Source organism: Chiloscyllium punctatum, chromosome 3 (assembly GCF_047496795.1).
Source record: "Chiloscyllium punctatum isolate Juve2018m chromosome 3, sChiPun1.3, whole genome shotgun sequence".
Lineage (NCBI taxonomy): Eukaryota > Metazoa > Chordata > Chondrichthyes > Orectolobiformes > Hemiscylliidae > Chiloscyllium > Chiloscyllium punctatum.
Genome location: NC_092741.1, coordinates 25,201,664 through 25,321,481, shown reverse-complemented (window position 1 = coordinate 25,321,481; position 119,818 = coordinate 25,201,664). Strand labels below are relative to the sequence as shown.

At 44.9% G+C, this 119,818-nt stretch overlaps 1 protein-coding gene and 1 long non-coding RNA gene across 2 annotated transcripts; both read left to right on the top strand.

Annotated features, from left to right (window-relative positions):
* Window positions 1-41,811: 41,811 nt before the first annotated feature.
* LOC140454011 (EH domain-containing protein 3-like) lies at window positions 41,812-61,402 on the top strand. Its single transcript, XM_072548940.1, has 2 exons — window positions 41,812-42,239; window positions 61,346-61,402. Exons 1-2 carry the CDS (start codon window positions 41,812-41,814, stop codon window positions 61,371-61,373), a joined length of 456 nt encoding a protein of 151 aa, XP_072405041.1. The 3' UTR covers window positions 61,374-61,402.
* A 481-nt stretch (window positions 61,403-61,883) lies between these two features.
* On the top strand, window positions 61,884-115,814 carry LOC140456998 (uncharacterized). Its single transcript, XR_011953303.1, has 3 exons — window positions 61,884-61,980; window positions 95,209-95,319; window positions 105,744-115,814. It is a non-coding gene; the product is annotated as an uncharacterized lncRNA (long non-coding RNA).
* Window positions 115,815-119,818: the final 4,004 nt, after the last annotated feature.

Sequence of the window (119,818 nt, the reverse complement as noted above, 5' to 3'; positions counted from 1 at the left end):
AGAACGCCTCATCCTCCACCTCGGAACATTTCAACCCCAGGGCATCAATGTGGACTTCACCAGTTTCCTCATTTCCCCTTCCCCCACCTCACCCCAGTTCCAAACTTCCAGTTCAGCACTGTCCCCATGACTTGTCCTACCTGCCTATCTTCTTTTCCACCTATCCACTCCACCCTCCTCTCTGACCTATCACCGCCATCCCCACCCCCATTCACCTATTGTACTTTATGCTACTTTTTCCCCACCCCCACCCTCCTCTCACTTATCTCTCCACCCTGCAGGCACTCTATTCCTGATGAAGGGCTTTTGCCTGAAACATCGATTTTCCTGCTCCTCGGATGCTGCCTGAACTGTTGTGCTTTTCCAGCACCACTCTAATCTAGAAGAATCTGGTTTCCAGCACCTGCAGTCTTTGTTTTCACCAATGATATACCCAGGAAGAGGGATGATGATCTAAAAAGTGACTTGAGGGAGTTAGGTTGGAAGCGAAAAAGCAGGACGAGCAAAGTAGTAATCTCAGGATTACTTCTGGTGCCACATGCTAGCAAGGCAAGGAACAGAGAGCGAGTGCAGCACAGGGCTGGGGAAGGAGGGAGGGCTTCAGATGCATAGATCATTGGGGTATTTTCTGGAGAAGGTGGAAACTGTACATGAAGGATGGGCTGCACTTAAACTGGAGGGACATCAATTTCATGGTGGGGGGGTAGGAAGAGGAGATTTACTAGCACTCTTAAGGAGGTTTAAATTAGTTTGGCAGAGAGATAGGAATCAGAGCTATAAATCAGAGAAGAGGGTAGCTGTTTAAAGGGCAAAAATAGGATGCAGAGTCTGTCAGCAAGGATACACAGTTGATAAGTCAAAGGGATGCATTAAGTTGTGTTTGTTTCAATGCAAGGAGGTCAGGAATAGGAGTGATGAACTTAGAGCATACATCAGTACTTGAAACTACAATGGTGTGGCCATAACGGAGACATGGATTTCACAGGAGCAGGAATGGTTGCTGGACGTTCCAAGGTTTAGATCTTTTTAAAAGAGCAGGGAGTAAAAGAGGAGGGGGAGTAGCATTATTAATTAGAGGGTACTAGGCAATAAGCCAGGCCTAGTGTCAGATCTCTCTGTGGGAGAGTATTTTAGTAACTGCCTCACCTTTACATAACCACGGAGAGGGATAGTAACAGACCAGATGGGAAGGTATATAATTGGGGGAGGGGAAATTATACCACTATTAGACAGGAACTGTGGAGTAGAAATTGGGAACAATCATTTCCTGTAGAAACAACAACAGAAGTTTGGAAGCTGTTTAAGGAGCACTTGTTGCGAGTGTTGGATAACTTTATCCCCATGAGACAGGGAAGGAAGGGAAGGTGAAGGAGCCTTGGTTGACAAGAGCAGAGGAGCTTCTCATCAAAAGGAAGGAAGCTTACTTACGACTGAGGAAGCATGGATCTGGTACAGCTTTAGAAGAATTAGGGTAGCTAGGGAAAAACAAACACAAATGGACTGAGGAGAGTTAGGAGGGGGCACAAGAAAGCCCCGTACTTGGCAGCACGGTGGCCGAGTGGTTAGCACTGCTGCCTGAGAGCACCATGGACCCGGGTTCAATTCCCACATCAGGCAACTGTCTGTGTGGAGTTTGCACATTCTCAGTGTTTGTGCGAGTTTCCTCCGGGTGCTCCGGTTTCCTCCCACAGTCCAAAGATGTGCAGGTCAAGTGAATTGGCTATGCTAAATTGCCTGTAGTGTTAGGTGGGTCGCACTTCAGTGGGTCGGTGTGGACTTGTTGGGCCGAAGGGCCTGTTTCCACACTAAGTATTCTAATATATAGGGGAAAGGGTCTGGGTGGGTGACTGTTTGGACAGTCGTCTGGACTTGTTGGGCCACTTGTAGGGAATCTAATCTAAAAAGCCTTGGTGGGAAGGATTAGTGAAAACCCAAAAAGGTATTCTACATGTATGTGAGGAATAAGAGAATGATCAGAGAGAAGTAGAGCCGATCGGGGGTAGTGGAGGGAACTTGTGCCTCGAGTCTGAGGAAGTAGGGGAGGCCCTAAATGAGCTTTCTGCTTCCTTATTCACTAGAGGAATCTTGTTGATAATGAGAACACGGTGGACAACTTGATATTAAGGAAGTGCCTATCTGGAAATTCTGGGAAGTGTTGAGATAGATACCTGCCCAGAGATGGACCAGATATATCCAAGGTTACTACAGGAAGTGAGGATTGAGATGGCTGTGCTTCTGGCAATGAACTTTGCATCCTCACTCTCCACAGGATTAGTACTGGCTGACTGGAGGGACGAGAATGTTGTTTCTCTGTTTAAAGGAAGGGAACGGAAATTCCTGGGAATTACAAATTACTCAGATTTATGTCTGCAAGGTACTGGAAAAGATTTAGAAAAACAGTTCACTTAGAGCTAGTCCAGATGGCTTTGAAAGGGGCAGGTCATGTTTCAAAAGCCTGGAGTTCTTGGAGGATGTGACGAGACAAGTTTGAAGGTCGAGCGATGGTTGTGGATTTCAGTAAGACATTTGATAAGGTTCCCCACATTAGGCTCATTCAGAAAGTTAGGAGCTATGGGATACAGGGATATTTGGCTGTCTGGATACAGACCTTGCTGGCCGAAAGACGACAGAATGGTAGTGGATGGGAAGTATTTCACCTGGAGGTCAGTGACCAGTGGTATCCTCCAAGGATTTGTTCTTGGGTCTCTGCTTTTTGCAGTTTTTATAAACGACTTGGATAAAGAGGTGGAAGGGTGGGTTAGTAAGTCTGCCAAAGGTTGGTGGTGTTGTAGATATTGAGGGCTATTACAGGCAACAAGACAATGGCAGGATGCAGAGCTGGGCTGAGAACTTGCAGATGGAGTTCAACCTGGATAAATGCAAAGTGATTCACTTTGGAAGGGTCAAATTTGAATGCTGAACACAGGGTTAAGAGAGGATTCTTGACCGTGTGGAGCAACAGCAGGATCTTGGGGTCCACATACGTAGATCCCTCAAGGTTGCCACCCCAATTGACAGGGTTGAGAAGGTGGTGTAGGATGTTTTGGCTTTCATTAACAGGGGAATTGAGTTTAAGAGCTGCAAGGTTTTGCTGCAACTCTATAAAACATTGGTTAGACTACACTTGAATATTTTGTTCAGTTCTAGTCACTTAATGATAGGAAGGATGTGCAGTAGATGCTTTAGAGAGGATGCAGAGGAGGATGCTGCCTGGATTGTAGGGCTTGTCTTATAAAGAGAGGTTGACTAAGCTAGGGCTTTTCACACTGGATAGAAGGAAGTGGGGTGACTTGATAGAGGTGTACAAGGTAATAAGAGGCATAGATAGATTAGATAGCCAGAGACTCTTCCCCAAGGCAGAAATGGCTGTCATGAGGGGGTCATAATTTTAAAGTGATTGGAGGAAGGTATAGAGAGACGTCAGAGGTAGATTCTTTACACAGAGTGGTGGGCGCATGGAATGCACTGCCAGTGGTGTGTAGTAGAGTCAGAGACATCAGGGACATTTAACCAACTGCTGGACAAACACATGGATGACAGTAAATTGAGGGGTGTGTAGGTTAGGTTGATCTTAGATTAAGATAAATGCTTGGCTATTCAGTCATGGCTGATATGTATTTCGATCTCTTCCTTCTGCGCTTTCCCTACAGCCTTTGATCCTTTTAAATAGTTAGAAACATATGAATTAAGACAATATTTACACCTATACCAGAAACAGTAAACAGTGGAGAGTAAATGTCAGGGCAACAGTGACCAGTAATAACCATTACAAAAACAGCCTCCCCCGGGTGTTGAGTTCCGAGGAGCCAGCACACAGTGTTAAATGATTCCTGAATCCATTGCAAAGTCAGAACAAAACAAAATTTGCATATCTGCTAGAATGGTTCTCCAAGACACTGATCCTACCTGAAGCTAAACTGTATTCAGAATAATCAAACAGTATATAAAGATTGTAGCTCTGTGCTTAAACTGTAGATCCACCGGATGTTGAGTAAGTGTATTTACCAGTGATCTGAGAGAACACCAAGATACTGAGAATCATTCTAATTGTCTGTCCTCTTTGGACATCAAATTGCTGCACAGGATATAGGGAATGAGGCGAATGACTTCTGGGATGGTGTTGACTGTCTCATGTGGGTTCGAGTCATTCAGAAGCAGGTCAGCAAAGCCGAGAGTTTCCTCTGTTCTGTTGTGTTTGTTTCCATGTTGTTTTTAGTCCATAACCTGCAGTGCATTGACAGTGCACATTCCAACCCTGAACCATGAGACTGGACTGAAATTACTCCTTGGGCCTCATTAACACTTTCTACATGAGCTGCTATCACCTGCCTGGCTCCCACTGCCAGCTTGTGCAGTAAGAATATCAGGGCTTCCACCTCCAGCAGCAGGTGGAGGGAGGTGTCAGTCTGCTCACAGCGAGGGGTCAACATAAGGACTGTAGAGTCAGGGAGCTCTCCTGTTCCTCCCGTCTTCACTCAATCTAACCCTGTTTCTGAAAGGCAGCTGATCACAGGCTAAAGGTCTCTGTTTTAGATGGAAGAGGGCAAGTTTCAGTGAAACCGCCCCATTCCCCCACCCCTTATCCTGTTCAGCTGCAAAGTCCAATCAATACAACAGACTGCATACAGAAGGTACAAGCAGCTGTGAGATACTGCTCTCTGGCCATCTTGGGGTCACCGTGGATTAGTTAGTGTATAGGAAAAGGTGTAGACATTGCCAAAAACTTGAAGGATTTTGTATTATTTCCTCATGTGGACATAGTACATCGAGAAACAAATTCCACATGAAAACTGATCGATCCGTGTCTTATCAAATTAATTACGAGATTAAAAAGGGATTTTTCTGACAATTCCAGTAACTGGAATTGGAGGAGTATTTGGAGGAGATATAGACTACAGTAATTGATGACAAAGTATTGAAAAGAAAGAGGAATAATAGTCTACAAGAGCATACCAGACAAGAATTTACCCATTATAAAGCTTCCAAAATCAGAAAGGAGAGGGGCAAATATAAAACTGTTAGCTTCTCAGAGTTTAAGACAGGAAAGTGACAGGGAGGAGGGAAGTGACAGATATGAAACACTATCTTTGAATCTGTCTTCACACAGATGTATTTTCTTTAAAACGAACAGTAGGAACTCAAAAGGTCTGAAGCAACAGTGGAACTAAATTAAATCGGTACAAAAAGGGAGTAAATATTAGAACATCTTTAGGATTAAACATTGAATTTCCCAGTACTTGGTGACCTGCATCCGAGAATTCGGAAAAGAGTTCACTGTAGGATTACTGGAAAAAATTGAGTGTCATATATTTAAGTTTGTTGATAACATGAAGCCAAGTGGAGATTTAAGCTGTGAAGAGGACTGTGTGTCTGCCATGAAATCTACATCAGTTAAGCAAATGGATTATAATGTGGGAAATGCAAAGTTATTCACTTTTCACGAAAGATTGAAATTAGAACTGTTTTAACAACGAAAAGAATTTAACGTTGGTGTTCAAGAATATTTGGATGCCCCAGGACATGAAATTCAGCAAGTTGGCATACAAAGGTACAAAAAAAAGATCAAGACAGGGAAATAGTGGCATAGTGACCAATAATCCAGAGGGATAATCTCATGCTTTGGAGAAATAAATACAAACTGATGGAGAAACACACTAGGTCTGACAGCATTTGTGGAGAGAGAAACAGAACGGAAGTTTAAAGTCTGATACATTATTTTAATCAGACTGGAAACATCAACTTTTTCAACAAAAATTGTCAGACCTGCTGAAATTGTCTGGCATTTTTGCTTTTATTTCAGATTTATATCATCTGCAATATTTCTCTTTGCCAGAACTGCTTTAGGGACATGGGTTCAAACGGCTGCTAGAACTGGATTTGAAAATCTAGTCTGTCATGGTGACCATGGGAATTAATCCATTCTTGTAAACCACATCTGGTTTACGCATACCCTGTAGAACAGGAGATCTGCTATCTTTACCTAGGTTAGTCTACATGTGACTTAACGCAGTGGTGATGTGCACCACTCTTAAATGCTCTCCAAAATAGCCTAGCAAGTCACTTCGATCAAAAGAACTAGAAATGGATAGGCAATAACTGAAGGGCTGGCCGCTGTTACCCACATTCTCTGGAAATTAAATAATTTTAAAACATGGAATATTGAATAAAGGCCTTTATTGAAAGAGAGTTGAAGAGCAAGAATGAGGAGGTCTCATTGCCCTTGTACAAGGGGCTTTGGTGAGACTGCGTCCACAGTGCTGTATGCAGCTATGCTCTCTTTTTCTAATGAAGCATGTACTTGGAGGTATTGCACTGAACATTCATTGCAATACATCCTATTGCCATGATGCATCGATAGAGAATAGAGAGTGAATGTTGGTAATGGTGAACAGGCACAAGAATCAAACAGGTTGCGTTTTCCCAAGATGGTGTCAAGCTACTGAAAGCTGTTGGAGCAGGCAAGTTAAAGTCTTCACTCACATTCCTGCACTGTGGCTTGCAGATGGGTAGACAAGTATGGGGAAGAAAGGAGGCCAGTTATTCACTGCAGAATTCAGAGTCTCTGAATTCACTTGGAACCAGGCCATTGATTTGGCTCAGCCAGATCAAACAGGAAAACCTAGAATATTGGCAGATTCGGCAATGACAATGCAAATGTTTAGGTTTTATTTTAGTTTTTATTCTTCTCAAAGGCTGCTTGTCATTCTGCTGACCATATCACATCACATTTACCTGTTTTCATAATAAATCTGTTCAAGTAACAGCTACGTGCTGAAGTTCAATGCAAATTTCAGATAAAATCAATACATGACTAAACAGCTTAGGGTTTCCCATTTCGGTTAAGGAACAGGGAACGCAATCATAGCACTCAGTATTACTGTTCTTGGCAATACTAGTCCTTGTCGTTATTTTGTCTGACTGGGACATTTTCAAATCCAAAAAGGCATGATTCAACATTGACATAACCCATTTGGATTGACAAAGGTACACATCACAGTAGCCTTTGGTGTTAATGGCTATAACCACCTGCTCAGGAACCATTCAAGTGTTTGTTACTATGCTGATCCCTCCGCCCATGATAACTGATGCGGATTAAAAAGCCTTTCAAAAGATTGCTTCTCCAGGGCAATTTTGCCCAGTAACAGTCAGTCAATGCTGATTTTTTTTTTTGGAATTCACGCTCACTGCTCAAATAAAACAACTACTCCAAATCAAACTTACAACACATTCCAGTAACTGGTTTCTAAAACTGCAACTGTCTTCTGGCATAGCTTCCTTGGTCTCAAGCAGTTCCTCTTCTCATTTTAGTTCACAGTCCTAAATTAGCTCTTATACTTTAGGATAGTTCTCTAAACTGATGTTTTTGGTGTTGGTTGTTTTCTCACATGATAACACAATTGCTCTGGTCTGAGAATTAAGAGATGCAATGCCCAGTTATCCAATGGATTGCAAAAGGTTAATGGAATGTTTCATACAGAGAAGATTAATTGAGAAGCATTTTCAAGCCATTCAGCTTTTAACAATGCTGACGGTCCATTATGTATTCCTTTTAATTACAACAGAATTGAAAACAATCCTTTAGTCTCTAACTAGTCTTGTCTGACATCTTCCACACAAACTGACATTTCCCAATGAATTTGCCAATATGAATCCTGGAGGGTTGATCAATCACATTGTCAATTTGGAAACTGTTTTAAATAGATGCAGGCTTTATAGTCCAACAATCTAAGTGGGAGGTGCATTTCAAATTCAGAAGAATCTTCAAGAGGCCTGCCTGACATGACCTATCAGGTGAGAAATGCCATGTAGCCAAGTACCTTTGCAAAGTTGTTAGACAGCAGCAAGTTGCCAATTAAGCAGGATTATACCTTCTTAATTTCACTGCAACTCACCTCAAACATAAAAAGGTTCTTCCTTTGCTAAATAAACTAGATACTAAAAATTCTCAACATGAAAGCCAGAGTGAATTCCTGGTGACTACAGTCTCCGTGATGCTCAGAACCAAACAGCAAGACTCATAGGAACCAGGCACCCTGTATCCCTAAACATTGGCATTTGATATTTGCCAATCTCTCCTGACCGTCATGATATCTCTCCAATTTACAGGATGCTCAAAAGCACAGAACTGCACCATAGAATGTCTCAGCAAATAGTATTGAGAGGATACTTTGACTGCATGGATGGACACCCACCTCACAGATTGGACCAGGCTGTCTCAGTTAGCATCTACCTGCATGCTTGTGCTTTTCCTGGCTGTGCCAGGTTGCGCAGTCACACAAACAGGCAGTTTGCCTTGCTACTTAGCAGCTCGCTTTGCTACTTAGCTACAGTCCAGACAGTGAGTCAGTCTTGTGGATCTATTAGTCAGTACAGAGTGGTGGGTGGGTGGGTGGGTTGGCTGGCAGGGGTCTTTCTAATCTGTGGCAGTCCAAATGCATAGGTTTCCAACATGAAGGGAGCCAATCAGGCACTGAACAACTCATTCACACAAGCATAGGAGAGGGGGAAAAAAAAACACGAATTGAAGGGATTTAAAAGGTGTGGGAAAGTGTTCTCTGAAACCATCGTCTGACAAATGCCTTCTTCATCCTGATTCCACATGCCGCAACAGTTCTCAACAGACATCAATCTATGGTACATCCTGTAAAGACATGCAGTCAGGCCTCATGTCAGCATAATTTCATTCAGGGCTACACAGTGGCTCAAACAAACACGTAGTACCAAACAATCAACTTTTGCAAACCTGATAACACAGCTCATCTTCTGCACACTCAAAACGTTTAACACTTTTTGAACTTTCTCCAGTTCAGAGGCAAGGTTATTGACCTGAAACATTGGGTGGGATTTTCCCCTCCCCAGAAGTGGGAAATAATTAGGAAATATCTATCCCTGTTAGTAAGGCATCAAGGGTTACAGGGACAAGACAGGAAAATACGTTTGAGGTACATTTCATAGAGTCATACAGCATGGAAGCAGACCCTTTGGTCCAACCCGTCCATGCCAACCAGGTTTCCCACATCTAAAAGTACACACTTCCCCAAATTTGGCCCATATCCTTCTAAACCTTTCCTAATCACGAACAGATCCAAATATCTCTTGAAGTGCTGTAATTATACCTACATCTACCAGTTCATTCCTTATAGGAACTATCTTGCGTGTAAAATACTTGCCAGTCAGGTCCCTTTTAAATCTTTCTCCTCTAACCTTAAAATTATGTCCCCTGGTTTTGAAAACACCTACCCAAAGGAAAAAACAACTTTTGCTATTCACCTTATCCATCCCCCTCAGAAATTTATAAACTTCTAAGGTCACCCCTCAATCTCCTATCTTCCAGTGAAACAAAGTCCCAGCTTATCCTTATAACTCAAACCCAACAGTATCAGCAACATCCTGTTAAATATTTTCTGAACACTCTCCAATTTAATAATATCCTTCTTACAGCAGGGCAATCAAAACTGGACATAGTTCTGCAAAAGTGGCCTCACCAATACTCTATACAACCTCAACATGACATCCCAACTCTCATACTTAAATGGTATGTGCAATGATGACAAGCATGCTAAATGCTGCCTTCACCACCCTGTTTTTCTGCAATGCTATTTTCAAAGAACTACGTACCTGAACCCCTAGATCGGTTTACCACCACCACCCAGTGTCTTACCATTAACTGTACAAGTCCTGCACTCATTTATTTTACCAAAATACAATATCTCCCACTTATCCAAATTAAACTCCATCAGCCACTACTCAGCCAGCCATGACTGAATGGTGGGGCAGATTTGATTGACCAAATGGCCTAATTTCTATGGTCTTATGGTTCCAGCCATTTCAATTACAATCTTCATGGGAAGGTCAATGTTTAACCTTCCTGAACCAATGACCAATTAAAAAAAAGTCTTTCAGGGGTCAATTTATGGCCATTTCAGAGCCTTAAGCTGCCACTTGCCTGATTTGAGAGAAATGTTGTAGCCTCCCGGATAGTTATTAACGGGACATCTGCTGGTCAGGTTGGGCCTTGATTTGCCACATTCTGTTTTCACCTACTTGATTTGCCACGATCTGGAGGCAACAACGGGCACAGATAGTGTTCAGGGATGCTGCTGAAAACCACCACCAGGCCCTAACCCCATCACGTTGCCGCAAGTCCCTATCCCCGTGACTCTCTCTTCCCCTCCAGAAATATCACTTCTTCCTGATCCATGCCAGCAGACTGGGCCTTCAACAGGTCGATCCCCCTTACTGACTGGCCAATTCAAACAGGGTGGGACATCACTGTGCCAATATCTGATTGGCAGAGGGGCTGTTGGATATTTGATTCAGGAGTTGACTCAATTGGCTTTCCCATTTTTGTGGCTGGGGGAGGGGTGACTCTGTCTCTCCCACCTCAGCAGTGAGACAAAGAAATAGAAATTCCAATCATTAACTCCATTTCTCTTCTCCCCTCACCCCAATGAAACCAGACCTACAGATAACTTCTAGTATTTGTTTTTTTTATTCAAAAATAGGCAGGACAAAGTCAGAAGGTAGTCAAAAATGTATAGAATTCTTGGTTTTATAATGAGAATGGATTGCATCAGTAAGGAAATGATGTTAAACCCTCTTAAAACACTGGATAGGCTTTTTCAAGAGAGTGTGAAGTTTAATACTACTCTCTGCATTTTGGGAAGTAGGCCAAGGCCCAGGAGAGTGTGCTGGAGAGATTTACTGCAATGATACCAGATTTACTGCAATGATAGTCTGCTGGGCTACTGCATGGAGAGAATGCAGACATTGGGGTTACTTATGTTAGAATAGAAAGGTTAATGGGTGATTTGAGAGAAGTTTTCAAAACCATGAAGGTTAAAAGGAGAAATCCAGTGGCAGCAGTATTAATAATCAGAGGATGTGAACTGAAGCAATTGACTAAAGAACCAGAGGGAATATTATTTAAACAAGGTGTTGTCAAAGGGGCTGGTTAGCTGAATCAGTTGTACAGCTGGCTTGAGGTGCAGACTAAAACCAACAGTATGGGTTAAGTCCTGCATAGGCAGAGGTTACCATAAGGCAAAACCTTCTCAAACTCCCCCTTTACATGAAGGGTGGTAACCCTCGGGTAAAACCACCACCAGCTTTCTCTCGGGTGAGAGTTGGCCGATGGTCTGGTCAGACTACGATAACCTTTCCTGTAGCATTGTGATCTGGAAAGCACTGCCTGAAACAGTGATAGAAGTAAATTTAGTCACAGCATTCAAAAGATAAGTGTTTCCACAATGAGGGAAAAATTTGCACATAGGTATGACAAGGGCTGGTCAGCGTAATGAACTATTTTAAAAGAGAGACCAAAATAGCCTGCACAGGAGCAGCACATGGACTACAGCAATTCAAGAAGGCAGCTGACCATCATCTGCTCAAGAGCGACTAAGGATAGGCAATAAATGATGGCTAGTGAATGACTCCCATGTCCCTCCGACTGTACTGTGTCACTCAGAGACTATTATTCAATCTACCACATCAGTGTCTTCCCCACTTCAGCAAAGTCACCCTGCCCCCCTCACCTGTAACCGCTAACTCACTGTGATCATTTGAGGCATCACTTACAGGATAAAATGTTTTTATTTACAGAAACAAATTGCTCCGGTCACTGCACCTTGGGGAGTGGAACGTGGTGTACGTGCTCGCAACTCGAAGTCAAGACTCTACCTGCACCTACAGATCCAATGGTTACATTTGGAAACCTTCCTGATGGTGGGTACTTGGTCAGGTGAGTTTAGTTGATTTCTACAGTAGATCAGCAAAGAGCTCTTCTGGAGCAGGGGTGTCCCACCAGCCCCATTTGGAACACCACCTGGAGGCAGGTTGATGAGGGAAGAAACAGAGAAACTCAGCAGCTCTGCCAGCATCTGTGGAGAGAGAGAACACTCATACCAAGTCTGGTATGGCTCTTCAGTTAACAGGTGAAGTCAGAATAGGGGAAGAAAGGAAGGAAGTCCAAACAGAGTTAGCATGTGCACATAATAACTAAGGTAGAGGAGTTACAGATGCAGATTACACATGTTGAATTACAATGTGGAGATCTGGCTCAAGGCAGGGACAGACTGGGTGTTAAATAAGCTACTCAGGAAAGGAAGGTAGGGAGACGAGGCAGCAGCATTGTGGCTGTACTGGAACAGCTTGGTTAGGGAAGCAGCACATTCATGAGCACAAGTTTTTGGTACTACGGCTAGAATGTTGTCAGAGCCCCACAGTTGTTGCAGTATTCAGTACGTCTGACCATTTAGTAACATCACGTGGAGTGAATCAAATTAGCTTAAGACTGGTATCTTGTTACTGGGAAGCTCTGGAGAAGGCGGAGATGGATCATCCATTTGGCACTTTGAGCTGAAGATTAGAATCAGGTTCACTGTCATGTGTCCTCAAGTACAGGAGTACAGTGAAAATGTCACCATCTTTAGGTACAAATCTCAACTACCAAGATAGAGAAATAGAGAAAAGCCAAGGTTCTACATGACACAGTTCTTCATAATATAAATTAGGAAGATAAAAGTTAAAAGGTAAGTGTTACAGTCCTTTTATAGCCTGCAGTCCCTTCATACTTTGGGCTTTCCGAATGTGATCTCGCTCTCTCCGCACTGCTGGGTTCAAGATTTGAGACAGGCTGACTGCACCGGGTCCCAGTCGGCCACCCAACCCCTCCAGATGCCCAGCCTGCAGACCACCGTTCAGGCACTGTGCCCGCTGGTTGCACTGCCTGGCTCAGGCCCATCAACTGCTGACTGTCCTGCTCCACACCAGCCTGCTAAGGGTAGGCTGTCCCACTCTGCACCAGCCTACTGACCGTCCTGTTCCGAACTGGCCTGCCAACCCCTGGTTGTCCTTGTTCAGCCCCAACTCACCAACTGCTAGTTGTCCAACTTCACCGCCACTCTCCACAAGCCAAGGTAGGTTTAAAATAACAACCATAATTTTTGTTTAAAAATACAAAAGAGTAGTGGACAGAAAGGACGAGCCCCTTGCTGAGCCCAGACACTGTCTATTGCGCGGACGCCATCTTGGAAAACTGCAAGATTGTTGCACTGATCTGCCGGTCTCCCATCACAGGATGCGATATTTGTGGAACCTCCTCCTTCATAGAGTTTTGCAGGGCTGCAAAGCTTACATCTGATCTATTGGTCGTGGGATCCCTGGGCTTTATCACTTGCTGCTTATGCTATTTGGCATACAAATAGTCGGGATTTCTAGCTTCAGCAGGGTTCATTTGCCTAGTGCTGCTCCTAGCATGCACAGTCCAACTGAACCAGGGTGAACCCTGGCTTGATAGTATTGGTTGAACAGGGGATATGCTGGGACAGGAGTTTGCAGATTGTATTGGAGTACTAGTCTGCTGCTCTTGACCCTCAGTGTTCTTGGACTGCCAGTCACGCATTGCTAAATTTGTTTGAAGTCTGTCCCATTTAACATTATGATCGTGCCACAAAGCACAGTGGAGGGTTTTCTGAAATGTAAAAAGGTGGGTCTTCGTCTTCACAAGGACAGTGCAGTGATCACTCTTACCAATATAGTCATGGAGGCCTAAAGCATCAAATCTGCCCAAGTCACCTAGTTTCCACAACTGGATTAGACCCATTTGGTCCATACCCCTGAATACCTATCCCATCCAAGTACCCAACTAAGTGGTGTCTTAAAATAGCACTTGTACACACTTCTGGCAATCAATTCCACACAGATCACCCAGTGTGTAAAACGTTGCACCTTTGGACCCTTTTGTATCACTCCCCTCCCATAAACCTATACCCTCTAGGTTTAGACTCCACTACTATGAGGAAAAGCTGTTTGCTATCTACCTTATGATTTTATAAGGTCACCTCTGTCTCGTATGCTCTAGGGGAAAAAAAAAGGGTGCAGCCTATCCAACCTCGCCTTATACCTCAAACCTTCCAGTCCAGGTAGCATCACAGTCAACCCTTTCTGCACTCTTCCCAGTTTAATAAAATCCCTTCTATAGTCAGGCAACCAGAGCTGCATGTAGTACTTCAAACGTGGCCTCAAAAGGTCTTGTACAACCGCAACAAATCCCAACTCTCAAACTCAATGCTCTGACTGATTAAAACAAACATGCTAAAAGCCTTCTTCACAACTGTCTACCTGTGACTCCACTTTCCAGGAGCTACGAACCTGCAGTCAGAGATCTTGTTCCAAAATACTCCCCAGGCCCTACCACTGACTGCGAAAATCCTGCCTCATTTGACCCATCAAAACACAACACTTTGCATTTACCCAAAATAAACTCCATTAGCCATTCCTCGGCCAACTGATCATGATCTCACTGCACTCCCAGATAAACTTTCTTCACTGTCCACTAGACCAATCATGATGTCATGCGCAAACTTACTAACCATACTTTAAATTCTCATCCAAATCATTTATGCAAAATGACAAAAAGCAGTGGACCCAACACAGATCCTAGAGGCATCCTGCTGCTCACAGGCCTCCAGTCTGAAAATATCCCTTTACCACCACTCTCGCTGTCTTCTACCATCAAGCCAATTTTGTATCTAATTGGTAGCTTTCCCTGGATCCCATGAGACTTAACCTTCCTCAACCATGAAGTACTTTTCAAAAGCTTTGCTAAAATCCAGGTAAACAGCATCTACTGCACCGCCGTCATCACCTTCCGTGGTCACCTCTTTAAAACCTTCAATCAAATTTGAGATACGCAATTTCCCCACACATAAAGCCTTATTAACTATCCCAAGAGTCCTTGCCTCTCCAAATGTCTGTAGATCCTACAACTTACCCACCAAAGACTGATTCACCAAATCTCTAGGTCCCAGGCATTTCCCCTGCAGCCTCTCAAATAAAAGCACAACTTTAGCCACCCTCCCACCATTGGGTACTTCACCTGTAGATGATTCAAATCTCTCTGCTAGGGGACCCACATTTCCAAGGAAGAAAGAAAAGGAAACAAAGATGTAAATAAAATGTCTTGAAGAACATCCACATTACAGAAGCACTTCCTACTTAAATCAGGGATTTAAATGCATTAAGACTTCCAGTACCTGCTCTTCTATAACGTGGACATTCTTCAAGAAACACTTATTTCCCAAGTTACTCAGCAGCCATGCCTTGCTTGATAGTAAATACTGTCAAGAAATATTAAATTTTAGGATCTTACCCAAGTCTTGTGGCTCCACTCAGATGATCATATTGATCTTTAAGAGAACCCGATTCTCCTCTTCGTCTTCTCACCTTCACAGATTTATAGAATTTCTTCGGATTCTCCTTCACCTCATCTGCCAAAGCCAACTTTTAGCCTTCCTGATTTCTCTCAAAATCATACTCAGACACCCTCAAAGATTCACTTCACCCCAGCTGTCTATACATGTGGTATGCCTCCTTTTGCTTGCCTAGATTTATTGAGGCCCTGGTCATCCACAGTTTCCTATTCCTGCCAGCCTTATCCTTTATGCTAATAGGAACATGCTGGCCTTGAAACTTCATTTTACTTTTGAAAACCTTCCATTTACTCGACCCCATTTGCCAGCAAACAGCCTCTCCTAACTAACGTTTGAATGTTCATGTTGAAGACCATCAAAATTGGCCTTGTCCCAATTAAAAATTAACTCATGCGCCAGGCCTATTCTTTTCTATAGCTATTTTAAAACTAATGGAATGATCATCACTGGTCTCAAAATGTTGTCCCACTAATACTTTAGTCACTTGCCCTGCCTTATCTCAAGAGGAGGTCAAGTCTTGCAGCATGTAGGTGGCCTGACTAGAGAAGGGACATGAGAATTTCTTCCTGAACACACAAGTCTCCCTCCTTCCAAGCACTTAATGCTATGGAAGGCCCAGTCGACATTAGGCAAGTTAAAATCCCCTATTATTACAACCTTATTATTTGTGCAGCTTTCTGCTATCTCCCTTACATATTTGTTCACTAATTTGCCAACGGCTACTGGGGAGGAAGCTATCATACAATGTCATTTCCTGTGGTGGTGAAGTCACTTCGTGTTCCTTTTCTCAGGGGGTGGTAGATGGGGTCTAACTCAATGTGTTTGTTGATAGAGTTCTGGTTGGAATGCCAAGCTTCTAGGAATTCTCCTGCATATCTTTGTTTTGCTTGTCCTAGGTTGGATGTCTTGTCCCAGTTGAAGTGCTGTCCTTCCTTATCTATATATAAAGGATACTAGTGAGAGAGGGTCATGTAGTTTGTGGTTAGTTGGTGTTCATGTATCCTGGTGGCTAGTTTTCTGCCTGTTTGTGCAATGTAGTGTTTGTTACAGCCCTTGCACGATACTTTGTAAATGACATTAGCTTTGCTTGCTGTCTGTATGGGGTCTTTCAAGTTCATTAGCTGCTGTTTTAGTGTGTTGGTGGGCTACCATAATGCCAAGGGGTCTGAGTAGTCTGGCAGTCATTTCTGATAGGTCTTTGATGTAGGGGAGAGTGGCTAGGGTTTCTGGATGTGTTTTGTCTGCTTGTTTGGGTTTGTTGCTGCGACCCTAGCCACTTTCCCCTACATCAAAGACATGTCGGAAATGACCGCGAGACTACTCCGACCCCTTGGCATCATGGTAGCCTACAAACCCACCGACACTAAAACAGCAGCTAATGAACTTGAAAGACCCTATACAGGCAACGAGCAAAGCTAATGTCATTTACAAAATGCCGTGCAAGGGTTGCATTGGACAAACAGGCAGAAAACTAGCCACCAGGATACATGAACACCAACTAGCCACAAAAAGACATGACGACCTCACTAGTATCCTAACATACAGATAAGGACGGACACCACTTTGACTGGGACAACACATCCATCCTAAGACAAGCCAAACAAAGACACACACGAGAATTCCGAGAAGGATGGCATTCCAACCAGAACTCTATCAACAAACACATCGAGTTAGACCCCATCTACCACCCCCTGAGGAAAGGAAAAAGGGAGTGACTTCACCATAGGAAATAACATCAACCCAAAGAAACCCAAACATACAGAAAGAGAAAGCAGGAATTTTCAGCAGTGCTGCGCCTGAGGCCCACTGAAGATGTCACCTAGTAGGGTAATGAAACATCTGGTATGGAGCCTGCCAGCTCAGCGAGCAAACCTACATCAAAAACCTCAGCCTGACCTACAAATCTTCTCAAAAATCAGGTTGTTTGTTTGCTCGCTGAGCTGGTAGATTTATTCTGACGTTTCATCACAGTGCTAGTTAACATCAGTGAGCCTCCAGTGAGGTGGTGTTCTGTCCCATTTGCTAATGGTGTGTGTTGGTCTGTCATCGTGGGTGGTATCACTGCTGGTTCTTTTTCTGAGAGACTGGTAAATGGGGGCAAGTCGATAGATTAGTTAAGAGTGTTCTGGTTTGAATGCCAGGCCTCTAGGATTTCCCATGCGTGTCGTTGCTTAGTCTGCCCCAGGATGGATATATTGTCCCAGGCGAACTGGCATCCCTCTTAGTCTGTGAATATGGATACAAGTGATAATTGGTCATGCCTTTTGGTGGCTAGTTGCGCTCATGCATCCTGCTGGCACGTCTCCTGCCTTTCTGAGAAATGTAATGTTTGTTGCAGTCATTGCTGGTTCTTGATCAAGAGCAGTTTCAGTGTGTGTGGGCAATCATAATGCCTTGGGGCTGGAGTAGTCTGGTCATCTCCTAGATGTCTCAGGGTGGCTAGTCTCCAGGCAGGTTGCGTCTCCTGGTTTAGGTCAATAGCATAGGAATCTGCAGACTGCACCTATCGGGTACCTGTTGTTCCTCAATAATATACAGTGACCTATAGAACATAGAAGAATACAGCGCAGAACAGGCCCTTTGGCCCTCAATGTTGCGCCGATCCAAGCCCACCTCACCTACACTCGCCCACTATCCTCCATATGCCTATCCAATGCCCATTTAAATGCCCAGAAAGAGGGAGAGTCCACCACTGCTACTGGCAGGGCATTCCAGGAACTCACGACTCGCTGAGTAAAGAATCTTCCCCTAACATCTGTCCTATACCTACCACCCCTTAATTTAAAGCTATGCCCCCTCGTAATAGCTGACTCCATACGTGGATAAAGGTTCTCATGGTCAACCCTATCTAAACCCCTAATCATCTTGTATACCTCTATCAAGTCATCCCTAAACCTTCTTTTCTTCAATGAAAACAGCCCCAAGTGCCTCAGCCTTTCCTCATACGATCTTCCTACCATACCAGGCAACATCCTGGTAAACCTCCTCTGCACCAGTTCCAGTGCCTCCACATCCTTCCTATAGTATGGCGACCAAAACGGCACACAATACTCCAGATGCGGCTGCACCAGAGTCTTATACAACTGTAACATGACCTCAGGACTCCGGAACTCAATTCCTCTACCAATAAAAGCCAGTACGCCATATGCCTTCTTCACAGTACTATTTACCTGGGTGGCAACTTTCAGAGATCTGTGTACATGGACACCAAGATCCCTCTGCTCATCCACACGACCAAGTATCCAACCATTAGCCTAGTAGCCCATCTTCTTGTTACTCATACCAAAAAGTGAATCACCTCACACCTACCCACATTGAACTCCATTTGCCACATTTCTGCCCAGCTCTGCTGATCTAGATCCCGCTGTAACCTGACACATCCTTCCTCACTGTCAACAACTCCACCGACTTTCGTATCATCCACAAACTTGCTCACCCAACCTTCTAGCCCCTCCTCCAGGCCATTTATAAAAGTGACAAACAGCAATGGTCCCAAAACAGATCCTTGCGGAACACCGCTAGTAACTGCGCTCCAAGATGAACCTTTACCATCAACTACTACCCTCTGTCTTCTTCCAGCCAGCCAATTCCTAATCCAAACCTCCAACTCACCCTCAATGCCATACCTTCGTATTTTTTGCAGTAGCCTACCATGGGGAACCTTGTCAAACGCCTTACTAAAATTCAAAGACACCACATCTACCGCTTTACCCTCGTCCACCTCCTTAGTCACCTTCTCAAAGAATTCAATAAGGTTTGTGAGGCATGACCTGCCCTTCACAAAACCATGCTGACTATCCATGATCACATTATTCTGATCCAGATGTTCAGAAATCCTATCCCTTACAATTCTAAGACTTTGCCCAAAACAGAAGTGAGGCTCACCGGCCTATAGTTACTAGGGTTATCCCTACTCCCCTTCTTGAACAAGGGAACCACATTTGCTATCCTCCAGTCTTCTGGTACTATTCCTGTAGACAACGAGGACATAAAAATCAAGGGTAATGACTCTGCAATCTCCTCCCTTGCTTCCCAGAGAATCCTAGGATAAATGCCATCAGGCCCAGGGGACTTATCTATTTTCACCCTTTCCAGAATTTCCAACACCCCTACATACCTCAAAGCCGTCCATTCTAATTAATTGTGACTCAGTATTCACATCAGCAACAATGTCCTGTTCCTGAGTGAATACTGACGAAAAGTATTCATTCAGTGTCTCCCCAATCTCTTCAGCCTCCACACGCAACTTCCCACTACTATCCTTGACAGGACCTATTCCTACCCTAGCCATTCTTTTATTCCTGACATACCTATCGAAAGCCTTTGGGTTTTCCCTAATCCTACCAACTAAGGACTTTTCATGTCCCCTCTTTGCTGCTCTTAGTTCTCTCTTCAGATCCTTCCTGGCTACCTTATAACTCTCAATCACCTCAATTGAACCTTCACGCCTCATCTTTACGTAGGCTGCCCTCTTCCCTTTAACAAGGGATTCCAATTCCTTATTAAACCACGGCTCCCTCACACTACCCTTTCCTCCCTGCCTGACAGGTACATCCTTATCAAGGACACTCAATAGTTGCTCCTTGAACAATCTCCACATATCAATTGCGCCCTTGCCTTGAAGCCTATTTTTCTAAGCCACACATCCGAAGTTGTGCCTCACCGCATCATAATTTCCCTGCCCCCAGCTATAACTCTTGCCCTGCAGTGTACACTTATCCCTCTCCATCACTAGAGTAAAAGTCACCGAATTGTGGTCACTGTCCCCAAAGTGCTCACCTTCCTCCAATGCTAACACGCGGCCTGGTTCGTTACCCAGAACCAAATCCAGTATGGCCTGACCTCTTGTCGGCCTGTCTACATATTGTGTCAGGAAACCCTCCTGCACGCACTGGACAAACACCGACCCATCTAACGGACTAGAGCTATAGATTTCCCAGTCAATATCAGGAAAGTTAAAGTCCCCCATAACAACCACCCTATTACTTTCACTCTTCTCCTGAATCATCCTCGCAATCCTTTCTTCTACATCTCTCGGACTATTAGGAGGCCTGTAGAAAACTCCTAACAGGGCGACCTCACCTTTCCTATTCCTAACCTCAGCCGGCGAGTCTTCATCCATCATCCTTTCCACCGCTGTAATACTATCTTTGACAAGCAATGCCATACCTCCCCCTCTTTTACCCCCACCTCTGGCCCTACTAAAACATTTAAACCCTGGAACCTGCAACAGCCAATCCTGTCCCTGTTCTACCCATATCTCCTGTGCGCTTTTACAGGGAAAAAAAAAATCTACCCAGGTAAGCTTGCGCTACACCAGCTTCCGGGTCCCGGCTGCCCCTCTGCTCATCATCACTTCCCCCTGCTGCTCCCGCTCTTTCTGTGAAGAGAAAAAAAAACACCACTGCCCGCTACCGGTAAGTAATTTTAAAATAAACTGTCTTACCTTAGCTGTAGCCTTCCAGGTTTGTTTATACTCAGCTGCTGCTCGCACTCAAAATCAATGTGGATAACACGTACAGGGAGATGTTCACACTGCAGGCTCATATTCCGCTAGCAGAAAGGGAATAGGTGACCACCAAAAGCAGAATAAGGGGATTCGTGCAGGGACCCCTTATGACTACTTCCTGCAAAAGAGATACTTCAGATCCCACAGTTCACAGTGGAGCACAAGATAGGAGAGAGCTTGCAGATGCAATAGCTATCAGGGATTCATTTGTAAAGGAAGAGAGAGATGTTTCTCTGGCAAGAAATGAGATGCCATGATTCTACGTCACTTCCCTGCTGTTTGGGTCAAGGATGTCAGAGTGACAATAAGACATCCTGGAGGAGGAGGGTGAACAGCCAATCATGGTACACATTGGTCCCTTATGACAAGAGGATAAAATATGGGATGAGGTCCTAAAAGTAGAATATGGGGAGTTAGAAAGTAAGTTGAAACATATGACCTTAAAAAGGTAGTGATGTTGAGATCATCATCATTACCACATTCTCGTCAGAGTACAGTATATTTTAATTGAAGACATGCTAGAAAGATGATGCAAGGTGAGGGTTGTGAACTCCTGCGACATTAAGACTGTTTCTGGGTAAATGACACCAGTACAAACTGGACAGGTTACACCTCGTCTGTTATCTCAGCTCTATGACACCTTGCAGGACTTCCTCAGGGTAGTAACCTAGGCCCAAACATATTTCATGGGTTCATCAAAACCCTCTCTCCATTATAAAAGTCAAAAGCGGGGATATTCACTGATAATTCCATGAAGTCCAGCGCCATTTGCGACTCCTCAGATACTGAAACAGCCCATGGCCAACACAGCAAGACCTGGGCAGTATCCAGGCTTGGACCGACAAGTAATATTCAATACAAATGATAGGCAACAGAGAGAATACAAACACTGTCCCTTCACATTCAATAGTATACCATCTCAGAATCCCCCATTATCTACATCCTGGGGGTTACCATTGACAAGAAACTCAACTGGACTAGTGAAAAGACTACTGTGTGAAAGCAAGGACTGCAGATGCTGGGGATTAGACGCGAGTCCGGTGCTGGAAAAGCACAGCAGGTCAGGTAGCATCCAAGGAGGAGGAGAATCGATGTTTCAGGCAAAGGTTCTTCATCAGCATGATTACAGTGCTAGAAGAACAGGTCAGATGCTAGGTATCCTGCAACAAATAACTCACCTCTTGACTCCTCAAAGCCTGTCCACCATCCACAAAGGCACAAGTCAGTAGTGTGATGGAATATTTCCCATTTGCCTGGCAAGGGCAGCTCCAACAAGTTTGCCACCATCCAAGACAACGCAGTTTAGTTCAGTGGCACCACATCCACAAGCATCCAACTCCACCACCACTGACACTTAGTTGCAACAGTGCGTACTATCCACAAGATGCACTGCAGGGAATCACCAAGAATCCTGAGATAGCAAAATAAAATAAAAAAGAACTGCGATGCTGGAAATAGAAACAGAAATGGAAAGTTCTGGAGAAACTCAGCAGGTCAGACAGTATCTGTGGAGAGTAAAACCAGAGTTAACATTTCAAGTCCAGTAACCCTTTATCACATTACTTTTCCACAGATGTTTTCAAATCTCTTTCAAAGATTGAGGGCATCTGGGTCTCTCTATCAATTCCTGAACACCTAACATTCTTTGAACTGGATCTGTTGACTCAAAGTATTTTGATGTTTCAGCTTAAGTCAGTTTAACTTGTATACACACCGTCTTGCAGCTTGAACGCTTCAACTTTAATTTCTGTCTACTTCAACTCCTGTCACTAAATCTTACTGATTGCCTCTCTCGCTTTCTCCTCTTCCTCTCTCTATAGGAGATGCTATTCTAAGAACTTCCTGAAAGATTATTTTATATCATTTTCTCTACAGGCAGCTAATATTAGCCTGAACATAGGATTTTAATACTGATCGAAGACACACAACCTGGATTTCTTATGGAAAATCCTCATCCATCTCCATTACTTCATCTATGACAATGGATCATCAACTGATAATGCTACTGCCAGAGTGCTATGATTAACTTCAACCTTTCTCTCTCAGCAAGAGTTCCTTTTCGTAAGAGTGCTCTTGACAAGACCCCTGGCACACTCACCCTTTTATATCCCCTTCTCTGTCCTGCCTGAAAACTGTGTCCAGGGACGTTGAGCTGCCATCCTTGCCTCTCTTTTAGCCAAATTCCCACGATAGCAATTATAAATAAAGTAAGGGGTACAATTCTGAAGGAAGGGAAGCAGCTTGGGGACCTAGGTCTTTGTAGTTTGTTGTCTGCCTCATGAACAGTCATTGCATTCCCCTTCAGGGTAAGTACGTCCTTCCTTAAGTAAAGGGACCAAAAGACTATGATCCCACATATATCACTAAAATGAGAGATTCGGACTCTTCGCTCCCATTGTAGTGAAGATCAGCATGCTCTTGGTTTTCCTCAGTTTGCTGAATGTATACATGAACTTCCTGCAGTTCATGTAGGACGACATCCAGGCCACTCAAATTTTCCAGTTACTCAACAATACAAATTATTCCACTCGTTATATTTTTTTCCATATTTGGCTCAGTTCACATTTCACCAAATTCTATTCCATCTGCTGCATGCCTGTTTACTCCCTCAATCTAATATGGAGGAACCATGTGGTCATCCAGCCACACATTAACCAGACATTAGGTTCTAACTCTGGTCACTGACTACCCCTGAGAGCAGACCTGGATGCTCTTGCTCCTTTAAATACAAAAAAATTGCTCAGTGTTTCTGATTCATTCCTGACCAACCACCTCTGTGAGGCATTGGTGGTATCAGTTTAAAAACCTCACACAACAGGTACACAGGATTAAATTCAATCATACATGGGGTGCTGGGTTCTTCATTGGGAACTTAAAAAAGGTGCTGCTGGAAAAGCGCAGGTCAGGCAGCAAAAGGAACAGGAGAAAAATCGACATTTCGGACATAAGCCCTTCTTCAGGAATGACCGAAACGTCGATTCTCCTGTTCCTTTGACGCTGCCTGACCTGCTGTGCTTTTCCAGCAACACATTTTTAAGCTCTGATCTCCGGCTTCTGCAGTCCTCACTTTCTTCATTGGGAAGCAGGGATTAAATGTTCTTCTCTAATCTTATTTAAAATGAATCAATTGCATACAAGCTGAGACAGGGATGGTGCGGATGATGGATTAGACTTCTGTTCAACCTCAGTCATGTTGGGTCAGAATGTTTCACGATGTGGTAAGAGCTCATTGACAGTGGGAGGTATTACAGAACTTAGTTGTTTGAGGTTGGTCAGTGTTGAAACTGCCCTGTGGAGTATTCCTGCATAGAATGGATTTGTATCCCATCAATACGCATTGTTGTGATCCTTTTGTAATGATGTCCCACCTTTATCTGAAAGTCAGTGACACACGAGAATCACAAAAGGCACTTTAAATAAACATCAGATGACGTACAACAGTCAGCTTTGAGCTGTAGTGCCTGAGGTCAGGAGGTTTCATTTGTGGAACTCTGCAGCACAAGGGGGCAGGAGAGTGGGAGCTTGCATTGAGGCTCAGAACCAGGAGGGGTCAGTGAGGAGGAAGAGGAGGGATGGGGAGTTGAGCCTGGAGGGATGAGAGAGCCTTGCAAATAAAAAACAGCCAGACAAGGCCAAATCAAAAGAAAGCAGAAAGAACATGTACCCATGCTCATCATTGGGGGTACTTTAAATTTGAACTGAACGACCTCGAAACTAGGAAGGAAGAAAGTGGGTGGAAGTGGGGTCACTGCCACCAGGAACAATAGGTCAGGGTGAAAATTCCACCCCTTCTGGGGAGTAGAATATTCCTTTTCCTGCCATTCCTAACAAGCAGGCTTTGGAAATGGTGGTAGGGATGAGGAGAAAGGCTGTTTCTCAATCCAATTCAGCTTTACTCAGGTCAGTGCAGATTCAGAAAACAGCTGGATCCAGATGAGGAAGGTCAAGTGGAAGGTTTTGGGAATCAGGAGTGAAGGAGCTTCAAACTGGTCCTTAAAACAGAGAAAGAATCCCAACATGAAATTAGAATCCAATGACAATAAAATTCAGCTTCAGATCTCTCCCACCAGAGCTCAAAACACACAATATAGACTGACTGAATGGGTTTGAAGAAATGATCTATTCCAATATGATTCCTGTTAACAGGCGGTTAACATGTGGAGGGAAGAAGCCATTGTCTTTAAGCCAGTGTTTATTTGTGTTTTTGTAACTGCTCTTATTGGTCTCACTGTCAAATATTATATATAAGAGGGTGATGCATCACAACACTTGGTCTCCTGATCAATTCTTACTGAAGGAAATCCAAGTCATTGATCCAATGTTTATTATTAGATACAAAAACTTCCACATTTCAGTGAAATAATTGCGTTGAAATATTTCAGAGTAAAATAGCTACTGAGCTCAAAAGAGAGTGCAAAATAGAGTCAGAGTCATACAGCATGGAAACAGACCCTTCGGTCCAACCTGTCCATGCCGACCAGATATCCCAACCCAATCTAGTCCCACCTGCCAGCATCCGGCCCATATCCCTCTAAACCCTTCCTATTCATATACCCATCCAAATGTCTCTTAAATGTTGCAATTCTACCAGCCTCCACCACTTCCTCTGGCGGCTCATTCCATACACGTACCACCCTCTGTGTGGTAAAGTTGCCCGTAGGTTTCTTTTATATCTTTCCCATCTCACCCTAAACCTATGCCCTCTAGTTCTGGACTCCCCGACCCCAGGGAAAAGACTTTGCCTATTTACCCTATCGATGCTCCTCAGAGGTTTACAAAATTATGGTCATCCCTCAGCCAACATTCCAGGGAAAACAGCCCTAGTGGTTTCAGGTTAAACATGGGCAAGGAAGCCGCCTGCTGATTACACATGCTGTCCTCCCTCAGCTAATGAATCAGCATTCCTCAATATTGAACAACACTTGGAGGAAGCACTGAGGATGGCAAGTACACAAAATATACTGAGTGGGGCATTTGGAAGTCCACCACCAACAGTGGCTCAGCAGCAGCACTATTGATTGAGATGATCAGGTGCTAGAGGACAGAGCTGCTAGACTGGCTCTGCGGCAGGTGGGGAGGAAACCAACAAGGAAAAACATACTTCACCTCATCCTTACCAATCTGCCAGGTGCAAATGCATTTTCCATGACAGGATCGGTAAGAGCGACTACTACACAGCCCTTGTGCAGAAGAAGTCTCACCTTCACATTGAGAATAACCTCCATCTTATTGTGTGGCACTATCACCATGCTAGACGCTGTGGGCCATCTTATAAGGATGCCTCTCAACTGCCTACACTTCAGCCTTTATTTAAAACCCAGACCTTCTATACCCATCAGCATCCTGGTTAATCTCTTCTGAGCCCTCTCCAGCTTAATAATATCCTTCCCACAACTGGGTGACCAGAACTGGACACTGTATTCCACAAGTGGCTAGATCTGGACAATATCCAGGCTTGAACTGACAAGTGACATTTGCGCCACACAAATGCTAGGCTACGACCATCATCGATAAGAGACAATCTAATCACTACCCCTTGACATTCAATAGTGTTACCATAATTTAATCCCCGACTATCAACCTTCTGGGTGCGATCATTGACCAGAAACTCAGTTGTACTCACCAGAAAAACACAATGGCTACAAAAGCAGGTCAGGCCTCCAGTCCAAAAAACAAACCTCTACCACCACCATCTGTCTCCTACCCTCAAATCAATTTTATATCCAACGGGCTAGCTCCACCTGGATTCCATGTGGTGTAATCTTGCTAACCAGTCTACCATACAGAACCTCGTTGAATACGCTGAAGTCCAGAGACAACATTTACCTCACTGCCTTCATTATTCTTTGTCACCTCTTCAAAGTACTCAATCAGGTTTCTTAATACATGAGATAGCTTTATAGGCAAGTCTCAATCTCTGCAGAATCTTATTTAACTTCACTTAATATAGGTATTGGGGAACAAAGACATCTCAACAACCAGTCTCTCAATAAAGAAGATATGGGTTTGAATTAGCATTCAAAAAAAAACAGCTTCAGTGTGACTGAGCTGATCCAAGTTACACAGAAATCCATGCAGAATGTCACAGAATTGTATTTTGAATACAATTCCAAATATAAAATATTCAGATGCTTTTAAATAGGCACACATCCTGTCAATATTCTACATCCCTCTTCCAGTCCTAAAGGTAGATGACCTGAAAGCAGTACTGTAACATCATTGGGCGAGTGGGTTTAGTGTCCCAGAACCCGGTCGACAAATTAAGTTCTGAACTACTAAGCCTCATGTTCAACTCCTCCCTGCCCCCAAAGAAGCCCTTAAAATGGTCAACTGAGGAACAACAAGGGCTGTAGTTATTTCACGTGGATCAAGTTCGTTCAGTCCACCAATTGATAAACCAGTGGACCCTGCCCTTGCAATATTATTACATCGCAGGCAGTTCAGTGAAGGCTCCTTTCGGATGATGGAGGAATTGTCACATGAGCAAAGCGTAAACAGGTTGGGATTCTACTTACTGGAGTTTAGAACATGAGATAGCGAAACATATCAGATCCTGAAGGGGCTCGACAGGGCAATTGCTGAGAGGATGTGACCCTCCTGGGAGAGTCGAGGACCAAAAGGGCATAATTTCAGCAAAAAACAAAAAGGATGCCAATATAAGACACAGAAGGAATTTCTTTTCTTAGCAGGTTGGAATCTTTCAAACTCTTAACCATTCTGCTGTGGGGACACAGTCCTTGTGTAATAGTTAAGGCTGAGATGGATAGATACTTGATCAGTAGGGGAATCAAGGGGATAGGGAGAACAGGCAGGGAAGTGGGCCTGAGGCATGTTGGATCAGTCATGATCTTACTGAATGGTGCAGCAGGATTGACAGGCCAAATGGTCTACTCCTGTTCCCTATGTCTGTGGACATGCTTGAGATGTGGGGCCCTGCTCAGACATCCATTGGTTCTGATTCATATCCCAATGCAGATGCCTTTTCAAAAGTTGTAATTCTGCAAGCCTCCACCACTTCCTCCAGTAACTCATTCCACACACTGGGTGAAAATGTTGCCCCTTAGGCTTCTTTTAAATCTTACCTCTCTCACCTTAAACCTATGACCTCTAGTTCTGGGCTCCCCCACCCTGGGGAAAAGATCTTGTCTATTTATGCAATCCACGTCCACAATGATTTTATAAACTTCTATAAAAAGGACACTCAGCATCTGCCGTACCAGGGAAAATAGCCCTTGCCTACACAGCCTCTCCCTACAGCTCAAGCTCTCCAATCTTGGCAACGTCCTTCCAAATCTTTTCTGAACCCTTTCAAGTTTCACAACATCCTTCCTAGAGCGGAGACCAGTATATTACTCAGTATTCCAAAAGTGGCCTCAAAATGGCCTCCCAACTCAGATGCTCAATGCACTGACCAATAAAGGCAAGTATACCAAACACCATTTTCACTATCCTATCTACCTGCAATCCCACGTTCAAGGAACCATGAACTTGCACTCCAAGGTCTCGTTCAGTAACGCTCCTAAGACCTTATTATTTAGTTCTATTCTTGGCTGTGTACCATCAGCAACCTTGGATGCACTACGCTTGGTTCAACTATCCATGTGTGTTGTAAACAGCCAAGCTCAGTCCTGATCCTTGTGACACTAACAACCTGATTTGTAAAAATCCTGCTTTCCATTCCCATTTTTCTGTGTGTTTGAAACCTAACACTCAAACTTCCACATTCTCAGATACACCCATGTCATTTTCCTACAAGAGAGTTTATTTTCCCACATCAACTCCTTTCCCAGTCACAATGAGACATATTCAACTCAGACAACATAACACTTAGTTATGACTGCAGAGAACAGTATCTATTCCTACACTATTTGCTAGAATCATACAGTAGAGGTCATTCAGTCCATCAAACCTGTAATGCCAAAGTTACACTTCAAATGTTATGATATGCCAATTGCTCATCCAAGCATTTGGTTTTTAAAAAGGTTGCGAGGTTATTCACCTCAACTACCCCTCCAGCCTCATTCCTGAAGGGCTTACACCCAAAACGTCAATTTTCCTGCTCCTCGGATGCTGCCTGACCAGCTGTGCTTTTCCAGTACCACACCTCCTCTTGGCAGTTGACAAAGCTTCCTCGAATCACCTCCCCTCAACTTAGATGGCTTACTCTACCTCAGTACCATGGTCGGTTTCCATCCTCCCTTTTGTCTTATTTATCACAGTACGCTAAACTGCCAGAGCTCCCTTTTCTCCTTCTCTCTCCTTTCTTTTTGTTAAAGCTGCAAGCTTCCAGGCTTGTGGCACCAATGAAGACACTAAGATATTCTGGAAGATGACAACTCAACACACAAACACACATATGAATTAGGAGCAAAAATATGCCACGCAGCCCTTCTAAACTGCTCTGCAATTCATTAAGATCTGATCACTCCACATTCATGCCTAACTCCAATTATATTTCTTCTTCTTCTTGCTTTTCAGAAATGTATCCATTTCTGCCTGAAAGAACAGAGACTTTGCTTCAATTGCCTTTAGAAGAAAAAGATTCCTAAGATTTGTAACAGTTCATCCTTTTTGCTGTCTGAAATGGGCAATGTCTTATTTTCAAAGGCTGACACTAATTCTAGAATCACCCACAAGAAGAAACATTCTTTCCACAACATAACTGTTAAGGTCACCCAAGTTCTTGTCTGTTTCATTCAAGGTCACCTCTCCTAAACAGATATAACAACGTTAACCTGTCTAACATTTTTCTCAAAAGACATGCCACTCATACCAGGTCATGGACTAGTCAATCTTCACAGAACTGCATCCAATGCACTGGCATATTTCTTCAAATAAAGAGACCAAAGCTATACACAGTACAGTACTCCAAATGCAAACCACAGGACCATAAGTTATTGAAGCAGTAGTACACCATTTAATCCATCCAGTCTGTTCTGCTATTCAATGAAATCTTGGCTGCTTCGATTACCCTTAGCTCCCTTTTACTACCTTTTCCACACAACCCTCAATTCCCTTGAAAAATCTGTTTTTCCCAGACTTGGGAAACACTGAACAGTTTTCTTTTGCAGTAAAGAACTCACAAGATTCACTGCACTTCGAGATAAAGAAACACCTCATCCCAGTCTTCAACACAATCTCAGAATATGGGGTTATCCCACACAAGGAAATAACCTCTCAACCTCTACTCTGTCAATTCCCCTTAGAATTGAATGTTTCAAGGGAGGTCACCTCTCATCCTTCTAAATTCCAATTGGTTTAAACCCAACTATCTCAATCTCTTCTTACAAGACAATGTGTCCATACCTGGTAGCAATCTAGTCAACCTTCACTGCACTGCCTCTAATACAAACTAAATCTTTCCTTTGCTAAAGGTATTCCAACTGTGGTCTGACTCACGTCTTAAAAGGAAGGCTGTTTTGTAAAAACTGTTCACGCTCTACTCCCTTTGAAAGAAAGGCCAACATTCTATTTGTCTCCTCTATGGGGGCGGCTCAGTGGTTACCACTGCTGCCTCACAGCACCAGGGACCCGGGTTCAATTCCCGCCTCGGGCAACCGTGTGTGGAATTTGCACATTCTCCCAGTGTCTGCATGGGTTTCTTCCAGGTGCTCCAGTTTCCTCCCACAGTCCAAAGATGTGCAGGTTAGGTGAATTGACCATGCTAAATTGCCCATAGTGTTAGGTGCAGGGGTAAATGTAGGGGAATGGGTCTGGGTGGTTTGCTCTTTGGAGGGTCGGTCTGGACCGAGTGGGCTGAAGGGCTTGTTTCCACACTGTAGGGAGTTTAATCTAATTACCTGCTGAATTTAAATATTAGCATTTTGTGATTTGAATTGGAGGTGGCACAGGACAGGGTGACAGTAGGCACACAGATACACAATATGGCCACTGAACCATAAGTTGGCCACTTCATACACAAGGTGGCTGTCAGACCACAATATGGAGAGAGACAGCAGAGCAAACAGATACTGGCTGGGGGCACCAAGAAGCCAGCAAAATGCATTCAGCCTTGTTGATTAGTTTAAATCAGGTGGGGGAAAGAGAATATGAATAACAGGTACTGCCCACCGAGATGTCTGGGTCCAGCAAACACCTTTGATAGAAATGCTAACCATTTGATATGGAGTCAATACAAAGTGCTAATAACCAGGGCTGCAGGAATCGTCTTTCTCAGCAAAGGGCGATTAACACTCATTACTACAGTAATGGACTTCCACGCAGACATTGAAATTGACAATGACCACACCGAAACTATTAATTATTCTACAATATTTACAATAAACAAACTATGTTACAAAGACAATAACATCACTGATGCTACAAAAATGTATAAGAATATCTTGACATGCGCTCCAGGTGAGAGGACTTGCGGCTGGCCACTGTGCTGTTGGTGTCTCTCTTTCTGTTCCCCACCCCCCTGTTTTTCCTTGTACAATAAAGTCGGTTGTTGAACACCAACACTGACTCAGGCTGGTGATTTTCCCCACAACAGACTCATGGATGATGATTTCTAAATCCCTCTATTTTGTACATTTCTGTAGTCTTTCTCCATTTAAAATAATATTCAGCTCCTATACTCTTTCTACCAAAGTGTACAATTTCACATGTCCTTATTTTATATCATATCTGCCAGGTTTTGCCCGTTTGTTTAACCTGTCTATATCCCTTTGCAGACCACGTGTCATCTCACCACACACTTCCCATGTGTTTGTGATCCATAAACTTGGCTACAGTATTATATTTAATTCTCCACATCCGAGTCATTGATGTACTGTTTATTCTAAGTATTTGTGACTGCAACACTGGTTCCCTTCATAGCACTCAATTAGTTCCAGGGTTGCTATCCTCTGTCTTCTGAGCAAGACAAACTCTATCCATACACGTATACTACCTCCAATACCATGGACTCTTACCCTATTAAGGAGCCTAATAGATGTTAACTTAAACATTTTCAGAAACAAAACAAATACGTTGTCTTCACACTGTATCCTTTTTATTCGAACTCCTTATCTTCTCAAAAGAATTCTCGTTATTTTTTTCAGGACAATTTCCCCTTCAGAAATTGCTGACTGTTTAATTTTATTATGATTTGCTAAATGCTTTGCTATTCCATCCTAATAGACTATTTTCTCAATAACAAATTGTAAGTGACCTGGTCTAAAGTAACCTGTTTTACGTCTCCTTCCTTTTTTAAATACGTTTTCTAACCAAGTGGGACTTTTCCAGAATCTAAGGATTCTTGGAAAATTACTACTAGTGCATGATTATTTCTGTAGGTACTTCCTTTAATGTCCTAGGATATATCCCATCTGGTCCAGGCAACTCAATCTTTTGCACCATTCGTTTCCCTTGCACTTTTTCTTCAGGTTATTGTTATTTACATACTTACTGTCTTTTTTTCCCCTTGGAGGTAATTTTGAAATGCTCTTAAATGTGTTGTACTATGAAGACTGAAGCAAAGTATTTATTCAACTCTTCTCTAAAAAGGTGCCTGTGTTGACTTTGGCACCTCCCTTTCTTAAGTACTTGCTGTCTGTCTTGATATTACTTGAGATTTATGCTCAAATGTTTATGTTCTCATCCTTTATTACTACTGAGTTCTATTTTAAAGCTGTCTCAACTTTCTGGCTTAACAGTTACCTTTCACAATTTTGTTTCTCCTTTTCAATCTGTTACTGTACTAAGACTTCCCTGGTTAACCAATGTTGCCTTATCCCATTCCTCAAATTCTTCTTCCTTACACAATGTCCACTTTAATAGAAGATTAACCTGCATACTTTTGTTTGTAATTCTCTCCATGGTGACATTATTTTTTATAATTTACTTGCTGCATCTGCATGCTAAATCTTTGTGATCCATGCACTGGGACACCTCAATCCCTTTGCATCTCTCACCATTTAGATAATGTTTTTATTTATTCTTCCTGCCAAAATGAGAAATGTCACATTTTCCCAAATTGCACACCATTTGCCATATCTTTGTCCACTCAAAATCTACATTTATCCTTCGGTCCTCTTCACAACTTACTTTTCTACTTGCCTTTGTGTCATCAGCAAATTTAGCAACCATACTTTTGATACTTCATTTATCATTTGTATAAGTTGTAAAACATTGAGGGCCCAGCATTGATGCCTTCATACTATACCTCAAGAGTTAAAATTGAGCAGAACTACCTGACAACACCAAGTGTTCTGAACAAGATCAATGTAATATGTGGTCCAGTAGCTAAGGTAGCTGGTTGAATGAGGCCAGTTTAAATTAGACCCCCCCCCACACAAAAACAAAAGACTGCAATCAAGTTTGAATTTAGTATATTGACAATATTAAAAGCCAATGACACAATCCGATGCTTTGGGGGTATAAGACCAGGAAAAATTTGAACAGTTAGAGAATTGCCAAAAGACCAAACAGATATAGGCTGCTAGTCAGAACTCTCAGGAGGTACCGGTCTAGAAGTGGAGTTTGCACACTGACCTGTAGGGCAAATCTACCAAGGAAGATAAAGAGAAGATTTGACTGCTGACTGGTTTTGAAATGTGAATTTTTCAGTAAATCTGTCGGTGGTTTTAGCAGATTAGTATTATAGAACGAAGAGTAAGAGACAGGTTAGAGGAAGGAGTTATAAAATAGTTGTTAGTTAGTTATTCTCTGTTATACTTGAATAAAAGTTGTTAATTTGTACATTAAATAGTTCATGGCCTCTCGAATTTTAACTACACACTGTAGATTACTACACAGGATAAATCTTTTCTGTGTTGCTGGTTAAAATTAACCATGAGCATAACATTCAGCACATGAATTTATACTTTTCACCAATCTGAAAAGGTCCATTTACGTCTACTGTTTCCTGTCATTTAGTCAATCTTTGAATCCTGCTAGTATGTATCATGCAGGAATATGGATCCACTATCCCTGCAGCCACATCTGTTAGAACCTTTGAATAAAGCTGAGCAGGTCCTAGAAAGTTACTGGCTTTTATTTATTAAAATTCTCTCTGAATAATGAATATTGGTAACAATTATTCCAAGTTCTGCACTCTTGGCCATCCAAACCAACAATTTTTCTCAACTAAGCAGTCTTGCAACATTGTAAAAACAATGACTGCAGATGCAGGAAATCAGATTCTAGATTAGAGTGGCGCTGGAAAAGCACAGCAGTTCAGGCAGCATCCAAGGAGCAGGAAAATCAACATTTCAGACAAAAGCCCTTCATCAGGAATAGGGGCAGAGTGCCTGCAGGGTGGAGGGATAAATGAGAGGAGGGTGGGGAGAAAGTAGCAAAAAGTACACTGGGTGAATTGGAGTGGGGATGGAGGTGATAGGTCAGAGAGGAGTGTGGAGTGGATAGGTGGAAAGGAAGATAGGCAGGTAGGACAAGTCATGGGGACAGTGCTGAGTTACACCGGGCGAGTGTCCCCACCCTCCTCCCTGACCTATCACCTCCAACCCCACCCCCGTTCACCTATTATACTCTATGCGACTTTCTCTCCACCCTCCTCTCATTTATCTCTCCGCCCTGCAGGCACTCTGCCTCTTTTCCTGATGAAGGGCTTTTGTCCGAAACATCAAACTTTCCTGCCCGAACTGCTGCGCTTTTCCAGCACCACTCTAATCTAGAGTCTTGCAACATCCCAAGTCTCCACATTCTCTATGCCTTCTAATTATGTTGGCAAAAGGAATGAGGGCACGTGGTTCCCCAATATTTTTGATCTGCTTTTTGTGCCTTTACTGTGAGGTCTCTAACTTTTTCCAATTATAATAATTCTCCTATAATCACTAAAGGACCAGCAGGTATCTTTTGATGTTAAATAACAGGATATCAGTAGGTCATTAATTTCTGACTACTTTGCCTGAAGACACACCCAAGTCACCACTTTGCCTCTCTTCTTAGTATGATTTAGTCAGAGTCATACAGCACAGAATTAGACCCTTCGATTCAATGAATCCATGCTGACCATAATCCCAAATTAAACTAGTCCCACCTGCTGGTTCTTGGTCCGTAACCTTCCAAACATTTCTTATTCATGTACTTATCTAAATGCCTTTTAAACATTGTAACTGGGAGTTCATTCCATACAAACCACAAAAGCATGGTCTTTAAAAAAAGACATGAGTGACAATCCCCTCTCACCTTAAATATGCCCCCAGCCTTGAAATGTCCCACCCTAGAGAAAAGACACCTACCATTGACCTGATCTATACCCCTCATGATTTTATAAACCTCAAATAGGTCACCTCTCAACCTCCTACACTCGTGTAAATAATCCCAGCTTGTCTAGCCTTGCTCGACAACTCAAATTCTCCTTTCCCAGCAACATCCTGGTAAACCTCTTCTCAGCCCTGTCCAGCTTAATAATACGCTTCCTATAACAAGGAGAGCAGACTGAACACAGTACTCCAAAACAGGCCTCAATGTCCTGTACAAATTCAACATAACATCCCAACTCAAACTCAAAGGCCTGAGCAATGAACGCAATACTTCAATGCTCCTGTCAAGTTCTCTTACAATAAAGACTAACATTGTAATAGCCTTCCAAATAAATTAAAAATGAAGAATTGATAGGATTTGCATGGCAGTGGCTGGGATACCATTAATTGCTCCATATAAAGATCGATTGTGCTGAACATGGGACTCAAGGCACCTCTTTAAAATCCCACTCCAACACTTTCTTAGTGAAATCAAGTACAAACTAATCATTTAGGTCTGTCATTTTGTATTCACCATTACAAATTCACTTGACTGACTAATAGATCCATGTTCATTTCAGCCAAATACTTCCTCCTTATGAACCTATACAAGCATTTAAGAGAATTTTTAATGTTTTTTTTAAGTTTCAATTCATATTCTATATTCCCTTTCCTTATCAATTTACTGATCCTCTTCTGCTGTTTTCTGGGAACATCCAAGCATATAATTACTGCGATTTCAGGCAACCTTCCAGGCTTTTACAAATCTTATTTACTCTGAACATCCTTTGCCAGTCACAGTTGTGCTTTTTTCAGTTTTGCAACTTGAAGCAACATATAGTCACTATAAATTATAGAAACATAGAAAATAGAACATATAACAGCTACAAATATTGAAACAGAAACAGGAGACAAACATTTGGCCTTTCCACAATAAGTAATCTAATCTAAAAAAAGCCTACTTCACCATTCAACATAATCATAGTTGGTCATCTAAGTTAGAACCCTGTTCCCACTTTCTCCCTGAGCCCTTCGATCCTTCACGTCCAAAGAAACATATCTAAATCTTGTTTAAAGATTTCGTACTTTGGTTTCAACTGTTTTTTGAAACAGATTTCAAAAGGCCCACCACTCTCTAGGTAAAGAAATTTCTCATCTCATTCCTACATGACCTACCCTGTGTAACCTTTGCTTCTGAACTCTCTGGTCATAGCATCATAGAGATATGTAGCATGGAAACAGACCCTTCAGTCCAACTCATCCATGCCTACAAGATATCCTAGGTAAACCTAGCGCTATTTGCCAGCATTTGGCTTGTATTCCTCTCAACCCTCCCCATTCACATATCCATCCAGCTGCCTTTTAAACACTAATTGTACCAGCACTTCCTCTGGCAGCTCGTTCCATTCGTGCACCACTCTGCGAGAAAAAGCTGCCCCTTAGGTCCCTTCTAAATCTTTCCCCTCACCTAAAATTCATGCCCTCTAGTTTTGGACATCCCCACCACAGGGATAAGATTGTCACTATTTACCCTATCCATGCCCCTCATGATTTTATAAACCTCTATAAAAAAAGGTCACCACTCAGCCTCCGACACGGAAGGAAAATAGCCCAAGCCTATTCAGCCTCTCCCTAAACCCTCCAAACCTGGCAACATCCTTGTAATCTTTTCTAAACCCTTTCAAGTTTGGCAACATCCTTCCTAAAGCAGGCAGACCAGAATTGCACACAATATTCCAACAGTGGCCTAACCAATGTTCTACACAGCTACAACATGACATCCCAACTCCTATACTCAATGCACTGAACAATAAAGGCATAGTTCGCACTTGTAATATCAGGTGGTCTGTCATGTTGAATGAGTCATTGAAGAACATAAGAACTAGAAGCAGGACTGACTAGACTGTCCAGCCCTTCAAGCCTACTCTGCCATTAAATGCAATCATAGCTAATCTTTTCATGGACTCAGCTCCCACCGTATCCCTTCATTCATTTATTTTTTCAAAAAAGTATCTGCCTTAGCTTTAAAAAGTGTTTACTAAGGTAGCATCAACTACTTCCCTGGGCAAGTAATTCCATCGATTAACAACCCTCTGAGTTACAAAGTTCCTTCTCAATTCAATCCTAAATCTGCTCCCTGTAACCATGAAGCTATGCTCTCTTCTAACTTCACCTGCTAGTAGAAACATCCCATCTACTATTTTAAATTGATTCCCTTCATAATTGTGTTTCTATAAGATCCCGTCCTCATTCTTCTGAATTCCAATGAATATAACCCCATTCTACTCAGTCTCTCCTCATATGCCAACCCTCTCAACTTCAAGTTGACCAAATGAACCTACTCTACACCCCTCCAGTGCCAATATATCCTTTCTCAAGTAAGGAGACCAAAACGCCTTGTACAGCTATAAAATTACCTTTCTGCTTTTAGCAATGCCCTTTTGCAATGAAGGGCAAAATTCCATTTGCCTTAATTACTTGTTGGACATGCAGACCAACCTTCTGTGATTCATATTATTGATGTGCTCAGCAGTTACAATAGCTTCTCCAATCTAATATTCAAAATTAGCCTTTGCATTTAGTTGGTAGAGCAGTCTCAGGGAGTAAGTGAAAGATCTTTTTCCCTACTAGGGCTGTCAGCACAACAGAAACATCCTTTTCATCTGAAGAACCCCAGTGACAGAATCAAGATCAGAATCAAACATGCTATTCACAGTTTAGATGAGAGTTGTGACTTGCAGATTGTTGTAAGGTCTCTGTAGAAAATGGCTATCCTTAGCCAGTTTGAATGCAGTTCAAAACCCAGGAGAAAAAGTGAGGACTGCAGATGCTGGAGTTCAGAGTTCAGCATGTAGTGCTGGAAAAGCACAACAGGTCAAGCAGCATCCGAGGAGCAGGAGAATCAATGTTTCGGGAGCATAAGCCCTTCAGCAGACTGATGATACAGTAGGCAGCATGTTAGTCTCAATCTGAAGGTCCAGAGTTTAAAACCCAACATGGCTGCTATCACAGACTGTGAAATCATGCTTTTATATTAAGTATTAGATTAGCATAAATCTAACCTTTGTCATTTCGCAAGATAACTCCAAGTCTCAGCTCCTGAATTGAATGGTTACTATTTTCCATGTTCAGTAAAATAAGAAATACCTTCAAGGAAGCCACTGTCAATGAGTTTCTGTTTCCAGTTAGCAGTAGAATATTGGGACATGCATTTAAAACTGAAATGTGAAGGAATCACTTATCTAAATATAATGAATGTCTGGAATTCTTGACTATAGGAAACTATGGGGGCTAGATCATTGAATGTATTTAAACAGCAAGGAGTCAAGTACTCTGAGCTGACACAAAGCAGGAGTTAAGTTCTTGGACAGCTCAGCCATGAAGCTATTGAAATGCAGGGCAGGCTAGACTCAAATGGCTACTCTTACAGTTCTTATATTTTAATGTATATTTGTAGAAGTGCTTATTGAATTTATAACATTTGATCTTTCTTAAGTACAGTCTGGTTTCATCAACTGGCTAATGGTAGCTGAATCACAAGAGAAGTCAGAAGACATTTTGGAAGGTTTTAAAAAAAAGACAGTCCATTTTAAAAAAGCAATTAGAGTTTGTTACAAAATCAACATTATTGTACATATGTGACAACTATATATAAAACACACTGTAGAAACTCACCTTGGTTCCTTTGACAGTACCATATATACCAAGTGTGTCATTTCTACTACCAAAGGAGAAGAGCAGGAGGCTGGAAGAATACAGCAAGCCACGCAGCATCAGAAAGTCAAGCAATCAGCATTTCAGGTATAATCCTTTTTCAGGGCTAGGCTTGAAGGAGAGGGGCAGTAGATACATGAGAATACCAGACTCATGATTATCTGGTTCAGAAGCTTAACTTTGTTAGTTGATTCAGTTGAGTCGATTGATTACTTAGGTCAGTTGAGTGGATTAAGCTTTTTTAACTAACTCAGTTGAAAAGGTTAAAGTGATTGAACACTTCATTAACCCAACTGTGTCAGCTGGACTAGTTTGTTAACCTAGTTGAGAGTTAATAATGTCATTTAACTGGGTTCAGCTGTTTGAATTGAGCTAACTCAGTTTGTTAATGGAGTTCAGCTATTTAGATATTGTAATTAAATGAACTCAGGTTGGAAAACTCACGTAAGTTGGTTAATTTACTTATAGAGATATACAGAACAAAAACAGACCTCTCAGTCTAACTCATTAATACCGACCAGATAGTCAAAATTAATCTAGTCCCATTTGCCAGCACTTGGCCTACATCCCTCTATGCCCACCTGGATACCTTTTAAAATGTTGCAATTGTGCCAGCCTCCAGCAGTTCATTCCACACTCAAACCATCCTCTGTCTGAAAACGTTGTGCCTTAGATCCCTTTTACATCTTTCCCCTCTCACCCTAAATGCAGGCCCTCTAGTTTCAGACTCTTCCACTCCAGGGGGAAAAAAATCTTTGTCGATTCACCCTATCCATACCCCTCGTGATTTTAAAAATCTCTATAAGGTCACCCCTCAGCCTCTGACACGCCAGGGAAAATGGCTCCAGCCTATTTAGCCTCTCCCTGTTGCTCAAATCCTCCAATCCTGGCAACATCCTTGTAAATCTTTTCTGAACACTTTCAAATTTCTCACTATTCTAAAAGTAGCCTAATCAATGTCCTAAACAACTACAACATGACCCCCCCAATCCCTATACTCCATCCTCTGACCAATACAGGAAAGCATGCTAAACTCCTCCTTCACCATCCTATCTTTCAAGAAACTATGAACCTGCACTCCAAGATCTCTTTGTTCAGCAACACTCCCCAGGACCCTACCATTAAGTGTATAAGTCCTGCATTTGCCTTTCTGAAGGGGAGCACCTCCGACTAATCTCGCTGAATGAGTTAACTCAGCAGTTTCCTCGTGAAACTAGGTTAAAAAATCACACAGCACCAGGTTATAGTCCAACAGGTTTAATTGGAAACACCAGCTTTTGGAGCACTGCTCCTTCGTCAGGTGGTTGTGGAGTGTAAGATTATAAAACAGAATTTATAGCAAAAGTTTACAGTATGATGTAACTGAAATTATACATTGAAAAAGACCTGGATTGTTTGTTGAGTTTCTCATCTATTAGAATGACCATGTTGGTCTCAGTTCTTTCATATGTGAATCACAAAACTTTTTTTTAAAAGTTACATTCTCAAGTGAATTTTAACAATTAGTGTCTGCCTACCCAGATAATGTATTGAAGGTGTGAGCTCCCCTGTGTGATACTGTCTGTTTCACAATGTTTAGACTGATTCTTATCTAAAAAAATGAATTTATAAAAACTTACATGGATTCATGCAGTTTTTGAGCAAAGTAAAATGTAACTCTGCAAGGACAAATTCACTCCACAAACTTTCATGTGTATATCTGTGAAGAGCAGGTGCATGTGAGTGAGTATAAATGGGTACAAGTCTGCGAGAGCGTGTATGTATGAGTGTGTGGTGTATAGTGCAATGGGGTCACCTGTAGTGTGATATGAACCCAAGCCAGCCCCAGTGGTACCAAACTTGGCTATCAGCCTCTGCTCAGCCACTTTTCATTGCTGTCTGTCCCGAAGTCTGCATTGGAGGATGGCCACCCGGAAGTGGATCTCGACTACAGGGAGATGCTGAAAAGGCTGTTTTCGCTGGAGCGTCAGAGGCTGAGGGGTGAACTTATAGAGGTTTACAAAATTATGAGGGGCATGGATAGAATAAATAGACAAAGTCTTTTCCCTGGCGTCAGGGATTCCAGAACTAGAGGGCATAGGTTTAGGGTGAGAGGGAAAAGATATAAAAGAGAGCTAAGGGGCAACTTTTTCACACAGAGGGTGGTACGTGTATGAAATGAGCTGCTAGAGGAAGTGGTGGAGGCTGGTACAATTGCAACATTTACGAGGCATTTGGATGGGTATATGAATAGGAAGGGTTTGGAGGGATATGGTCCGGGTGCTGGCAGTGGAACTAGATTGGGTTGGGATATCTGGTTGACATGAACAGGTTGACCGAAGGATCTGTTTTCATGCTGTACATCTCTATGACTCTAAGCCTGAGGTCAAATGTCCTGGACCGCTGAAGTGTTCTCTGACTGGGTGGGAACACTCCTGTCTGTTGATTGTTCTGCGGTTTCTATTCATTCATTGCCACAGCCTGTCAGTCTCACCAATGTACCATGCCTCTCGGCATCCTTGCCTGCAGTGTATGAGATAGACAATGTTGACTGAGTCACATGAGTACCTGCCACATACATGATGGGAGGCATCACCATGCGTAAAATCACCACTACTCGTTACACCAGCATCTCCAAATCGTGGAAACCAACATGGTCATTCAAACAGATGAGAGACTTAAACAATCCAGGTCTTTTTCAATATATAATTTCAGTTACATCACCCTGTAAACCCTTGCTATAAATTCTGAGTCTTACCATCTTATGCTCCACAACCACCTGATGAAGGAACAGTGCTCTGAAAGCTGGTGCTTCCAATTAAACCTGTTGGACTATAACCTGGTGTTGTGCGATTTTTTACTTTGGACACCTCAGTCCAACACCAGCACCTCCAAATCATGGTGAAACTAGTTAGTTAATTGGGTTAATGAGCTAAGTCAGTCAGTTAACTTGAAGTTCGTTAATTAAATTTAGTCAAGTGAGCTAACATAGTTGCCTAATTAGATGAAGCTGGTTAGTTGATTTAGTCAAGTAAGCTCGGTGAAACTGGCTAGTTCAGTGAGATAAGACGGAGATGGCGAAGTTCTTGACTGTCAACGGTGACAGGAAGAATGGGGTCGAGAAACTTATCAGCCACGCCTGAATAGCGGAGCAGACTGGATGGGCTGAACGGCCTAATTCCCGCTTCCCCCGACCCGCGCGTGCAGGATGAAGCCGTTGGTTGACGTCACTGGAAGAGGACGGCGCGCGGGGGCGGGAGCTGTCTCGAGCTGCGGCTCCTTAAAGCGGAGCGGCTTCGGGGGAGACTTTCAGGAGGAGGGACGGGCTTCGGGCTTTAAGGAGGTTATTGTTGTCGCTGTAAACTGCTGCTTTAGTCTGGGTTTACATTTTCCCAGGTTATCCGGCAGCATGTTCAGCTGGCTGGGGGCGCATGACCGCGGCAAGAAGGATCCCGAGGTATTTCAGACGGTGACGGACGGCCTGAAGAAGCTCTACAAAAGCAAGCTGCTTCCCCTGGAGGAACATTACCGCTTCCACGAGTTCCACTCGCCCGCCCTGGACAATGCGGATTTCGACAACAAGCCCATGCTGCTGCTGGTCGGTCAGTACTCCACCGGCAAGACCACCTTCATCAGGTGAGCACACACCAGCCGGACCCTCACTCACTGTCACCCCCCTGGGTGAGAGGGAGAGGGTATTGCACAGGGGAATCAGGCTGCACTGACCCTCACTCACTGTCACCCCCCTGGGCGAGAGGGAGAGGGTATTGCACAGGGAAATCAGGCTGCACTGACCCTCACTCACTGTACCCCCCCCCCCCCCCTCCTGCTGCTATGAGTGAAATCTGTCCCCAGGATGGGAATGTTGCTGTTTGGAGAAACCAGATTCCCCCCTGTGTTCATCTTGCCCAGGGTAGAGGTCTCACTGAAGAGAGAAATGGCTTTTTGCATCTGACCTTTTATCTGTATTTAATATACACAGGGAATAGAATCAGACAGCAAGAACGCAGGCATTTTGGTCAAACTCCTCTGACCAGGCATCCCAATCTGATCCCATTTGGCCCATATCCCTCTTGAGTCCTTCCTATTTGTGTTACAGCTTGGCTTTATTTAGTTCTGGATTAATGGTGCTGGAAGAGCACATCAGTTCAGGCAGCATCCAAGAAGCTTCGAAATCGACATTTTGGGCAAAAGCCCTTCATCAGAAATAAAGGCAGTGAGCCTGAAGCGTGGAGAGAGAAGCTAGAAGAGGGTGGGGGTGGGGAGAAAGTAGCATAGAGTACAATGGGTGAGTTGGGGAGGGGATGAGGGTGATCGGTCTGGGAGGAGAGGCTGGAGTGGATAGGTGGAAAAGGAGATAGGCAGGTAGGACAAGTCATGGGGACAGTGCAGAGCTGGAAGTTTAGAACTAGGGTGAGGTGGGGGAAGGGGAAATGAGGAAGCTGTTGAAGTCCACATTGATGCCCTGGGGTTGAAGTGTTCTGAGGAGGAAGATGAGGTGTTCTTCCTCCAGGCGTCTGGTGAGGGAGCGGCGGTGAAGGAGTCCCAGGACCTCCGTGTCCTTGGCAGAGTGGGAGTTGAAATATTGGGCCACGGGGTGGTGTGGTTGATTGGTGCAGGTGTCCCAGAGATGTTCCCTAAAGTGCTCTGCTAGGAGGCGCCCAGTCTCCCCAATGTAGAGGAGACTGCATCGGGAGCAACGGATACACTGAACCGAGGTTCTGCTCAAGAAAAAGGAGGCATATGTCAGACATAGCCAGTTGGAGTCAAGTGAATCCTGAGAGAGGTAGAAGAGCAGTGAGAATATCTTCAAGAGGGAAATCAGAAAGAACATGAGGTAGCTTTGAATAGTTATGGAGAATCTGAAGAGGCTGAGTACACGAAAGGCAGAAGAGAAACTAGGGGGAAGAATTGCTCTCACTGAAGAGCAATGTGACTCCTGTCTGGAACCACACAAGATGGGTGAGATACTAAATGAATATCTCGCACCCTCTCCACGGTAAATAATGACATGGACGCTGTGGTACTTGTAGGAAACGAAGTAGTGATTGTATTGAAAAGTCTTCATCCAAGAGAAGAGAAGAGGAGATGCTGGAAGTCTATCAAGGTAGATAAATTGCCAGTATTTCCCAAGCATTGTAGCAAGCCAGGTATGATTACTTGGCCCCTTTTTTTTATTTTCTTAGATATTTGTCATTGACAGCCACGTGAACTAATGGAAGACTGAAGGTTGGCTAATGTGCTATTGCTTAAGGCTATAAGCAAAGCCTGGCAACTATAGACTGGTGAGCCTGACCAGTGGTCAGCGCTATTCTCTCTGGTTACTGTTTTGTCCTGAATATTTGTAGAGTACCTTTGGATTTCCCTTAACCCTATTTGCCAAAGGTATTTCATGTCTCATTTTTTTTTGCCTTCCTGATTTCCCTGTTCAGTGTAACAGGCAATAGAAATATACTTTTCTAGGGATTCACTTTAACCTGACTATCTATACCTTGACATATGCTTCCTTTTTGTCCAAATTCTTTCTCGGTCATCCAGCATTCCTTCCACCTACCAGCCTTGCCCTTCACCCTAACAAGAACATAGTGTCTCTGGATGTTATTTTGCTTTTGAAGGCTTCCCATTTTCCAGATGTCTCCTCACCTGTAAACGTCAGCCCCAATCATCTTTTGAAAGATCTCTCCCCATACTGTCAAAATTGGCCTTCCTCCAATTTAGTACTTCAGCTTTTAGATCGGTCTATCCTTATCATTATTTCAAAACTCACAGAATTATGGTCACTAGTCCCATAATGTTCCCCCAACTACAGCTGTTACTCACCCTGCCTTATTTCCCAAGAGTAGGTCAAGTTGTACACCTTTTTCTCTAGAGGTGCACATATAAACATTCAAATTTTCTTGTGCACTAAACAAATTCTGCACCCCCCCAACCCCCAGCCCTCGTCCCAGTTGATGTTTGTTTTTTCCCCTACCATAAGTACCCTATTATTCTTACAGATAGCAGAGGTCTCCTTACAAGTTTGTTTCTCAATTTCCCTCTGAGTATTGTATTATAGACCTGCCCACCCCCCCCCCCCCCCACATAAGGAATCACTATGATTGAAGAAATGATCTATCCTAGTATGGATTCCTGTTAACAGGCAGTTTGTTCACAGGCTTCTTGCATGGAGTGAAGAAGCCACTACTTTAGAGACCGTGTGTGCTTGTGTTTTTCTAACTATTGGGTAAGTATTCTCAGGATGATACATTGCAACACTGTCTCCTGTTCAATTCCTACGCAGGAGAGAAATCACTGGTATCATGACTTTCATGAAAAATAAAATTTCCATAGTTCAGTTAAATGAATGTGGTGAAGTATTGAAGATTTTAAGAGGAATAATTCCACTAATTCAGAGAAGGAGTCTGCATTAAATGGAGAGCACTTGGCCTATTGTATGCCTGAAATACACAGTCAAACAGACATTGGAGATGAAGTCAAATAGTTAGTGTGTGGGGAATGGCTTTCAGTCCAGCAATATTCTGGGTGCAGTCACACTAACATCTTGTGCAGTTCCAGAACCTCCTCCCAGATTTGAACCAGCATTTTGTTTGGAATAAATATATTAAAAATGCCATTTGCTGTACCCATTTTGTTTCCTGCATCAAAGCACAGTTTCACATTTCCTTGACTCTTAAACTCTCTTGGGATCTTTATTTTGAATTTGGGGTGGATGTGAAGGGATAGGAGAACTTGCGCTGGTTTAGGCTGCCATAAACTGGTTTCCCTGTTGCTGTTCTCTACAGTAATTTTTAAAATTCAGATGGTGAGTCCCACTGTCTTGTCAACAAATGACTGGGACAGACCAGCCAAAGAGGAATTCAACAAAAGCTGTAACGCAATGAACCCACTGTTGTTGTGCTCATCCTCTTGCAGCCTGACAATGGAACCTGACCAAGTTTACTGACAAACTGGTGTTTAATTGATTATGACTAAACTAAAACAAACATATTAATCAGTGTATTCAGTCTGCAATATTACATTGACTACAAATGACTAGAGCAATGTAATACATTTAGTCACCATGGGATTGACTCCGCTCATTCGCCAAGATACGTTGTTGGACTTGGCCCTTGGAAATGAGTTGGGCCAATTTGGATGAAGTGGTAATAGGAGACAGGAGACCATGATCATTGGAGCTGGTGCTACAAGATGGTGTTGGAGAATGACATGCAGCAATTCAGGGTGAGAAAAACATTTGACAAGAAAGCTGGTCAGATTGACTGGAACAAAGAGGATGGCAGGAAAACCAGGAACTGAAATGGGCTACCTTCCAAAAAGAGATGGTTGAGGTCCAGTTAAAGTATGTTCCCTCCAAACAGGAGAAGGTAGGACAAAAATCGAGTCCCTCAATCAGAAAGGAGGTAGAAAGCAACATTGGCAAGAAAAGTGCTTCTAAATAAGGTGTATGGCAGAAAATACAGTTAAGAAGCTGTTGGCATATTAAAGGTTCAGAGGTGAGGCAAAAAAAAAGCACATTATGACAAAAACCAGCAGCTAACAAAGAGGAATCCCACTCTTCAATAGAGAGATAAGAGATCAAGGAAGAATAGAACCGATTAGAGACCAGAGAGAGGATTTACAAGGAGGGAGGTGGTATGGCAAAGTTGTGAAATGAACACTTTGCATCTATCTTTAATAGAAGAGAAGGATGTTGCCCAGGCCATGGTGACCGAGGAGGGAACATGGTCACAAGAGGGTTCAAATAGGGACAGGGGATACAAGCTGTCGTTAATATCTGGTCCTTTTGATTTGAATTAGTTTTTCTGTGAAGCGGTACAAACACCAGAGAATGCCACTGTACTGGAAAGACTAGGAAAGTAGATTAAACCATTGGGAGGTGCTGCCATATAGAGAATGATGCACCCACCAACAGATTCTGGGGCAACTTCCGTGCAGTTAAGTCTATTGAATGGACTCTCGGCTCCAATGATGCTGAGTGTGCTGCATCGCACAGGGCGTACAAGAGAGATCAATGTTACCTGTAGTCCTCCGTCTAAATATCTTGTTCTGAGCCTTGCTGTGATATGCCTGTAGTGCTCATAAACAAAGCTCTTCACTGTACTTTGTACACATGCCAATAAATCAATTACCTGGATCCAGCAGGTTTCTGAACCTCACTAATCTGAGTGACACTGAACTGGATTGAGAAACAACCTTTCTCCTCATCCCCTCTACTATGTCCAGTGTCTGATTATCAGGAAAAGGGAATATTCTATTGCCCATGTAGAGAGTGGAGTTTTCATCCTGACCTGTTGTTCCTTACAACAGTAACCAGTGTTCACCGCTTCTACTCTCTTCCCTCTTTCTGGTTCCTGGTGCCTGGGCCACTCCAATTCAAATTTGAGGTGTCTATAGTGTGACTGGGAATTCATGACGAATTCTAAATGCATGAGGAATGTGTCTGGCACTTTCTGGTTCTACTTATAAGATCCTTCCCCCTCCAGACTCCACTCCACACCCATCTCCACCCCTCTCACCTACCCCTCCTGTTCCTGAGCCTCCATGCAAGCTCCCACTTTCCTGCCCCCTTTCATTGTGCTGCAGAGTTCAACAAGTGCAACCTCTGACCTCCGACACAAGAGCACAAAGGTGACTGTTGTATGTCACTTTTAAATAAACATCAGGTGCCTCGTGATTCTCGTGTGTAACTACCTTTCAGATGAAGGTGGGACATCATTACAAAAGGGGCTCACTATAATGAGTAATGATGGGATACAAATCCGTTTCCTGCTCACAAGAATTCATCTTGGAATGGAGAATTTTTAGTACCTATCTCATTACGTTAGCCTGTGGCCATGTTTCCCACTCCTTCAGAGCTCATGAAATTTCCTTGAGTGTGCCTGTGATCAGGTTCACTCAGTAAATGTCTTGTTCTTCCTGCAGCTCCCAGTGTGTTTTTGAATGTTAACTCCATTATAGAGTTGAAATGATAAATCCATTATAGAGAACCGGCGACAAAACAAATAACCTTCAGGAGTTCTTCCAGATGCTGTGATGAAAGACTCAACTTTTACAAATGGTGAACACAGTCTGTTTAAACACTTTCCAGTAATTTAATAATTCAGTGTGGAACTCGCTCAGAATGAGTGTGTTAGAGAATGATTTGAAATCTGACCACTGCATGATTTCACATGTAACAACTTCAGTACTTTGTGGTCTGTAACATATCCTAATTACACTGAACTCATTTACAGAGTGGTCATTCTGGAATTATATCTGGCACCAGATCCTCCTTAATCCCCATGTGGGAATAAATCATTTTTAACAATTACAACAGAGAAATTTTGCTGTCGTGATTAATCTTTGTTTCCCAATGAAAGACATGGCACCCATGGACAATTGGCTTTCACCCCTGTAAGTACTGTTTGAAGACTTTAAGCTCATGTCACAAATGTCCAGAAATTGGTCAGAAATGAATCTGAAACTATCCAATAATTAGAACTGCTCTGTCAGGGACCGATCAACCAGAGCTGGAACCAAATTCTAGTTATTGTGTGGCTGGAAAACCACATAGTTCTTCCATATTGGGTTGAGGGAGTGGAGAGGAACATGGCAGATGGAACAGGATTTTGGGAAATGTGATGGGAGCAAAATATGGACCAAATAAACAAGTGGAATGTTTTGAATTGGTGAGTGACTGGAAAATGTTGGTGTTCAGAATGGCGTGAATGTCCTTTTTTGTGAACCGTAGAAAGTTAATGGACAGGTTCAGCAAGCTATTAGAGAAACAAATTATATTGTATCCTTTTGTTACGACGAGAGTGGAGAGTAAAGAAAGTTTGCATCAATTGTAGCGGGGATAGGCTCCAGGGGAGTGGGGGGTGGTATATTGTCAGGTAAGTGAGAAAAAGCTTGGCCTCCATCAGGGGGCCAGTTTGTAGTTGGGGAAATGTTGGTTCAGCTGGGACAAATTTGGAGGGGAGTGGGGCTGATGGATCTGGTGGGGTTGAGAGGAAGGTGGTGATGTGTTGAAGAGGCAGTGTCAGGTTCAGAGGTTCAAGGAATGGGGTGCGGTGCTCCCAGGTCTGGAAGGAGAAGTCTGTTCTACCTGGGTCACTTTGGGTGGGGTTTCACATTATTGAGGTGGGGGGGGGTGGAGCTGTGTATTGTGTGGTGAAGGAGAAATGCAGGTGGTTGTCAATTCTAATCCTGTTGGCAGGATTAGGGGGTGTCTGTTCAGGGGCAGCTTTTGGTTGTAATGGAGTTGGGTCGAAATAAGGTTTAAAGCCTAGGCAAAAGGAGGGGTTGTTCTTTTGCTGGTGATGGATTGGCGGGAAGTGTCAGTTCCAATGGGACTGTGGTAGTGAAGGGGAGTAGTGGGTCGGTAATGAGGTATTGGCAGACTCCTGGGATTGGTGGGGAGTTGAAGGTATTTTGGGTCCAGCTGGGTCAGTTTGTCCAGTCTGCCTAGGTCATGTCGGGGATGTTATCGGGGTCAAGGGGAACAGCGGAAGTTGTTAGTGACAATGACTGGTTCACAAATGGTGTTTTGAGGCCAACTTTGATGTTACTGAGGCCGAATAATTTTGAATGAAGAGTAAATGCTGTATTCTTGGTTAGGGATATAATGACTGACTGTCAGTAGATGGCAGTATTTATAAACAAGATTGAAAATGTGTTGCTAGAAAAGCGCAGCAGGTCAGGCAGCATCCAAGGAGCAGGAGAATCGATGTTTCGGGCATTAGCCCTTCTTCAGGAATGAGGAAAGTGTGTCCAGCAAGCTAAGATAAAAGGTAGGGAGGAGGGACTTGGGGGAGGGGTGTTGGAAATGTGATAGGTGGAAGGAGGTTAAGGTGAGGGTGATAGGCCGGAGTGGGGGTGGAGGCAGAGAGGTTAGGAAGGTGGTGCTGAGTTCGAGGGTTGGGACTGAGACAAGGTGGGGGGAGGGGAAATGAGGAAACTGGAGAAATCTGACTTTATCCCTTATGGTTGGAGGGTTCCTAGGCGGAAGATGAGGCGCTCTTCCTCTAGCCGTTGTGTTGCGATGGCCTGGCGATGTGGGAGTGGGAGTGGGAGTGGGAGTGGGAGTGGGAGTGGGAGTGGGAGTGGGAGTGGGAGTGGGAGTGGGAGTGGGAGTGGGAGTGGGAGTGGGAGTGGGAGTGGGAGTGGGAGTGGGAGGTCCGACTGTCCCAGAGGTGTTCTCTGAAACGTTCCGCAAGTAGGCGGCCTGTCTCCCCAATATAGAGGAGGCCACATCGGGTGCAGTAAATGATGTGTGTGGAGGTTCAGGTGAATTTGTGGCGGATATGGAAGGATCCCTTGGGGCCTTGGAGAAAAGTAACGGGGGAGGTATGGGCGCAAGTTTTGCATTTCTTGCGGTTGCAGGGGAAGGTGCTGGGAGTGGATGTTGGGTTGGTGGGGGGTGTGGACCTGACGAGGGAGTCAGGGAGGGAGTGGCCTTTTCGTAACACTGATAGGGGAGGGGAGGGTCTGTTTAGAGATGGCGGAAAGGATGGAGGATGATACGATGTATATGAAGGTAGGTGAGGACCAGTGGGGTTCTGGCCTGGTGGCGATCGGAGGGGCGGTGCTTAAGGGCGGAGGAGCGGGAAGTGGGGGAGATGCGGTGGAGAGCATCGTCGATCATGTCTGGGGGGGAAATTGCGGTCTTCGAAGAAGGAGGCCATCTGGGTTGTATGGAATTGGAACTGGTTCTCCTGGGAGCAGATGCGGCGGAGACGAAGGAATTGGGAACATGGGATGACATTTGTACAGGAGGCAGGGTGGGAGGAGGTGTAGTCTAGGTATCTGTGGGAGTCGGTCGGTTTATAGTAAATGTCTGTGTTGATTCGGTCACCCGAGATAGAAATGGAGAGGTCGAGGAAGGGGAGGGAGGAGTCTGAGACAGTCCCGGTAAATTTGAGGTCAGGGTGTAAGGTGTTGGTAAAGTGGATGAACTGTTCAACCTCATGGGAGCACGAGGCAGCGCCGATACAGTCATCGATGTAGCGGAGGAAAAGGTGGGGGGTGGTGCCAGTGTAGCTGCGGAAGATGGACTGTTCCACATATCCTACGAAGAGGCAGGCATAGCTGGGGCCCATGTGGGTGCCCATGGCTACTCCTTTGGTTTGGAGGAAGTGGGATGATTGGAAAGAGAAGTTGTTCAGGGTGAGGACCAGTTCAGTCAGTTGAAGGAGGGTGTCAGTGGAAGGGTACTGGTTGGTACGGCGGGAAAGGAAGAAGTGGAGGGCTTTGAGCCCTTCGTGATGGGGGATGGAAGTGTACAGGGACTGGATGTCCATGGTGAATATAAGGCGTTGGGGACCGGGGAAGCAAAAATCGTGGAGGGTCTGGGTGGCGTCCTGAATGTAGGTGGGTAGTTCTTGGACTAAGGGGGACAGGACCGAGTCGAGGTATGCAAAGATGAGTTCAGTGGGGCAGGAGCAGGCTGAGACAATCGCCACCAGGACAGAACCCCACTGGTCCTCCAACTACCACCCCACCAACCTCCATATACATCGTATCATCTGTAGTCATTTCTGCCACCTCCACACGGACCCCACCGCCAGGGATATATTTCCCTCCTCTCCCCTATCAGTGTTCCATAAAGACTACTCACTCCGTGACTCCCTCGTCAGGTCCACACCCCCCATCAACCCAATCTCCACTCCTGGCACCTTCCCCTGCAACCGCAAGAAATGCAAAACTTGTACCCACACCTCCCCCCTTACTTCCCTCCAAGGCCCCAAGGGATCCTTCCATATCTGCCACAAATTCACCTGAACCTCCACACACATCATTTACTGCATCCGCTGCACCCGATGTGGCCTCCTCTATATTGGGGAGACAGGCTGCCTACTTGCGGAACATTTCAGAGAACACTTCTGGGACACCCGGACCAACCAACCCAACCACCCCGTGGCTCAACACTTCAACTTCCCCTCCCACTCCAACAAGGACATGCAGGTCCTTGGACTCCTCCATCGCCAGACCATAGCAACACAACGGTTGGAGGAAGCACACCTCATCTTCTGCCTAGGAACCCTCCAACCACAAGAGATGAACTCAGATTTCTCCAGTTTCCTCATTTCCCCTCTTTCTCCTTTCTTCCCCGCCCCCCCCCCCCGCGACCTTGTCTTAGTCCCAACCCTCAAACTCAGTACCACCTTCCTAACCTGCAATCTTTTCTTCCTGACCTCTCCGTCCCCACACCCACTCCGACCTATCACCCTCACCTTAACCTCCTTCCAACTATCACATTTCCAACGCCCCTCCCCAAAGCCCCCCCTCCTACCTTTTATCTTAGCCTGCTGGACACACTTTCCTCATTCCTGGAGAAGGGCTCATGCCCGAAACGTCAATTCTCCTGCTCCTTGGATGCTGCCTGACCTGCTGCGCTTTTCCAGCAACACGTTTTCAGCTCTGATCTCCAGCATCTGCTGTCCTCACTTTCTCCTTTTTATAAACAGGATCCCAGGATTCTGAGATGGGCCATTGGAGGAATTGGTCAAATTCCCAATATGGGCACATGTATATAATCTGTCTAACGAACAGTTATTGTATTCACGAGTCGGCAGGTATAATGGTATACCTTTCTCTAGGTAAGGAGACCAGAATTATACAATGTGCAGTTTGGGCAAGACAGAACAATTTCAGAATTAAGCACCTCTCACTGTTCAATATGTACAAAAAGGCTTTCAGAAAAATTTCATTCCAATTCCTGTGTAAAACATGTTTGAATTAATCCACCTTTTTATTTTTTTTGATGAAAGAGATTTTTCAAGATTTCTGACGTCTTGTTCAAACTCCTTCAGGAAATCAAATGCTAGTTCTTCATATTCTTTCCATTCAAATTAACTGAGAAGTCCTGCAATGGAATTAAGAATATAGACATTTAATTCTCATTTCTTGTGATAAAACCTGTCTGGATCTGAGTAGATTAACAGGGCAATAAGAACATTAATCAGTCTTCCAGCCTTTTGAGAACCCTCCATCATGCAGTTCAATTGTGATTACAGAAACAAAATCAATAGGTGATCAGAATGGACAGAACTGTGGCTGATAAGGGGATGCATTTTTGTGAGGTGTTGCAATAAATGGATTGACATTTCAGAAAATTGAACAAGGAAATTTTGGGTGTGCCAATATTTGTAGGAAGCATTACTTGAGATAGTAACTAGCAAAGCAAATGGAATGTTGAGTTTATACTGAGAGGATGGATTACAGAATGAGGGATGTTTTGCTGAACCACAGTGGAAGTCTGGAATTGCCCCAACTTGAGCATTGATTGGCATTTCAGGAAATATGTGAGGTTGCAAAGAGGTTTTATGAAAATGGTTTCACAAAGGAGGACTAAGCAACTGATCAGAAACAAGGAAATGGAATGTGAATGAAATCTGTTTTTAAAAAAAAACATGGACTACAAAAACTCATGTGCTTTACTCTGCCATTCAATGAGGTCATGGCTGATCAAATAATAAGACCATAAGACATTGGAGCACAAATTAGACGATTCAGCCATCAAGTCTGCTTCACCATTCAATCATGGTTGACCAGTTTCTCAACCCCATTCTCCTGCTTTCTCCTGGTAATCCTTGATACTCAAGAACTTAATAAGACCATAAGACATAATGCTCAATTCCACTTTTCTGTCTTTTTCCCCATAAGCCTAAATTCTGTTGCTGTTTAAAAATCTGTCTATCATAGACGTGAATGAACTTCATGACCCAGCCTCTGCAGTCATTCTTTCCCTCTGAGAGAAATAGTTCTTGCTCCTCTCCCGGTTAAAATATAACCGCTAACTAACTGCTTGTTGACCCCGAGAGCAATGACCCATCATGGGCTTTCCACTGGAAATAATTTTCATTTGTGCACATTTACTCCCGTTGTAATGAAGGAGCACTCTCTACCAAGTTTCCGACTGGAAAAGATGCACAAGAGATCAGGTAAGGTTAGCAGTTTTCTTTCTTGACTACATTCGTGAACCAATAGGTTTGTTTTCTGACAATCGGCAATGATATCATCATTGTGATGATTAGACTCCAGATACTTATTGAACTCATTCCACCATTTCCTGTGGCAGGTTTGGAATCCGGATCCCCAGAATGTTAACTGGTGTTTTTTTTTGGGGGGGGCGGGTTAATAGTCCAGCAATCATTTGGCTCAGTCATTGCCTCTGCATGTCAGATAGTTTGTTCTTACATCGCTTCCAAAATGGTGACCAGCTTCTGGATCAATTCTGTCAGAGCCTGGTTTGAAGGTAAATTGAATTCTTTTCTGTTTTGTTTGGGTTTTCTTACATTGGGAGCTCAGAATCTGGATCTTCTGGTCCACAGCTACAAGATCTGTACAGTTAACAATGGACATCCCCGAATTAAACGCAGCTGCAATGCTGTTCTCAAACTGTTAGGATCTGACTGTAGCTAAGGGTAGTGGCCACACATTGAACTGAATTCATTCAGCTAATTGACCTATCTAGGCTGTCCCTGGTGAGAGATGAACATCACTGAAGGCAGACAAATGCCAGAAATGTTTCAGACTACAGGTATTAATCAAGAAACTCTGTGAATGTTCTGGGGACCTGGGTTCAAACCCTGCCAAGGCAGATGGTAGAATTTGAATTCCGTCTATTTTTGTGGAGTTAGGAATGTACTGATGACTGTGAAACCATTGTCAACTTGTCAAAAAAACCCATCTGGTTCATTAATGTCAGTCAGAGAAGACAATCACCCGTCCTCACCTCACGTGACTCTCAACCCACAGCAATGTCGTTGACTTGTGCTGCTATCTGAATTGGCCAATCAAGCCATTCAGTTGGATCAATTGCTACAAACTCTGAAGGAAACGTAACTGGACTGACATCCTGGCATCAACCTAGGCATCTGAAACGACTGGCAGAAACTGGCCTGCTGACTCTGCAAAGTCTTCCTCGCTAACATCTCGGGGTGAGGGCCCAAATTGGGAGCTGTCTCACAGACTAGTCAAGCAAAAGCCTAACATGGTCATTGTCACTGAATCATACCTCACAGACAATGTACTAGACACCACCATCATGATCCCTAGATATGTCCTGTCACAGACCCCGCAGAGGGGCTTGCCCTGGAAGTCTGAAAGATGGACTTTGGACCCAATGAAGTCTCATGACTTCAGGTTAAACATGGGCAAAGAAACCTCTTGCTAATTATCATGTGCTGTCTTCTCTCTGCTAATGAATCGATAGTTCTCCACGTTGAACAATTCTTGGAGGAAGCAGTTAGAATTACAAAGGCACAATCTTACTCTGGGTTGGAAATTTCAGTGTCCATCCAAGAGTGGCTCAGCAGCAGCACTACTGTTTGTGCTGGTCAGATCCTGAAGGTTGGGTCTACAGCAGATGGTGAGGGAACCAACAAGAGCAAGAAACAGACCTCATTCTGATCAATCTGCCAGACACATCTCACCATGGCAATTGGCAAGAGTGACCACTGCACAGCCCTTGTGGAGACAAAATCCCACCTTCACATTGAGAATAGCTTCTATAGAGCTGTGTGGCACTTAACACAATGCTAAATGGCAAATCCACCAACTCCAGACTCTGCATCCATGAGGTGCTGTGTGCCATCAGCAGCAGAATTGTACTCCCGGCACAATTTGCGATCTCATCGCCCAGTATATTCCCCACTCAACCATTACCGTCAAGCCAGGAGATCAATCTTGGTTGAACCTGAGCTATAGATCAGGTGATGGAATAGGTAGTGAACAGGCAGATACGGCATGGGGAAAGTCTGAGAGGAGAGCTTGGCACTTGATCGGGCAAAGCCCTCTAATAGACAATAGATGCAGGAGTAGGCCATTCTGCCCTTCGAGCCTGCACCGCCACTCAACATGATCATGGCTGATCATTCCTAATCAGTATCCTGTTCCAGCCTTATCTACATACCCCTTGACTCCACTATCTTTAAGAGCTCTATCCAATTCTTTCTTAAAAGAATCCAGAGACTGGGCCTCCACTGCCCTCTGGGGCAGAGCATTCCACACAGCCACCACTCTCTGGGTGAAGTAGTTTCTCCTCATCTCTGTCCTAAATGGTCTACCCCGTATTTTTAAGTTGTGTCCTCTGGTTCGGCACTCCCCCATCAACGGAAATATGTTCCCTCCTGCCAGAGTGTCCAGTCCTTTCATAAGCCTATACGTTTCAATCAGATCCCCTCTCAGTCTTCTAAACTCAAGGGTATACAAGCCCAGTCGCTTCAGTCTTTCCGTGTAAGGCAATCCTGCCATTCCAGGAATTGACCTCGTCAACCTACGCTGCACTCCCTCAATAGCCAGAATGTCTCTCCTCAAATTTGGAGACCAGAACTGTACACAGTACTCCAGGTGTGGTCTCACCAGGGCCCTGTACAGCTGCAGAAGCACCTCTTTGCTTCTATACTCAATCCCTCTTGTTATGAAGGCCAGCATGCTATTTGCCTTCTTCACGACCTGCTGTACCTGCATGCTTGCCTTCATTGACTGGTGGACAAGAACACCCAGATCTCTCTGAACAGCCCCTTTACCTAATTTGATACCATTGAGGTAGTAATCTGCCTTCCTGTTCTTGCCACCAAAGTGGATAACCAGACATTTATCCACATTAAACTGCATCTGCCCACTCACCTAACTTGTCCAGGTCACCCTGTAATCCCCTAACATCCTCATCACATTTCACCCTACCACCTAGCTTTGTGTCATCAGCAAATTTGCTAATGTTATTGCTGATACCATCTTCTATATCATTTACATATATTGTAAAAAGCTGCGGTCCCAGCACGGATCCCTGCTATTATGTTGTGGCTATTATGGAGACTTGGATATCAAAGGGGCAGGAATGGTTGTTAGATATTCCAGGGTTTAGATAATTTCAAAAGGAATGAGGGTGAGATAAGAGGTGGAGGAGTGGCTTGGCTAATCAGCAATAGTATCACGGTTGCAGAAAGGGAGATCATCTAGGAGGGTTTGTCTATAAAGTCAGTGTGGGTGGAAGTCCGAAACAAGATTGGAGCAGCCACTTTATTTGGCAGCTTTCTACAGGACCCCCCCAATATCAACAGAGATATGGAAGAGCAGATGGGAGGCAGATTTTGGAAATGTGCAGAACTAACATGGGTGACTTAACTTCCCAATATTGATTGGAACCTGCTTAGTTCAAATAGTTTGGATGGAGCAGTTTTTGTCAGGTGTCCAGGAAGGGTTCCTGATGTAATAGGCCGACTAGAGGGGAGGCCATATTGGATTTGGTGCTTGGCAATGAACCATGCCAGGTGTCGGCTCTCTCTGTGGGAAAACCCCTCTATGACCTTTACTATACTCATGGAGAGGGTTAGGAGCAGACCGTGTGGGGAAAATATTTAATTGAGGGAAGGGGTAATTTACAATGCTATTAGTCAGGAACTGGGGTGCCTAAATTGGGAACAGATGTTCTCCGGGAAATGCGCAACAGAAATGTGGAGGTTGTTTAGGAAGCAACTGCTGATCGTGCTGGACAGGTTTATCTCACTGAGGTGAGGAAAAGATGGGAGGTTGAAAGAACCTTGGGTGACAAGGAATGTAGGGCATCTATTCAAGAGGAAGAAGGATGCTTACTTAAGATTGAGGAGGCAAGGATCATTCAGGACTTGAGGTTTACAAGGGAATGAGGAAGGAACTGAAGAATGGACTTGGGAGAGCTAGAAGGGGGCATGATAAAGCTTTAGTGAGTAGGATTAAGGGAAGCCCTAAGGTGTTCTATGCTTGTATAAGGAACAAGAGGATGGCCAGAGTGAGGTTAGGACTGATCAGGGATAGTGGAGGGAACTTGTGCATGGAGTTGGAGGAGGTAAGGGACGTTCTTACTGAATACTTTGCTTCAGTATTCACTGCTGAAAGGGACCTTGACATTTGAGGACAGCGTGAAACAGACTGATCTGCTGGAACAAGTTGATGTTAAGAAAGAGGATGTGTTGAAAATCTTGAAGAACATAAGGGTGGTTTGTACCCTGGGCCAGACAGGATATACCATAGATTACTACAGGAATCGAGGGAATAGTTTGCTGCACCATTGGCGATGATCTTTGCATCCTCACTGTCTACTGGAGTAGTACCAGACGATTGGAGGGTCAATAATGTACTTCCCTTGTTCAACAAAAGGAATTAGGACAATCCTGGAAATTACAGACCAGTCAGTGATGGGCAAAGTTTTTTGAGAGGGTTCTGAGACACAGGATTTATGATAACCTCTAATCAAACTATGGTTTTCCAAGTAATCAGCATGGCTTTGTGAGGGGCAGATTATGTCTGACAAACCTTATTGAATTCTTTTGAAGATGTGACAAAACGTATTGATGAAGGTAGAGCAGTGGATGTGGTGTACGTGGATTTTAGCAAGGTGTTTGATAAGGTTCCCCATGGTAGGCTCATTCAGAAAGTAAGGAGGGATGGTATACAAGGAAAGTTGTCTGTCTGGTTACAGAATTAACTGGCCCATAGACAGCAAGTGGTAGTAGGTGGAAGGTATTCAGCCTAGAGCTTTGTGACTAGTGGTGTTTCACAAGGATTGGTTCTGGGACCTCTCTCTTTGTGATTTTTATAAATGAGCTGGATGAGTAAGTTGAAGGGTGGATTAGTAAGTTTGCAATGACATGAAGGTTGGTGGAGTTGTGGATAGTGTGGTGGGCTGTTGTAGGTTGCAATGAGATATTGACAGAATGCAGAACTGGGCTGATAAATGGCAGGTAGAGTTCAACTTAGAAAAATGTAAAGTCATTCACTTTGGAAGGTCGAATTTGAATGCAAAATGCATGGTTAATGGCAGGATTCTTGGCAGTGTGGAGGAATAGAGGTATTTTGGGATCCATATCCATAGTTCCCACCAAGGTTGATTGGGTTGTTAAGAATGCAGATGGTGTGTTGGCTTTCATTCGCATGGGGATTGAGTTTAAGAATCGTGAAGTTATGCTGCACCTCTATAGAATCCTGGTTAGACTACACTTGGAGTATTGTGTTCAGTTCTGGTTGCTTCATTACAGGAAAGATGTGAAAGCTTTAGAGAGGATGTAGAGAAGATTTACCAGGGTGGGCAGACGCAGGTTTTGCACTTCCTGCGGTGGCAGGGGAGGGTGGCTTGTTAGGACCTGACCAGGTAGTCTTTGGATTAGTGGTGCTGGAAGAGCATAGCAGTTCAGGCAGCATTCGAGGAGCAGGAACAGTCTTTGCGGAAAGTGGATAGGGATGGGGAGGGACATATATTCCTGGTGGTGGTGTCCATTTGTAGGTGTGGAAATGTCGGCGGAGGTTGGTGTGGTGGAAGGTGAGGACCGGGGGGTTCTGTCCTTGTTGCGGTTGGAGGGTGAGGTTCGAGGGCCGAGATGTGGGATGTGGATGAGCTGGTTGAAGATGCCTTCCAATACAAGTGGGAGTGGAAATTTGGTGTTTAAAGGAGGAGGCCATCTGGTGCTCTGTGGTGGAACTGGTCCTCCTGGGAACAGATACGGAGGAGGAGGAATTGGGAATACTGGATAGCATTTTTGCAGGAGGTAGGGTGGGAGGAGGTGTATTCCAGGTAGCTGTGGGAGTTGGTGGGTTTGTAGAAAATGTCCGTGTTGAGTTGGTCACCGTTGATGGAGAGGTCCACGAAGGGGAGAGTAGTGTCAGAGATGGGCCAGGTGAATTTAAGTCTAGATTGGAGTGGTGCTGGAAAAGCACACCAGGTCAGGTAGTATCCGAGGAGCAGGAAAATCCCTTCATGAATTTTGTAATGGAGGTGGAGGTCCAGTGGTAGTTTGGCGCAGTGGACAAAGGAGGTACAGTGGGAGTTTGGTGGCTGCCTCAACCTGTCCAACCACTTCACCAATGCGCAGCCCTCCACGTCCTTTGCTCCATCCCCAACCTCCCTATCAAACCAGTGGACAAAGGGAGTACAGTGGTAGTTTGGTACACTGACCTCTACACCGCTGAAGCCAGGTGCCAACTCGAAGGCACCACCTCCTACCACCCCCTCGACCATGATCTTAAAACCCGCCCCCCCCCCCCCCCCCCCCCAATCACCAAACCATCATCTCCCAGACCACATGCGACCACATGCAACCTCATCATCTCAGGGGATCTCTCACCCACAGCTTCCAACCTCCTAGTTCAGGAACCATGCACTGCCTGATTTTGTATTTTCTTTTTAACCTCCTACCCAAGATCCACAAGCCTGCCCGCCCCGGCCGACCCATTGTCTCAGCCTGCTCCTGCCCCATCGAATTCATCTCCACCTACCTCCGATATTGTCCTATTTCCACCCACGCCCTCCACCACCTCCAACTTCCAAGACTTCCATTTCCCTGGCCTCCAACACCTCACCTTCACCACGGACATCTAGTCCCTCGACACCACCTCCATCCGCCATGACCAGGGCTTCCAAGCCCTCAGTTTCTTCCTCTCCTGAAGTCCCCACCAGTACCCTTCCACTGACATTCTTATTTATTTGGCTTAACTGGTTCCCCCCCCCCCCCCCCCCAACAATTTCTCCTTCCAATCCTCCCACTTTCTCCAGACGAAAAGGGTAGCTTTGGGCACCTGCATGGGCCCCAGCTATGCTTGTCTCTTTGTTGGCTATGATGGACAGTCCATCTTCTGGAGTTGCACCGGCACCACTTTTTCTTCTGCTACATTGACTGCATCAACACCACCTTGCGCTCCCACGAGGTGGTCAAGCAGATCATCAACTTCACCAACACATTCCACCCGACCTTAAATTCACCTGGACCATCTCTGATACCTTCCTCCCCTTCCGAGACCCCTCCATCTCCATTCACGAGGACCGACTCAACACTGACATTTTTCACAAACCCACCGACTCCCACAGGTCCTCCTCTCATTCTACATCCTGCAAAAATGCTATCCTGTATTCCCAATTCTTCCGCCTCCGCCGCATCTGCTCCCAGGAGGACCAGTTCCTCCACAGAACACACCAGATGGCTTCCTTCTTGAAAGACCGAAATTTCCCCTTCACCACATCTCATCCACGTTCTGCATCTCTGTCCTCGAACCCCACCCCTCCAACCTCAAAACGACAGAACCAACCTTCCACCCCACCAACCTCCACATAAATCGCACCATCCACCGACATTTCTGCCACCGACCAATGGACACCACCACCAGGGATATAGTTCCCTCCCCATCCCTATCTGCTTTCCACAAAGACCGTTCCCTCCATGACTACTTGGTCAGGTACATGCCCCCTCCCCTCCTGGCACCTTCCCCTGCCACCGCAGGAATTGCAAAACCTGCGCCCGCATCTCTCTCTTCACTCCAACCTCCATCCGAGGCCCCAAAGGAGCCTTCCACATCCATCAAAGTTTCACCTGCCCTTCCTCACATGTCATTTATTGTATCCGTTGCACCTGATGCGGTCTCCACTACGTTGCGAGAAGGTGTCCAGTCTCCCCAGAGCGCTTCAGAGAACATCTCTGGGACACCCGCACCAATCAACCCCACCACCCTGTGGTCAATCATTTCAACACCCCCTCCCATTCTACCGAGGACATGCAGATCCTGGGCCTCCATCACCACTCGCTCACCACCCTATGCCTGGAGGAAGAACGCCTTATCTTCTACCTCGGGGCCCTTCAACCCCAGGGCATCAATGTGGACTTCAGTTTCCTTATTTCCCTCCTTTTTTTTTCATTTGCAGTGATTCACAGATTCCCTTTACTTAAAGATATTCCACAGAGAAACTGTGTGTCAGTACCTCATTTTTCAAAATACGTTTCTTTGCTCTTCAGGTCAAAAGATCAAAAGTTGAAGGGATGAGGCATATATATCCTCCCACATGGTCCCGATTCTTCGGGTAATGGCCAAAGCTTGCAATCCAGCTCTCTTAAAACCTCTTGAGCTAGGGACAGACATCACCAAGAGAAAGTTCTCAGTTAATCTATTTCATTGGCACTTTTTCTTTTTTCTTGAAATATCTCATTTACCTATACTTATGGTGGTTATTCATATTCCATGTTGTGTCATTTTCCAACTACCAGTGATGGAAAATATTCTCATAATATTCCTGTTTTATCCGAGACTTTAAACCAGGAATATGCAAGAACCTGTTACAGTTGGGAATCTCAGGATTCTAAAGGTCGGTTGATAAATTTCTTCTAACATTTCTCATAGATTAGATCACTGAACTGTTTAAACTTCTTGTAATTTCCCCACTGAGTGCTCGCCAAGCACAATTTATCACTTTATTTATCAATCCAAATTTCAGAAACAATTCCCAGGCTTGATGGTTTCAAATGTTTTTTGTTAGATCAGTGTCCCGAGTGATCGGAGTCCGTTTTAGGTTCTCCCCTTCGTGAACGCTTTGTCTCAGAAGATAACACATGTCTTGGCTTGTCAAGGACAAGTCTCTCAAAGGCAAATCCAGGTAGGATGTCTGTAAATTTCTATTAATACACATCTAGCAATATGAAAGGCGTTTGGGGAAATTGAAAGGAAGCTGCCAGCAGAAAGAGTTGAACTCCTTGCAGGACTTAAAGGGGGTGGGGCCCAAGTCACTCTGTGATGTAATTTAATTTTGTTCAGGAAAGCTGTTAAAATCTGCTGTTCATTTCAAACTGACCTTGTGAATTTGATAGTTATTTCTTTGGATTTTACGATTTGTTTTCAATTGTCTCCAATTGTTTTAGTATTTTTAAGATCACCTTCACAGCAGAAGCATTTATCTCTCTCCTTGATGTTTTGTATGTTTGTCTTAAACATTTTTGAAAAGCTGAGTTCATTTTGATATTTGCAGATTGATTGATTGTTCTCAAAATACAGATAAACTATCTGGGGTTGTAAAGCACAAAAACTTGTTTGCAAAATCGAATCAAAAAACAGTTCACGCCATTTCAGAAGATTTGAATTTCACCATTAAATCAGTTTTGAATCTCTCATGTAGTATGAACATGAAGGGTCCTTGGCTGAAACGTCGATTCTCCTGCTCCTCGGATGCTGTATTCCTTTAGTGCTTTTCCAGCACCACTCTAATCTTGACTCAAACCTCCAGCATCTGCAGTCCTCACTTTCACAGTATATGAACAACACTCCAATTTTCAGTGAGTCCTCTCTAACTATCAGGTGAGTTCCTACCTTTTGTGCAGTGTAATGAGGTATACAGCTGATTCATTATACGGGGTGTTCTGTCTATTGCCCATTTCTCTTTTCAGCTATTTTATACCTTTTATCCTCATCGACACCTGCTGCAGCCACTGACTCGCAGTTTCTTCTTATATTAGCATTAACTCATCTACACAACTGTAAATATCAAGTGGTGGTGATCACTTCCCATTTCTGATCTTTTTTCCTTCTTTGGAACCATCCAGATACATTTTCCTCCAGTGGTGTGGTGCCCTGTGGATTGAACCCACCTCTCAACACTGCCTTTGTCAATTTTGTCTGTTGTTCTGCTGTAAACCTGGTGATGGAGCCCTCTGATATTCAATCAAATTGTCCTCATTCACTCCCAGATTGCCTTTTTTTTTTAAAAAGCCCCCTGAGAATATTGTTCCCCACTAAAGATGTGATTTTAACCACTGACTGAGGCATTGCGACAATGACTCCTCTTTTGAGATCTGTTAGCATAGGTGTGGTATGATGTAGGAAGGAGATGTCCAGTTAAATGTTAGGCTTTAATGTTTTGAAATTATTTTCCTCTGTGAAAATGGCAGAAAAGAGTATTCAACTCCTTGAAACTGTCCCTCAATTCCTTCTGGACTGTCCAAGTGTCACTCTTGCTCTCCCTCCTATCTCTTCACCATTTCCTGCTTCAGGCTTCTCTTCCCCTTCCCCAGTTGTAATCTCTCCCAGACCTTTCCCGAGACAACTTTCCCGATGCCTCATCCCCTTCAGAATCTGGTAGCATCCTTTGTCGTACCTACTACAGTGTGTTTAAATTCTTGCATTCAGCAAAACAACTATAAGTTGCTGCTTATGGACAGTAATACTTAATTATTAACATAATTAACATTAGAACAATAAAGTATCCTGTAAACTAACTGAAAAAACCCCAAATTATATTCTGCTTTTAACTTTGTATGATCATATACCACCACACAAGAACATGGCCAGGCTCATGGTGATGTTGTTGTTTCTTCAGATGGTCTTAGTGGTGTTTTCTCTTTTCGGTGGTTAATCTCGAGTTAACGCCCTGAAGAGGGTTTGTGGTGATTCTTATCCTTCCAAGTCTTTGTGCCGTTTTGGGAGGGTCTTGAGGATCTGTCAATGGATTGATCAGGTTCAATTGAACCTGATCAATCAGACCCAACCAGGTGCTGGCACATTGGATGTCCATTTATGGTAGGTGCTGGGTGCATGTAACCTTCTCCAATAAGGGTGCTAGGTGCCTCTGTGTCTAGCAAATGATTTGTTGGTACAGATGGTCCCAAGGGCAACACTCCATTGTCCCAACCAAATTCAACTTCAGGTGTGTATTGCAGTGTCTGCAGCTGTCAAGCTTGTTTGCAAACCATCTGTAGGCAACTGCAGCCTGTCTGGATTCTGCAGTATGTGGATTAGCATAATTACTTTAGTCATGACTGGGTTCTATTTCCCAGCATGCTTTAATCATTGTCCATCTTTTGAAACTCCATGGTAAGTTTCTTATTGTCCAAGAAGACAATGCAGTCGGTGAGATAACTGAAATGCAGACTACTAGACCTAGATGGGATTGAGGTGCATAAGGAAGAAGCGTTAGCAATTCTGGAAAGTGTAAAAAAAAGGTAAGTCCCCTGGGCCGAATGGGTTTATCCAAGGATTTTCTGGGAAGCCAGGGAGGAGATTGCTGAGCCTTTGGCTTTGATCTTTACATTGTCATTGTCTACAGGAATAGCGCCAGAAGACTGGAGGAGAACAAATGTTCCCTTGTTCAAGGAGGGGAGTAGAGACGACCCTGGAAATTATAGACCTGTGAGCCTTACTTCAGTTGTGGGTAAAGTGTTGGAAAAGGTTATAAGCGATAGGATTTAGAATCATCTAGAAAAGGAAGAATTGATTAGGGATAGTCAAGGCAATTTTGTGAAGGGTGGGTCATGCCTCACAAACCTTTGATTCTTTTGAGAAGGTGACCAAACACTGGGATGAGGATAAAGCAGTTGATGTTTATATGGATTTCAGTAAAGCATTTGATCAGGTTCCCCACAGTAGGATATTGCACAAAAAGGTGGGGCATGGGATTGAGGTTGATTTAGCAGTTTGGATCAGAAATTGGTTCGCTGAAAGAAGACAGAGGGTGGTGGTTGATGGAAACTTTGCATCCTAGAATTCAGTTTCTAGTGGGGTACTGCAAGGAGCTGTTTTGGGTCCACTGTTTGTCATTTATATAAATGACCTGGATGAGAGCATAAAAGGATGAGATAGTAAATTTGCAGTTGACACTCAGGTTGGTGGCGTTGTGGATCGTGACGAAGGTTGTTGTAGGTTACAGAGAGACATAGATAAGCTGCAAAGCTGGGCTGAGAGGTGGCAAATGGTGTGCGGTTATTCACTTTGGAAGGAGGAACAAGAATGCAGAGCGCTGGGCTAATGGTAAGATTCTTGGTAATGTATGTGATCACAGATCTCTGTCAAGGTGCATCAGTCCTTGAAAGTTGCCTCCCAGGTTGAGAGGATTGTTAAGAAGGCAATATGGTGTGTTAGCTTTTCTTGGTAGAGGGATTGAATTTCGGAAACATAAGATCATGCTGAGCTGTACAAAACTCTGGTGCAGCCACATTTGGAGTATTGCGCACAGTTCTGGTCACCGCATTATAGGAAGGATGTGGAAGCTTTGGAAAGGGTTCAGAGGGTACTTAGGAAAATGTTGCCTGGTATGGAAGGAAGGCCTTACGAGGAAATGCTGAGGGACTTGGCTGTTTTTGTTAGGGAGAAGAAAGTTGAGAGGTGACTTAATAGAGACATGTAAAATAATCAGTGGGTCAGATAGCCTTTTCCCTCAGATGGTGGTGGCTAGCTTTAAATTAAGTTGTGATAGACATAGGACAGATCTCAGAGGTAGTTTCTTTACTGAGAGTAGTAGGGGCGTGCATAAGATTGCCTGCAACAGAAGTAGACTCGCCAACTTTAAGGGCATTTAAATGGTCATTGGATAGGCATGTGGACAAGAATGGAATAGTGTAGGTTAGATGGGCGTCAGATTGGTTCCACATGTTGGCGCAACATCAAGGGCCGAAGGGCCTCCACTGTGCTGTAACGTTCTATGTTCAACATAAATTCATTATTTCAGGTGGCTCATCAGGCCACAGATCCTGAATGTGAAATGTGATGAATCACATAATAAAAGTTAAAAATCACACAACACCAGGTTATAGTCCAGCAGGGCTTTTTCTGAAAGCACTAGCTTTCGGAGTGCTGCTCCTTCATCGGATAGCTGTGGAGCAGGATCATTAGACACCGAGCTTATAGCAAAAGCTTAGTGTCCTGCAACTGAAATGATATATTGAACAAACCTTGGTTGTTATCAAGTCTTTCATCTTTTAGAATGGGTTGCAGGTTTTGGTTCATTATGATATAAATCCCAGAACTTCTTAAGTCGCCTTCTCTGGAGCGTCGGAGGCTGAGGGGTGACCGTATAGAGGTTTATAAAATCATTAGGGGCAAGGATAGGATAAATAGACAAAGTCTTCCCCCTGGGGTGGGGAGTCCAGAACTCTAGGGCATAGTTTTAGGGTGAGAGGGGAAAGAGACCCAAGGGTGGTACGTGTATGGAACGAGCTGCCAGAGGAAGTGGTGGAGGCTCGTACAATTGCAACATTTAAAAGGCATCTGGATGGGTATATGAATCAGGAAGGGTTTGGAGAGATATTGGCTTGGTGCTGGCAGGTGGGACTAGATTGGGTTGGGATATCTGGTCGGCATGGATGAGTTGGACTGTTCTGTACATCTTGACAACTCTGTGAACGCCACCATGACAGATGATAAAGTTTGAATTTGATGAAACAAGTATGTGAAATTAAGGGTCTATCCAGAGTTGGGGCTGAGGGGATTCCATTGAGCTGAGTTACACAGTGGTTAGTACAGCTGCCTTACATCACCAGGGACCCGTGTTCAATTCCATCCTCAGGCGAGTGTCTGTGTGGAGTTTGCTTGGTCTTCCTGTGCCTGTATGGGTTCACACCAAGTGCTCAGGTTTCCTCCCACTGTCCAAAGATGTGCAGGTTAGGGGGATTGGTCATGGTCAATGCAGGGATAGGGTAGGTGACTGGGTTTGGGTGAGGTGTTCTTCTTAGCTAGTTGGGCTGAATGGCCTGTTTTCACAATGTGAGGATTCAATGATTTCATGACCTATTCTGCTGTTTGATCATGGACAGACCATCATTTACTCACTGAGTAGTAGATTAGGTCAGTGTGGGTGCTGACTGCCCAGTGACTGGAATATCTCTCAAAGATCTTGTTTGTGTCCTCCTTTCCTCTCCTGGGATTACAGGGCTGAGTGACCCTCCCCTTCAAAACTACTCCCACTGACATCCTGCTCCTGACACAGCTTTTCACTGGTGTGCTGCCTATCACTGTAGCACAGACTCTCACTGGGTCAGCATTGCCCTGTCACAAACTCTCTCCATTAGTTATTGTTTGTGGCCAACAGTATAGCTACAATCTTAATTCTACTTGTACCTGTTTACAGGGATTAGGGGCTAAGGAGAGAAAGCAGGAGAATTCGGGTTGAGAAACTATCAGCCATGACAGAATGGCAGAGTAGGTTCAGTGGGCAGAATGGTTGAATTGTGCTGCTGTGTCTATCGTGTCCCAATGTACATTATATACTTGGAATGAGAATGTGTTGTAATGATATTAAGAAAGTCAGGAAAGCAAATTGGGGAAGTTTTATGGCCACGTGCATGCAACTGTCAGAACAAAAGATGGAGGAAGAGAATTTATTCACTTTCTTTTGACATTGAAGAAAAGTGGAAAGGAAAAGGTAGGGATCTACGGAGGGGTGGGCCTGATATCAGTGGTGGGCAGAATCTTGGAGGGGATTCTGAGGGACAGGATTTAAACCTGTTTGGAAAAGTAAGGACTGATTTAAGGAGAGTTTGTGCGCGTGGCACATTGTGTCTCACTAACATGATTGAGTGATGAGGATTGATAAAGGCAGAGTCATGGATGTGGCCTTTCTGGACTTCAGTGAGGCATTTGACAACAGTTCCCCATCATAGACTGGTTAGCAAGATAAGATCGCATAGAATACAGGGAGAACGAGCAATTTGGACACTTGACTGACTCGAAGGTTGGAGACAGAAGGTGATAGTAGAGGGTTGCTTTGCAGAAGGAAGCCTGGGACCACCTGTGTGCCGCAGGGATCGGTGCTTTGTCCACTGCCTTTTATAAACGATTTGGATGTGAATATAGGAGGTATGTTTAGTAGGTTTGCAAATGACACCAAAATTGGTGGTGTAGTGGACAGCAAAGGTTACTTCAAGGTAAAATGGAACCTTCAATTGATGGGCTGAGAAGTGGCAGATAGAGTTTAATTTAGAGAACATTGAGGTGTTGCATTTTGTTAGTACAAATCAAGGCAGAACTCATACCTTAATGGTAAGGTTTTTGGGTAACTTGCCAAACAAAGAGGCGTTGGAGTGCAGGTTCATTTTTCCTTGTAAGTGGAGTTGCAAGTAGACAGGGTAGTCAACAAGGTATTTGGTACGCTTGCGTTTATTGTTCAGTGCATTGAGCATTTGGAGTTGGGAAATCCTGTTGCAGTTGTACAGGACATTTATTCGGCCACTTTTGGAATATTACCTTAAAATCTGGTCTCCCTGCTATAGGAATGATGTTGTGAAACTTGAAATGGTTCAGCTAGATTTACAAGGCTGTTGCCAGGGTTGGAGGCTTGAGTGATGGGGAGAGGCTGACCATGCTGCGGCTATTTTCCCGGGAGCATCGGAGGCTGGGTCGACCGGTGAGGGAACCTTATTGACGTTTATAAAATCATGAAGCACATGGATAGGCTGAATAGTTAGCGGAATGGAGTCCAAAAGTAGAGTGCATAGGTTTAAGGTGAGAGGGAAAATGTTTAAAAGGGCCCAAGAAGCAACTTTTCCATGCCCAGCATGGTGTGTGTATGGAATGAAGAGGAGGCTGTTACAGTTGCAACATTCAAAAGGCATCTGGATGGGTATATGAATAGGAAGGGTTTCGAGGGATATGGGCCAAATGCTGGCAAATGGGACTAGATTAATTTCAGATATGAAGTCAACACGGATGAGTTGGACTGAAGGGTCTGTTTCTGAATTGTACATCTTGATGACTGCCTCTATTTCATTTCTCAAAGTATTCCAAAATCAAACAAAAACATTCATCTTGGAATTTGTTGCTTCCCTGGAATTACATCTGTGATAAATCTTGCTCTGATCTGAATATTTATCACTTCATGAATTTTTCACGGTACAACTCCACCTCGCCTTCCCTTATCAGTTCCTGTTGGATACAACAATTTCCTCACGACCTTCACAAAGGCTCCGAAGAAAACTAAAAGTTCCCTTGGCCTGTCTTGCACATCTACAGGCGTTGACAGTCTATTGTGTCCTTTGAACTGTGAGGAAGCTCCCATTTTTATTTGCAATATCTTTAAAACCAGCTGCTTCCAGCAACTTAATCAGCACATTGGTTGGGCAAATCAAATTAGCCACAATGCCATAGAGGAGAAATTCCTGGCATGTATATGGGATGGTTTTCTTGACCAATATGTGGAGGAATCAACTAGAGAGCAGGCCATCTTAGACTGGTTACTGTGTAATGAGACCGGAATCATTGCGTCAATACTTTGGTTCTGCCTTCACAAAAGGGCACACCAGTCAGATACCAGAAATGTCAGAGAATGCAAGATTTAGTGAGAGGGAAGAACTGAGGGAGACCAATATTAGTAGAGAAATGATGCTGGGAAAATTGAGGGAATTGAAGGTGGATAAATAACCAGGGCCTGATCATCTACATCCCAGAAAAGTGGCTCTAGAAATAGTGGATGCATTGGTGGTCATCTTCCAGGATTCCAGAGACTCTGGCACAGTCCATGTCGATTGGTGGTTAGGTAATGTCACTCCAATATTCAAAAGGGGAGATAGAGGAAAGCCATGGAATTATACACCAATAAGCTTGACATCGGTGGTGGGGAAAATTCTCGAATCCATGATTAAGGGCTTTGTAGAGTAGCATTTAGAAAGCAGTGGCAGGATCAGACAAAGTCTTCATGGATTTATGAAGGAGAAATCATGCTTGAGATATCAGTTGGAGTTCTGTGATGTAACTAGTAGAGTTGACAAGGGGGATCCAGACAATGTGGCATATTTGGACTTTCTGAAAGTGACACCGTCCTGCATAAGAGATTATTATGCAAGATTAAAGTGCATAGATTGCGGGAAGTGTATTGAGATGGATAGAAAACTGGTTGGCAGAGAGGAAACAGTAGGAATTAATGGGTCCTTTTCAAATTGGCAGACACCAACTAATGGAGTGCCAGAGGGATCAGTGCTAAGACCCCAACTCTTCACCATATATATTACTGATTTGGATGAGGGAACAAAATATAACATCTCAAAGTTTGCAGATGATAGCAAGTTGGGTGGGAGAATGAGCTGTGATGAAGATGCAGAGATCTGGACAGGTTGGGTGAGTGGACAAATCAATTTGCAGACGCAGTATAATTTGGATAAATGTGAGGTAATTCCCTTTGGAAGCAAAAACAAGCAGGTAGTTTACAACCGGAATGGCTGTAAATTGAGAGGGGAGTGTGCAGTGGGACCTGGGTGTCCTTGTTCACCAGTTAGTCATACAGCATGGAAACAAACCCTATCGGTCCAACCCATCCATGCTGACCAGATATCCCAACCCAAACTACTCCCACCTGCCAGCACCTGGACCATGTCCCTCCAAACCCTTCCTATTCATATACCCATCCAAATGTCTCTTAAATGTTGCAATTGTACCAACCTCCACCACATCCTCCAGCAACTCATTCCATACATGTACCACCCTATGCGTGAAAAAGTTGCCCCTTAGGTCTCTTTTATATCTTTCCCCTCTCACCCTAAACTTATGCCCTCTAGTTCTGGACTCCCCAACCCCAGGGAAAAGACTGTCTATTTACCCTATCCACGCCCTTCAATTTTGTAAACCGCTATCGGGTCAGCCTCCGACGTTCCAGGGAAAACAGCCCCAGCCTGTTCAGCCTCTCCCTGTAGCTCAGATCCTCCAACCCTGGCAACATCCTTGTAAATCTTTTCTGAACCCTTTCAAATTTCACAACATCTTTCCAATAGGAAGGAGACCAGAATTGCTCGCAATATTCCAACAGTGGCCTAACCAATGTCCTGTACAGCCGCAACATGACCTCCCAACTCCTGTACTCAATACTCTGACCAATAAAGGAAAGCATACCAAATGGCGCCTTCACTATCCTATCTACCTGCGACTCTACTTTCAAGGAGCTATGAACCTGCATCCAAGGTCTTTGTTCGTAACACTCCCTAGGACCTTACCATTTAAGTGTATAAGTCCTGCTAAGATTTGCATTCCCAAAATGCAGCACCTCACATTTATCTGAATTAAACTCCATCTGCCACTTCTCAGTCCATTGGACCATCTGATCCAGATCCTGTTGTAATCTGAAGTAACCCTCTTCGCTGTCCACTACACCTCCAATTTTGGTGTCATTAGATTAGATTACTTACAGTGTGGAAACAGGCCCTTCGGCCCAACAAGTCCAGACCGACCCGGTGAAGCACACCCACCCAGACCCATGCCCCTACATTTACCCCTTCACCTAACACTATGGGCAATTTAGCATGGCCAATTCACCTAACCTGCACATTTGTGGACTGTGGGAGGAAACCCACACAGACACTGGGAGAATGTGCAAACTCCACACAGTCACTCGCCTGAGGCGGGAATTGAACCTGGGTCTCTGGCGCTGTGAGGCAGCAGTGTGAACCACTGAGCCACCGTGCCGCCCACGTTAGTCATCTGCAAACTTACCAACTGTACCTCTTATGCTCGCATCCAAATCATTTATGTAAATGACATGAAAGTAGAGGACCCAGCACCGATCCTTGTGGCACTCCTGGTCACAGGCCTCCAGTCTGAAAAACAGCCCTCCACCACCAACCTCTCTCTCCTACCTTTGAGCCAGTTCTGTATCCAAATGGCTCGTTCTCCCTGTATTCCATGAGATCTAACCTTGCTAATCAGTCTCCCATGGGGAAGCTTGTTGAATGCCTTGCTGAAATCCATATAGATCACATCTACTGCTCTGCTCTCATCAACCTTCTTCGTTACATCTTCAAAAAACTCAATCAAGTTTGTGAGACATGATTTCCCACGCACAATGCCATGTTGACTATCTTGAATCAGTCCAAACATCGACTGAGACTGCCATAGTGCTAAAGGTTTAGATGGAGGCAAATTTGTTAAGTGTGTACAAGACAATTTTCTGATTCAGTATGTCGGTGTACCTACTAGAGAAGGTGCAAAAGTTGACCTACTCTTTGGAAGTAAGGTAGGGCAGGTGTCAGTGGGGGAGCACTTTGGGGCCAGCAACCATAATTCTAATCGTTTTAAAGTCGTGATGGAAAAGGATAGACCAGATCTAAAAGTTGAAGTTCTAAATTGGAGAAAGGTCAATTTTGACGGTATTAGGCAAGAACTTTCAAAAGCCGATTGGAGGCAGATGTTCGCAGGTAAAGGGACAGCTGGAAAATAGGAAGCCTTCAGAAATGAGAGAACAAGAATCTAGAGAAAGTATATTCCTGTCAGGATGAAAGGGAAGGCTGGTAGGCATAGGAAATGTTGGATGATGAAAGCAATTGAGGATTTGTTTAAGAAAAGGAAGGAAGCATGTATCAGGTATAGACAAGATAGATCGAGTGAGTCCTTAGAGTATAAAGAAAGTAGGAGTATACTTAAGAGGGAAATGTGGAGGGCAAAGCGGGGACATAGCTTTGGCAAATAGAATTAAGGAGAATCCAAAGGGTTTTTACAAATATATATAAAGGACAAAAGAGTAACTAAGGAGAGAATAGGGCCCCTCAAAGATCGGCAAGGCGGCCTTTGTGTGGAGCCACAGAAAATGGGGGAGATACTAAATGAATACTTTGCATCAGTATTAACTGTGGAAAAGGATATGGAAGATATAGACTGTAGGGAAATAGGTGGTGGCATCTTGCAAAATGTCCATATTACAGAGGAGGAAGTGCTGGATGTCTTGAAACGGTTAAAAGTGGATAAATCCCCAGGACCTGATCAGGTGTACCAGAAAACTCTGTGGCAAGCTAGAGAAGTGATTGCTGGGCCTCTTGCTGAGATAGTTGTATCATCGATAGTCACAGGTGAGGTGCCAGAAGACTGGAGGTTGGCAAACGTGGTGCCACTGTTTCAGAAGGGCGGTAAATTCAAGCCGGGGAACTGCAGACCAGTGAGCCTGATGTTGGTGGTGGGCAAGTTGTTGGAGGGAATAATGAGGGCCAGGGTGTGCATGTATTTGGAAAGGCAAGGACTGATTCAGGATAGTCAACATGGCGTTGTGTGTAGGGAATCACGTCTCGCAAACTTGACTGAGTTTTTTGAAAATGCCCAGTTGGTGAAGGTAAGCATACAGGACTTGGAAACAAACATGATCAGCAAACTGACTGTCATCCTTCCATCTGTGAGAGATGATGGAAATGCAGCCTCAGCATTTTGCTGAGATTATCTGCTGCCCTCCGAATAGTTGAACAAATAATTCTGTCAAGAATCATCATCATCATCAAACAAACCCTGACAAGGCAAATAGTATGTTGGCCTTCATTGCAAGAGATTTTGAGTACAGGAGCAGGGATGTGTTCTTGCAGCTGTATAGGGCTTGGTGAGGCCACACCTAGAATATCACGTGCAGTTTTGGTCTCCTTTCCTAAGGAAGGATGCTCTTGCTCTCCAGGGAGTGCAGCGAAGGTTAACCAGGATGATTCCAGGGTTGGCGGATCTGACCTATGAAGAGAGATTGACGAGGTTAGGGTTGTTTTCACTGGAGTTCAGATGTATAAAATTCTATTGGGACAAGCAAGACAGGGTGGATGTAGGGAGGATATTCCTGAGTGTGTGTGTGTGTGTGTGTCCAGAACCAGGGGTTGCCAACTGAGGATTTGGGTGGACCATTTAGGATGGCGATGAGGTATTTATTCACCCAAAGAGTGGGCAGCCTGTGGAATTCATTGCCACAGGAAGTAGTTGATGCCAAAACATTTGAATGTATTCAAGAGGCAGCTAGATATAGCACTTGGAATGAATGGCATCAAAGGTTATTGGAAGAAGGCAGGAATGAGCTATTGAGTTGAATGATCAGCCATGATTGAGCCTCCCCCACCACTCATCACAAAGGGATGAATAGTCTCCTGCTGCTGCTATCTTCTATGTTTGTGACCTGAGAATGTGCAGTAAAACTCTCTATTCCTGAGCAGCTGCTGAGGTGATCAGAACACTGATTATAGATCAAATCACTGAACTACTTTTTAAACTTTTTCAAGCAAGCAATACCGACATCTCGTGTCTTCAGCCTATTTACATCCTCCTGCATCGTCTGGTAACCCACCTCACTATCCACAGCTCCCCCAATCTTTGTGTCATCCACAAACTCACCAACCAAACTACACTTTACAAGATGCCATCAGACAATAATCTGGAAGTTATATGCTTTTTAAAGATTTGAATTGGTGTTTTAGGGAAAGTTAGAGAAACTCATTTCCTGGACAATTAAAATTATGAATTTTGGTCCATATCGTGAATTGTGTCTGACTAACTTATTGTTGGATCTGCCCCATTTCTCTCCTTTTGGATAAGAAGCAATTGAGCAGCCAGCTGGCATATCATACTTGGAAATGGAATTACATTTAATGTAATTTCTTAAAGTAGGAATTCTCCCTCTCTGTAAAACATACTTTGCATTTTCCTACAGGACTCCGAAACAAACATGATCAGCAAACTGACTGTCATCCTTCCATCTGTGAGAGATGATGGGAATGCAGTCTCAGCATTTTGCTGAGATTACCTGCTGCCCTCCGAATAGTTGAACAATTGATTCTGTAAAGAATCATCATCAAACAAACCCTGACATATTGTCTTTCTGACACAAGTGAAAATGAACTGGCACAAAACAGGGCAATTCAGTGAGCTCCTGATGAGACTGAATTTGAATGAAATGGGCAGCTGGGACTGAAGGCAGCAAGCTTAATGGCAGATATCAGCTGCCTCTTGATCAGCTCCTGTTCTTACAATTATCATCCTGAGGATGACAGACAGAGTGAAGCAAAAACTCAAAATATCGATGGTCCCTTGGATCGGTGAAATCACTGTTTAATTCTCAGCATTTTCAGGTGGATCTGCAGTTTGAGCAGTGAGCTTAGATATTTTCATGCTGTTTTTGGAGGTTTTCTTTTTTGAATAAATTAATCAGCAACATGAAACACCAGAGGCAAAGAGCAGCAGTTTGTTTCTGGAAGAGGTTCCTTCATGTCAACTTTGAGATGGATTTTGAAATAATTAACTCGGAGTGCTGACTGCAGGGAAGTCGGAAAGTCTCCAGATTTGTAAAATACTTTCAGCTCCCACAGTGTTAGGCTGATGGATTCCCTGCTAATACAGAAAGAATAGCACTGTCACAGTGGTTTCTTCCATATGATACAAATCAACTTCACTCAACATACTCTTTTCCTTGCTCTCAATGCTCCCAGTAAGGAAGTCACGCTCCAGCCTAATAAGAGCTTTGGGCATACTGTAAAATGGATACTATCAGCTCAGATATGTATTATAGATTAATAGAACAGAAAATCAGTAGAGATGTACAACAGTGACAAATCAACTGAGATCCAACATTTTCTATCCATCGGAGTCAATGTTATTCCACTATTCAACAATGTATCTCTGAAATCCACCTCTGTCTCAATCGGTGAGTTGACTTGCGTTGTGGAGCTTGAGTGGCATGTAGACCAGCTGAATAATAGGTCTCTGCAGCTGATCAAGAGTGTTAGGGGTCATCACTCACACCATTTGTATGATCTTTTGATCTCTCTGGTTATCAAATCTGTGCCTGTGTGCTTCCTTTGCTTCACCTGACGAAGGGGCAGCGCTCCTGAAGCTTGTGATTTCAACTAAGCCTTTTGGACTATAACCTGGTGTCATGTGTCTTCTGACCTTGTCCACCCCAATCTAACACTGGTACCTCATCATCACTCAAGCATAGATTTCCTGTTATCACCCACATGTTCTCAGTCAGATCCCTCACACTGGTGTTCTTTTCCCTTCAGACCACTGCCTTCTGCTGGCCGACCAGCAGGCTAGCAAGGTTAAGTGGAAGCTGAATGTGAAACTGTTGACCCCAAAAAAACATTGAGGAGCTGAAAAGGGATTACATAGTTGGAGAGTCATGAAGCCTGTCTTTGTGTGTCCATTGGATTGGTGAGAAACAGTCAATGGAAACAACAAGAGGTTCTTTATCCTCAAAGGTGTTCAGAAGGCAAGAGAGAGGGATAGAAAACTGTCCAAACTCCAAAAGACCATGCAGAACCTACTCCTGCGACAGACGATGGGGGTCGATGTGACAGAGAATCTCCAGGAGGTGAAGAGTCAGCAAGTCTCGCTCTTTGCCTCGGCGGTCTCCAAGATAACCTTCCAATCCACCTTGGAGCAGGATGAGACGTGCTTGCGTTCTCTTTCCAGAATATGCACAAGGAGAGCTCTGTGCTCAGCAACCTGAAGGAAGAGGATGGCTCAGTAACATCTCCCTCTGACTTCCTGAACCTCAGCAAATGCCAGTCGGGATGACAGGAAGCTCCCAGACAGAACGGCCTCCCAGCTCCTGTCTTCTATCACTGAGGTCTTAGACGACAGTGGCTAGTCCAGCCTCTCCCGCGTGCTATCTCTTGATGAGCTGACCAAGGCCCTCTAGTCCTTTAGAGAAGAATAAAACTCTCCCAGAAACAGTGGCTTACTGCTGTTGTATTTGGCTCTGTGGGATTTGATTGGCCAGGACTGCTGGAGGTGGAAGACAGCATGTTTCTGTCAGGTAGCGTGTGCGAATCCATGAGGAAAGGTATTGTTCCCCTCATCTACAAGCAGAAGGAGGAGATTAGAAATTGGCGATTGATATCATCACTGAATGCAGACTAGAAAATCCTGTCTAACCAGGTCAGGCCTGCTCTGGAATCAGTCATTCACCCAAACAAATCTGTGCGTAGTGGTCAGGACCATCTTTGAGAGTCTCTCATTCCACAGGGAGATGATTGCCTATTTGCAGGCCAGTGGGAGCGGACGCTTGTCTCATCAGCATGGACCAGGAGAAGGCCTTTGACAGGATGTCACGCATACACATGTGCGATGTGCTCTTCAAAATAGGCTTTGCGGAGGGAATTTACATTTTGGATCTGACTGCTTTATACCAACATCGTTAGTGCAGTCTGAATCAATGGGTGGGAATCGGAAAGCTTCCCGAACAGATCTGAAGTCAAGCAGGGCTGCCCTCTCTCCCTCAAGCGTGAGGTCATGCACTTTGGTCGCAAGAATACAAGCATGGACTATTTTCTAAATGAGTAGAAAATGCCAAAGTTTGAAGTACAAAGAGACTTCGGTGTTCTAGTCCAGGATTCTTTCAAAGTAAACTTGCAGGTCGAGTCAGTACTTAGGAAGGCAAATGCAGTGAAGGCATTTATTTCAAGAGGACTTGTGAGTATTTCTGAAGCTCTAGAAGGCCCTGGTTAGACCATATTTGGAGCATTGTGTGCAATTTTGGGCCCCATATCTCAGCAGGATGTACTGGCCCTGGAGCATGCTGAGAAGAGGTTCATGAGTATAGTTCTCGGAATGAAAAGCTGAACATATGAGGAACGTTTGAGGACTCTGGGTTTAGATTCAATGGAGTTTAGAAGGACGACAGGGGATCGAATTGAAACATACAGAATACTGACTGGCCTGGACAGAGTAGATACTGGGAAGATGTTTCCGTTGGTAGGAGTGATGAGGACTCTAGGATATAGCCTCAGAGTCAAGGTAATTTGTTTTAGAACAGAGATGAGGAGAAATGTCTTCAGCCAGAGTGGTGAATCGATGGAATTTACTGTCACAAAAGGCTGTGGAGGCTAACTCATTAAGTATAATTAAGACTGAGATCAATAGGTTCTCCAGGATCAAGGATTCCGGGGAGAAAGTGGGAGAATGGGGTTGAAAAATGTATCAGACATTATTGAATGGTGGAACAGACTCGATGGGCTGAATGGTCTAATTTTTGCTCCTACGTCTTATGGTGTTACGGTCAGTGTGTAGGCTCATGAGCATCTGCGATCAGTTTGAACTGGCCTCTGGGGCCAAGGTAAATCGAGGCAAGAGCAAGACCATGTTCTTTGGAAGGTGCTCTCTGCTCTCTGACCAATCCTTCATTCCCTTCATCGTCAGGATTGATTTACTTGAAGGTGCTGGGAATATGATTCTGAGGGACTGGGGTGTGCATAAAATCTTGGGAAAAGCATTTGCTAAGGTGAAGCAGAAACTGGGCTTTTGGGAGCACCCCTCCCTCTCCATTGTCATAAGGTAAAACCCTGGTCAATAGGTGTGAGGCACTCTCTCTGCTGGACATGGTGTGGGTCTGGCTCATTCCTAGAACCTGCTCTATTGCAGTTACCCAAGCCACTTTCCACTCCATCTGGAGACCCAAGATGGACTGTGTCTGCAGTGTCTCCATGTACAAAACCCAAGATAAAAGGGAGGGGGGGGAAATGTACCCCATGTCACCCTCATCCTGTTAGTCATCTTTGCGTGTGGCTGCATCAAGCTGTGCATTGACCCTTGATACACAAACACCAATTATCACTATGTACTGAGGTTCTACCTGTCCCTGGTATTGTGAAGGATGGGACTGGCCTGGCTACCATGGAATGTTCCAAGTATTTGGACCATTCCGTATCACCTGTCCTTCATGGAGACATTTGCAAAGAGAAACACCTTTTGACCTCAAAGTCGTGAATACATTGTGTCCTCGAGACCCTGAGGGAATAGGAGAAGGTAAATCCTGTCACTTGGTTCCCTGAGCAGACTGTCAGTCACTCCAACCAGAATTTTCCAACAAGCTTCAAGACGTTGCTTGACTGGTGATGAGAAGAGCACTACCTGTGAGATCCTTCATGTACGCCCTGTTGGTCTGTGGAACTGCACGCTGCTCTCGCAGTGGGGTGGGTAGGGGTAGAGACTGTCACACATCTTCTGGCATGTGCCTTTTACAAAGGAAGGCTGGAGAAAGATGCAGTGGCTATGTCAAGGTTCGTCCCAAGCAGCTCTGACACAGAGCTCTGTGCTACGGTCTGCTCCCCGCGACACAAACCGAGATAGACATCGACTGTGCCTGGAGAACCATCAACTCAGTGAAAGAAGCTGTTCGGTCTGCCTGAAACTTGTTAGTCAGGGTCAACTCCTTGTTCTGTCAGACCGAGTGTTGCAGACTGGCACATTCCAAGGTCCAGGACTATGTGCTGAGGGGCACACTAAAGCTTGGTGCAGTTGCTGCCAAGGCGCAGTGGGGAAAGAGCACTGTCTGAGGTCTTTCTGCTGCAGTTAAATAGGAGTCCATTACAGTACCAGACCCTCCTGCAATGTGAATGCCTCAAATGCATGTGAATATAGTCCTATATATGTAAGAGATGCCTTTGGTTTGTTATAATAGAATCAAACTCCAATGTTTCTTTTGTTTCCTTGATATGATACTGTACAGAACTGAACTGCATTGGTGACAATGTGTATATATGCAAAGATATTTTTATGAATAAAGTATATTCATGAAATAGAAACAATGAGTCTTTCTGAATCCTGCTTCCTCAATGGTGAACACAGAGTTAAATAATCCCCTCAGTGGGGCTGTTCTTTACTGACTGGGGTCTTCAGGTTCTTTCTTTATTTCTCAGATAATGAAGCAGTTCATGATGACACACAGCAATTCAGAGCGGGACAATTTTGATACCTGGATGGCAAGTGAAATCCATGTGGTGAAAGTGCCAGGCAGTGACCATGTCTGATCATACTAACACTGTTAGGTCCAAGTTTCAAATTCCTGGTCATTCTCATTGACCAGAAGCTGAACTCGACCATCCAAATCAATACTGTTTCTATCAGGCCAGATTCGAGATTGTGCACTGACTCACCCTCTGTATAAACAAACCTCGGTAAAACTTACAATTCTGGTGTGTAATGAAATTCCCAATTTCCTGGATGGGTGCATTCCCAACAACATTCCAGAAAGTAGACACAACAGTCCATAATAAACCAATCTCCTTGACCGGAATCCCATCTTCAGTACTCTATTCCTGTCTCTGATGGAACATTGCTCTGTCAATCTGTGCTTGCTACAAGATGCAGTGAGGTACTTCAGTGAGGCAGCTTCTTCAGGTGTTCGTCGTCATTCACATTCAAAGGACAAATGTAGCAGGTAGATGGGAACACTTATCATTTCCAAGTTTCCCTCTGAGACATTACTCTCCATTGTGTCACCATCACTGGCTTCATATCCTAGAACAACTACCTTAACAATGCTGGTGTATAGACACCGTACAGACGACAGCAATTCAAACAGATGACTCACCACCATCTTTGGGCATCAAGGAATGGGCAATAAAAACCAATCTTGCCAGAATCTCCAACACCCCAAGAGGCACCAACAAACGCTGTGTGTGTAATGTGAAATGACTAAACCAAATATGTGTCTGTTCAAGTTTTTTCCAGCTTGATTTTTCAACGTGAATGCCCACCACTTTTAAAGTGTATCTCATTGCTCTGAAATGCAGATCTTGTAGATGTATGGACGTACAATTGGAATTTAGTTTCAGGTCTGCCTTTTGAGTCTAATTTTACTTCAGTGAATATTGGGTGGTCCAGATTTGACCAACGTTTAGTCCAGATTAGAGTGGTGCTGGAAAAGTTCAGTCAGCATCCGAGGAGCAGGAAAATCGACGTTTCGGGCAAAAGCCCTTCATCAGGAATAGAGGACTCCAAACAGATGACTCACCACCATCTTTGGTTTTTATTGTCCATTCCTTGATGCCCAATCTTCTCAGAATCTCCAACACCCCCAGAGGAAACAACAAACACTGTATGCAATATGAAATGACTAAACCAAATATGTTGGCCAACATTTACAACATCGCTGTTCATGAGAAAGATACTGAGCTAACTCTCCTTTGCACTAAGAGGAATATCAATTGGCCCCTTTTCTCAATAGTATCTCAATGGTGATGAAATATTTTAATGTTGAGTCATGAGAGATGTAGAAAAATATTATGAGACTTAAAGGGACTCTATCCATACCTGGACCATTCAAATCTCTGAATTTGACTAAATGCAGATTTTACAACATGAGATGCAAAGCGTACCTGTCATTCTCCCAGGCTCTTTACTCCCTGGAACAGTGACAAATCTTGTGGTAAATCCTGAACCAAGCAGGAACGAGGTGGTGGGTGGGAGAGTGATACCACATGGCATGAGGATACCACACCACCTTAGATTGGAGGGAATGATCCCTGGCATTGGGAACGTGGTCTGGGAAAAGGTCTTGGAGAGATTGCAACTAGGGAAGGGGAAGAGAAGCCTGGAGCATGGAATGTGAAGAGAGAGGAGTGGGAACTGGAGTGACATTTGGACGGACCACAGGATGGGAATAGTCTCAAGGGGTTGAAAAGTCTATTTCTGCATTTTTGTAGAGCCTAAACTTCAAAGCATTAAAATCAACATGAGGCTGGACTTCTCCGAACCGAGAAGCTAAATCACATCAGGTTTGTGCTGACAGATCTTAGAAGAGGAGTCTCTGTCTCAATGCCTCTGTCAGTGGCTATAATCGTATCTGGGGAGAATAGTGTTAGGGGGTGTGAATGAGGAAAAGGCTTTGTTTGAATATCAGAGTGCTCCAACACGAGGTTTACAGCAGAACAACAGTCAAAATTGACAAAGGGAATGCTGAGAGATTGGTCCAACCCACAGGGCACCACATTCCCAGAGAAAAATGTTCATGGAAGAACGATAAAGATCACAAAAGGGAAATCGTCATCACCACTTTATATTTACAGTTGTGGAGATGAGTTAATACTAACACAAGACGAAACTGTGAGTCAGTTGCTGCAGCACATGTCAATGAGGATAAGGTAGAAACACCTGAAAACTAGGCGGTAGACAAGAACACAGCTGTATATTGAATCACAACTGTGCGCATCACTACACTGCACGAAGGTGGTAACTCACCCGATAGTTAAAGACGACTCACTGTGTTATTCACACAGCATCAAATATTCAAAATTGGATGGACAATAAACTTCAGTCTTTGGGAATGGAGTGAATTGTCTTCTGTCGATTCTAATTTGAAAAAAATGTTTTTATACTTTATACCCTCAAGTTGTTCTCAAAATATAGATAAACGATCATTTGACAAACATCAAACTGTCATTTTTTAGGTGTTGAGAGTGTGGTGTTGGAAAAGCACAGCAGGTCAGGCAGTATCCGAGGAGTGGGAGAATCGACATTTTGGGCAAAAGCCCTTATTCCTGATGAAGGGTTTTTGATTGAAACTTTGATTCTCCTGCTCCTCGAATGCTGCCTGACCTGCTGTACTTTTCCAGCCTCTGATCTCCAGCGTCTGCAATCCTCACTTTCTTCTATTTGTCAAGTGTGTCCAGGAAGGTTTCCTGACTCAAAATGGAGATAGGCTAACTAGAGGGGAGACCTTATTGGATTTGATGCTTGCAACAAGCCAGGTCAGGTCCCACTCTTAGTGGGAGAGCATTTTGTTGATAGTGATCACAACACCTTGACCTTTACTCTAGTCATAGAGAGGGATAGGAGCAGACAGTAGGGGAAGTTATTTAATTAGGGCAGGGGGAATTACAATGCTATTCAGCATGAACTGTGGAGCACAAATTGGGAACAGATGTTCTCGGGGAAATACATAACAAAAATGTGGAGGTTGTTTAGGGAGCACTTGCTGCAAGTGCTGGATTGGGAGGGATGGTCGGGTGAAGGAACCTTGGATAACAAGAGATGTGGAACATCTCGTCAAAAGGAAGGAGGAAACTTATTTAAGGTTGAGGAAGCAAGGATCAGACAGGGCTGTGCTGAAAATGTGTTGCTGGAAAAGCGCAGCAGGTTAGGCAGCATCTAAGGAGCAGGAGAATTGACGTTTCGGGCATGAGCCCTTCTTCAGGAATGTAGAGGGCTGTAGAGAGTTACAAGGTGGCCAGGAAGGAACTGAAGAATGGACTTAAGAGAGCTAGAAGTGGGGGGCATGAAAATGTCTTAGCAGGTAGAATTAAGGAAAACCGCAAGGCGTTTTACACTTATGTGAGGAACAAGAGGATGGCCAGAGAGAGGATTGTGCCGATCTGGGATAGTGGAGAGAACTTGTTTCTGGAGTCGGAAGAGGTAGGGGAGGTCCTTAATGAATACTTTGCTTCCATGTTCACTACTGAGAGGAATCTTGATGTTTCTGAGGTCAGTGTGACACAGGTTGATGTTAAGAAAGAGGATGTGCTGGAAATTTTGAAAAACATGAGGATAAATAAGTCCTCTGGGCCAGACGGGATATACCCAAGTTTTGTACAGGATGTGAGGGAAGAGATTGCTGCTCCTTTGGCGATGATGTCTGTGTCCTCACTATCCACTGGCCAGATGTTTAGAGGGTGGCAAATGTTATTCCCTTGTTCAACAAAGGGAATAGGGATAATCCTGCCGGGCCATCTCGTCAATATTCCACAAATTCCTTTCCTTGTAATCCACTACCAACCTGATTTTCCCAGTCCACCTGCAAATTGAAATCCCCCAGGATCACTGTAACATGGCCTTTCTTATATGCTTTTTCTATTTCCTGGTGTATTTTGTGCCCCGCATCCTGACTGTTGTTTGGTGGCCTGTACATAATATGTGGATTAGTGGTGCTGGAAGAGCACAGCAGTTCAGGCAGCATCCAACGAGCAGCGAAATCAACGTTTCGGGCAAAAGCCCTTCATCAGGAATAAAGGCAGTGAGCCTGAAGCATGGAGAGATAAGCTAGAGGAGGGTGGGGGTTGGGAGAGAGTAGCATAGAGTGGGGGAGGAGATGAAGGTGATAGGTCAAGGAGGAGAGGATGCAGTGGAGGGTGGAAAAGAAGATAGGCAGGTCGGACAAGTCAAGGAGGCAGTAACTGAGCTGGAAGTTTGAAACTAGGATGAGGTGGGGGAAGGGGAAATGAGGAAGCTGTTGAAGTCCACATTGATGCCCTGGGGTTGAAGTGTTTCGAGGCGGAAGATGAGGCGTTCTTCCTCCAGGCGTCGGGTGGTGAGGGAGCGGCGGTGAAGGAGGCCCAGGACCTCCATGTCCTCGGCAGAGTGGGAGGGGGAGTTGAAATGTTGGGCCACGGGGCGGTTTGGTTGATTGGTGCGGGTGTCTCGGAGATGTTCCCTAAAGCGCTCTGCTAGGAGGCGCCCAGTCACCCCAATGTAGAGGAGACCACATCGGGAGCAACGGATACAATAAATGATATTGGTGGATGTGCAGGTGAAACTTTGATGGATGTGGAAGGCTCCTTTAGGGCCTTGGATAGAGGTGAGGGAGGAGGTGTGGGCACAGGTTTTACAGTTCCTGCGGTGGCAGGGGAAAGTGCCAAAATGGGAGGGTGGGTCATAGGGGGGTGTGGACCTGACCAGGTAGTCACGGAGGGAACGGTCTTTGCGGAAGGCGGGAAGGGGTGGGGAGGGAAATATATCCCTGGTGGTGGGGTCTTTTTGGAGGTGGCGGAAATGTCGGTGGAAGATTTGGTTGATGCGAAGGTTTGTAGGGTGGAAGGTGAGCACCAGGGGCGTTCTGTCCTTGTTACGGTTGGAGGGGTGGGGTCTGAGGGCGGAGGTGCGGGATGTGGACGAGATGCGTTGGAGGGCATCTTTCACCACGTGGGAAGGGAAATTGCGGTCTCTAAAGAAGGAGGCCATCTGGTGTGTCCTATGGTGCAACTTGTCCTCCTGGGAGCAGATACGGCGGAGGCGGAGAAATTGGGAATACGGGATGGCATTTGTCGTTCCTGAGGACCAGAGGAAGAGATTCTGCTCGAGTTTTGTAGGTTCGACGCAGCAGACGTATGCTGGCGGGGGAAGTACCGCGGGGATCGTGTTGCGAGTCGTCGGAGCTGCTGGAGACCATTGCTGGATCGTGATTGGACGTTGGAGGATCGTTTCGTTGTGCTGACCTGCTCTTGGTGGATCTTCATGCTGGCTTCGGCCTAACACCAATTCAGGGACCAGCCAACCTCTGAGCTATGGCCTCAGCAGCCACTCGCCGCCCGGGCCAGGGCATTCGGAACACAGTCAGGGTGACTGTGAAGAAGGTGGAGGAGCACACACCGGTGGATCGGACGGTGTTTGTGAAGAAAGTTCTGCTGGAGTGTTGTGAGCTTGCAGCTGTGGACGTGTACTGCCTGCAGGATTTCCCTGGGGCAGGCTACTTCGATGTGACCTTCAGAAGTGTGAAGTAGTGCGAACAGCTCCTGAAGGTATTCAAGGAGAAGGAAGGGGAGCCGCTGTTTTCCATCTTGTGAGCGACCCCATTGTGTGTGCTTCCTGCACAGAGGAATCGGGTTGTTACAATCCATATGTACAACCCCTATGTTCCAGCAGCTGATGTCCTGACCTCCCTGGGAAGGTACGTCCAAGTTGAGGGAGAAGCCACTGATGTGATCGGCCCCTTTGGGATCTGGACAAGTAAGCGGCAGGTCAGGGTAACTCTGAGGGCCGATGATAGTGGGAACATCCTCCACCCACCCTCGAGTTTCGCAATTGGAGCGAGTAGAGGCTACCTGACATATGCAGGGCAGCCGAAAGTGTGCCGAACCTGCGGGAAGTCGGGACATGTGGCGGCGGATTGCAAAGTGACCATCTGCAGGAACTGCAAACAGGAGGGGCACTTGACTAAGGACTGTCGGGAAGAAAAGAGCTGCAATCTGTGCGGAGAGGCGGGCCACATGTACAAGGCCTGCCCAAGACAAGGAACCACCACCTATGCACAGATGGCCGGAGGTGGCAACACTAGCCGCGGACCGACAAAGTCCAGCGAGGTACCGCAAATCAGCACAGGAACGGTGTCTGGAGGCACCCAGAAGGAAGGGCAGGCTGTAGAGGAGCAGGCGGCAGACAGCGGGGAGATGCAGCAGCCGACCCAAGCTCCTGCAAGACAGACAGAGGAAATGGAAGAGGAGGGATCAAAGGAGGCAGAGCAGTGGATTATCGTCAAAAACAGGAAGAGGAAACCTCTCGAGGGCCCCAAAGCCACCAAGCGAAGGGGGAAGAGACACCTAAAAGATGAGGATACAGGCAGCTCCTCCGAGGGTGAGGACGGGCGCAAGAATGGTCGCCACGTGAGGAAGAGGCAGAGCGCCGTGGGGAGAAAGGAGGGCAGCACCGCCCAAGAAGGAAAAGTCAATCCCTCTGAGGGGATGGGTGAAGGCCTCCCCCTACCCGGTGAGAACCAAGGGGTACCCACCAGCTCACAGCTCCAGGTAACTGGGAGCAGCGGCCCTGTGACAGGCCTGCTGTCAGATGGAGAACTGGACGATGCGGACCCTGGGTCCGACACGATGACACCAGAGCGGGGAAATGACTCCAGCGTGGAGCTGGACAACTACCTCAGCCCTGGGAAGGTCCAGCAGTTTGCCGTCACCACCGGGATGCACGCAGCTACCCCACAGGAGCAAGACCAGAAGGAAATGGACATTGGTAACCCCGTAAACTGGTAAAATGGGGTTTAAAATTGCCAGCATAAATGTGCGTCGCATTAAATCGGCTACGCGATGTGTCTCAACGCTGGCCTTCCTGGCCAACGTCAAAGCCGATGTCCTGTTTCTGCAGGAGTGTGGGATCCCGCACCTCAGCAGTTACAGGAGATGGTCGAGCTTGTGGGCCCATGGGCCGTCAGTGTGGTCGGGGGGCAACGATAGCCGCGCCTCCGGCCTGGGTATCCTGTTGCGGGGAGGCAACTTCACCATCTCCGAGGTTAAGGAGGTGGTAGGCGGGCGCCTCCTCGTCGCGGACGTTAAATACAGAAACGCTCCCGTGAGACTAATCAACGTGTACGCCCCAGTGGGTAAGAGTGAACGGTTGGCCGTCCTGCAACAGCTTCCACTGCTGCTGGCTACGTCCAGGCCGGTCATTCTGGCCGGAGACTTCAACTGCATCATTGATGCAGATGGACGATCCGGCAGGGGGGACAGTAAACCGGATGCTACGTCCAGAGCCCTGAAGGAAACGGTCAAAGACGCCAAGCTGCACGACGTCTTCAGCACCCCTGCAGATGGAGCGCAGCGTAGATACACCTGGTCATGGGCAGACGGGTCTATCCGCTCAAGGATAGATTACCTGTTTGTGTCCCGAACGCTCTCGGTCAGATCCACCGAAGTCAAGCCGGTGTTCTTCTCTGACCACTGCCTCCTGCTTGCCGACTGTCACCTACAGGACGAACAGCGGGCGGGCAAGGGAACGTGGAAACTGAACACTAAGCTGTTGACCCTTGGAAACATCGAAGAGCTCAAGAGGGATTACACAGGTTGGAGAACCGTGAAGCCCCTCTTTGAGTCTCCAGCGGACTGGTGGGAAACGGCAAAAGGGAACATCAAGAGGTTCTTTATCCTCAAAGGTGTCCAGGAGGCGAGAGAGAGACGGGGAAAACTGTCCCAGCTCCAGGAAAGTATGCAGAACCTGCTCCTGCTGCAGACGATGGGGGTCGATGTCACGGAGGACCTCAAGGAGGTGAAGGGCCAGCAAGCCTCACTCTTTGCATCGGAGGCCTCCAGGATAATCTTCCGGTCCAGGGTCCGCTCGGTGGAGCAGGACGAGACGTGCTCACGTTTCTTCTTCCAGAAGGTGCACAAAGAGAGCTCCGTGCTCAGCAGCCTGAAGAAAGAAGATGGCTCGGTAACGTCATCTCAGGCTGACGTCATGAGGATCAGCAAATCCTTCTACGCCAGCCTGTATGACTCGAAGCCAACTGACAGCGCGGCCTCCCAGTCGTTCCTGTCCTCTATCACGGAGGTCCTAGATGACGGAACACGAGAGAGGCTGGACCAGCCGCTATCTCTGGATGAGCTGACCAAGGCCCTCGAGTCCTTAGAAAAGAATAAAACTCCCGGAAGCGACGGCTTACCGGTCGAGATTTATTCCGCTCTTTGGGACTTGATCAGCCAGGACCTGCTGGAGGTGTATGTCAGTATGCTTCGGGCAGGTACCATGAGTGAATCCACGAGGAAAGGCATCATCACCCTCATCTACAAGCGGAATGGGGAGAGGGAGGAAATTAGAAATTGGAGACCGATCTCACTGTTAAATGCAGACTACAAAATCTTGTCAAAGGTCATCGCCAACCGGGTCAGGTCTGCTCTGGGATCGGTGATCCACCCGGACCAAACCTGTGCTGTACCGGGCAGGAAGATCTCTGAGAGTCTGGCACTCCTCAGGGATACGATTGCCTACGTGCAGGACAGGGGGGTGGACACCTGCCTCATCAGCCTGGACCAGGAGAAAGCCTTTGACAGGATATCGCATACATATATGAGGGATGTCCTCTCCAAAATGGGCTTTGGGGAGGGAATCGGAAATTGGATCAGACTGCTCTACACCAACATTGTCAGTGCAGTCTCAATCAATGGGTGGGAATCAGATAGCTTCCCTGTAAGATCTGGAGTCAGGCAGGGATGCCCCCTCTCACCCGCCTTGTTTGTGTGTTGCATAGAGCCATTTGCCGAATCCATCAGGAAGGATGCGAGCCTGAGAGGGGTGACTATTCCTGGCAGCGGGGGCCTGCAGGTTAAGGCCTCCCTGTACATGGATGACGTCACTGTTTTCTGCTCGGATCCGCTGTCCGTGCACAGACTCGTGTGCATCTGTGACCAGTTCGAATGGGCCTCGGGGGCCAAGGTAAACCGAGGCAAGAGCGAGGCCATGCTCTTCGGGAACTGGGCCGACCAATCCTCTATCCCCTTCACCGTCAGGACTGACCACCTGAAGGTGCTGGGTATTTGGTTCGGGGGGGCTGGGGCGTGCGCCAAGACCTGGGAGGAGCGGATCAGGAAGATGAGACAGAAACTAGGCAGATGGGGGCAACGGTCGCTCTCCATCACGGGAAAAAACCTGGTCATCAGGTGTGAGGTACTCTCAGTATTGCTATATGTGGCACAGGTCTGGCCTATCCCCAGGACCTGTGCCGCTGCAGTCACCCGGGCCATCTTCCAATTCATTTGGAGATCAAAGATGGACCAGGTCCGAAGAGACTCAATGTACAAAGACCGGTGCAATGGGGGAAAAAACACGCCCAATGCCACCCTCACCCTGATGGCCACCTTTGTGTGTGGCTGCATCAAGCTGTGCGTGGATCCCCGGTACGCAAACACCAAGTGTCACTACGTACTGAGGTTAGAACATAGAACATAGAACATAGAACATAGAACAATACAGCACAGAACAGGCCCTTCGGCCCACGATGTTGTGCCGAACTTCTATCCTAGATTAAGCACCCATCCATGTACCTATCCAAATGCCGCTTAAAGGTCGCCAATGAATCTGACTCTACCACTCCCACGGGCAGCGCATTCCATGCCCCCACCACTCTCTGGGTGAAGAACCCACCCCTGACATCTCCCCTATACCTTCCACCCTTCACCTTAAATTTATGTCCCCTTGTAACACTCTGTTGTACCCGGGGAAAAAGTTTCTGACTGTCTACTCTATCTATTCCTCTGATCATCTTATAAACCTCTATCAAGTCACCCCTCATCCTTCGCCGTTCCAACGAGAAAAGGCCGAGAACTCTCAACCTATCCTCGTATGACCTACTCTCCATTCCAGGCAACATCCTGGTAAATCTTCTCTGCACCCTCTCCAAAGCTTCCACATCTTTCCTAAAGTGAGGCGACCAGAACTGCACACAGTACTCCAAATGTGGCCTAACCAAAGTCCTGTACAGCTGCAACATCACCTCACGACTCTTGAATTCAATCCCTCTGCTAATGAACGATAATACTCCATAGGCCTTCTTACAAACTCTATCCACCTGAGTGGCAACCTTCAAAGATCTATGTACATAGACCCCAAGATCCCTCTGTTCCTCCACCTGACCAAGAACCCTACCATTAACCCTGTATTCCGCATTCTTATTTGTTCTTCCAAAATGGACAACTTCACACTTGGCAGGGTTGAACTCCATCTGCCACTCCTCAGCCCAGCTCTGCATCATATCTAAGTCCCTCTGCAGCCGACAACAGCCCTCCTCACTGTCCACAACTCCACCTATCTTTGTATCATCTGCAAATTTACTGACCCACCCTTCGACTCCCTCATCTAAGTCATTAATAAAAATTACAAACAGCAGAGGGCCCAGAACTGATCCCTGCGGAACTCCACTTGTAACTGGACTCCATGCTGAATATTTACCATCTACCACCACTCTCTGACTTCGACCGGTTAGCCAGTTTTCTATCCAATTGGCCAAATTTCCCTCTATCCCATGCCTCCTGACTTTCCGCATAAGCCTACCATGGGGAACCTTATCAAATGCCTTACTAAAATCCATGTACACTACATCCACTGCTCTACCCTCATCCACATGCTTGGTCACCTCCTCGAAGAATTCAATAAGACTTGTAAGGCAAGACCTACCCTTCACAAATCCGTGCTGGCTGTCCCTAATCAAGCAGTGCCGTTCCAGATACTCGTAAATCCTATCCCTCAGTACCCTTTCCATTACTTTGCCTACCACAGAAGTAAGACTAACTGGCCTGTAATTCCCGGGGTTATCCCTATTCCCTTTTTTGAACAGGGGCACAACATTCGCTACTCTCCAGTCCCCTGGTACCACCCCCGTTGCCAGTGAAGACGAGAAGATCATTGCCAACGGTACTGCAATTTCCTCTCTTGCTTCCCACATAATCCTAGGATATATCCCGTCAGGCCCGGGGGACTTGTCTATCCTCAAGTTGTTCAAAATGTCCAACACATCTTCCTTCCTAACAGATATCTCTTCTAGCTTATCAGTCCGTTTCACACTCTCCTCTTCAACAATACAGTCCCTCTCGTTCGTAAATACTGAAGAGAAGTACTTGTTCAAGACCTCTCCTATCTCTTCCGACTCAATACACAGTCTCCCACCACTGTCCTTGATCGGACCTACCCTCGTTCTCGTCATTCTCAGGTTTCTCACATACGCATAGAATGCCTTGGGGTTATCCTTGATCCTATCCGCCAGGGATTTTTCATGCCCTCTCTTAGCTCTCCTAATCCCTTTCTTCAGGTCCCTTCTGGCTATCCTGTATCCCTCCACTGCTCTGTCTGAACCTTGTTTCCTCAACCTTATGTAAGCCTCCTTCTTCCTCTTTACTAGACATTCAACCTCCCTCGTCAACCAAGGCTCCCTCACACGACCATTTCTTTCCTGCCTGATCGGTACATACATATCAAGGACACGTCGTATCTGCTCCTTGAAAAAGTCCCACATTTCCACCACATCCTTCCCTGACAGCCTATGCTCCCAACGTATGCTCCTCAAATCCTGTCTTACAGCATCGTAATTTCCCTTCCCCCAATTGTAAAAACTTCCTTGTTGTGTGCACCTATCCCTCTCCATAACCAAGGTGAAAGTGACAGAATTGTGGTCGCCATCACCAAAATGTTCACCCACTAACAAGCCCACCACTTGTCCCGGTTCGTTACCGAGTACCAAATCCAATATGGCCTCCCCTCTGGTTGGACAATCTACATACTGCGTTAGAAAAGCTTCCTGGACACACTGCACAAACACCGCCCCATCCAATCTACTTGATCTAAAGAGCTTCCAATCAATATTTGGGAAGTTGAAGTCGCCCATGACTACGACCCTGTGGCTTCTGCACCTTTCCAAAATCTGTTTCCCAATCTGTTTCTCCACATCTTTGCTGCTATTGGGGGGCCTATAATAAACACCCAACAAGGTGACTGCACCTTTCCTATTTCTGACTTCAGCCCATACTACCTCCAGAGGCAGATCTCCCTCAAACTTCCTTTCTGCAGCCGTTATACCATTTCTAATTAGCAATGCCACCCCCCCTCCTTTTTTACCACCCTCCCTAATCTTACTGAAACATCTGTAACCAGGAACCTCCAACAGCCATTCCTGTCCCTCATCTATCCATGTTTCCGTGATGGCTACAACATCGTAGTCCCAGGTACCGATCCATGCCTTAAGTTCACCCACCTTATTTCTGATACTCCTTGCATTGAAGTATACGCACTTGAGCCCATCTCTGTGTCCGTAAGTAGTCCCTGTCAGTGCTACCTTCTCCACAGCCTCCCTACAGTCTTGGACATCCTGACACACAGCTAGCTTACTTGCTGGACTACAAGTCCGGATCCCATCCCCCTGCCAAATTAGTTTAAACCCCCCCGAAGAGTGCTAGCAAACCTACCCCCCAGGATATTGGTGCCCTTCTGGTTCAGGTGCAACCCGTCCTGTTTATACAGGTCCCACCTTCCCCAGAATGCAGTCCAATTGTCCAAATATCTGAAGCCCTCCCTCCTACACCATCCTTGCAGCCACGTGTTCAACTGCACTCTCTCCCTATTCTTTGCCTCTCTGTCACGTGGCACCGGCAACAACCCAGAGATGACGACTCTGTCTGTCCTAGCTTTTAGCTTCCAGCCTAACTCCTTGAGCTCTTGAATGACCTCCCCGCCCCTCTTCCTACCTATGTCGTTGGTGCCAATGTGTACCACGACTTCTGGCTGCACACCCTCCCCCTTAAGGATTCTGAAGACACGGTCCGAGACGTCTCGGACCCTAGCACCCGGGAGGCAACAAACCATCCGAGAGTCTCGCCCATGTCCACAGAACCGCCTGTCCGTCCCTCTAACTAGAGAGTCCCCTATAACTAGCGCTCTCTTCTTCTCCCCCTTTCCCTTCTGAATCTCAGAGCCACAGACCCCTTCACTGCAGCTTACACCTGCAAGGCTGTCCCCCCCAACAGTTTCCAAAGCTGCATACTTATTTTTTAGGGGAACGACTACAGGGGAACCCTGCACTGCCTGTTTCTTCCCCTTCCCACCTCTAACTGTTACCCAGCTACCTCTGTTCTCTGGCGTAACTATGTCCCTGTAGCTTCTATCGATCACCCTCTCAGCCTCTCTAATAATCCTCAGCTCATCCAGTTCCAGTTCCAGTTCCCTAACTCGTTCGGTGAGGATCAGGATCTGACTGCATTTCCTGCACACGAAGTCGGCAGGAGTATCGGTGGTCACCCCTACCTCAAACATCCTGCAGGAGGAACATTCCACCGCCTGTGCTGCCATGACTGTACACTGTCTCCAAAAACAAGAACACTGAGTCAATGACCTGGGGTCTAGAACACACCCACTCAAATACTAATCACTTACCTTCCCGCCCAGCTCTGTGCTCCAACCTCACTTCCGCTGCCCGCTACAGGTAAGTAATTTTGAAACAAACTGTCTTACCTTAGCTGTAGTCTCCCGGGTTCGTTTTTCCTCGGCCGCTGCTCCCACTCAAATGACCTACCTGTCCCCTGTGTTGCGAAGGATGGGCCTGGCCTCGCTGCCGCGGAACGCTCCGAGTAGTTGGACCGTTCCGTATCACCTGTCCTTCGTGGAGAAATTTATGAGGAAAAACACCTTTGACCACAAGTCCATCAGGAAGTGGTCAGCACGTAGCGTCCTTGAGACCCTTCGGGAAAAGGAGAGGGCGGATCCTGTCGAGCGGTTCCCTGAGCAGACTGTCAAAGCCATTTGGCAGAATGCCTCATCGCCAGAACTTTCCAACAAGCACCAAGACGTGGCTTGGCTGGTGGTGAGATGGGCTCTGCCTGTGAGATCCTTCATGCACGCCCGGACTCTCTGCCGCACCGCACGCTGCCCTCGAAGTGGCTGCGGGGGGGGCAAGACTGTCACACACCTCCTTCTGGAATGTGCCTATGCAGAGGAAGTCTGGAGAGGAATGCAGTGGTGCTTGTCGAGGTTCGTCCCGAGCAGCGCCGTGACGCGGGACTCCGTGCTCTACGGCCTGTTCCCCGGGGCTTACACCGAGACGAACATTAACTGCGCCTGGAGGATCATCAACTCGGTGAAGGACGCTCTCTGGGCGGTCCGAAACCTGTTGATCTTCCAGCTGAAGTAGTTGACCCCGAACGAGTGTTGCAGACTGGCACATTCCAAGGTCCAAGACTACGTGTTGAGGGACGTGCTGAAGCTTGGGGCAGCTGCCGCCAAGGCGCGGTGGGGAAAGACCACCGTGTAAGATCGGCCTGCCTAAAGAAGAACAGGGGACCCATGCGGACGTTTTTTGGGCTCTGCTGATGCCTCAGCCAAATATATGTACAAGATTGAAAAATGCACAGGCCTGTATATGACAAGGATAAATTCGAATCTGTGTTTGTAAATGTGGACATATGTATGGCATGACCAAATGTACAGACCATCAAATCATTTTATGAATAAAGTATATTTTTGAAATAAAAACTCCCTCTTTCTTTCACCTTTGCAGTTCTTCAATTCTACCCATGCAGATTCAACACCATCTGACCCTACTTAGTTTTTTTATTATTGATTTAATTTCATTGTTTTTTATTCATGCCCTCACCCCCCTCTGCCCACCAGCCTGTTTTTTTTCTACAGCATGTATATCCTTGGATATTTAGCTCCAACTGCTGTTCCTCTACAGCCACATCTCCGTGATGCCCTCCACATCATACCTGCCAATTTCAGTCTGCCCTATAAGCTCATTTACCTTATTTTGTGCACATTCAGCTACAATACCTTCAGTGTTGGATTGACTGTCCCTCTGCTCGTTATTCACTTATCCAATGTGCTTGAAGAACAAAGGTGGATTAATGCAAGTAGGTTTTATGTAGGAATTGGAATGGCATTTTCTGGAAGGTTCTGTTACCTTTGTATGTATTGAACAATGAGATGTGATAATTCTAAAACTTTTCTGTCTTCCTCAAACTACACATTGTATTAACCAAAAAGTTCTGTGCATAATTCTGATCTCAATAGCTAGAGAAAGATGTACCCTTATACCTTGCTTCCAGTGAATGCAGTGACTGGTCATTAGACAGATTATGTATATGTGTCCACATTGGGAATTTGGCCAATTTTAATTTCCTATCTCAGAAATCCTGCAATCCTGTTTATAAACACTGCCCTCTACTGGCAGTCAATAATTTCAACCTTAACCAAAAATGTGGCATTTATTCTTCATTCAAAATTATTTAGTGCATTAACATCAACGTTGGGTCGGAAATTCTGATCTTTTGAGAGTCAGCGGCTGTCACCAACACAACTTTCCCCATTTCCCCCGACCCAAAGCACTCCTGTCAGACCAGACAAACCCCCTCCACCTGACCCATGATCCAGCTGGACCTGAAACTCTCTCAGCTCCCCACCAGCCCAGGAGTCTGCAGAATCTTCAAACACACTTTCCCACACTGTCCAATGATGTCATTGCGCTGACCTGAATTCATTCTTGGGTACGATGAGCAAAAATACTGATGTCATCCACTACTGTAACTGAAGTGAGACTTCTTTACTCTTTCTAAGGAAGGCTCACCAGACCTGAAACATTAACTCTCTTTCCTCTCCCCAGATGCTTTTGAGACTTACTGAACTTTTCCAGCAATTTCCTGGCCCTTTACCTGTCTGGGAGCAGCGGGAGAAAGATTGGAGGTGACGTGGAGACCAGGAGGGTGCTGGGAAGGTAAAGGAACTGTTTAAATTCTTACCTTCGAAGCCCATGGCCTTTTACCTGTCTGGGAGCAGCGGGAGAAAGATTGGAGGTGACGTGGAGACCAGGAGGGTGCCAGGAAGATAAGGACTTAGTATATATTTGGACAGCGGCTAAACCCAAGATACTACTTTGTAAGATTAGGTTTTTATTTTTTTCTCTTTCTTTTCTTCCATATATTTAAGTGCATTGATTGGTTTTAGTTAGTTGATATAAAGCTAAGGCTTACAATGGCAGGGGACCTCAGACCCGTGACATGTGCCTTTTGGTTGATGTGGGAGCTCAGGAACATGGCTGACGTTCCTGACTCTTACACTTGTAAGAAGTATGTCCAGCTGCAGCTCTTGTTTGACTGCATGATGGCTCTGGAGCTGCGGATGGACTCACTGTGGAGCATCCGCAATGCTGAGGAGGTCGTGGAGAGCATGTTTTGCGAACTGGTCACACCACAGTTTAGAATTGCTGAGGGAGAAAGTTAATAGGTGACCAAAAGGCAGAAAAAGAGTAGGAAGGCAGTGCAGGTGTCCCCTGCAGGTATACCGATTTGGATACTGTTGGGGGAGATGGCTCACTAGGAGAGAGCAGCAGTTGCCAAGATCATGGTACCGTGGCGGGCACTGCAGATTAGTGCAAAAAAGAGACTCGTAGGGCTATAGTCATAGGGGCTTCTATTGTAAGGGGAGTAGATAGGCGGTTCTGTAGCCGAAAGCGGGACTCCTAGATGGTATGTTGCCTCCCAGGTCCTCGGGTCAGGGATGTCACTGATTGGCTGCAGAGCATTCTAAAAGGGGAGGGTGAACAGCTAGTTGTCTTGGTGCATATAGGCACCAATGATATAAGTAAAAAATTAGATGAAGTCCTGAAAGCAGAATTCAGGGAGCTAGGAAAGAAGTTAAAAAGGAGGACCTCAAAAGTCGTGATCTCGGGATTACGACTGGTGCCACATGCTAGCCAGCGTAGAAATGAAAGAACATCTGGCTTGAGGGATGGTGTAGGAGGGAGGGGTGTCATTACAACACACTTTCATTGCAAGCCAGTAATGTACATTGGGACACCATAGACATAGCAGCACAATTCAACCATTCTGCCCATCGAGTCTACTCTGCCATTCGGTCATGGCTGATAGTTTCCCAACACTAATTCTCCTGCTTTCTCCCCTCAGCCCCGAATCCCTGTAAACAGGTACAAATAGAATTAAGATTGTAGTTATGCTGTTCACCAGAAACAGTAATTAATGGAGAGCAAATGCCAGGGCAACGCTGACCCAGTGAGAGTCTGTGCCACAGTGATAGCCTTTCACTGGTGTACTTCCTGTGTCAGGAGCAGGATGTCAGTGGGAGTAGTTTTGAAGGTGAGTGTCACTCAGCCACTCTCAGTAATCCCAGGGAGGAGAGAAGGACACAAACAGGATGTTTGTGAGATATTCCAGTCACTAGGCAGTCAGCACCCACACCGACCTCATCTCCTACTCAGTGAGTAAACAATGGTCTGTCCATGGTCAGGGAACAGAATAGCTCATCGAATCATTGAATCCCCACAGTGTGAAAACAAGCCATTCAGCCCATTAGTCCACACCAACCCACTGAAGGATATGCCACCCATACCATTCCCCTACCTTATCCTTGCATTACCCATTACTGCTTTCCTGGGTTTTCAGAGTTCCCAGGAGCCAGCACACAGAGAGTTAATGATTTCTGAATCCATTGCAAAGTCAGAACAAAGAGAAATTTCCATAATTAATCAGCTGGATTGTTTCTCCAAGACACCATGTTCCTACCAGAAGCGAAACTGTGTTCAAAAGAGTACATAAAGATTGTAGCTCAGTGTTCAAACTGCAGATCCACCTGTAGGTGCTGAGGAGTCAGTCAGTGCATTCACCAGTGATCTGAGAGAACACCAATATGCTCAGAATCTTCTTAACTGTGTCTGTCCTCTTTGGACATCAACTTGCTACATATGACACAGAGCAGGAGGTGGTCGACCTCTGTACTCATGGTGACTGTCTACAGCCAGAACAAGTCGTCTAGGACAAGGTCAGTACAGCTGAGAGTTTCCTCTCTTCTGTCGTGTTTGTACCAATGGAGATTGTTTCATGCTGTTTTTATTCCATAACCCACAGTGCACCGATAGTGCACATCCCAACCCTGAACCACGAGACTAAACTGAAATTACTCCTTGGGCTTTATTAACACTTTCTACATGAGCTGCCATCCCCTGCCTGGCTCCCACTGCCAGCTTGTGCAGTAAGAAGAATATCAGGGCTTCCATCTCCAGCAGCAGGTGAAGGGAGGGGTCAGTCTGCTCACAGAGAGGGGGCTGGTGGGGGACAACACAAGGACTGTAGAGTCAGGGAGCTCTCCTACTGCTCCTGTCTTCACTCAATCTAACCCTGTTTTTGAAAGGCAGCTGATCACAGGCTGAAGGTCTGTGCTGGGTTTCAACCCAGGTCCCCAGAACCTGACCTGGGTCTCTGGAATAATAGCCTTGTGATCAATCCCATGAGGCCATCACCTGCCCCAATTCAGCAGGGTGTAAGTAATGGTGTTTTTATCCTTTCATTCAGTGAAGGTGTCGCTGGCATGGCTGATATTTAATGCCCATCCCTCATTCCCCCAAGGCATTTCTCTGTTTAAATAATGTGTTAAAACATACAGAGAGATGCACAACACAGGGACATGTGGTCATTAACGTTGGCTCAATGTAGAAGGATTTCAATAAATTCTCTAAAAGTTGTTATTGAAAACCCAAAGGAAAGAAGCAAGGTGAGTCAAACAGGACAACATGAAAGAGAAAGGGAATGAATCAGGAAATGCTGCTGTCAGGAATCCCATTAAAAACTTCAAACTCTGTTTCAAGTTTTGTCAGAGTCACAGAGATGTATATCACAGAAACGGACCCTTTAGTCCAACTCGTCCATGCCAACCAGATATCCTCTATAAATCTCTTCCCATTTGCCAGCATTCTGGGAAGCTAGGGAAGTGATTGCTGGGCCCCTTGCTGAGATATTTGTATCATTGATAGTCACAGGTGAGGTGCCAGAAGACTGGAGATTGGCGAATGTGGTACCACTATTTAACAAAGATAGTAAGGAGAAGCCAGGGAACTATAGACCCGTGAGCCTGATGTCGGTGATGGGCAAGTTTTTGGAGGGAATCCAGAGGGACAGGATTTACATGTATTTGGAAAGGCAAGGACTGATTAGGAGCAATCAACATGGCTTTGTCCATGGGAAATCATGTCTCACAAACTTGATTGAGTTTTTTGAAGAAGTAACAAAGAGGATTAATAAGGGAAGAGTGGTAGATGTGATCTATACGGACTTCAGTAAGGCATTTGACTTGGTTCCCCATGGAAGATTGGTTAGCAAGGTTAGATCTCATGCAATACAGAGAGAACGAGTCATTTGGAGACAGAACTGGCTCGAAGGTAAAAGACAGATGGTTGTATTGGAAGGTTGTTTATCAGACTGGAGACCTGTGACCAGTGGAGTGCCACAAGGATCGATGCTGGATCTACTGCTTTTTGACATTTATATAAATGATTTGGATATGAACATAGGAGGTATACTTAGTAAGTTTGTAGGTTACACCAACATTTGAAGTGTAGTGGACAGCGAAGAAGGTTACCTCAGATTACAACAGAATCTTGATCAGATGGGCCAATGGGCTGAGAAGTGGCAGATGGAGTTTAATTCAGATAAATGCAAGGGTCTGGATTTTGGGAAAGCAAATTTTAGCAGGACTTGTACACTTAATGGTAAGGTCCTAGGGAGTGTTGCTGAACAAAGTGACCTTAGAGTGCAGGTTCATAGCTCTTTGAAAGTGGAGTCACAGGTAGATAGGTTAGTGAAGAAGGCATTTGGTATGCTTTCCTTTCTTGGTCAGAGCATTGAGTGTATGAGTTGGGAAGTCATGTTGCAGCTGTACAGGACGTTGGTTAGGCCCCTTTTGGAAAATTGTGTGCAATTTTGGTCTCCTTCCTATCAGAAGGATGTTGTGAAACGTGAAAGGGTTCAGAAGAGATTTAAAAGGATGTTGCCAGGGTTGGAGGATTTGAGCTATAAGAGAGGATGAATAGGCTGGGGCTGTTTTCCCTGGAGCGTCAAAGGCTGAGGGCTGATCTCCTAGAGGTTTATAAAATCATGAGGGGTTTGGATAGGATAAATAAACAAAGTATTTTCCTTGGAGTGGGAGAGTCCAGAACTAGAGGTCATAGGTTTAGGATGAGAGGGGGAAGATATAAAAGAGACCTAAGGGGCAACTTGTTCATGCAGACAGTGGTGCATGTATGGAATTTGTTGCCAGAGGAAGTGGTGGAGGCTCGTACAATTTCAGCATTTAAAAGGTATTTGGGTGGGTATATGAATAGGAAAGGTTTAGACGGATATGGGTGAAATGCTGGCAAATGGGACTAGATTATCTGGTCGTTGGGATATCTGGTCGGCATGGACGCGTTGGGCCAAAGGGTCGGTTTCCATGCTGTACATCTCTATGCCTCCGTGACTGTATTTAGCCCGTACTGTCAATGAAGAGTCGGTGTATATTAGTAGATTTTCCTTTTCCTAGGAAGAGAGCATGTCGATTCCTCACGTCAGATCCAAGATAACATGAAAGACACGTAACTCCCCAGTGGCCACATTTCAACAGTTAAAGCAAGGGCCAGCCATTTGTCCCTGGGGGTTTTGCTGTCTTGTTGCCAGTCTCAAAGTTGAAGTGGTGGGGTCTGCCTGTCCCATTTTCAGGATCCTCTCAGGGAAAGGTTGTCCAGCAGTGGTCATCAAGCGGGCACATGAGGTAGGTTCCGCCCCCAGTGGGTATCCTGGTTCCAATCAACCCCATCAAGGCTGTCATACGGCATTTGGGATCATGAAGACGCTGGATTTAATTTGTTTTACCTGTAACTTGCATCATGGTTCAGTCTGGTTTGGTCTTGCGGTCAGGGGCATGCTTCATTTACATAACTCTAATTTCCGGGATGAGACCCGGTTTAGGATGGCGCAGGCCACTTATCTCCATGTTAGGATTTGGGAGGATAAAAGGGGTCAGGGAGTCTCTTGCTGAAGTAAGGGCATAACAAACTACTTCATCCTCTCCAAATATTTTATTATGGGTTTCTAGAAACAAATTGTTAGTGAAGGATAATATCCCACCCCCCCCCCCCCGCCCTTTGTCTCTTTTACTATCTTGATCTATCTGAATGGGACAAGGCTTACCAGAGATGCCCAGAGTACAGCTGAAATCAAACTGAAATATAACACCTTGACAAGATAAAGACCATTGGGAGTTGTTCTGTAAATGGACTGTCCAATCTTGTTGATGAAGTTGACCATTACCGACAATCATAATAATTAATGTATAATAATATAAATCATCTTGGGTAATGTTCCACACATCGAAGGAATCAGTCTCTTGGCATACAAGAACATCATCCTGGCATAGGTGGTGTACAGTCTCTTGTTGCTCAGGATCAGACAGATAGATGGTTCCCTCTTGTGTACTAATGCTGGCCCAGGTAAGTCCATATATCAGGAATTTTGTTGTTAATAAAAAACCTACATATATTTGTTGCTTCTGATAACAAAGGGACTTTGTAGCAGCCCCTTTAGTCAGCTTCACCCTTCTAGGTAATGGTAGATCATCCACTTCGATGGAATTTTCCCACAATATTCCCATTCCTATTGAAGCTATTATTGTTGAGTCATAGAGTCACACAGCACGGGGAAGGACTGTTCGGTCCAACCAATCCATGCTGACCATAATCCCACACTGAACTAGTTCCAACTGCTTGGGCTTGGCCCTGGCCCATATCCCTCCAAACATTTCTTATTCATGTCCTTATCCAAATGTCCCTTAAACATTGTAGCTGTACCCATATTCACCACTTTCTTTGGATGTTCATTCCACACACAAACTCACCTGTGCGGAAAAGTTGCCCCTCATGTCTTTTTAAAATCTTTTTCCTTTCACCTTAAAAATACTCCTCCTTATCTTAATTCCCCACTCGAGGGAAGAGGCACCTGCCATTCACCGTATTTAGATCCCTCACGATTTTATAAACCTCTGTAAGGTCACCCTTCAACCTCCTCTGCTCCAGTGAAAAAAGTCCCAGTCTATCCAACCTCTCTTTTTTGCTCAAACCCTTCATTCCTGGAAACATCCTCGGAAATCTCTTCTGAAACCTCTCTCCAGCTTTAATAATATCCAGCCTATAACAGAGTGACCAGAACTGGACACATTACTCCAGAAGAGGCCTCACCAATCTCCTGTGCAACCTCAACACAGTATCCCAACTCTGATACTCATACATCTGAGCAATGAAGGCAAGTGTGCTCAATGCCTTCTTAACGACTCTGTCTACATTTGATGCAAACTTCAAAGAATTATGTATCAGGGTTGAGTCAGATTTCATCTGATCAGTTTCTCCATTACCATTTCTTTACTAAGACTAATCTTCTCCAACTCCTCATCCTCACCAGTCTCTTGGATTTCGGTCATATTTAAGAGATTTATTTTATCTCCCTTTCTGAATGCAGACAAGAATAATTGTTATTTAGCTTCAGTGGATAACCCCAAATATCTTACTTCTTTGAGATGTCTGATATCTGAGGAAGTGCAAATGTTACCGTCATTAGGACAGAGGGTGATGTCAGAGTTTGAGATGTCAGTCCCATGAGGAACACCCTCTCAGTCCCAGAAAACTCTATATAACCCGGGAAGAAAACAGTGAGTCCTGTGGGAATTTTGTTTGATTTCAAGTAAATGTCTGACAATATCCCTTTGTAAATCAGATTTTGTAGCAGAAAGGATACAGCTGAGGGATTCTTTATCCCAAAAGGGTGCAGTTCTAATAGATGCGATTGTGAGTCCATAGCTCACAGGCTGGTAATTGAATGGAGGTGATCAGTGTCGTGCCCACTGACTGGAGAGCTGATAAGAGCCCCACATCAGCTCTCTCAGGGAAAGCTTGCTGCATTCAGTGACCCTCAAGCACTGCTGGCTCCTGACTGCTGATGGCACTGTACCTGAGAGACCAAGCATCAGCACTGACTCCCAGGCTGATAGGTGTGTGTTACCAGGTAGATGATCCACAGGATGCTGTCATGGGAGTGTAGAGTGGGTGAGGTGGGTCAGTAGAAAGGGCAGGAGTGTGGGCCTCTCTAATGGCCAGATCCTGAGGTTGGTTTATTTTTTTCTCCATTCATGAGATTTGGGTTTGATCTATCCCTAATTGCCCTGGAGATGGCGTCAGTGAGCTGAGTTCACGAACTGCTGCCATCCTTTGGGTACTTGGGCATCCACAATGCTGTCAGAAAGGGAGTTCCAGGTATTTGATCCAGTGATACTGAAGGAACGGTGATATATTTTCAAGTCAGGGTTGTGTGTGGTTTGGAGGGGATCTTGCAGGAGTTGGTGTTCTCATGTAATTACTGCCCGCAGTCCTTCTAGGGAGTAGAGAGTTAAACATCACACAACACCAGGTTATAGTCCAACAGGTTTAATTGGAAGCACGCTCTCGGAGCGTTGCTCCTTCATCAGGTGGATGTGGAGTACGCAATTGTAAGACACATAATTTATAGCAAAAGTTTACAGTGTGATGTAACTGAAATTATACATTAAAAAGTACCTTGATTGTTAAGTCTCTCATCTGTTAGAATGACCATGATAGTTTCACTTCTTTCATATGTAAGTCTCAAAAAGTTTTTAAAAAGTTACATTCTCAGGTTAACTGTAACCATTGGTGTCAGCCCAGATAAGCTGTTAAGATGTTGAAGGTGTTAGCCCCCTGTGTTCTGTTGTCTGTGCCATAACGTTTAGACTGATTCTTATCTAAAAAGTGAGTTAACAGAGTCTTACATGGATTTGTGCAGTTTTTGAGCAAAGTACAAGGTAACTCTGCAAGTTCAAATTCACCTCACCAACGTATATGTGTGTTTGTGTGTGTGTGTGTGTTTGGCGTGGGGTTTGTGAGTGTCTGTGAGAGTGTGTGTGTGTGTGTGTGTAAAGGGGTCTAAGTCTGTGAGAGGATGCATATGTGAGTATGGGACTGTGTGAGAGAGTCTGGGGTGGGGGATTGTGAGTGTCTGTGAGAGTGAGTGTTTATGTGTGTGCGTGTGTGTAAAGGGGTCTAAGTCACACTGTAAACTTTTGCCATAAATTCTGTGCTTTACGATTGTGTACTCCACAACCACCTGATGAAGGAGCAGCGCTGCAAAAGCCAGTGCTTCCAATTAAACTTTTTGGACTATAACCTGGTGTTGTGTGAGTTTTAACTTTTAACTTTTTACACCCCAGTCCAGCACTGGCATCTCCAAATCATAGATAGTAGAGAGCACAGATTTGGACGGTGATGAAAAAGGAGCAAGGTGATTGGTTGCAATACAATCTGAGGGATTTTCCAGCCTTCCCTATACAGGCAAGTGGTGTGTAGTCTATCATACTCCTGACCTGTGCCTTGTCGATGGTGGGTAGGGTTGAGTGAGATACTGCAGTGTTTCTTGTAAATGGTACACGTTGTTAACTTTGTGTGTTGATGGTGGGAGGAGACATTCCAAAGGATCTGATTTCCAGGGCTGAGGTGAGAGAGACCGCCCTTGCCATTGAGGCTGTGTCTGAACAAATGTGATATTAAGGAATTCCAGTAAACCTGGAATCAGTGGGAACCGGGAAGAATTTCCACTGGTTGGAGTCATACCTGGCACATGCTCATCAACCATTTCCCTCTTCGATGGGACTGATTGAACACAAGTCCAAATAAATCTCTGAAGAAGAGTCACACTGGAAGAGTAAAGCACAGGAATAGACTGTTTAGCCCAAATATCTGAGCTGACCGAACCCTAACACTAACCCTAACCCTATCTGCCTGCACAAGGTCCATAACCCTCTGTTCCCGGCGTGTTTGTGTTTCTGTCCAAATGTCTTTTAAACTTTACTCCCATATCTACATCTTCCAGCGCTCTGGGTAGCACATTCCAGTCGCTGACCACACTGAGCATAAAAACCTCTCCTCGCACATTCTCCTCTCACCATAAACCTATGCCCACTAGCGTTTGAGATTTCCACCCTGGGATAAAGACTCTGACGATCCACCCCCTCTATGCCTCTCATTATTTAATATACTTCCATCAGTTCCCCTCTCAGCCTCTGATGTTCTAGTGAAAACAATCCGAGTGTGCCCAAACTCTCCTTATAGTGAATACACTCCAATCCAGGCAACATCCTGATAAATCTCTTTTGCACCATGTCCAAGGCCCTGCATCCTTCCTGTAATCTGCAGCATGACTTTGCAACTTTTATTCTCAAGCCCCAGACTGATGAAGGCAAACATGCCGTTATGTCTTCTCTCCAACCTTATCCATTTGTATTGCCACTTTCAGGGAGCTATGGACTTGACCCAAGATCCCTCTGCAGATTAATTCTTGACATTTTTTTGTATAATTTTGAATTCTTCCATTTAACTTTCCAAAGTGCATTATCTCACAATTGTCTGGATTAACCTCCACATGCCATTTCATTGCCCATCTTTCCAAGTGATCTCCATTTGTTGCTGTATCCATTGACAACCTTCCCCACTGTCCATAACTGCACCAATTTGGTTGGCACCACATAACTGTCAGGCAATGACCATCTCCAACAAGAGAGAAGGTAAACATCACCCACTGACATTCAATGGCATCACAGTCACTGGATCCACCACTTCAGTGAAAACAGACACAACATATTCATTCAGCTCCTCGACCACTTCTCTATTCCTGAAAATAAATCCATCCAACTCTGTCTGGAATGGACCCACATCCGTTTTAGCCAAATCATCACCAGTGGAAACTTTTGCAATCCGTTTTTGATTTTTATGGATTGCATTCATATTCATTTCTGCTGTTCCTTACAAGTTTCATGGTCCTCCTTTGTGGAACCATTCTAGTGAGAACGCTCTGCAACCTCTTAAGGAGACTCATGTATTCCCTAAAATGTGATCATCAATGGCCACAATGGTCATAACAGAATTTCATAGGGGTTCAGCAAAACTTCCTCGATTGAGGAATCAATCATCTCGTTATAAAGTCAAGGCGCTGTTTGCTTTGCTATTCACTCTCTCAATAAAAATCAGTGCACCAAAATTCCCTTGTCCCTCTGCCATGCAATTTTTGAACAGTGCCATTAAGTTTATGTCGACTCTCAGAATTCCTCACCAAAATTGTATCCCCTTATCGGCCTCGGGACTGTCCATTCTGATTGCTTTTCGATTCTGTTCCTGTAGTCATGATGGAATGGAATGATGGAGGGTTCTCAATGGGCTGAAAGACTGACTCCTGTTGCTATTGGTCTGTTAATTTACTTGATTCAGACAGGTTTTGTCACGAGGAATGAATTAAATGTCTGCTATTCTTAATTCCATTGCAGGACTATTTCCAACATAACTGATGTGAAACAATATGAAGAACTTATCCTTGATTTCGTGAAAGACTTGGAAAAGGACAAGAGAATACTTAATGGGAAATTTCTTATCGTTTGGGATAAGAAAGGTGGACTAACACAAATAGCTTTCGAAAAGGAATTGGAATGAAACCTTTCTATAAGGTTCTGTTACCTTTATACATTTTATACAATGTGCTTAATTCTAAAACTGTTTTGTCTTCCCCAAACTACACATTGCAAAAAGCTACACTACTTGCATAGCTCTGGTCTCCATACCTCGAGAAAGATATACTCTTCTCCCTAACTTCCATTGAATGCAGTGACTGTTCCTTAGACATATTATGGACATGTGCCCACATTGGGAATTTGACCAATTCCACCAATGTCCTATCTCAGAAGTCCCGGTATCCTATTTATAAACACTGCCGTCTACTGGCAGTCAGTAAAGAATACAAAGTTAAAAACCACACAACACCAGATTATAGTCCAACAGGTTTAATTGGAAGCACACTAGCTTTTGGAGCGACGCTCCTTCATCAGGTGATGTAGGAGCGTCGCTCCGAAAGCTAGTGTGCTTCCAATTAAACGTGTTGGACTATAATCTGGTGTTGTGTGATTTTTAACTTTGTACACCCCAGTTCAACACTGGCATCTCCAAATCAAGTAAAGAATACAGCATTTATTCTTCATTCAAAGTTATTTACATACATCAGCATCAACAGGGAGTATTTTATTCCCCATTTCAGTCTCTGTTCCCACTGGTTCTTTAGTTCAATGATTCCAATCAATGGAATCATCCAAGTTACACTTCATTGGCCCGAATTTCTGATCGGGAGTCAGTTGTTGTCACCGACACACTTTCCCCATTCCCCTTGACCCGACAACACCCTCGATATGACCGTGTCAGACTGGACAAACCCGCTCAACCTGATACCTATGACCCAGCTGGCCTCGAAGCTCCATCACCTCCTCACCAACCCAAGAGTCCACAGATCCCTCATCACTGACCCACTGCTCCCCTTCGCCCTTTCCACAACCCCATTGGAACGGGACATCTCCCCTCCCCCCCACCCCATTACCAGCAAAACAAAAGCCCCTCCCTTTGACCAGCTTTCAAACCCCATTCAGAGCAACCCCACGAAATGGGAAAGCTGTCCCTGAACAGACACACCCTGCTTCTGCCAATGGAATTGGAACTGAGAGCAATTTGCATTCTCCCATCACCACCCAACACCCACCCAGCCCCTGCCTCACTAACCTGAAACCCCACCCAAAGTGACCCAGGTGGTACTGACCCTCTGTCCCGACCTGGTAGCACAACCCCATCACTAAACCTTCTGGACCTGACACAGCGCCTTCAACATATCCCCACTCTCCACAAATCCCCAGCAGATCCATCAGTCTCATTCCTCTCCGACGTGGTGCCAGCAGAACTCAAATGCTCCCTCACTCCATCCCAGCCCTTACACACCCCAAGCTTTCTCTCACCGACCTGACAATATACCCCTCCACCCGGCACCAGTCTCTCCCACTCCCCTTGTCCTCTACCTTTCTCACCCACCTCCATGCTCCTCCCTCACACACACATTCCATTGAAACCCCTCACCCACCTGCCACTCTGTCCATCTTCCTTCACACGCTCCCACCAACTGCAGCCCCTCCCCCTCCTGCCTATTATCCTCCCTTCACACTTCCCTCCACTCTCACCTTTGTACAATGGTTTTTAGCTGTCCTGGGGGTTGTACCATCTTGTCTTTCCCCTGGGTCATAAAAAAGGTCCTCCATTCGATGAGATTATTGTTGATCTTCTCCTTCAAATCGACTTTCCCACATTGTCCCTTGATTGGGTAATCTGAACAGCTCCCAAGGTGATCAGAACGCTGCTCACAGACTACATCACTGAACCGCTTCTGAAACGTCATGTAATTTTACCATTGAGTGCTGAAAATAGCATTGTTTATCAATGCATTTATCAATTTATTTCAGAAGAGGATTACCAGGATGTTCCCAGGAATGGAGGATTCGGGTTATAATGAAATGCTAGATAGGCTGAGTGTTTTCATTGGGGGTGTCGGAGGGTGAGAGATGACCTTATTCAAGTTTATAAAATCATGAGGGGTGTAGATAAAGTGAATGGCAGGTGCCTGTTCCTTCGGGTGGGAGATTTCAAGACAAGAGGGTATATTTTTAGGATGAGAGGAGAAAGATTTAATTACGACATGAGATGCAAATTTTTTACACAGAGTGGTTCATGTGTGGAATGAACTTCCACAGGAAGTGGTAGATGCAGCTTCAGTTAAAACATTTAAAAGAGATTGCGATGACCACATGAATAAGAATTGTTTGGAGGGATATGGGCCAAGCGCAGGCAGGTGGGATGAGTTTAGTTTGGGATGATGGTCAGCGTGACCCAAGGATCTGTTTCCGTGCTGCATGACTTGGTGACTCTCATCCCAATCTCAGAAACAACTCTCCAGGTTTGGTGGTGTGAAACAGTTTTCTTCAAGATCAGACACCCAAGAGATTGGAGTCAGTTTCAGGTTCTCCCATTTACAAACACTTTGTCTCAGAAGATAACACATGTCTTGGCTGGTCAAGGCCAAGTCTCTAACAGGCAAATCCCAATGGAATGTCTGTAAATTTCCATTCATACACATTTAGAGATATGGAAGGTGTCTGGGGGAATTGAAAGGAAGCTGCCAGCAGAAAGTGTTAACTCATTGTGAGTCAGAGACAGGGGGGTGGGGCCAACTCACTGAGTGATGTTGTTGCAATTATACTTTGTTCAGGAAAACTGCTGCAATCTGCTGTTCATTAACTTTTTCAAAAGCTGAGTTCAGTTTGATATTTGCCAAACCATAGTTTATTGAGATTGTGAGAACAACCTGAAGGTGTAAAGCACAAAAACTTGATTTAATGAGAATCAAAAACACACAGTTCACTCTATTCCCAAAGGTTTGAAATTCATTATTAAACTAATATTGAATCTTTGATGTTGTGCATGAACAACACCCTAATTTTCAGTGAGCCCTCTTTAACCATGGGGTGAGTTCCCACCTTCGTGCAGTGTAGTGAGGTACACAGCTGTGATTCAGTATACGGGGTGTCCCTGTCTACTGCCCATTTTTCAGCTGTTTCTACCTTATCCTCATCGACACCTGCTCTAGCCACTGACTCACCGTTTCTTCTTGTTTTAGTATTAATTCATCTACACAACTGTAAATATAAAGTGGTGATGATCACTTTCCCTTTCTGGTCTTTATCATTGTTCTGAACCATCCATGAATATTTTCCTCTGGGTTGGGGATGGCCCGATGGGTTGAACCCCTCTCTCAGCATTCCCTTCATCAATTTTGACTGTTGTTCTGCTGTAAACCCAGTGATGGAGCCCTCTGACATTCAATCAAAGTTTACAGCCTTTTCCTCATTCACCTCCCTGACTGCATTTTTCAATTTCCTCCAACGAAATGTTTTTCCTCCCTACAGATGTGATTGTAACCACTGGCACAGGCAGTGAGACTGTGACTCCTCTTGTGTGATCTGTCAGCTCAAACCTGATGTATTTTCACATTTTGGTTGGGGAAGCCCAGCTAAAGGTTAGGATTTAATGTTTTGAATTTTTTTTCCTGATTAAAGTGGCAGAATAGGATATTCAACCCCTCGAGACTGTCCCTCCATTCACACCCTCTGGACTGTCCAAGTGTCACTCCTGCTCCCACTCCCATCTCTTCACCACTCCCTGCTCCAGGCTTCTCTTCCCCTTCCCCAGTTGTAATCTCTCCCAGACCTTTTCCCGGACCACTTTCCCGATGCCAGGGATCATTCCCTCCAGTCTCAGGTGGTGTCCCCATGCCGTGTGGTATCAGTCTCCCACCCACCACCCACCTCCTCGTTCCTGCTTGGTTCAGGTTTTACCACAAGATTTGTCACTGTTCCAGGGAGTAAAGAGCCTGGGGGAATGACAGGTACATTTTGTGTCTCATGTTGTATAATTTGCAGTTAGTCAAATTCAGGGATTTGGATGGTCCTGGTGTGGGTGAAGTCACTTTATGTCTCTTAACAATATTTCTTTGCATGTCTCATGGTTCAACGTTAAAATGTTGTATCGCCATGGAGACATTATTGTGAAATAGGCCAAATGGTGACGTGCATGTCTCTTCATGCAAAGTAATAAAATTAGCTCAGTATCTCACTCGTGAACAGCAATGGTGTAAATGTTGGTCAAATCTGGACCACGCAATATTCACTGAAAGAAAGACAGACCCAGACAGCTGACCTGAGGCTAAGTTTCAATTGTCCATCTGTACATTTACAGGGTCTGTATTTCAGAGCAATGGGTGGAGCTGACATTTATCTTTATATGAGTGATTCCAGCGCTCTTCATTCACATTAAGAAATGAAAAATGTAAAAAAAAACCCTGAACCCGCAACAGTACTTCAGTTTAGTCATTTCACTTTGTGGACACATAGTATTTCCTGTTGCCTCCCGGTGTGTAGGCGTTTCTGACAGGATTGGTTTTGATTGCTCATTCCTTCTTGCCTGAAGATGGTGGTGAGCCCTGTTTTTGAGTTGCTACAGTCCATGTCTTTTACCTAGTAATGAGTGTTTCTAAGAGCCTGCAGACTCCTTGACCAGTGTACAAAATATTTATTTACCCAGGATCCTTAGCGTGTATCAGGTAAGGACAACACAGCATGAGACTGCAGTCAGTCGGCCAAGTCCCAACTTTATTGGAGACAACAAAGGGAAATACTACACTCGACAATTTTACCAACTCTATTTCTAACGATCCGATTCTTTTGAATATTAAGACACGTCCCAGACCTTTTGCTACTCTGTTGAATTGTTCCGTCTGTACCTCTCTTCATGAGTTGATTCTGTCTCTGGTCGGAGAGTGAGCTGCTCTGCTCACTGCTGTAAACTGACCTGCCTGTCGGTCGGCTGGAGAGTGGGGGTCCGGTCAAGTCCTGCCAGGCCTAGGTACTTATACCCTCCTGGCTACATTTTGGAACCTTCCAAGGACTTAGATAATCAGGGGAATCAAACTAATTGGTCTTATCACCTTGAAATGCTGCTAATGGTTCTCGAGGGCTTGCCAACAGTGACCCATTCGATGTGTCTGCCTTGGACCTGGAAGTCTGGTTTCATCCTCGTCTTGGTCTTGTGCCTTACTGAGGCATGTCCCATGCATCTTGTGATGTTTGTTTGACACACTTTGTAATGTACTCTGGTGCCTCTCCAGTTTTCAATTATCCAAGCGTAAATCTTGCAAGGATTGTCTCTGGGCAGAATTATCTCTTCTGTGTCTGTCTTGGCTCAGGATTCCCAGCATACTTTGCTTTTTGGCCAATTTTTGTGCCCTGTTTATTCCAGTTGCTGTTCCTGTATTTCTCCCCTCCCTTCTGAATGGTTTTTATTTCACCTGAGCAGTCGCAGGCATTTACAATGCTCCACTGCCAAACCCTGGTCACCAGACGCCTGGAGAAAGAACGCCTCATCTTTTACCTTGGAACCCTCCAACCACACGTGACCAATGTGAATTTCATCAGCTTCCTCATTTCCTCTCTCCCCACCTTACCCCAGATCCAACCTTCCAACTCAGCACCACCCTCTTGAACTGTCCTCCCTGTCCATCTTCCTTCCTACCTATCTGCTCCACCCTCCTCTCTGCCCTATCACCTTCGCCTTCACCTTCATCTACCTATCACAGTCCTAGCTACCTTCCCCGACCCCCTCCCACCTCATCCCCCTCCCATTTATCTCTCAGCCCCCATGGGCCACAAGCCTCAATTCTGAATGAAGGGCTTATGCCTGAAATGTTGATTTTCCCGCTCCTGGGATGCTGCCTGACCAGCTGAGCTTTTCCAGCACCACACTCTTTGACTCTGATCTCCAGTACCTGCAGTCCTCACTTTCTCCTCCCAGCTACAATGTGGTGTCAGTACCCCAACATTGTTCAGTGGGCAGTTGCAGGATTTGAAGACAGTGACGGTCACACAATGGAGAGGGGACTCTGAGGTGATGGCATTCCCGTCCACGTGCTGCCCTTATCTTTCCAGTAAGTTGATGCTTGGATATAACAATGTTAATAAGATAGGAACAACATGGAACAGTACATCACAGGAAATAGCCATTTGGCCCACCAAGCCTGTGCCAACACATGATACATTTCTAAACCAAATGCCTTTTGCCTCTGTGCAGTCCATATCCCTTTTTTTCCATCTATTCATGTTTCTGACAAGTTGCTGCTTAAATGTTGCTGTTGTATTCTCTGACAGCACATTCTGGGCATTTACCACCCTCTGGGTAAAAATCTTCCCTCTCACATCTGCTTTAAAAATTCACCTTTTCACCTGAAATCTATCTCCTCTAGTGAGTGACATTTTTATCCTGAGGAAAAGATTCCATCTGTGCATTCCACCCATGCCTCTCAGAATTTTGAAAATTTCTGTCAGGTCGCCCCTCAGCCTCTGACATTAGTTGAAAATAGAACCTAGAAGAATACAGCTCAGGAACAGGCACTTTGGCCCACGGTGTTGTGGTGATAATGACGCCAATTTAAATGAATCCCTTCTGCCTGCCCCTTGTCCATATCCCTCCATCCCTTACATAACCATGTGCTTATCTAACAGTCTCTTACACGCCCCTATTGTATCTGCCTCCTCCACCATCCTTGGCAGTGCATTCCAGACCCCTCCCACTCTCTGTGTAATAAATTTACACCTCACATCTCCTTTGAACTTTGCCCCTTTCACCTTAAATGCATGCTCCCTAACTTTCGCTATTTCATCTCAGGGTAAAACCCGATTGATGCATCTCACAATTTTTAAAACTTTTATCAAATCTCCCTTCAGCCTCCTCCCACGCCCCAGAGAAAACATCCCTAATTTTTATCACCTCTTCTTACAGCTCATACCCTCTAATCCAGGCAACATTCTGGAAAACCACTTCTGCACCCTCTGCAAAGCCTCCACATCCTTCCCGTGAAGTGGTGACCAGAACTGAATGCAATATTCTCAGTGTGGACAGACCAAAGTCTTATAAAGCTGCCACATGAAATCCTGACTCTTGTACTTAATTCCTCAACCAATAAAGGCAAGCATGCCATACACCTTCTTTACGATCCTATCTACTGGTGTAGCCACTTCAAGGAAGCTATCGAATTGAACCCCAAAATCCCTTTGGACAGCAATGCTGTTCAGGGTCTTGCTATTAACTGTATACATTTCCTTAACATTTGAATTCCCAAATGCAGCACCTCACACTTACCCAGATTAACCTCCATCTAACATTTCTCCACCCATATCTGCACTGATCTATATCCTGCTGAATCCTTAGACAACCTTCTACACTTTCCACAACTCCACAGATCCTTGTATCATCTGCAGACTTACTAAACCACCCATCTACATTTTCATCCAAGTCGTTTTTACAAATATCACAACCAGCAGAGATCCCAGTACAGATCTCTGTGGAACACCATTAAGTCACGGACCTCCAGCTTGAAAAACATCGTTCTGCCATTACTCTCTGCCTTCTATGGGCAAGCCAATTCTGAATCCATGTGGCCAAGTCACCAGGGATCCCATCCTACTGAGATCTTAATCTTCTAGATGAGCCTACCATGAGGAACATTACTGAAAGCCTTACAAAAACCCATGTAGCCAACATCCGCTGCTCTACCCACATCAGTTACCGTTGTCACCTTTTTAAAAAATGCAATCACTTTAGTCAGTCATGATCCGTGCTTCACAAAGCCATGCTGACCGTCCCTAATTAGGCCTGGCTTTCTCAAATGTGTGTAAATCCTATCCTATTCCTTATCCCAACCATTAATGTGAGACGCACCCATCTATAGTTTCCTGGATTATCCCGATTTCCCACATTGAACAGAGGAACAACATTAGCTACTTGCCAGTCCTCCAGGACCTTTCTGGTGGCTAATGTGGACACAAACATCTTGGTCAAGACCCAAACAATCTCTTCTCCTGCCTCTCTCAATAACCTGGGGTGGATAGCATCATGCTCTGGGGATTTATACACATTTATGCTCTTTTATAGACCCAACACTACTTCTTTCTTGATCTCAAAATACCGTAGCATGTTAGCATGCTCCTCCCAAATCTCACTATCCTCCATATCCTTCTCCTGGGTGAATACTGATACAAAGTACTCATTTAGGATCTCACCCACATCCTCAGTCTCCAAGCACAAGTTCCCGCCTTCCTTGAGTGGTCCTACTTTCTCCCTAGTTAGCCTCTTGTTTGTAATGTATGTAAAGAATACCTTGAGCTTCTCTTTAACCCGACTTGCCAAGGTCATTTCATGTCCTCTTCTTGCTGTCCTCATTCCCTGCTTGAGTTCTGTCCTGCTTTTTTTACATTCCTCACAGGCCCTGTCCGATTTTAGCTTCCTGAACCTTAAATACGCTTTTTTTTGCCCGAGTCGATAAGCCCTCCAGTATGTCCTGTCTGAGTACCGATATACCATTCTTGCTGATTAGTAACCCTGCACCAGCTCAGTAGCCACACATTCATCTCTCCGATCTTTCTATTCCTTGCCTCACTAGCACATGATACTGGCAATATCCTTGAGGATCGTAAATAAAACAAGTTTGTTCAATCTCTACTCATAGCTAATAACCTCGAAACCGGGTGACATCATGGTAAACCTTTTCTGCTCATTGTCCAAAGCCTTCAAATCCTTCTAGTTTTGTGGTGACGAGAACTAAATTCAACATTCCAAATGTGACCTAACTAAAATTTAATACAACTGCAACATAAATTGTCATGTTTCATACTCTACACCCCGATCGATGAAGGCAAGGATGACATACACCTTCTTGACCACCTTAACTATTTGTGCTGACACTTTCAGGGAACTGTGGGCTTGTGTACCTTGACCCTCTGTATGTCAATGCTTCCAAATATTCTGCCATTTATTGTGTACTTCCTTCAGACATGACAGTGTCAATAATGCATCACCTCACATTTGTCTGGATTAAATTCAATCTGCTATTTCTGCACCCATGTCACTACTGTATCTCTATCCTGCTACATCCTCTGGCAATCTCACTTACTATCCACAGCTTCCCCAATCTTTGTGTCATCCACAAGCTTACAAATCAGACCACATTTTATATGATGCCATCAGGTAATAATCTGGAAATTATATGGAAATCAAATTTGAACAAATGTGTGAGGGAGGGCGTTAGATATGTGGATCATTGGGATACCTTGTGGGGAAGGTGGGACCTGTACAAGAAGGACGGGTTTCACCTGAACTGGAGAGGTACCAATATCCTGGGCGGGAGGTTTACAAGAGCTCTTCCAGAGAGTTTAACCTAGTTTGGCAGGGGGGGTGGGAACCAGAGCTACTGATCAGAGAATGGGGTAGCTAGTGAACAGGCAGATACAGCATGCAGAGAGTGTGTGAGGAAGGATAGACAGTTGATCGGGCAAAGTTGCAGAAAGTGCGATGGGTTGAAGTGAGTTTATTTTAACTCAAGAAGTGTTAAGAATAATGGTGATGAACTTAGAGCATGGATCAGTGCCTGGAACTACGATGTTGTGGCCATTACGGAGACTTGGATATCACAGGGATAGGAATGGTTATTGGATGTTCCAGGGGTGAGATGTTTCAAATGGAATAGGGAGGGAGGTAAAAGAGGTGGGGGAGTGGTATTACTAATCAGGGATAGTATCATAGCTGCAGAAAGGGAGGTTATTGAGGAAGGTCTGTCTACTGAGTTAGTTTGGATGGAAATCAGAAACAGGAAAGGAGCAGTCACTTTATTGGGAGTTTTCTCTAGACCCCCCCCCAATAGCAACAGAAACACAGAGGAGCAGATTGTGTGGCAGATTTTGGAAAAGTGCAGAAGGAGCAGGGTTGTTATCATGGGTGACTTCAACCTCCCTCATATTTATTGAAGCTTCCTTAATGCAAAGAGTTTGGGTCAAGCAGATTTTGTCAGCTGTGTCCAGGAAGGATTCCTAACTTAATATGTAGATCGGCTGAATGTGAGGAGGCCATATGGATTTGGTCTTAAAAATGTGTTGCTGGAAAAGCGCAGCAGGTCAGGCAGCATCCAAGGAGAAGGATAAGCCCTTATGCCCGAAACGTCGATTCTCCTTCTCCTTGGATGCTGCCTGACCTGCTGCGCTTTTCCAGCAACACATTTTTAAGCTCTGATCTCCAGCATCTGCAGTCCTCACTTTCTCCGATATTGGATTTGGTGCTTAGCAATGAACCAGGTCAGGGGTCAGATCTCTTGGTGATCACAATTCCCTGACCAGGGAAGGTGGGACCTGTCATTGAGCGGGATAGGAGCAGACGGTATGGGAAGGTATTGAACTGGAGATGGGGTATTACAATGCTATTAGGCAGGGACTATGGAGAATACATTGGGAATAGGTGTTCTCAGGGAAATGCAGGACAGAATGTGGAGGTTGTTGGGAACACTTGTTGCAAGTGCTGGATAGGTTTGTCCCACTGAAGCAAGGAAGGGATGGTAGGGTGAGGGAACCTTAGATGTCAAGAGATGTGCAAGAGGTAGGGGAGGCCCTAAAGGAATACTTCGCTTCAGTATTCACCCGTGAGAGGCACTTTGTCGTTTGTGAAGACAGCATGAAACAGGCTGATATGCTCAAACACATTGATGTTAAGAAGGAAGATGTGCTGGACATTTGGGAAAACATGAGGAATGATAAGTCCCCTCGGCGCGGACGGGATATATGCAAGGTTGCTACGGGAATCGAGGGAAGAGATTGCTGCGACTTTGGTGATGATCTTTGCATCCTCACTGTCCACTGGAGTACTACCAGATGGTTGGAGGGTGGCAAAAGTTGTTCCTTTGTGCAAGAAAGGGAATAGTGATAACCTTGGGGATTATGGGGCAGTCAGTCTTGCATCAGTGGTGGGTAAAATTATTGGAGAGGATTCTGAGAGACAGGATTTATGATTATTTGGAAAAGCTTAATTTGACTAGAGATAATCAGCATGGCAGCTTGTCTGCAAATTCCTGCAGCTTGGTCTTATTCACCTTTTGCAAAACATCCAAAGTCCCCACATCCACATTCAGAAAACCTTTGGCGACTGAATAAGCCATTACTATCCCAAGCTGTGTCTCCCCAACCAAACTACCAGCAGATTCTGCCACATAAGCCTTATTGAATTATTTGAGGATGTAGGGAAAGCTGGATGACTGTAAAAATGGAGGGTTTGGTGAAGAAAAAGAAGGAAGCATATCAGGTATACACAGGATGGATGGAGTGGATCCTTAGAAGAGTACAAAAGGCAATAGGAGTATACTTAAGAGGGAAATCAGGAAGGCAAAAGGGGGACATGAGATAGCTTTGGCAAATAGGGTTAAAGAGAATGCAAAGGGAGTTTACAAACACCTTAAGGACAAAAGGGTGACTAGGGAGAGAATAGGGCCCCTAAAAGGTCAGCAAGGTGGTCTTTGTGTGGAGCCGCAGGAGATGGGGGTGGGAGATACTAAACGTGTATATTGCAACAGTATTTACTGTGGAGAAGGACATGGAAGATATAGAATGTGGGGAAATAGATGGTGACATCTTGAAAAACTATTACAGAGGAGGAAGTGCTGGACATCTTGAAACGTGAAAAGGTGGATAAATCCTCAGGACATGATCAGGTGTACCCTTGAACACTGTGTGAAGCTGAGGTGATTGCTAAGACCCTTGCTGAGATATTTGTATCATTGATAGTCACAGATGAGGTGCCAGAAAACTGGCAATTGGCTAACGTGGTGTCATTATGTTAGAAAGTGATAAGGACAATCCAGAGAACTGTGGACTGGTGAGCCTGACGTGGGTTGTGGGCAAATTTTTGGAGGGAATCCTGAGGGATAGGATGTACATGTATTTGGAAAGGCAAAGACTGATTAGGAATAGTTAACATGGCTCTGTGGGTGGGTAATCATGCCTCACAAACTTGATTGAGTTTTTTGAAGAAGTAACAAAGAGGATTGATGAGGGCAGAGTGCTGGACGTGATCTATATGGACTTCAGTAAAGCATTCGACAAGGTTTCTCATGGGAGACTGATTAGCAAGGTTAGATCTCATGGAATACAGTGAGAACTAACCATTTGGATACAGAACTGGCTCGTAGGCAGAAACCAGAAAGTGGTGGTGCAGGGTTGTTTTTCAGACTGGAGGCCTGTGACCATTGGAATGCCGCAAGGATCGGTGCGGGGTCCACACTTTTTGTCATTTATATAAATGACTTGGATGTGACCATAAGAGATATAGTTAGTAAATTTGCAGATTACACCAAAATTGGAGGTGTAGCGGACAGCGAAGAAGGTTACCTCAGATTACAATGGGATTTTCATCAGATGGGCCAATGGGCTGAGAAGTGGCAGATAGAGTTTAATTCAGATAAATGCGAGGTGCTGCATTTTGGGAAAGCAAATCTTAGCAGGACTTATACACGTAATGGTAAGGTCTCAGGGAGTGTGTCTGAACAAAGAGACCTTGGAGTGCAGCTCCTTAAAAAAAGAGTCGCAGGTCACCAGCATAGTGAAGAAGATGTTTGGTATGCTTTCCTTTATTGGTCAGAGTATTGAGTACAGTAGTCAGAAGGTCATGTTGTGGCTGTACAGGATGTTGGTTTGGCCATGTTTGAAATATTGCATGCAATTCTGGTCTCCTTCCTATTGGAAAGATGCTGTGAAAGTTAAAAGGGTTCAGAAAAGATTTACAAGGATGTTGCCAGGGTTGGAGGTTTTGAGATATAGGGAGAGGTTAAATAGGGTGGGGCTATTTTCTCTGTCGTGTCAGAGGCTGAGTGGTGACAATAATGAGGTTTATAAAGTCATAAGGGTTGTGGATAGGATAAATAGACAAAGTCTTCTGGCCTCCCCCACCCCAGGGAAAACTGGAGAGCATTGGTTGAGGTTGAGTGGGCAAAGATATAAAAGAGACCTGAGGGGCAGCATTTTCACACAATGGGTGGTACATGTGTGGAATGAGCTGCCAGAGGAAGTGGTGGAGGTAAGTACAATTGCAACATTTAAAAGGCATCTGGATGGGTATATGAATGGGAAGGGTTCAGAGGGATATGGGCCAGGTGCTGCCAACTGGGACGAGATTAGGTTGGTATATCTGGTTGGCATGAACGAGTTGGACCGAAGGGTCTGTTTCCGTGCTGTACATCTCTATAACTCTGTGTGACTAAGCACAGTGATGAAGATAGAGCAGTGAATCACAGAATCACCACAGTGTGCAAACAGGCCCTTCAGCCCAACAAGTCCACACTGATCCTCTGAAGGCTAACCCACCGAGACCCATTCCCATACCAATTATGCTATATTTTCCCCTGACTAATGCATGTAACCTACACATCCCTGTAATTCCCCGTGGCCAAATCACCTAACCTGCACATCGTTGTATTGTGCGAGGAAACCAGAGAACCTGGAGGAAAACCCACGCAAACAAGGAGAGATTGTTCAAACTCCACACAGACAGTTGCCTGAGGCTGGAATCAAACTCTGGTCCCTGGCACTGTGAAGCAGCAGTGATAACCACTTGAGCCATCATCCCACCCCATGGATGTGTATATATGGATTTTAGCAAGGCTTTTGATAAGGTTCCACTTGGTGGGTTCGTTCAGAAAGTAAGGATTCATGGGATCCAGAGAAGATTGGCTGTCTGGATACAGAATTAGCTGGCCCACAGAAGGCAGAGGGTGGTAATAGATGGAAAGTATTCAGTCTGGCACTCGGTGACTAGTGTGTTATGCAGAGCTCTGTTCTTCGACCTCTGCTAATTGTGATTCTTATAAATGTCTTGGATGAGGAAGTGGAAGGGTCGGTTAGTACATTTGCTGATGTCACAAAAGTTGGTAGAGTTGTGGATAGTGTGAAGGGCTGTTGTAGATTGCAACAGAACATTGACAGGAAGCAGAGTTGGGCTGAGAAGTGGCAGATGGAGTTTAACCTGGAGAAGTATGAATTTCATTTTGGAAGGTTGAATTTGAATGCAGATTACAGGAATAAAGGCAGGAATCTTGGCAGTGTGGAGGAACAGAGGGACT

Excerpts from the sequence above, each read along its gene's own strand:
- LOC140454011 (XM_072548940.1), top strand. The coding sequence starts at position 41,812 with ATGAAGCCGTTGGTTGACGTCACTGGAAGAGGACGGCGCGCGGGGGCG. Across the intron at positions 42,240-61,345 it reads GGCAAGACCACCTTCATCAG|GTCAAAAGATCAAAAGTTGA; the intron begins GTGAGCACACAC and ends TTTGCTCTTCAG.